Source organism: Martes martes (assembly GCF_963455335.1).
Source record: "Martes martes genome assembly, chromosome: 7".
NCBI classification, from domain to species: Eukaryota; Metazoa; Chordata; class Mammalia; order Carnivora; family Mustelidae; genus Martes; species Martes martes.
This window is the reverse complement of record NC_137894.1, coordinates 70,729,390-70,873,568: the sequence shown is the minus strand read 5'-3', so window position 1 is coordinate 70,873,568 and position 144,179 is coordinate 70,729,390.

Here is a 144,179-nt window from a genome sequence, read left to right as displayed (position 1 = left end):
CTTTTATTCACTATGTACATATCATACAAATTTTCCTTATTTCTAAATATTTTCTTAGTTATTTTAATATCTCCATAATTCTTCACTATGTTAACATACTATCATCACTTTTTATAAAAGTCCCTATTTGTGATCATTTGGTTTAGAAAAGCAGCGTTCTTTTCCTCCCTTCTGCCTCAAGCCCTATAACAATATGTCCATATTAGCCCTATATAGACTAAAATAAGTGAGTTTTAAATGATCATGCTAGTCCTCCACTAGCATTCATTATTCAATGTCATAATACTAAGCAAGGAATCAAGGTAATCCATTCTTTGCCGTGTTAAAAAAACTGCCCCATTTCCCACTTATCAAGATGGCTAAATATATAACGAAGGCTCTTCAAAGAAACTCAGTAACTCATCTAGAAACCTGGAAATGAATAAATTGTATGTCTTCACACATCTGTATTTTCAGTAAGGATATACTTGGAAAACATTATCCTTGTCCATGGCTCTCTCCAGGATGTTAGATAGACAAATTCAGTTTACTTGGACAAAATTCTACTCATTAATTCACCAAAAGGAGGAGATGGACCATTAGCCCTTCCATATGAGCTAAATTACCATTTACCATCAGGTAAACAGCCTATCGCTGCAGCACTGGCCCAAGCTTATTATGAGTGTCATTTGCAAAGGTGGAGCCCTTCAGAGAGAAATCTCTGTTTTATTAGCATAAAGAGGTCTAAAGAGCACTGGCCAGGGCCAGGAGGCCCTCCTGGTCCCCCGAGATCGCTGTTGATTTATGAGCTCCCACACATTCACCTACGACATCACAATTCATTCCTGTGTAAAATACTCTATTATTCCTCCACCCAAGTGTAAGGTCAGAAAATATCAAATGGAATACAATTTCTAAGCAAAGTAGGGAGAAAAGTGGTATTATAAAAAGCTCCAAAGCCAAAATGAATTAAGCTGAAAAACTAATTTGAAGGGGAGAAATAGCCAAATGAACAAAAGTGGGAAAGACTAGGACATGTTTTTAAAGTGTCAGTTCCCACATCCCTGGAGGACAAGCCAGAGGCATGGCCAGAGGCATGGAGCAGCACAGTGAGGAGGAAAGAGCATGAACCCTGGAAGTAGAAACCCACAGTGCAAGATGTTGTTCCTCCATTTTGAAGCCATATGAACTCATGCAAGTTATTCAAGCACACTGAATCTTACCTAAAATTTCTAAATGGCTTCATGGGGTTGTTGTAACAATCACACTGGAATGTCTAACTCCTTGTACGGAGTAGGCATTGACGCTGCCAATTTGACGATCCACCCTACACCCACCCCATCAATACGTTTACCCTTTACACTCATTACTGTCCTCAATTAGGCACCAGGTAAACCCTGCCAGCTTGGTCTTCTCATCGGGGAAACTTTTGTCCCTGATGTGCCTGTGTACATATCTACTTCCATCCATTTTATGGAGCCTTTAAAGTCTAGCTGTCTGAGTTTTTGTGGCGACGTACAATTAGTCCTTTATACTACCTATATAGTTCTCCTTTGGTATAAGCAAAGATGTTGAATCCACCTCAGGATTACTGTGCATATTTGTTTAACTGTTGAACTTTTTTTGTTTGGCAAAATCACCAGACTACAGATTGTGTGTGTGTGTGTGTGTGTGTGTGTGTGTGTGCATGTAACATAAATATATGTGTCTAAACTTTGTTTATTGTTACACTTAGAAATACTGTTTGAGGGGAAGCTGATAATTTTCTCTTTTTGAAAAACAGGGTAAGAGAATTGTTGTTCAAGAAATTGAAAGGTGTTTACAATTAGGATTTCCTTTCGAGTTTCAATTTCAGAATGTGAATGCCTTTGGTTTCTCTGTTGCCGGTAGGCCCACTCTTACGTGTTGCATGGTGTTAGAGGTGAATTGGAACAAGTGAAAGTCTATACATGCCCCATGCTATTCACACTCATTCTGCAAAGGAAGGGAGAGAAAAAAATAATATTTGAGGGGAAAGAGGTAAAATTCTATTTCTAGTTATAAAGCCCTAATACTCCTTCTCTTCACTTCAAAAAAACTTCTGTCTAGTTGGCTCTCACTCACCCTCCATTCTTTTTCACAGAAGCAACTATTTCTTCTCTAGATCACAATGAATGCTTCTCCCTGTTCCCTGACTAAATTCACTCCCTGACCTCATATGACTGTTTTTCTGGAATTTTCTACAGATATTTGTGTACAGATAGGAGATCCTGTCTGTCTATGACAGTCTGTGACTCTATGGTCTTCTGCCTTCAATTATCCCCTCTCCAGCCAGCATCTTACATCTCCTTCACTTCACTAATTCCTTTCTCTCTGGTGCCCCTGAATCTGTGCCTTTAAATTAACAAAACCACTATATAACTAAATTACTATCACCCTGGTCTGAGGCTCCCCAGCAAAATCCACCTTGAATGAGACTTTCTTGTTTTGTTCATCTGACTCCCTCAAAGATGAGCCCAGATGCTTGGTCACTCATAGAACATCAAATTGTTTCCACCTGGCCCAACTCCAAACCCAATTTGGAGCGGTAAGAAACACATTAAATCTTTTACTTCTTAAGACTGGCCAAGACCCACTGCCCAAACACCACCACCCACTACCCCTGCCACCACCTTTTCTCTGTGGTCTTTGGGGGGAAGTGGGGTTGCAATTATACTTACATTTTGCTCATATCTTTCCAGTCTGTCTCTCTCCCTCTAAAGGCCTCTCAGTTACAAACTGGGGAATCTGCTTCTAGTTTCTCCCCAACTACATGCCAAACCCCTGGTACCAATAAATATGGCCTCAGGTACAGGAGTCCTCTTGCTAACAATGCTCCTAACCACAGATGTCACAAAACTTTAATGCCTGCTGTTTCCTTTGTGCAATGCTCACCCATGAGACTCAATGAAAAAAATTCATCCTCTCTCATTTTGATCCTCAGCTTCAGTCTCCTAGTTTTTCGCATTCTTATTCTGGCCCCTGCCACTTGTGGTCATTCCAGATCCAGCATTCTGGGTGCAGCTTCTCACTCACTCGTTATTCAGTCCATTAACAATTACTTATTGATCATCTATCTACTCTGTACCAGGCACTGTTCTAAGGCTGGGAATGCAGAGACGAGTAAAACAATTCAGCTCCCTACCCTTATGTTGCATTTCAATCTCATGAGCAGGAGAGGAGAGGTGGTGGTTACCATCTCACAGGCTTTCCAGAGGCGGGCTGAGAAGGACATCATGCTACCTTGAAAAAGACATCTGTCTCCCTGGCCTGAAAACCATTCTACATGTTCCCTATCTCCCTCCTTACCCTCCAGCTTCTCCTTAATCCTTTCTAGGTTGGCTCTGTCCTCATTGAATTCAAACCTCCTAGGTTACCAAAGACCAATTACCATGTTCAACATTTTTTTCTATATAGTTCACTTACTCAACTGCATGTGACTTTTGTACTTCTATTAGTATGCAGACTCAAAAACACAGTAACTTTCTAATTGTCCTCCATCTTTTCCTCCTATGATTATGGACCCATAAATCGTCATTCTCTATGATTTGTCTTACAGTTGCTCTTTTCTTTGCCACAAAGTTTGCATCTCCTTGTGCTTGGGATTCTCTCTAGCCAACATAGCCTCCTAGCCAATGTCCCTACCTCCAGGACTATTTCTTTCCAAATCATGCTCCACAATCTTGAAACACTGTATTAATCATGTCATACCTCAGTCTAGATCCTTCAATGGCTTCCCACGACTACAGTATGAGTCCCCAGTCTGTAGTTGATGAAACATATAAATAAGAATTTTCAGAAGCAGTAACTAAATTTTTTTCATCATTTCTTAGACTAAGTGCCCTTGATGGGTCAGAAAATCCAAAGAAGAGTGGCAGTTATTAAGTTATTGGGGTCATAGGTTCAAGCCTAGGTTTTACTACTATGTGAATCCAGGTAAGTTAATTGACCTGTATGTTTCCCAGTTTCCTCATCTGTACAAGATAATGATACCTACCACACAACGTAATAGTAAAAATTAAAATTAGGTCACCAATGTAAAGTGTTTTTCATAGTGCTAGGTACAAAAATAATACTCAAAAACTTGCTAATCAAAAATATTTGCAGAAGTTCTGATAATCTTAGGACCAGGAGATTATTGGTGACAGGTGTGAGGTAGAGGTGGCAGTACAGTCCAGGTCTCCAAAGAACATGGTCGAACCTCATGATAATTTTGCAAGGGACCAGGGCCAACTGACCAACCTCACCATGCAAGCTGAGAAACTGCCCTGTCCCTAACCACTCCTCCATACTGCTGGTTACCAGGCCAACTCCAAGGAAGGCAGGAGCTATATTTCAATCACTCCATCCTACTCTTCCCCTCCTCCTTTCCAAGCAGAGGGAGCTTCATCCCTTCCTCCATACATCCTTTAATTTTCCCATTTTCTTTTCTCTTCTTCTGAAAAATCCATATTTACCTCATTCTTCCTCTAACTACTCCTGAAAAACTAAACTGCAAGATAGCATACAATAAACTATGTCAGACTTCTGTTTAAAGTTAAGTCTCATTTATATCAAACATTAGAGTATAACCACTATAGGGGATCAGAAGAGTTCTGTGTAGTTAGAAGCAGCACCTTGGGGCACCTGGGTGGCTCAGTGGGTTAAGGCCTCTGCCTTTGGCTCAGGTCATGGTCCTGGAGTCCTGGGATCGAGCCCTGCATCAGGCTCTCTGCCCAGCAGGGAGCCTGCTTCCCCAACTCCCTGCCTGCTTCTCTGCCTACTTGTGATCTCTGTCAAATAAATAAATTTTTTAAAAAATCTTAAAAAAAAAAAAAAAGCAGCTCCTCCTCGGAAAAGAGGAGAAGCTGTAACATACAACAATGAAAGGGACAAGGCCAATTCAGTCTAATAAACACTGATTTATTTATTTTGTGCCCTTTCTATCTAGCTGTGTCCTAGCATTGTCTCAGGCATTGCAAATGGTTAGTTTATGTCTCTGTCTCCTTTACACTCTCCGTTTCTCAAAGGTCCTGACCAGGTCTTTCTTATCTTACTATCTCCAGCCCAGTGCACCATCCCCAGCATATCACAAGGAAATGAATAAAAAGATGGAAGGGAAAGGGAAGTAGGACAGGAGAGAAAAAAGGAAGGAAGGAGGAAGCTAGAGGAGAAAAAGCCAATTAGCAGAGTAGCAAAATCAGGTAAGTGTTCTAATTCTTAGCTGAATAAACATGGACAAGTGACTTAACCTCTCTAAGATTCAGTTGGCTCATCTGTAAAATGGGGATAAGTTAAAAATACCCACTTCAAGGGCTATTGTGAAGTTTCAAAAAGAGAGATATAATTAAGTAATAGATGCAAAGCCTGGGGCATAGTAGGTGATTGATAAATACTAACACTATTATAAGTGAATAAAACTTTTTTGAAAAGAAGAATGAAGTCACTGCTTGTATCATAAATAGAGGTGAGAAGGTCTTGGCCTGGGCCTCTCAAGTCTATCCTTTGGTTCGGCCAGCCCTTTCCGGACCTTTGTCATTGGAGAGCCACTTTGCCTACATAGCTTTCACTTAAGTGGGGGCTCTAAATCAAGCTGTCCTCTGCCACCATTTTTCCCTGGGCTTCTGATTATAATCATGCTGCCTGCTATTAGTACAGGGATGTTTAAAACTCCTATAAAACAAGAGCTAATTGCTGATCTGCTTAATTAAAGTGAGCCTTTTGTTGTCACACTTACAAAGATAAATGAAATAATCAGCTCTGGACTAATGAGAGATAATTAGATTATGCAGCCTCAATAAATAAAGACTAAAATGCTCCCGATTGTCCCTGTATGTCACAAAGAAGGACCACGGTGAGTCTTAAAGAAGTGTATGTTAGTGATGCTTTATTTGAACAACAGGGAGTGATTATGGAATCCAGCTCCTCAACTCTATTATATATTCAGATGTACAACAATCAATAGGGAACATACTGGTGATTTCCTGACTGGGACCCTACCAATTCTTAACAATTAGCCTTAATTTTTTCTAAATAGACAATATACAACGTAAAAGTAAATACAATTTAACTTTTGATATACATGATCTACTTTATTAATAAAGAGCATCTATTAATGGAGCATTAATTATTAGTGTTTTGTAAAATGTAATAGAGACCCTAAACACTGCTTTCTTGTCTCTTAATGATTTATTCAATTATTTTACTAAAAATATTGTATTAGATATAAAAATAAAATTGATCCAACATCACTATAGCTGACAGGAAGCAAATTCATTTATTCCTGTGTCTCAAAAAACCTAAACTGCCCTAAATCAGTTCCAGTGGCCTAGCCTTAAAAGGCCAAATCTGGTTCCCCAAAACATACACACAAAAAAAGAGAGAGAGAGAGGTGGCAGTCTCTGTAGCCAAAGGAGACCACAGCACTTTCACATACAAATTGATTGATATGAAGATGATGGTAAAATTTTTACTCTGCTCAGACAAAATAAAGACTGATTGCCCAAGACTGATTATATATCAAAGGATACTCCCTCCTCCAAATGACAGAGATTACTATGTCTAGAAAAATATCTGTTAAACAAGTAGCTTCTATACCTTTGATATATGGATCAGTAATTTTTATATTACTAGAATATAGGGTTTCTAACTGCTTATTTTACCAATTAAAAATTTCAAAATAAAAATCTATCCTCACAATTCTACCATCAAAAAGTAGGAAAAAAATATAATCTTGGACTAAAACATAGGCCTTTAAATTGAATGAAAATAGCCTTATTAAGAAAACTCACTATTGTCCTTATTTTTCTTTTTCCCTACACCAACAGAAGATCCTTCTTAAAGAGGCATTTCTCCAAGGATCAAAGTTTAGCAACCACACAGCTAAGCTATTCTGTCCCTGATAACATCATAGCTCCCAAAAGCCTAGGAGCTGATGATTTTGAAAGTCAATATTCTAAGTCATTTCATAGAATTAAAGGTTAATTGGAAGTAAGAATAAAGAAACCAAAGCTTTCCCAGTGCACAAGCCCACAGCAGCCCCTTCTGGTCCAGTCTCACATGCAGCTGACCAGGGTTGTGACATCTAATGAGCTGGACCAGCAACCAAAGGAAGTACAGGATCCCCCACCCCCACACTGAGCAGGGCAGACTGCAGATCCCCCTGGCCGTGAAGCCAAGCTGAGACTTTCTAAGAAACTGGGAAATTTTAGATCCAGTCTGCTTTTCTAAGCATTTCCTAATTTATGCTCTATATAAATGCTGTTTTTTAAAGAAATTGTCCTTTATAAAGGGGGTAGCCTTTATAAAGGTTGTGGTGTAGGGAGAAAAAAGCCAGAACACCTGGCCCCATTTCCAATTCTACCCTCATCATGATCAAACAGTCCCTGAGTCTTGGTCCTTCCTAACATGGAGATGACACCTACCTCATAGGACCACTGAGATGATGACCAGGCAAGCCAAGATTTAGAGGACAGCAAGCACCATGGGATCTTCAACTCATTTCTGATTCCGGTCTTAGGTTGCTGGACCTAGAAGCTGAATAATATGTGCAATGCTATGTTGAATCTTTAATCTTAAATGTAATATCAACCTATACAAAATTCTACCCATAATTTGCTTGCAGAGCCTAGATAAGTTGGCCCTGTCCTCAATCACCAAATAATATATTCCTGCTGTCCCTGGAAACCAAGGCATGGATACAGGGGGGAGGGAGAAAAAGGCAGTCATAGATCAAGTGTCTCAAATGTCAATAAATGGCAAAGGAGAGTTATGGAGCACATAAGAGAAGGAGGAGGCTCAGAATATAGGGCTTGGGATGCCCTTTGACCCCACTCAGAGAGGCCCAGTAATAAATCCAGAGGTGAGGGACATCTTTAGATATTGGAGCTATCCAGGAAAGCCATAGAGAATTTTCCAGCATCATAAACAGTTTGGAAAGAAAAAGATCTAATTTGAGAAGACAGGACAGAATGGTGGAAAAGGAAAAAAGCCTTTTGTAAGTTTTTGGTTGTTTTGTTGTTATTGGTATTATTGTTTTATCTGAGAAATTTTATGCTCTTGGTAGAGCATTTAGGAAATCCTCAGCTGGACCTCTTCCTTAAGTCAGGAATCTGAGATAATAAGACAGATACTTCTCACAGGGCCACGTTAAGCTGATTACTACTTTAAGAATACTGACACCCAGGCACCCTGGCTGTATTTGGGATCTAGGAAGCCTCATTCAAAACCACAGGACAGACTTGCTTTCCTAAATGCCTGGATTCTGCAGCAGTGTACTAATCAGGATAAGTAATTGTAGGTGCTGTAATAATCCCCATATGTCAAATGTTTAACATACTAAAACATGTCTCTTTCATGCCTAGTCCACTGCAGGTTGGAGGTGGCCTTGTGGGGTGGTGGGGGGGCGGCTGTTGCTTCATGCAGTTAGTCAGGGATGCAGGCTCCTTCAGTCTAGACCTCAGGATTCTCTGCTGGATACTCCATATCCAGGAAGAGGGAAAATGGGAGGGATCTGGTGGACTTTCAAAGGCCAGACTTGGAAACGTAGAAATAGTGCACTTCCCATCCACCCATATCTGGTCAGGTAGAATGCAGTCACACACCCTCACTCAAAGCAAGAGAACATGTAGCTTTCCTGTATGAACACGTGGTACAGTCTCTGCCACACTATGAAAGTCCAAAGAGAAAGATGAGGGAAGAGACAAGAAATGTGGAAAAGCAATCCCTGTGCTTTGGAAGAGTAGGTATAGCACTCAGTTAATTGGTTAATTCCCTCTTTCACTCAATCAAGAAAGTATCCATTGAGAACCTACTGGATATAAGGCACTGTGAGAGGCACTGAGGGACCCTGAGGTAAAGACAATCAGCGCCTATAGTCAAAGAGGACCATCTCCTAAATGGGGTAACACAGGGACATGCACATGACCTTTCTGAGCCTTAATTTCTCACCTATAAAAGGTGATAACGTTATGTAACCCCAAGGGTTGTTATGAGGATTAATTGAGATAATGCACTTGAAGTCCTTGGCATGTTGTACGTCTCTCTTCTTTCTTCTTTGCTTTCATCTTCTTCTGTTTCTCCTCTTCTTCTTCTCCTCCTCATCAACACCACCATCATCATCACTACTATTATAAAGTAGGATATGGGCATCAAAGGGAAACTGCACACAACTGGATAATGAGGGAAGCTTTAGAAGACTTTGCTACTTTAGGTGGGGCCTAAAGAATGGATACAATTTTAAAAGCTAGTGATGGAGAAGAACGGCTTTCTAGGTAAGGAAGCAGTGAGAGTAAGGACCTCTGAGAAGCACAAAGGAAAGCTCTTCTTGAGCATTGTGACGATGAAGGTGATGAGTAGGGGAGTGAGGGAGCACAGGTTTTCATAGGGGAGAAAGTGCAGCCAAGACATTAAAAAACTAACCAACTTGATGGAAGATAACCTCTTTCATGGTCAAAGATGTCTAGGAGTTTTTCTAATTCTTTCAAATCCACCAACCCAGGGCTGAGATAGATTTGGGAAGCAAGAATTCTTTTTAGGATAGAATAATGAGAAAGGAGTAAAGTTTATAGTATTCATGGAGAGGAGCAGACATTATGGGGATTGCAAAGGAGGCAAGAGACCCTGGTGGGTACCTGAGTCATAAGAGAGAAAGCTAGGATAAGTTAGAGGTGATAAAAAATGAATTGGGAACCTCCTGGGAGAGTTGGCACTGAAGAAAGTAAAAAAGACGAGTTTGTATTTCAAGCCAAGAACACGTGGATGTACATGTGTGGGAATCTGGACACATTACATCACCACTCTGAGCCCCAGCTTCTTATCTGTGAAGTGGAGATAACAGCAGAAACTCAGAGGGTCATCATGGGGATTAAAGTAGATAATTTGTGTAGAACACTTAGCACGATGCCAGACACTCAACCAATGGTAGCTATTATCTTTATTATTATTACTGTTATTATTGTTAATTTTTATAAGCTCCTACCAACTTACCCATATACACATAACATACATGTGACAAGTAAATGGAAGCTTAAAATCTACTCATAATTTTAAGTATATCAAAATATATGCATGATGATTAAGGTGATGGTTATAGAAATAACCAATCCAATGAAAACATCACTTGTAATCCCTAGGATCATTTCTGATTGAAGCAATCCTGTTTCCCCTTTATCTCCTGGAATTTAAATATGCTGCAGGAAATAACACTGGATTTGGGATTGAAATGACTAAAATGGGGATTAAAATGGATCTGTCTCATTGGGTTATTTTAAGGCATAAACCAGTAATACATATAAAGCTTTCAGCACAGTTTCTGGTACAACATAAGCAGTTGTTAAATGCTAGCTATCAGTGTTTATGAAACCACTTTCACAAGTAAGGAAACTGAGTTTTCCAGAAGTAAAGTGGCTTTCCCAAGCCCATGAAGCTATCGTAGCATAAAAACTTCCACACTACTCATCTTTATTCTATGACTTTGGTCCAACATTTTGTATCAAAAATTTCTCAGTAAATATTGTGACAATAGTGGAACAAAGTCTTCCTATTTGCCCTATAAAAGAGGCTAATATTTGCACCCAAAACCATAAGATTCCTAGGAATAAACCTAACCAAAGAGGCTAAGAATCTATACTCAGAAAACTATAAAGTACTCATGAAAGAAATTGAGGAAGACACAAAGAAATGGAAAAATGTTCCATGCTCATGGATTGCAAGAACAAATATTGTGAAAATGTCTATTCTACCTAAAGCAATCTACACATTTAATGCAATCCATATCAAAATCCCATCCATTTTTTTCAAAGAAATGGGACAAATAATCCTAAAATTTATATGGAACCAGAAAAGACCTTGAATAGCCAAAGGAATGTTGAAAAAGAAAGCCAAAGTTGGTGGCATCACAATTCCAGACTCCAAGCTCTATTACAAAGCTGTTGTCATCAAGACAGTATGGTACTGGCACAAAAACAGACACACAGATCAATGGAACAGAATAGAGAGCCCAGAAATAGACCCTCAACTCCATGGTCAACTAATCTTTGACAAAGCAGGAAAGAATGTCCAATGGAAAAAAGACAGCCTCTTCAATAAATGGTGTTGGGAAAATTGGACAGCCACATGCAGAATGAAACTGGAACATTTCCTTACACCACACACGAAAATAGACTCAAAATATGAAGGACCTCAATGTGAGAAAGGAATCCATCAAAATCCTTGAGGAGAACACAGGCAGCAACCTCTTCGACCTCAGCCGCAGCAACTTCTTCCTAGGAACATCACCAAAGGCAACAGAAGCAAGGGCAAAAATGAACTATTGGGACTTCATCAAGATCAAAAGCTTTTGCACAGCAAAGGAAACAGTGAACAAAACCAAAAGACAACTGACAGAATGGGAGAAGATATTTGCAAACGACATATCAGATAAAGGGCTAGTGTCCAAAATCTATAAAGAACTTAGCAAACCCAACACCCAAAGAACAAGTAATCCAATCAAGAAATGGGCAGAGGACATGAACAGACATTTCTGCAAAGAAGACATCCAGATGGCCAACGGACACATGAAAAAGTGCTCCACATCACTCGGCATCAGGGAAATACAAATCAAAAGCACAATGAGATATCACCTCACATCAGTCAGAATGGCTAAAATTAACAAGTCAGGAAATGACAGATGCTGGCGAGGATGCGGAGATAGGGGAACCCTCCTACACTGTTGGTGGGAATGCAAGCTGGTGCAACCATTCTGGAAAACAGCATGGAGATTCCTCAGAAAGTTGAAAAAAGAACTACCCTATGATCGAGGAATTGCACTACTGGGTATTTACCCTAAAGATACAAACGCAGTGATCCGAAGGGGCATGTGCACCTAAATGTTTATAGCAGCAATGTCCACAAGAGCCAAACTATGGAAAGAACCTAGATGTCCATCAACAGATGAATGGATAACAAAGATGGGGTATGTGTATGTGTATATATATATATATATATATATATATATATATATATATATACACACACACACACACACACACACACATACATACATACAATGGAATACTATGCAGCCATCAAAAGAAATGAAATCTTGCCATTTGCTACAATGTGGATGGAACTAGAGGGTATCATGCTTAGTGAAATAAGTCAATCAGAGAAAGACAACTATCATATGACCTCCCTGATATGAGGAAGTGGAGATGCAACATGGGGGGTTTGGGGGGTAGGAAAAGAATAAATGTAACAAGATGGGATCGGGAGGGAGACAAACCATAAGTGACTCTTGATCTTACAAAACAAACTGAGGGTTGCTGGGGGGAGGGGGGTCGGGAGAGGTTGGTGGGGATATGGACATTGGGGAGGGTGCTATGGTGCTATGGTGAGTGCTGTGAAGTGTGTAAACCTGGTGATTCACAGACCTGTACTCCTGGGGATAAAAATACATTATATGTTTATTTAAAAAATGTTTTTTTAATTTAAAAGAAATTTAAAAAAATAAATTACTTAATTTTTAAAAAGAGGTTAATATTATCTCCTTCCATAAATCCCTTCTTTGTCCATCCTAACTTCAGTGCAACTATGTTGTGACTTCCAGAAGCCGATTTTCTCTATGGAATTACTAATTCCCCAGTCTCCCACATGGACCAAATTAACATTGCTTAGTGCTAGGGAGATCATATTCCCTTATGATATTGAAACCCATAATTTTTGATCAATTAGAGGCTGGTTATAAAAACAATCAATTGATATTTAACTCACTGAGTCAGTAATCATTGCAATTTCATTTTGGAGTCTCCCAGGGCAAATGATTTACCATATTTTGAGATTCACAACAGGCATTCAGAAAAGCAAAACAACTAATAGGCTTTTTTTTTCTTTATCAAAGAATGTAGTACGTGTTCCCATTCTTAGCACTTGAAATTTGAAGTTATTGAATACAAGATACTAGAAAGTGCAGCAATTACTACAGCAAGTCCAGTTACAAAGAAGAATGTTCCAGAGAATTCTACGGGTTTTATTCTGAATGTTTACTGTTGTCTGCAGCTTGGATGCTGTGGTCACCGCTATGGTAATACAATAACACTTGGCTATAAAATAAGAACATCTACCACCAATGAGAAAACTTTTACTATATAGATTCTCACTATGCTCATTTAATCTATACAAAAACTTTATGATGTAAATATTTTATTCTTTTTTTCAAGAGGAGTTCTCGGAGGCCAAATGAGGTTTAATTGCCCAAGGGCAAGTCTTTAGGAAGGGGCAGCTCAGAGACTCGTGCTTAGATCAGTCTAATTTTAAAGGCTCTGCCATTCATACTAGGCCACCAATCTCTGTAGACAGGGCCACCTGCAGGCCATTCCCTGACTTGGAAATCAGTTCCTTTCCTACTGGAAGCAGCCCACTGTCACAGAAAGTCCATCCCAGGCTTGAAGCCAAACTAATAATGGCTCGAAGGTCCACTCAACTTCTTTATCCACTATGTGACCTAGAATGAGACATTCGACCTCTGTTTCCTCACTTCCAAAAAAATAAATAAGATTTATTAAAATATTCAATTAAAGTTACGAGAGTATTTGGTTGTTATTTGGTTAAAACACAGGCAACTTCTTGGGAGGCGGTATGGTACTACGGTAAGACCGCAGATCACCTGAAATCAAATCACCTGAGTTTGAGTTTTGACTCTACTCTTAATAGCTCTGTGACATTAAACAAATCATTTGATCCTTAAATTTCCCTCTGTAAAAATGGAAATATTAATAATACCCATATCACAGTTCTAATAATAGGAGTATGAAAGCATTAAAAAATTAAAAGACTTAGTACTGTGTCTGCTACATAATAAGTGCTCAATATGCCATTATTAGCAACTTAAATTTTTCAGAAATGTTTGGTTTTGTCTAACACCAGAGCTTCCTGGCATGGCTTAAATGCCTGCTTGTACTTCCTCCTTGGAACGTCTCCTTGTGAGAAACTACCTGCCTCCACTGTGAGTCTGCCCTACTTCCCTGTTCTAGTCTGTCTTCTGGCATTTCCCACCACCGCTCAAACCCTCCCCTCCCCCGGCCATGACATGTGGTCTTAACCACACCAAGAAGACAAAATCGAGCCACTAGTGACTTACACAAGATCCCCATCAGGCCACAAATTTTATTAAGGTTGTCCATTCACTGCTTAAATATATTTACTTGGAGGGAAAAGTACACAAGAATGCAGGAAAATATATCTTTAGGCTTCATCATCTTCCCAGATGTACTGCTTTTCATAACCAGGAGAGCTGTGGCTGGGTTCCTCTCTTTCCCAGATTGATAACAGTTCACATCCTTGTAGCTTTCCATTTTCAATATCATGCTTCCTGCTCAGTCTGCATTGTATGGTGCAGCATAAGACACAACTTCTGAACCCCTCCAGAGTGCTCCACAGAGCACTAAGTCCACAGTAGACAGCCAATAAATATTTGTTCATGGTATTGCTAAGCATATTTTCCATGAGAACCACAGCTAGAAGTAACATAGCTGTAGTGCAGATTCATTCCAGGTTAAATAAAATAGTCTTGCCTGACTCTGTTACCATTACGCATATTTTCTTCTTACAAGTTTGTCAAAGTCACAAATAACTTCCATGCTGCTAAGTTCAGTGGTCATCTTGACCTATCGCTGGCATTTGACATAGCCGATTAGTTTCTCCCGATACACTGTACTCACTTGGTTTCCAGAATACCATTCCCGGTTTTCCTCCTACTCACTGGTGGCTCCTTCTCAATTCTCCATAAATTCTTAATTTTGAAGTGGCCTGGTTCTTTTCTATTCTTTAGCTGCCCTCACTTCCCTATTGATATCATCAGATCCCATGTCTTTTTATACTACCTATTTGCCAATACCTGCCAGACTTTTTCTGAATTCCAACTCGATCAACTACCTCCTCAATCTAACAGACACTTTGATATCAAAATGTCTAAAGACAAACTCCTGATGGTCATCTTCTATTTCTTGCAATGCTGACTGCCCTTCCTCCTTGGCACACTTGGCACCCTTCTTGACTCTTCTTCTCTCATACCTTACATTCTCAAGTTTGTCAGGAAATTCTGTTGGCTTTACAGTACATCCAGAATATGGCTACTTCTAATTCTCCACCTTGGGGGCGGAGAATTACTGAATTACTGTAATAACCCTCTAACTGCTTCTATTCTTGCTCCCAACAGTCTATTCTCAACACAGCAACCAGAAAGAGATCATGTCACTTTTCTGCTCAAAATCCTCTAATGACTCCCTGTTTCACTCAGAGTAAAAATTGTCCTTAAAATGGTTTACAAGACCCTGAATGATTTGGGCGCAATTATCCGTCTGACCTCATCTCCTGCCACTGCCCCACTCATTCACTCTGCTATAGCCACACTGGCCTCCCTGCTGTTTCTCAAACACACCCGGCTTGCTTCCACCTCAAGCATTTGCACTGGCTGTTCCCTCTACCTGGCATGCTCCTTACCCAGATACCCACATAACCAACTTATTCTCACCTTCCTTCTAGTCTTCACGCAACTGTCACTTTCTCAATGAGGCCTATGCTGACCACCTCAGTATCCATATCACCTATTATCTTCTAATATACTATATGTTTTTACTTTTTGTGTTTGATATTTACTGTCAGTCTCCCTGCAGTTCAAGCTACATACAGAAAGAGATATTTGTCAGTTTTGTTCACTGCTACATTCCTGATGCCTAGAACATTGCCTAGCACATAGAAAGTTCTCAATAAATATTTGCTGAGCCAATTGAATTAATGTGGGAAATGCATCCTTAATGCCTTAACTTATAAATTGATTCTGGATTTTATAATCTACTATTGTAGACAGTAGCTAGCCAATTTCCTCATTTTTATGCAAAAGCAGAGCATTCCACTTATGATATATATACTCTAAATATGGCCCTTGGGAGCATTTTACAAAATTGGTATTTGATTAACATCATCAAGTATACAGAATAGAGGGTGGGAATCATAGTATATTTTAAAACTTCTGCTCAAACATATACCTAGACAGAGTTGCTTTCTATTGTTTTTATTCAATCCCATTAATACTTTTGGATCCTTCTCTTTGATCACCTGAGAGAGCAGCATGCCATAGAAGTTAAGAGAAAAAACTATGGAGCCATATTGTGTGGGCTTAAATCTCTATTGCTTACAACTTTAGCTGTTACATAACCTCTCTGTAACTTCCATGGAAAGCATTCAAGTATAAAGTATGGTATAAAAAAATTATGACATGTGTTCCTCCAATCCAGTTTGCACACTTCTAATGACAGGTAGTCTGCCTCTTTGTTAACAGCATCTTGTGTTACAAAGTTCAGGATACAATACCGAGTTAACAATTTAGCTTCCTGTGATTTCCAAGCACTGATCCTAGAACTGGCCATATCAGCATTTGGGAATACAATCTTCCCCTTCTACATAACTTCCCAAAAAACTTTACTTTTTTAACTTCTATTAACTGCCTTCGAGTTTTGAGCATAATAATTGTTATGTTCTCCTAGCTTCATAAATGCTTTGGGATTCAGAAGGATGTGGTGTATTAATATATCCTAGGCATTGTATCCATGTCGCACCAGTTGGGACACTTGTAACCTTACCTGTACCCCTCATTGCATGCACTAGAGCAGAACCAACCAAATGCTCATATTAATGAGCTGGCAACACCTCTCTATGCTCAAATGTAAACTATTTAGACAGGCAGCTCATTTGGGGCTGCTTTCCCTCACATAGATACTTTGTGGCATTTACTCCCCTTCCATGTCTTCTATTTCTTAATCACTTGGTTATGTTTCTGCAATAATTAGGAATCTTCCAACTCTAAAATCTCATTAATCTTAATAATATGCAAATAAACTTTATCCTCAGCCTGCTTAATAAGTAAGTCAGTAATTATTTTTTGTCTCCCTATATATATTTGCAAAAATAAGTTATAATTGCCCCATTCCTGAAGCTTTGTCCATTCTCTTTAACTGTTTATATCCAGTGCACTGCAAGAATGTCTTTTGGCAGCATTCATACAAACTTGTCAATGAAACTCAGTCAAAGGAATTTCAGTGTGGGCCACAGCAGACTTCTTGACCAGCTAGCTCACTGGTTCTGGGTAGCCAGGGCAGCTCCACCTAGGAGAGGCACAAGGACTCTAAAAGTAAGATTGCCTGGGTTCAAATTCAGCTTCAGTTTAGAAGAAATGGAGGACCTCTGACAAACCATTTAAGTTCTCTGGCCTCCATTTCTTCATTAAAATAGAGATATTAATAATAATACCTAGCTCAAAGATCTGTTGGGAAGATGAAATGAATTCCTACATATAAAGCCCTTAAAACTGCTTGGCACATAACCAGTGGGTCAATAAATGTTTGCTACCATATGTAGAAGCCACTATCCTGGCTGTTGTTGGGAGAAGGAAAAGAAATTTAAGACATGATCTCCATCTGCATGAAATATGATTGCTTTTGAGGAAAAGACGAAAAGAGGGCAACAACACACAGGTAATATTTAAAGGATGTGCTACATGCACCCGAATGTTTATAGCAGCAATGTCCACAATAGCCAAACTATGGAAAGAACCTAGATGTCCATCAACAGATGAATGGATAAAGAAGATGTGGTATACATATACAATGGAATACTATGCAGCCATCAAAAGAAATGAAATCTTGCCATTTGTGACGACGTGGATGGAACTAGAGGGTATTATGCTGAGCGAAATAAGTCAATCGGAGAAAGACAACTATCATATGATCTCCCTGATATGAGGAAGTGGAGATGCAGCGTGGGGAGTTTGGGGGGTAGGAAAAGAATAAATGAAACAAGATGAGATTGGGAAGGAGACAAACCATAAGAGACTCTTAATGTCACAAAACAAAGTGAGGGTGGCTGGGGAGAGGGGGTAGGGAGAGGGTGGTGAGGTTATGGACATTGGGGAGGGTATGTGCTATGGTGAGTGCTGTGAAGTGTGTAAACCTGGCGATTCACAGACCTGTACCCCTGGGGCTAACAATACATTACATGTTTATAAAAAAATTTTTTTAATTATTTTAAAAGATAAAATAAAAAATAACAAAGGATGTGCTAATAATAGCAAACAACTATCGGAATCATTGTCATTTATAGTCTACCATCTACATCTATCCCCTAGATATCTAGAAGACACCTTCAACTTGGCTGATCTAAAACCATCTCATCCTTGTGAATGACATCAATTTCATTTGCTTGTTCAACAAGTATTTATTGAGACCTTATTACAACTCAAATACCTTCAAGGCATATGAGAAACTTGAAGTTACCTTCAATCTTCCCTCTCCCTTACCTTCTGTATTTAATCACAATCCAAATTCTGCCATTCTTATCCCATTCATTTAAATCTCTCCCCTTCTTGATATCCTCTTGCCATAGGATCATTTCTCACCAGGTCTATGTCATCTGCTCCCTGCCACTATCCTCTCCCTGCTCCAAACTATTCTCCTCATTGTTGGCTGAAGTGTAATCCCAAGAATCATCATCATCATCATCATCATCATCATCATCATCATCATCATCTCCTTTTAAAAACCTTCTAATGACTCTTAAAGATAAATTCCTTAGCTTGGCATACAAATTATACAACTATCTGATTCCAACCTGCATTAGTGCTGCCTCTTGCAATCACCTTACAGCAACCTCTGCACAGTTACACTGAACTTCTCCCTGTGCCCTTAGTAGATCAGACCCTTGACTAACTCCCTGCCATTATGCATGTCATCCTGGTCCCCATCCATGGCAACACTTACTCATCCCTGTAAGCCTCAGTCCAATCAACTTCTTTAAGATAAGGCTTTTCAGATCTGCCATGTGGCTAATAACACTCTCCCATCTTCTCACTAAACTTTAGTCTTATTTGTTTGCATAATTAATGAAATAGCACATATAAATTACCTAATACCAGGTTTGTCATAAAACAGATGCAACATAAAAGGTAGAATTTATTATTATTGATGATTCCTGTTGTACAGAAACCAAATGTGGACCCTGCCCCCAAACCTACCACAGGATCTGGGCTTAGAGATAATAGAAAAAACATTTGTTGAAGGAAGGAAGGAAAGAAGGAAGGAAGGGAGGAAGAAGTAAGCTGAGGCATCTCACTATAAAAAGTAGAAAATAGGAATATTAAATATTTTTAATATCTGCACAGGGGAAGGGAAGAAATATTTATACAAAAAAGTGGCCAATATAGTGACTACAGTTAAACATCAAAGTTAGCTCTCAGTTTCTAGAAAGAAAATAAAGGGAAAAAACCCTTCTCATTATCTGATTTTAAAAAGTAAGTATACACACACACACACACACACATACATACATACATACATATATATTGCACTTAAGAGAAACAAACATTCCTGGAGGTGTTTTCTATACGAGTATCACATAAATAACACTGAATAATGTGGGTATTTTCTTCTGCAGTTTAAAAAAGAAACAAAGAAATGTTCTTCCTTCTAGATTTTCTAAAAATCAGTCTCAACAAAATAATCCAAGAGCAGTGACCAATTCCAGGCAGATGCACTTAGTGAAAGACAGGAGCCTCTATGGGGTTGGAAGGAAGGAATGAGCATGGTTGGCCTGAAGGAAGGATAATCAAAGTCTTGGGTGAGAGTTCCGGTGGTGGAGGCTGAGCTATGGTGTCAGGCATAAGAAGGCCCACCCCTCTCCCAAACTGGAATCATGCCAACAGCTAGGTAATACAGAGCCTGGGGAGGGGAAGCATTTTCAGCAAAGGGCCTTGAAACAATAATGAGAACTTATATGTAATTCTAAACAGATTTGGGACTCTTTTCAGTGACATTATTGGTATTGCAAGAACTAAAGATTAGAATGGCTATAGGCATAGAAATTGGTTAAATATGCGCTTCTGGGTGGCTTCAGTGGTAAAATAATCCAGCACTGTCAAGATAATATCTGGGAAAGTAGACCGGTATTATCAGGCTAGAATCGCTGGATGAGGACTCATTTCTGAATACTCCCAGCCTCAACTGATGCTCCAGCAGTACAGTCACCATTCTCATCTCTGTGTTTTGTATATACATTTCCCTCCTTCTTGCTCCTACTCAACTCTTCACTCTCAGCTCAGGGTGTCACCTTCAGGTGGCCTTTCCTGCCTACTTCACCCAGGAGCCTCCTGTCCCCATAACCATCTGTACATTCCTGCTTGCTTCTGTCTTTCTCAGACTCCTCTAAGGCACCAGCCAAGACTTACTCAAACTGGATTCCCTAACACCTTGCTTGACAAAGAATAGTCAACCATTAAATGCCAAAGGGAAGAAAAAAGGGTATTTGAGAACTACCTCAGGTAATTCATTCTTAAGAGTGTCAGCAGGGCTGCTGAAGATAGTGTGATCATGGAGATAGTATGATCATGGAGAAGTGGTTATGAGGAAGAATAACAACAATACTGGCATTTGACTTGGCATGGTGGGTATCATTAAAACAGCTAGTGAAAGCGAGAGGAAAATGTGGGCATTAACAATACAGATTTGAAAATCATCTGCCATAAAGTAACAGCTGAAGCACTGAAAGAAGATGAATTTTCCTTTCAATTTCACCCTAATAAGCGATTATCCTTTGACTAAGGTCTTTCCCTCTTCTTTTCCCTCATTTGGGGGCCATTACCACAGCATCAGGGTTAAATTCAGCTTCTCAGCTTCATTTGAGTAAGGCTTAAGGCCCTCATTGGAATCGTGTTACTCACCAATTCAGTCCCCTCTGCTCCAGGAAACTCACAGGCCACGCTCTGAGTGCATCTGGCACTGGCAATTGCCCCCTCGGTGGTATTGTTCGAGCTCCAGGGGAATCCTTTAAGGGATCCTTAACTTCAATGTCCATCTGCTTCATCCTGGGCTAACTCCTTCAAATCCCATACTCAAAAGTACAAAAGGTTCCTCTAAACCTAAAAGCCCCATCCTTCACTGCATGGCTGTGTGTCTTTTCTACCCCATCAGAATGCAGAACCCCTGGGAACAGAAGTTACATTCTTTCTCCTTTTTTGTCCCCACTGACTCTAGGCATAATAGTTCTGCACATTCAGACAATTAACGCTTTGGATATTGGTGAGAGGGTTACATCTTGTTATTGAACTCCTGAGGCAGCTTCCAAATCATTGTTTCCCTTGCAAATATCAATAATCTCTCTTCTAAAGCCCAGCACTATACACTTCTCTCTCTCCATTTTAAAAGCTTCGGGATGGCGACTGCACCTTCTCCCTTATGATTCTAGATCTGATCCCGTAATTCTCTGCATCTTTCTTTTTTATTGAAGTATAATTAACATACAGTGTTATATTAGTTTCAGGTATACAACATATTGATTTGACAATTCTATACATTACTCAACGCCCACCATGGTAAGTGTAGTCACCTTCTGTCACCATACATTATTACAGTATTATTAACTATATTCCATATATTGTATTTTCATTGCCATGACTTATTTATTTTATAACTGGAAGTTTGTACCTCTTAATCCCCTTTATGTATATTGTCCATCCCCCATACCCACTCCCCTCTGGCAATCACCACTTTGTTCTCTGTATTTAAGAGTTTCTTTTCTTTTATTTGCTCATTTGTTTGGTTTTTTAGATTCCACATGTAAGTGAAATTATATGGTATTTGCCTGTTTCTGACTATTTCCCTTATAGCATAATTCTCTCCAGGTCCTTCCATGTTGTAGTAAGTGGCAAAATCTCATCCTTTTTTATGCCTGAGTGATATTCTATTTTATATATCCATATCTATATCTATGTATCTATATATCACATATATTATATATTATATTATTATAGAATATATGTATATATATTCTATACCATTTATACCACATCTTTATCCATTCAACTACTGATGGTGATTTGGGCTGCCTCCATATCTTGGCAATTGTAAATAATGCTACAATGAACATAGGGATGCATATATCTTTTCAAAGTAGTGTTTTCATTTTTCTTGGTTAAAAACCCAGTGGTGGAATTATTGCATCATATGATATTTCTATATTTAATTTTTGAGGAAATTCCATATTGTTTTCTACAGTGGCTGCACCAGTTTGCATTCCCATCAATAGTGCACAAGGATGCCCTCTTCACACCCTCACCAACACTTGTTATTTCTTGTCTTTCTCTTTATCTTTCTTGATGGCTTTACCATCAACATAGATGATCCTGGGTCACAGCTCTTTGATCACTCAGCATGAACAACTGTCAACTCTATGTCATCTAAGCTGCCAACAGTTAACCTACTGACTGGCCTGTACATTTTAAAAACCTGAAATACTACATGGTTTCCACCACTTCATCCATCATCCAGTCACCTCCTCTCTCCCAAAGAACCTGCTTATCTCTCTCATCAGTAATCCCTGCTGCAGCTCTTCGAGAATTTTTTCCTTCTGTGAACAATGACAGAGACAGCACGAAGTCTGCAGTGGCATTGAGTAGATGAAATGATCTAGGAAAGTCTCAGCTTATAGTGTGTTCTTCCTAAAGTAATCTCTTTCTCTTCCTATTCCCTCTGAGAATGAGGAGAAAATGGTTCCTGAAGCAGCCATTCTAACTTTGAGTATCTTTGACTATTCTAGAAATTCCATTCCCTGTCTGAGTCAAAATCTATCTCCCAGGGCTCCCACCTGGTGATCCCTGCTCAGCTGTCTGGAGTGTTATGAATAAGAGTGAAATTCTTCCCCAGGGTAGCCTGTCCACAATCTTCAAACAACTCACATGAGCTCTGGAGTTGTTTCTTCTCCAAACCGAACACCCTGACTCCCCTTGCTCTCTCAAACACATGATGTAGTGGCCATGTTATTCTCCTAACGTACTCCAGTGTACTACACAATATGTAGTAAATTCTGTCAGTATGCCAGCCTGTTCAAAATTCCCAAGACCACAATGAGGACACTTTCTGGGGTTGACAATTTTCCCTGTTCCAAAATGGTTGAAAAATAAGTCCTCCTCATGGCTTTACTTACAAATCGAACTCTACAAGGGAAGGGAAGAAAAAAAAACTAGCTCCCAGGACTGCAAGAAATGGTAATGCCAAGTGAATGGGGATTTTTTTTTTTTTAAGAGTCTTGAATCCTGAGGGCTTGTCTTGTTCTTTTAACTAGAAAGTTTGAGTCTTGATCCATTAATCCAGAGCTAATAAATGTCTAGTGGCAATTTGCCAGTTTGAACTCACTAGTGTGAGCTTATTCATTATTAGGAAGTAGCGATCTCTGTGGGGAAATGCTTGCAAACAGGATTAGCAGAGCAAGGGGAGGGCAAAGCCTTTGGTGAAAAATGTGCCCATTGCTAATCAATGGCCAACAGCTTCTTGCTGCAATGAGTTGCAAAAAGCAATCGTAGCTAGTGATCTTTACGTTTATCATTTGCCAGAGCAGGGAGTAGACTTTTTTGCACTTTCTGATTCAGGATTTCCAGAACTTTTCTGCCAAAGTGCCCCTGATAACAGTTGCCAATAAGCTCACATCCCTAAAGATGTTCAGAAACAGAACCAAAAAGCCCAAAACACAGTTGAAGTTTCCTGTTTATTCTTTAACATTCATGTAAATTTAGCGTCTTGTTCTACACTATTCCCACATTGGTTTTAATATAAAAAGAATAGGTTGACCCATGTTTTTTTGTTAATCTCTGAGCGTCTAGCACATACATCATGCCCTCAGGGCTTTCTGTTCTCCTACTTGAGAGAGAAAGCCAGGCCCCACTTCAAGAAAGGAACCATGGCCCTGAGCAAGACCGGCTTGGACATCTGATGGTAACTTCAGTGGGTCATTCCCTTATCCAGACCCATAGATTTATTTATTCCAGATGGAATTAACCAGAGAGGTACCACACAGTAAGATCTCAGTATTGAAACAAGCAGCTCCATATTCACATAACAAGCGACGGGAGGTTACTTAACCTCCCCACGCTCTAGTTTCCTCACGCGTATAACAGTACCTACTGCCGAGGCTGGGCTGAGGACTACATCAGATCACATATAAAGTACTTAGCACAGTAAGTGCAACAAGAATGTTTGTTATCATTACATTGGTTGGTATTACCAGACATCTAGGCGTTCCACAAAACCCTGCCTGTGTGTGCTGAAGAGAATCCTCGAAGCAGAGTCTGAAGACTGAGAATCAAGCCTTGATTCTGCCATGAGATAACAATGTAGTCGTAAATGAATGATTTGAACTGATCCCAGGCTTCCTCATCTATGAATGGGAACATGATACCTGCTTGTAGGTCATCCAATATCATTGTGAAGGTTACATTGTGAAGGTTACCACATGTGCATGAGGTATCTGAGAGTATTTGGTAAAATTAACACAGATAGAAGCTAAAATCCTCCTTCCTCTTCTTCAAAGGTACACAGCTTTACAGTGTTAACTATTTAAGAGTTTTTGGTACTTAGGAGAAACAAGAAAAAGATGTGAATAAAGCTGTAATCTGAGCTATGGAGATGACCTTGTCCAACTGTTAGCTTTTTCTCCCTCCAAAGCAATACATAACAATATAAATGACAATGTTGAGTCCACCACATGCCAGACATCATCCTAAATGTCTTACCTAAAATCCCTTCTCTAATCCACATAAACTGTATAGTTATTATGCTCCATTTACAACTGTAGAACTAAAATGCAAGTAACATGCCCAGTTCATACTGGGCAGGTAACATGCCCAGGCTGGTAAAGCTGGGATTAGAACCAAATCTGGGTAACTCTAAACCGAAGCTGCTAACCATTATGCTCTACTATTCCACCCTTCAAAGGGCCAAAGACCTGCTTATTTACTAATCCAGAATGAAAGGAGCGCATTCTGGGATTGTCTCGGGTGTTCCTTACAAATCACTGGCTGATTCTAGGTGCACTTGGCCAGCACAGGCTGAGGTTGTGATTTCAGAGTTACTAACTAGTGATGTCAAAGAAGTGGTGAGACAGAAGTTCCATGCCTTCCTCTTTCTTCTTAGGGACCAGCAGCTCTGAGAGGGTGTTTGGTAAAACTGGGTTGAAGATAAAATGTCCAGGATCTGAATCCCAGCTCTACTGGTGACCAGCTCCGTGACCCTGGGCAAGTTACTTCACATCTCTGAGAGAGCAGCAAACTTTTACCATATTTAAAATTAAAAATTATAATCTCTACCTTGCAAAGATTACAGGGAGGAATAGCAGAGGTTACATGAAATACCTAATATAGAGAAGGTTGTTCATAAGCAGTAGCTATTATTATTCATTATTATGTTTATAAGGAGGTGAAATCTTTTATAAAGAAAACCAAGTTAAGGTTTTAGATGTCACATTTTATGAAATTTAAGATTTAATACCCTTTTCTGTCTTCCCAAAGCATTAAACAAATGTGAGCAGTTGTCCAATAATTTATGTCAGTTCATGATGGTCTCAGTCTGAAAGATTTGACATTTCTTTCCAATCAAAACCTTCCCTGAAGTGGTTAAATTCTGATAGGGAAAAGAAATCCATGTGGGTTAGCAGAGTAATCTCCTGGGAGCATTAAAACGATTCCTGAATAATTTTCAAACCTAACTGTATTTGCACTTCCCACTGCTCTAAAACCAAATCAAAATTCATTGGCAAACAACAGAATCTTGCCAGGATCTCATGATTTATCATGTGAAATTTCATCGTGCGCAGCAAGTAGCAAGGTAACATGGGTTCAAAATTCCTGATGATGTGTTTGTTCCCTCTAAGACGGACCAAGAAGAGTCGATCATTGGGCCTCCAAGACTTAAATTGATAAGGCTCTAATAGGAAGGCAGGTATTTGATCAGGAAGAATCACCAAAGAATTCCAGAAGACAAAGGAATGTTGTATGCTCTAACGGAAGTACAGGACAAGCTGTCAATTCCTGCTCCTACCCCGGGAGAAGGGGAGCAGTAATCATGAATGAATACCTCTTAAAAATGAAGGGAAAAGACTAATTTGAGCAAGAACTGTGAAACAGATCCATAGGTTTCCAAACCATTCTATTTACCATACAACTTTGTCATTGTTGCCAATAGCCAGAAGGGTGGGTGAGAGGGAGGCTGGGAGGGAAAGGGAGGGGGAGTCAGATGGCTACAACCATCTCAGCAGCAGATACCATGCCCAGTGATCCCACAGGACTGAGACCTGAGGCATCCCCTGACAAAAAAGACCTCTCTTAATTAAAGCAGTCAGCTATTTTACCTAAAAAAAGGACTAGTACGGCACTTTTCAAAGACCCACATCCACCACACCCACTTACCAACTTCCACTACTCCTAGACAGGCAGTATGGGAAAAGAAGCTAAGAGTTCAGACTCCAGAGCCCAACCACTTCTCTGCTGGTTTACCTAAGACAAGTTACTTAACCTCTCTGAGCCTTAGTGTTTCCATCTGAAAAGTGGAACAAATAACAATTGTACCCATCTCACGGGGGTTACAGTGACAATCAAATGAGTGACAAGATATAAAATAGAACCATTCCTGACACAGACTAGGTGCTCAATACCTATTATTATTCTAAACAAGTTACCCCTCTGCCATATAGTTACACAGCTTACTTACAGCTCACTATGTGCTTTTCAGGTTCTCATTCAAATCTCATGACAACCCAAGGAGATCTGGCAGGTACAATTATCCCCATTTTATAGATGGAGAACCCATGGCTCAGAGAACTGATGTGGTTTATACAAGGCCATGAACCTAATAATTATCAGAGAGGCGACTTGAACCCAAGGGTTTTGGTTTCAAGCTTAGAGAACTTCTGTTTACATATCACACAGCTTACTTACAATTTTGGCTAGAAAATTACACTAAAATGAGCACTTTCCTTTTAACCATGTACCACTTCCATATTTGAGCTGGGGATTATACATTCCACAAATGGGCTCCCATATTTGCACTGGAGGCGTAGTACTCAGCTGGTGGGGGCACCCTGTCAGGGAGCAGGCCATTACGAGAGCCAGATCCTGTCCATCCTCCATTTGTTCTCTTGAGTTTGAAGTGCTCCATCATCACATGGGATAGGAGGATCAAAGCCAGCAGGCAAAGAACAGCTATGGGAAAACTGGAGTTACCACTTGAAAACAAATGACCATTCTGGCCAGAATCACTACACATGAACGTTCACACAAAACGTTCCTGAACTTCCATGCGTAAAGACAAAGAGCCCTGTAATAAGCTCTCTCCAGTGAATAAATTCTATCTGCACCACCAATTAGATTGCACATGCCCAAAAGGCAGACTAATCACAACTTTTTAAGGTGGCCAATGATAGTACAATCTTGCAACTGAAGAATCAGTTAGATACTCCCAGCCAGTTGGGGAATTGAACCCAAGCAGGTTCGGATTGCTCAGATTTGCAAATAGAACAGGTGAAAATAGAACCAGTAACAGCTGGTGGGTGATTATTCATAGAAACTCCTGATCTAGACAGGAGTAAGTCATATAAAAGGGAAGAATAGAAAAGGAGATGCCAAAAAAGCATTTGGTCCTTGAGTTCTCTGAAGAGGAGCAGATGGGCATAATCAATTACCTAAATAATTCAGAAGAGAGAAAAGACTGCTTTCACCTGGATTAGCCAGAAAATTTTTAAAGATATAGTTTGGGAAGAGTTTTCTTTTCATATAAATGAACTGCTTATATTTCTCTGGTTTGTCAAATAATTTGTATCTTCGTGAGCAGGCCTGCCTTACACAACTACTCTAACCATAGAGATAACTGCTGCTGGTGATGTCCTTTCTCTTACATTTGCACTTCGGGAAAGAATTGGTTTCAAGCCGAGTCCTTTTTTCTCCTTTGTGTACTGGTAAGCTTTTCCTCTGGAAATAAACTGGGCTGGCTGTCCCTTTGATCCCATTGTGCAATTCTATCTCGTTCATCAAGCTTTGGCACCTGACCTGTTACAAGGGTATAGAAAATAGTACAATTTGAGCATTTCAAAGTGCCGGTTTTCTATTTTTAAAAAGGGATATTTGACAGCCACCTTTAGATCCACTTGCTTATCTGGGTTACGTCTTAACAAATTTTTGTGAAAGCATACCATTTATTCACCAAAATTGGGAAAAAAATGAACAATGGCGGTTCATATCCCAGTGAATATGGCTTGAAACATCCAAATCTATAGCAAAGACTGACAGGAGTGTCATCATATCGGTGTTACATCAGAAAATGGCCCAGGCCTGAGATTCCACAATGTGCCAGGAAGAGGACCACAACAGCTGGGGCGAGACCTTAGTTTTATTTTCGAGATGACTGTAGCTACTCTGCTTCCAGTCTGTTGTGTGGGTAGATTAGAAGCGACACAGACATTTCCCTGGCCAGAAACCTCTTGGCTCCATCTTCATCAGGGAGGATTGATCAGCTTTTACTGATTACAGGAAATGGCTGTTAACTGGGTGAATAAATAACACATCTGGAGGCAGAGGTCCTAGGATGATTCAGAGCACCCTCCAGTCTGACCCTCCGGTATAGCGCAGCAGAGTACAAGTGCCTTCTCCCTGCGCAAGACACTTACTGTTCACCCTTATCTTTTCATCAGACACCGAGAGCCTTGTAATAAATATCAAACATCCAAAAATGGTCATTTTTGCAGTAAATATTTTCATAAGACAAAGCGCAATCAATGAAGCCAAGGTGTTTGCCCCTCCGTGCTTTGGACTGAGACAACTAAAAATTTTTCTGTTGCTTCCAATCAAATGTAATCTTAACCATATTGATTCCACCCATTTAAGAACACTGTAATACCTTTTCTTCATCGTTTTTGTTTAACATTTTTGAACCCTCCCTTGTAGATCCCAACCCTGAGAAGAGTCTCCCTAGGTGACATCACTGTAGTTGTTTAAACGTGCTGGAAGCACTTGATGGAGACCAGTCTGGCCTTTTGTTGTACTCAGAATTCATGCTGCAACTCACTGTTGATAGTCACACTTTTGCTTCCATTTGCTTGTGCTTCTGATTATAACTCAATATGTTTTCATTCGGTTTGTAGAGTGCCCCTTTTTAGCCTCTAGCTGCTGGATGACACCATCTGTGATTGCCAAGGAAATTAAATTAAATTAAGTTAAAATTCAATCAACAGAAGATTGTTGCTTCTATGACTTTACTAGGAACCTTGAGAGCATAAGCGTCTAAATGCCTCTCTCTTAATACAGAAACAGGCCAGCTCTGCTATAGCAACATTGGCCCGTGGTTTAAGGCTCCCCCAGAGCCAGGGGCCAGTGATTGACCCTTTCTGTCCCACGTCCATGGCCTGCAGCAGCTGGGAGACAGATTGCTTTGCTTCTGCAGTCTTTGCTTGGCTTAGGGAAATCTTTGTTTCTTATCAAAAAAGAAAGAAAACAAAACAAAACAAAAAGAAAGGTTTAAGTTCAGGCAAAAAGAAAAGATTGTTAATTTGTACAATATCTTATACTCCAAGCCAAAATAAATTCAAGATGAATTAAGTGGTTTTATTTTACAAATAAAAATAAGCCATAAAAATAATTTTTTAAGAAAAGGAATACATTTGATCTCAGAATTTCTAAGCATTAAAAACACCAAGAAAAGTATTGATCGAGTTAAATATACAAAATTTGAAAAGGTCATGTCAAGTAATACAAACACAATGCAAATACAAATTAAAAAAACTAGGGGAAAATGTAATGTTTATGATAGGCAATATAACCTTAACAGACATACAAACATACATATGCAAGTGTATGTATAAACTCATAAGAAAATAAGTAAAAATACTCAATTTATGAGCAAAGTACATTAATAGAAATTATAAATGAAAGAAATGCAAATAGACAATAATCCTTTCAAATTCACCTATTTTCAAAACTCAACACATGTAGACACATACACACATTACAAAAACAATAAAAAACTTATTAGGTAGCAAACTAACAATGTCTAAAAAAAAATTTATGTTAGGTTGGTGATGGTGGAGTAAAATAAGAACTTCTATGTGTTGCTAGTGAACTGGAACATGCCACCATCTTCCTAGAAGTTAACTAGACAAAATATAAGGAATACTAACCTCTGTGGAGAGAAATTTATCCCAGTGAAATAACCACAAATATACATAGGAATTTGGGGGAAAGGGTAATTATTGCAGCTTCATTGACAACATAAAAAAACAGTGAATACCAATCCAGCTACATAAATTATATTACAAACACAAACTGAAATATGCACTTTAAAAATATGTGCAATTCTATGAAGAAATTTTTACCACACAATTATTGTTGAAAGCAGGATGAAAAATTTATATATGTGCATTTGGACTCAGGTTTTGTTTCAATATTATATAAAAATGTTTAAAATGTTGTATATCTAATATATGCATAAGTAATTATACAATCACAGAGACTGAGAAAAAGGAAAAGAGAAAAATGGTAAAATGAGAACAGTAATTATTACTGAATAGTGGTCACATTTGTCACTTTAATAATCCTTCCATTTCTGTTTTTTTACCAAACACTTCTAAAATAAGATAATACTTTATAATTTTAAAAGTAACAAATATTACTTTAAGGGGGGGTGGGGTGCTTGCTTTTCTAGTCTCTCCCAAATGGCAGAGGTCTTGTCCTCTTGCTGTGTAGTGAGGTGTATTTCATTACCATTTCCCATAACCATGGTATAATTATCTTCTTAACCAGTTCATAACAGGAAGTGCAAAAACTCACAGTAAGGCAAAATACCAGTAAAAATTTCCCAAGGGAAAAAACTAAGTGGTCAAGCCAGGAAATGTGGTTTGCATTATCATATGTGGCTTCCCATTCTGCCTCCCCCACCTCAGTACTCCTCTGGGCTGTTCTTCATACCCCATCAACACTTCATTTGAGCAAATGTGTTCAGATTTGGAAAGAAGACATTGCCATCCCATTCCCTGTTCTTACTTCACCACTTAAAACTTCACACCCCAAAACCTCAGGTTCTCACAGGTAAGCTCCAGGCAAAGCATTCAGACAGACATGTGCTCAGAAAAACCAAGAAGAGTTAATTATTTTGAATTCTGATACTTCTAAAATAGAGAACTATCATAACTATTACAGCAGGTACCACTCACTGAGCATTAACAATGTACTGTCACTCTCCTAAGTACTTGACATGTATTATCTCACTTTTATTCTTAAAACAATCCTGTAAGGTGGTCATAAAGATCCCCATTTTACAGATGAGGCATCTGAAACCCAAAGAGGACAAGTAACCTGACTAGTATCCCACAGTCAGAATCTGAAGTCAAGTCAATGCCCATGCCTACACACCAAACCACCATAAATACCATATTATCTCCAAATAAGATGGAAAGTCATGCATTTAAAGCCAACCTGGATTCCAGCTCTGCCACTGAATTTTGGTATTTAGAGGGGAGGCTTATTTATTTTAATCTATTCTCCCTCTTTTTCAGTAGATTGTTGCTGTCATGATATACAGCCTTATTCTCCCAACTTCCACCATCTGTTAACCAAATCTTAGTTTTAGAAATCCACATATTAAAGCCCCCAAAAACTAAAAACTTTATGTAGCTCAGAAGGACAAGCCTTGTTATTCTTATTTTGTAGATGCATCCACTAAGTCCCCAAGACAAGTAAAAGCATGATACCTAGATAACTTGCAACATTTTCCTGACAGCTAGCAGCATATGCAACATTAAAGGTTTTCACTACAAACTATGCAAGTTCTTGTTCTATAGCTGATGAGCCTTATATTATTTACATGTAATATGGCCTCGTTATGAATAAAACTAACTTTACTTTGGAAAACTAATATTTTTTTCTGCATTCTCACCTTTTCCATGACTTATCTCCTATGATAATAGCTACATGTCAGGTATAACAGTGAGTTCTTTATGTATATAGACTTACTTAATGCTCTGAATAGCCTATGAGATAGGCACTATTATTATAATACCCATTTCACAGACAAGGAAACTGGGGCCAGGATTTGACACTTTTTCCAAACCATTAGACCTGAGATTTTAATCCACTACACTCCTCTCTACAATTAAAAAAAAAAAAGTCATGGAAACTGTACCTTATGATGGCCAGAGCTGTTATTTGTAGTACTATTTACAACACTATTGCTTAAGATGTGGAAAATTTGAAGCAAGTCCAGGAACACATAATGAAAATTACTAATATTTGAAAAATGGAATATATGAGGAAAGGTTAAGAGAACTGGAACTTTTTCTAGCCTTATAAAGGGAAGACTGAAGGGAAAGTTAATAACTCTTCAAAAAGAATGAAGGATTATTATGGAGAGAATGGTAATTACAGTTTATTCCCACTCCATAGAGAAGAATGTAAGAGAAAACCAGCTCAAATCACAGCAGGAGGAAATTAAACTAACTATAAGGAAGAACTTCCATCAGTCAGTATTCTCTCAGTTATGAACGTCAATTTAACCAGACTTCCTTTATGTTGCCAGTTCAAGCATTCCTTCTAATGAGGTCAAGAATTCCTTTTCAAATCTCCAATGATTAAATGGTACTCAGGATAATATTAGTTTCAAATGTTTTATTTCATTTCCCAAATCTTTGACAATCAGACACCCATACCAGGCTATGATGGAATCTACAAATGTGAATATATGATTACTCAGACTACATGACTTCTTAACCTACTTAGAAATTGCTCACATGAATCAACAAGCCAGGGCAGACATAGCATCACTTTCTCGAGATCCCTATGGACAGAGGCAGATACCCATTTGTCTGGGCACTTTTAGTGGAGCCAAGCCCAGAAGCTAGGAGGTGAACTGCTTTGACCTCTTGTGGTTCCTTCCTACACAATGATTCTATAACCCCCTACATTTAGTCATCCATCCCAATAAAGCTTCATTGTAAGAACCCATGGCTTCTTCACAACTGAAAAGAATAAAGTACGGGAATGGTACAGGTAAGAATTGTTGATGGGTAAGATGAATTGGACTTCAAGCTAAATGTGAAGGATCTTACTGTGTCTCTAGTTCCTCAATGTGGTCCTTGAACCACCTCCCATTAGAATATCTCTAGAACTAACTTGCTAAGAATTAATCAGAACCTTTAAAGGAGGCCCTCAAGAATCTGCATTTTAAGGACTCTACTCACACACTTTTAAAATTTTAAGCACTCTACTCACCAAACTCTAAGAACCAGTGAGATTCATGTCTAACACTTTCATCCCACAAGTGAGGAAACAGAAGCCTAAAGAAACTAATGCTTGCACCCCTTGTCACTAGAAGAATCAGAAATGGAAGCAGATGTTCAGACTACCAAGCTAATAAATTTCTTATCTACCTGGAAACATTACAAATAGATTTTTAGAAAATGCCCTGTGGAATAGACACTTAGCATAACAGTAATAATCAAACAAACTTTGTCCCTCTGGATAGTTCCGTTCTTTGTCATGGAGAAAAATACAAGTGGCCCATGTGTCAGTCAAGTTGCCTAGCACTGCAAATAACTGAATCTCATCTCTAAGTTACTTTAACTACGAAGAAGTACATTAGCTCATCCTAGAAGCCATCCAGAGGTAAAGCACACTTTGGGTCAATTGATCGAATGGTTCAGCCCTGCCATCTGACACCCCATTTCATCTTTGAATGAAAGATGAAATCTTTGCCATCCAGATCATTAGGCTAACCTGTCAACTCTCTCTGTTAAGGGCAGAACTTCTTTCCACAAAGTTCCAAGAAAGGTTTTCTCTTTCATTGGCTCAAATAAGTGTAAGTTTATCCATTCCTCAACTAATTACTGGCAATAGACTAAAAATACCATAATTGGCTTTAATAATCAGCGTGAGGTGGGGGAGTAGAGCACAGAATCCATACAGTCTGACAATGAAAATGTCTGGAAAAGCTTTCACTCTGCCCCCCCAAATAAGGGTCAACCCCCAAACAGAACCACCCAGGGGCCTTGTTTTTACCAAACAATTTCCCGATACCTAACATGCATGCAGCTATTTTCCATTTTCAGGGTGTGTTCGCCAATTTCATTTTGGGACAAGTCCTTCCTGTCCCATACCCACAGCCTATATTCACGACCATTGCCTCAGTGCTATAAGGAGAGAAAGGCATGTTTCTCATCTATGTATAACAGGGTCCCAAATGTACTTAAAATATATTCATGTGCAAAGAAAAATGTAATTTCTTTGTCTTCACATTTGAACTAATCTTCCTCCCAAGCCCACAGCACCTAGGGCAGCAGAGTAAAAGTGGTTAAATTTGGCCCAATCTAGTGAACTCAGAAGGACCATTATGGTTTAAACAGGTATTTTAAGCAACCATGTCATCTCATATGGTTTAAAGACTGGATATTTCACATTTCCTCCTACTCTTTTTCAAAATGGTACTTGGGTATATCAAAAGACGTAACTGCAGAGAAGAAACATCAGCCTTCAGTTCATAGGACATGCTCCCACCACCCACCCTGGGTGTCTTTCACTTGAGGGCCTCTCAAGAACCACGACTCCTGGGCACCTGGGTGGCTCGGTCGTTAAGCATCTACCTTCAGCTCAGATCATGATCTCAGGATCCTGGGATCAAGGCCCACATCGGGCTCCCTGCTCAACAGGAAGCCTACTTCTCCCTCTCCCACTCCCCTGCTTGTGTTCCCTCTTTTTCTGTGTCTCTCTATATCAAATAAATTTATAAAATCTTAAAAAAAAAAAAAAAAGGAACATACTGACTCCTCCACTCTACCTCTGACCCACTCATTCTCTCGATGATCCTTCTGAAGCCAGGAGCAGTGAGCTTCCTCCTCTCTCTTCCTGTTGGGACAAAACTCCCCCACTGTCCTGCTCTCCTCCCTCAGAGGTAGTATTTAAAATATACACCCCTACCCTGATCATAATAGTGGTGGAGTGTAGAGAGGAAGAAACCTGATGCAAGAGTATAAAAAGGAGTTGTTTCAAAAGTGTTATACCTATTACACACGATAATATGCAAAATATTTAGGATAGCCTTCCAGGTAAGCCTACTTCACTAACTCATGAAGATACAGAGAGGAGAGAATAGGGCCAAATACAGCCAACTATAAAAACATAAAACAAAACCTATCATGCCTGTGAAATATCAAAGCCGAAAAGATACGTCTGTCCCCTAGAGACTGAGGTTTAAGTGCAAACGGGTAAAGTATCCATGAAATAAAGAAAAGAGACAGGTTTCCAGTAATCCTGACAATGTCTAGACAGGCGACATCTAAAAGCCGTACTGGCCAGAACTGTTTTTGCCATCAATCTGCATGGCGATGGGGCCCAGAAGTATCACTGACACCTGTGCCACTAACACATAAGCAACAGAAAGACACAGCCAGCTCAGAGCACGGCTAGAGAGATCCTTGCAGTCCAATTATACATGGGACTTCAGTGTCATCATAGTCCATTTTCTTCATACTTTTCCCCAAAAAATTATAAACTGAAACCTAATATAAGGTGCTCAACGAAATGTAATTCAGCTGTGTTGAATAATAATTCATATTTGAAACTTAATCGTTGGCCTTTGAAATTACCATATTGTTCTTTTTTTTCCCTAATATATGTTTATATTTCAACTTAAACCCATATCCTATGCTTCTCCTAAAAAGCACAGGCATGTAGCTTGCTATTAGGAAAACCATATCTTTGAAAAATCATTCTTTTTGTTAAGGAAAAAAACCAAAGACCTTCTTATAACTCAGATTGAAAAAAAATTAAGAATTTAGTTTGAGTTTCAAAACACCAAAAATACTTCTGCTAAACCAGCTTCAGTGTTAGAAGTCAACGCTAATTAGCCAGTCAATGCTAATTAAAAATGCGTTAAAATGGAAGGAAAAGATAAAGAAGATAGAAAGGAATGACTAGTAACACTATGTCAACATTGCTTCCATATGCAAATAGAAAAATACATGTAACGAGGTTTTATTGGATAAAGATGCAAGTTTTCATCTGTTTCTTTTTCTTTTTCTGTTTCTGCTTTAAAATAGACTGGACAGTGCCTGGATGGTACAGTCAGTTAAGCATGACTCTTGGTTTCCATGCAGGGTCGTGAGATCAAGCTCCACCTTGGACTCTGTGCTCAACAAGGAGTCCATCTGAGTTTCTCTCTCCCTCTCCCTCTGCTCCTCCTCCCTTCTTGCTCTCTCTCTCTCTCTCTCAAATAAATAAATCTTAAAAAGTAATTAAGCAATAAAATAGGAGATGTTGCAACTTAAAGATTATTTTTGGAAACCCAATTTGGAGAAAGATGTCTTCAGCTAAGTCATACTTAGTAATAAGATTTTCATGCTGAGAAATTAAATCTGCCAAGGCAGCAAAGAGGAGGTGATGTCTAAACTGGAATTTGAAAGATGAATGAGATTTCTCCAGGCAGAGAAGACAGAGGGGAATGGACATAAAGACATCTCAAAAGGAGAGAATGGTATATGCAAGACAAAAATTAGAGCAATCACTGGGTGTATTCATATACCATGCCCCTGTTGTGAAGAAGAAGGGGATGTGAGGGAGCCTTAAAAATAGGAGCGAGCTCCCAAATGTCAAGTATTTCAGAGAAGGTGACATAACACAAGGATAGAAGATTCCCCAGAGCATCTGGTGATGTGGAAGTCACCAGCAACCTTGGTCTGAACAGCATCAGCGGCCAAAGTCAGCTTGCAGTAGGTTTAGTAAACATGACATTTAAGCATGAAATGAATGAGCTATGATGGGGAAAAGAGAGAGAGAGAGAGAGATTGTCTAAAAATCCATAAGCACCAGAGAATAAAAGGAATATTTTGTTCTGGTTTCTCCTAGAATGGGAGAACTTCATCACTGTTTAGTCTAAGGAAAGGAGAAGAGAGAAAGAAGCTGAAGATACAGGAAAAAAGAGAGACTGTTGATAGAGCAGGGTTCCAAATGAGATGGGTGGAACAGAACAGGAAGGATAATGCCTCCTTTGGGTCTAGAGAACAGATACAGAGATAAATAAGTTTGCAGACAGGGAGGAGACAAGAAATTAAAGAGTTCCCAATTAATCTCAAACTTCTCGTAAGTAGAAACCAAGGCTATCTATTTATATTTAAACACCATTATGTTCCATACATGATTTAAGGTAGCTAATGGGGTTGTCCATCTACTAAGAGAGATAGGCCTTAGGAAGGGGACAGAGCTGTTGAGCGAAATGGAAGTACTGACCAGAAAAGAAAGAAAGATAAGTGATAGGGAATCTTAAAGCCCAAAGGATATTAGGAACCATGAATTTGTACTAACACAAATATGCAGTTTCTGACAAACTGAGAAACTTGAGGAGTGGGTGCTGTTGGAGTGACAGAGAGTAGGAAGGACAGGGAGTTGCCATCATAGAGAAGGGTCATGGGGCTTGAGTTTTCAGGTATGACACACTCCACATGATGGTAAGGTGTTGCTGTAGATGAGAATTACTGATGTGAAGTGGTGATGAAGGCCACTGGCATTGAGATCAAGGAACTGGAAAGAAGGTGCTAAATACATTGCCTATGTGATGTAAGGATTCACTCAGGTGTTGATAGAAGTGAGGAGAAAAGTGCATGTCACTCACAAGGGGAGGATCAAAGTGGGAGGAGGTTATAGCAGCAGAGCATGGAAAGGTGTGAGCAAGCTCAGGGTGAGCTTCAGTGAATTAAGAGAATGGTATCAAAGACACTGTGGGGAGAGAGAGATGCTCTGGGCAGGGAGAAGTGCACTCATCTAGAGGGCTACAAGGCAAGAAATGTCTATACATTAGAAGCCAGCTTTGTATGGGACCAGAAAATAGGGATGCTGTGAGAAGAGTCTGAAGTACAGAGACACAGTAGAAAAGATGAATAGGAAGATCTTGAGCGAAGATAGGGGTTAAGGGAGTAGACGCCCTAGGGAAACATGGAAGCAAAAAGATTGAGGGAAAATTAGTAATAGAGAGTCAGCATATCTCTCATGCCCAAGACCTTGGACTTGGATTGAATTAACCAGACTCCAGTCTTCCAGTTTCTGGATAATGTTATTAGGGCCCAGAAAAGGCCAAAGGCCAGAGGGGTATAGTGCCCAGTTCTGCAGCAGTTCCCTGCTCCAAAACCTGTGCAAAAACTGACCAGTGGCCCCTGGTAATACCCAATCCAGCGGCCTGGGTATCTCAACTGCTATGTCCCATTTTATTAAGGTTAGCTGTCACCAGTATGCATCATACAATTTTTTTTCCTTATTTAACTCTGGCATGTTGGTAAATTTTCTGCTGAGTTGTAGTTTCTCTTTCCCAGCTATAGTGTAGACTCTATAAAACTGTGATTGGTTTTACTGACCAATTTAGTTAGCTTACAACCTGGCTAGTAGTTCTTCTATTTTGTAATCTGGAAAGGAATAAATTTTTGATGCCAATTTCCCTTCTTCCGCTATCTACCTATAGTCAAGCAACCTAGATAAATTGGGCCACTAATATACACATCCCATGTGCAGTGGCATCTAGGTATTTGGTTCACAATTAAATAGAGTTATTAGAACTGATACTATAAGTATTTATCATCTTAACTTCCCTGCCTATACCAATGTAAGTTTTAACTATTTTTGCCACTTGAGAACCAAATGTTTTCTATGGGTTTTCTTTCCTTGCTTTATGGTTAACCATCTCAATTACAATAAGACCAGATATTTATAGACTTCCTTGTTCTCTTTATTAATTTGATCTTTAATCCTTTAAGCCTGTCTGTCACAACTGTCTTAGTAACCCAAAGAATATGTAATCTCAGTAAAATGCCTACATAAAAATTTTCACCATAATCATATTTATTTACATCTACTTTCCCTATCATATCTTCTACCACATACACATTTTGAAAAAATAAATCAAGAGAAAGATTTGTCTGTCACGTTTCCCAAATAACACAGTTTTAATGGGTTTTTTCTATCTGCTTGTTTGAAACTATAACCCTGCTGCCAGTAGAGGTGGGTCTATGTACACAAACTTTATATTCATTGTGGCAGATGAAGAGTTAAATTAAAGAGCCAGCCAGCAATTGTGGATAGAAAGAAAGGAGAAGGACCCTACAAAGCCTTCCTCATTCCTTCTAACCTCTGTGTTCTTCATGAATACAGATTCATCTTCATGGAACTAGGGTTTCCCAAAACCTCAACACTATTGGTATTTGGACCTGGACCATTTTTGTTGGCAGGGCGGAGGGAGGTGTCCTGTGCATTGTAGGATGTTTAGCAGTATCCCTGGCCCCTACCAAGTGTCCTCTACTCAGGGTGGAGGGGTGTCTGAAGCACTATGCCCCCTGCCCTGAGTTGTGATAACCAAAAAGGTCTCCAAACTTTGCCAAATGTCCCCTGAGAGGAAAATTGCCTCCATTTTCTCAAATGACTTTCTCACTGATTTAAGAGGCCATCCTCCCTCCACTACGACCTTTACTCCCCAGAAAAAATGCCAGGTCAGAAAATAGAAAGAAGGAAAGAAAAAAAAGAGGGAGAGGGAAAAAAGGCAATAGCAGGTAGGGGAGAAGGTAGGAGAAGAAAGAGACAGAGGAAAATACATAGATTAAAAAAAAAAAACATGAAAAAATAAAAATAAGAAACAAAAAGGGGGATTGTTAGTAGAAATTTAAACCTTAAGTCCAAGTATGAAATGCATTTGTCCACCTTCCTCTAGGCCTCATCCTAATTTCAAAGATGAAAATTTTATGGCAAAATCCTTAACTCCCCCTGCAAAAAAAGACTTAGATTAAAGAATTTACCTATATAGAGGATTTTAAAAGAGAAAATATAAATCAGATTTTGATAGGTTCCTCTACTGCAAATCAACCAATCTCACTAAAAATATTCACTGCAAAGAGTTCGGCTGCAATTGCTGGTTAAAAGGCTGGAAGTACAGAGGCTTTGCTCACCTGAGTTAACTGTTTGTCATTTGTATGTTTGCTTAGCTTTTTCCCCAATCATTACTTTAGTATTCAGTGCTGTGAATAAAGAACATGGAACTTAGTGCCTTGTTCTTTTTTATTTTTTTTTAAGATTTTATTTAGTTATTTGACAGAGATAACAAGCAGGCAGAGAGGCAGACAGAGAGAGAGGGGGAAGCAGGCTCCCCGCAGAGAGCCTGATGTGAGGCTCAATCCCAGGACCCTGAGATCATGACCTGAGCCGAAGGCAGAGGCTTTAATCCATTGGGCCACCCAGGTGCCCCTTGGTGCCTTATTCTTAACTGAGGTTAAGGAGGGAGGACATGATCAGAGAGCTCATGTAAATGGTACTTAGAAGTGTTGGACAATGACTATGGACAGCTATCAGTGAATCCCTTAAGGAGTTTAAGTAAGTACAGGTGATTACTAACAAAGAAATCTGAACTTTCTATCCACGGCTTTAGCAAGTTCATTAATTAGCTGCATGTATATAGTTTTTATGAGAATGTCATTCTTGTGCTTTAATTAAATTGAGCTCCTCCTAAAATATTTAAGAATATACAAACTCAGTCAATTCAGGTATGTTATCTGATGGCAAACAGGTAGAAATTATAAAATAAAGTAACCTCATCTGAACCAAAGAAGTCACTTAAATTGTATAAATAATTATAATCTAATTTAACTAAATTGTCACTGGATATCTCTTCATGTACTGCTAGCCTACAGATACAAATGGGATCACTTTAATGATAATACTCATATGTCACTTGTCCTTGCTCCCAGTGCATCATGAGGACCCCACTTCTTGGCAAGTACCTCCTAAATTTGACTGGAATCCCAGGGATTCTCCTAAGAATAGGTGAAATCAGTTGACCTGTTATCTTCATCGGGCCCCTTCTGCTGTCAATAGATAGCCCTAATGACCAGAGTGACCATGTTCTGAAGGTAAGGGTGGAGAATATCTATCGCCCTTCTATGTATTATATTCTCTTAGAAAGAATTCAAAACATGGGTGTTTGTGTTTCAGACAAGCCTTTCAAATTTCACCTCTGTCTTCTTCTCCAATAAGGCCCTGATCTGACAGTAATCCAGGCTGAAAGACTGAGTAACAGTCACCACAGTTTGCCCCACCAACAGCCACTACTTGATCAATTGCTACAAGCTTGGTTCTCCCTTACCTTGAGATAAGCTCCCTCCCTAATGATCATTCAGGTCCTCATGCCAACAGACCTTTTGTTGCCCTTCCCTACCAGCCTGCCAGCTATATGCAAGGACCAATTCAAGAGCCTTGGAGAGTTTTGCTTTACACTGGACAGGCTTTGATGGACTGGCTTGACTATGATCCTTCTCAGAGAATCTGATGTCACCCACAGCTTTTGTTAAGTGGGCAGCAGATCATGCAGCCTCTTCCCAACCATGACATAGTTGATTGGACTAATGGTGAATCTCTGACCTAAAGAAGAGACTTCCCATAGCTGGTTAGCAAAGAACACAAAGCTTGGAACACAAAGGCCATCTGGACCAATTATATTCTTATCCTGGAAATAATTAGTGGCAGAATAGAAAATTTAAAAATGCAATGAACTGGGCGCCTGGGTGGCTCAGTGGGTTAAAGCCTCTGCCTTCGGCTCAGGTCATGATCCTGGGGTCCTGGGTTCGAGCCCCGCATCGGGCTATCTGCTCAACGGGGAGCCTACTTCCCTCTCTCTCTGTCTCTGCCTGCCTCTTTGCCTGCTTGTGACCTCTGTCTGTCAAATAAATAAATAAATAAATCTTTAGAAAAAAAATGCAATGAACTTATATCATTGATGGTAAATCCATAGACTTCTCCTGCCCCATTGAAGAGACTTCTCTTACCCTCTTGGAGGCCTGGGCATTCAATTAAGCCTCTCAATATCATTATAATCAAATTTCCATTAATTTTGGGCCAGATAGAAAAGATCTGTGCTCCTTTATACCAAATTCTGATTAAAACAACTATATAGAATTTTAATTTCAGAGGGTTTAATTTTGGCCTCTAGTTAGTCCTACCTGGTTCATCCAGAGAAAAGTAATATACACTCCAAACACTGTAGATGCTCCCCTATTACATGTCTTCAGGGAAGAAGTAGAAACAATTATAAGTCATTCAGGGTTATAATGTCTGGCAAAGGGCCTCCGAGTTCAGGAGTACAAGGGACAGTCGGAAGTAAAGCAAATGCGTTTTCCACATAAAGTATCACCATATCTGCAAAGAGTGAGAGTTTGACTTCTTCTTTGCTGATTTAGATGCCTTTTATTTCATTTTGTTGTCTGATTGCTGAGGCTAGGACTTCTAGTACCATGTTGAATAGCAGTGGTCATAGTGGACATCCCTGCTGTGTTCCTGATCTGAGGGGGAAAGCTCTCAGTTTTTCCCCATTGAGAATGATATTCACTGTGGGTTTTTCATAGATGGCTTTGATGTTACTGAGGTATGTACCCTCTATCACTACACTGTGAAGATTTTTAATCAAGAAAGGATGCTATACTTTGTCCAATGCTTTTTCTGCATCTATTGAGAGTATCACATGGTTCTTGTCCTTTCTTTGATTAATGTAGTGTATGATACTGATTGATTTACAAATGTTGAACCAACCTTGTAGCCCAGGAATAAATCCCACTTGGTCATGGTGAATAATCCTTTTAATGTATTGTTGGATCCTACTAGTTAGTATTTTGCTGAGAATTTTTGCATCCATGTTCATCAGGGATATTGGTCTGTAATTCTCCTTTTTGATGGGGTCTTTGTCTGGTTTTGGGATCAAGGTAATGCTGGTCTCATAAAATGAGTTTGGAAGTTTCCCTTCCATTTCTATTTTTTTAAACTGTTTCAGAAAAATAAAGTATTAATTCTTCTTCAAATGTTTGGCAGGATTCCCCTGGGAAGCCATCTGGCCCTGGGCTCTTGTTTGTTAGGAGATTTTTTTTTTTTTGAAGATTTTATTTATTTATTTGACAGACAGAGATCACAAGCAGGCAGAGAGGCAGGCAGAGAAAGAGAAGTGGAAGCAGGCTCCCCGCTGAGCAGAGAGCCTGATGCAGGGCTCGATCCCAGGACCCTGGGATCATGACCTGAGCTGAAGGCAGAGGCTTTAACCCACTGAGCCACCCAAGTGCCCCTGTTAGGGGATTTTTGATGACTGCTTCAATTTTCTTACTGGTTATGGGTCTGTTCAGGTTTTCTATTTCTTCCTGGCTCAGTTTTGGTAGTTTATACATCTCTAGGAATGCATCCATTTCTTCTAGATTGTCTAATTTGTTGGTATATAGTTCTTCGTAATATGTTCTTATAGTGTTTTAATTTCTTTGGTGTTGGTTGTGATCCCTCCTCTATCATTCATGATTTTATGTATTTGGGTCCTTTCTCTTTTCTTTTTGATAGGTCTGGCTAGGGGTTCATCAATCTTATTAATTCTTTCAAAGAACCAGCTCCTAGTTTCTGTTCTACTATTCTTTTGGTTTCTATTTCATTGATTTCTCCTCTGATCTTAATTATTTCTCTTCTCCTGCTGGGTTTAGGTTTTACTGGCTGTTCTTTCTCCAGCTCCTTTAGGTGTAGGGTTAGGTTGTGTACTGGAGACCTTTCTTGTTTCTTGAGAAAGGCTTGTACTGCTACATATTTTCCTCTTGGGACCGCCTTTGCTGTGTCCCACAGATTTTGAACCATTGTGTTTTCATTATCATTTGTTTCCATGAATTTTTTTAATTCTTTTTTAATTTCCTGGTTGACCCATTCATTCTTTAGTGGAATGCTCTTTAGCCTCCATGTCTTTGAGTTCTTTCCGAATTTCCTCTTGTGATTGAGTTTGAGTTTCAAAGCACTATAGTCTGAAAATATGCAGGGAATGATCCCAATCTTTTGGTAACAGTTGAGACCTAATTTGTGACCCTGGATATGATCTATTCTGGAGAATGTTCCATGTGAACTAGAAAAGAATGTGTATTCTGTTGCTTTGGGATGGAATGTTCTGAATATATCTGTGAAGTCCATCTGGTCCAGTGTGTCATTTAAAGCCCTATTTCCTTGTTGATGTTTTGCTTAGATGATCTGTCCATTTCAGCAAGAGGTGTGTTAAAATCCCCTACTATTATTGTATTATTGTCAATGTGTTTGTTTTTGTTATTAATTGCTTTATATAACTGGCTGCTCCCATGTTAGGGGCATAAATATTTACAATTGTTAGATCTTGTTGGACAGACCCTTTAAGTATGATATAGTGTTCTTCCTCATCTCTTATTACAGTCTTTGGTTTAAAATTTGTCTGATACAAGGCTTGCCACCCAGATTTCTTTTGATGTCCATTAGCATGATAAATGTTTTTCCATCCCTTCACTTTAAATCTGGAGGTGTCATTGGGTCTAAAATGGGTCTCTTGAAAGCAGCATATCAATAGGTCTTTTTTTTTTTTATCCCATCTGACACCCTGTGTCTTTTGACTGGGGCATTTAGTCCATTTACATTCAGGGTAACTATTGAAAGATATGAATTTAGTGCCATGTAAGATGACTGTTAGTGTATATTGTCTCTATTCCTTCCTGGTTTATGTTAATTTTTTTTTTTTTTTTTTGGTTTATGTTACTTTTAAGCTCTCTCTTTGTTTAGAGGACCCCTTTTAATATTTCTTGTAGGCCCGGTTTGGTGATCACAAATTTCCTTTAGTTTCTGTTTGTTCTGGAAGCTTTTTATCTCTCTTCTTATTTTCAGTGACAACCTAGCTTGATATAGTATTCTTGGCTGCATATTTTTTGTTTAGTACTCCAAATATATCATGTCAGTCCTTTCTGGCCTGCCAGGTCTTTGCAGAGTGGTCTGCTACCAGTCTAATGTTTCTACCAATGTAGGTTACAGAGCTTTTATCCTGAGCTGCTTTCAGGATTTTCTCTTTGTCTCTGAGATTTGTAAGTTTTACTGTTAGATGTTGGAGTGTTGACTTATTTTTATTGATTTTGAAGGGGGTTCTCTGTGCCTTCTGGATTTTGATGCCTGTTTCCTTCCCCAAATTAGGGATGTTCTCCACTATAATTTGCTCCAATATATAATGGAATGTTACACAGCCATCAAAAAGTGAAATCTTGCCATTTGCAATGACATGGATAGAACTAGAGGGTATTGTGCTAAGCGAAATAAGTCAATCAGAGAAAGACAATTATCATATGATCTCACTGATATGAGGAATTTGAGAAACAAGGCAGAGGATCATGGGAGAAGAGAGGAAAAAATGAAATGGGACAAAACCAGATAGGGGGACAAACCACAAGAGAGACTTAATCTCAGGAAACAGAGGGTTGCTGGAGTAGGGGGAGGGAGTGGCTGGGTGATGGATATTGGGGAGGGTATGTGCTATGGTGAGCACTGTAAATTGTGTAAGATTAATGAATCACAGACCTATACCCCCAAACAAATAATACATTATATGTTAATTTAAAAAGAAGAAAGTGTTCATTAACATTTTATTTTATAATCAGAGACATTAAAATAATATGATTTGCCCAAGTTTACATAGGGAGACAATGGACTTTGAAAGTCTATACATTCAGCTAATTGTTCCTGAGTGATACACACTGCACTTGGCCTCTGGACTCCTAATCCATTGATTTTTCTTCTATTCTAGAAGAACGTTTTGGTTGCAAATAATATAATTTCAACTTAGAGTCGCCTAAAAAGTAAAGGGTACTTATTTGCTCATGTGACTGAAAAAAAAAAAAAGAAGAAGAAGAAGAAGTAGTAAAGCAAATGGGAAGCTCAGCTCCTGACCATCTTTGCTTCTCTTTCACACATTCCAAGAAAGTCCAGGCTGTATTGCTATCCCTGATAAGATGTTGAAATGTTATTCTCTACCAAATCAATCTGTGAATGTAATTAAATTCTAAAACCTTGATCAAACTTTCAAAGGGCAAAGAGTCTGAGGGATGATGCAACAGACCACTCTCATTTGTGATTGCCAATGACTTTGCTAACCTGTCTCACCATTTTGGTAATTTTCCACATTATGTTTTTCCCAAAGAGAATACAAAAACTTCCATTTCAAGTATCTTTTGCATGTGACTACTACCTTCAACCAAGCAGAGTCACCCTGTGAGACTAGGAAAGCAAGGTAAATTCTTGAGGCCCCAAGCCTTTTCTAGAAAGCAGAGTTCTGAAGCTGTTGAGTTCATCTGCAGCAGCCATAGCAGAGTTTTGCTATTCCAGGTAGTGGCTTCATGAATGTTGAGTGGCAGGTGGTTGCAGCAGTGTCTTTTCTGTTGGACTACTGTGGAACAATCCTGTGGAGTGACTGAGCATTCCCCCTGGCTACTCACTTCTGCTGCATGGCAACCAAGCTTGGTTCTCTGCACCCAAAATCTATAAGCTGTCTGTTACCCTGTAACAAATCCTTCTCTGCTTAATCTAACTTGACTGGGCTCTGTGGATGGCAATTGAACCCTGGTTGACCGAAAGCCAGTGAGGAAATTCTCTAACACACCAGCAAAGAAAGCTGCTCTAGCAGGGCTGAGCATGACAAGTGATACAGAGAAAAAGCAAATGTGTCCATGATGACCCACAAAGTCCCAAATGGGTAGTCTAAGAGTGGAAATAGAGAAAAACACTTTCAATGAAATGCAATAAAGTTTGCTGTATGACAGGCACTTGCAGGATCTCATCCCACCCTCCTCCCTCCCAAACATTTATTTTGCTGTTTTCATGTTCACTGACAACTAATGTGTGTCCCTCCACTAGATTCTGAACTCCTTAAGAATAGAAACTCTGTTTATCTTTTTGCCACTCATGTCAAGATCCAAGCACCATGCTTTGGCTTAGTAGGTGCTCTAGCCACCCTTAGTGGGTATGTTATGGTTGTTGGTTGCAAGTAGTTGCCAGTTCCTCCTTTAACAAACAACAGAATAGACAAAAAAGCTTCCCTTGACTCGTTCTCCTTCAGGATATGGCCTCAAAAAGTCTATGTATGAGGTGAGATCTAGTGGATCCTGCCAGGCAGGAGTCAGTTACTGACAGCTAGCTCTAGCTCTGGTGGTTCTCCAATTTGTATTTATATCTACATACGCCTCTTCCATCAAAATATGCCATATGCAACTAAAAGATATTGAATCAAATATTAATGCCCAAGATGCCCACGCATTTTTATAATGTCTTCAACAATCCTTACAAAGGATTTTAATGCACTCTTGTAATTTTACTTCAGCACAGTGCAATCAGCAAATATTAATTTCTCTCTGGGACCACAAAGACTTGTTAACTGCAGTTCTACTATGCATGCCCTAGTAAGGGAGAGAGCTGCTGTGTCAGACTCTCAAATTTTATCTCATCTCTGCAGATGTTGGCATGAGGAAACAATGGAGCATGAGAAATAAGTTCATTTGTCAGGTTCCTGGTGGCTTGTTTTTAAGAGGTGATTTCAAAGCATTCTGTCTTAAGTGCCCATACCTCTTTCTCTGCTTGTTAAATTCCTACCCATTCTGTAAAGCTAAGCTTAAACGTTACTCCACAAGTCTTAATCATCCAAACCAGAACTGCTTCCAGTGTACTTTACTTCCACTTCCTTTGTCTACTGATGTTGAGGTCTTATATCACCTTAAGGTAAGCAGCTTGAGGGTAAAAACGAGATACCTGTCATCTTTGCATCCCAGTATATTAGAAGTCATGAAATATTTGTCAACTGGATAAATGGTAAAAATTTGTCATTTCTCCTAGCACGGTTAAGTTGGAGGGGTCTTGACAGTTTAGAAAAAATATAACTGAAACAGGCTTTTGTAGGCTGGTTTAGAAACAAATCACTTTTTTTTAAAAAAGATGGGAAATACTGCTGGTGTATTAGCATTAATTATTACAATACCTGTTAGTGTAACAAAATTTTTTTTTATTTCTTTTCAGCATAACAGAATTCATTGTTTTTGCACCACACCCAGTGTTCCATGCAATATGTGCCCTCCATAGTACCCACCACCTGGCTCCCCCAACCTCCCACCCCCCGCCCCTTCAAAACCCTCAGGTTTTTCAGAGTCCATAGTCTCTCATGGTTCACCTCCCCTTCCAATTTCTCTCAACTCCCTTCTCCTCTCCATCTCCCTATGTCCTCCATGTTATTTGTTATGCTCCACAAATAAGTGAAACCATATGATAATTGACTCTCTCTGCTTGACTTATTTCACTCAGCATAATCTCTTCCAGTCCCGTCCATGTTGCTACATAAGTTGGGTATTCATCCTTTCTGATGGAGGCGTAATACTCCATAGTGTATATGGACCACATCTTCCTTATCCATTTGTCCGTTGAAGGGCATCTTGGTTCTTTCCACAGTTTGGCGACCGTGGCCATTGCTGCTATAAACATTGGGGTACAGATGGCCCTTCTTTTCACTACATCTGTATCTTTGGGGTAAATACCCAGTAGTGCAATTACAGGGTCATAGGGAAGCTCTCTTTTTAATTTCTTAAGGAATCTCCACACTGTTTTCCAAAGTGGCTGCACCAACTTGCATTCCCACCAACAGTGTAAGAGGGTTCCCCTTTCTCCACATCCTTTCCAACACACGTTGTTTCCTGTCTTGCTAATTTTGGCCATTCTAACTGGTATAAGGTGGTATCTCAATGTGGTTTTAATTTGAATCTCCCTGATGGCTAGTGATGATGGACATTTTTTCATGTGTCTGATAGCCATTGAAACAAATCACTTTTTAAAAACATTGTTTCATGGAGGAGGAAAAAAAAAAAAAGGATCTGATTCCCCTAAAGGAAAAGTAGGGCTTTTGGGGTTGTTTGTTTTTTGTTTTTGTTTTTGTTTTTGTTTTTGTTTTTGTTTTGCCTTTTTCAATGACAAAATAATCAGACTGCTTGTTTTTCAAAAGCACATCTTATGTCCAGGCAGAGGGAAAATACAGAAGACTGTTAGGTGGGGCTGTTTCCCTCTCCCTCCACTCACACTAGCCTATGCTTCACTGCCTTTCACTTGTTCCTGAAGGATAATCCACTCTCAGCAAATGAGTCAACAATAAGTTAGCAAGTGGCTCTATGGCACGGCCAAATTTCAACTCATGCACCTAGAAATGTTCATCAGGTGTCAACATTAAGAAATATGTACTCATCAGGGCGCCTGGGTGGCTCGGTGGGTTAGGGCCTCTGCCTTGGGCTCAGGTCATGATCCCAGGGTCCTGGGATCAAGCCCCGCATTGGGCTCTCTGCTCAGCAGGGAGCCTGCTTCCCCCTCTCTTTCTGCCTGCTACTCTGCCTACTTGTGATCTCTGTCTGTCGAATAAATGAATAGAATCTTAAAAAAAAAAAAAATGTACTCATTAAATGATGCCCTAATAGCACTTATTTCTGCTCAATACAAAAAACTGACACAGCATTCCATCCAGGTTATTAGCAAAGATTTTCATGGTAATTTAAGGTTGGGGTTTTTAGTTCCAGATCTATAAGCGATCAGTATTTCCTCCTGGGTTCTATGCCCACAATGCTAGCACACTTCCCCTAGGAGGAAAGTATTGTCTTAGATCAAATTTTCCTACAGTGTTTCGGTTAATGGATAACATGTAGAATGAAGATCCTATGGTCAAATAAGTTTGGAAAATACTGAGTTTAACAAAATCAAACAAATTAATTTACTTAGGAGCTTTGCAGATAACATGCACTGTGACTCTCAGAAGGATTTCTCTAAAGTCTTGTGTTTTGAACATACATTTTGGAAAATGTTTGCTTTATAATTTGACTGCCCTTTCCTACTTTCCTACTAAACTACTCCACATTGGTGATGGAGAAAGCAAAAGTGAGTGGTGCTGATGTCCTTTTAATGTCTTTTTCCTACAAATAATAGCATAAAATATAATAAATTTCCCAATGCAAACATTTACAGAAGAAACTCTTCAATACCTTAAAAAGAAACAAACTCATAGGTACCTCAACAATTCTGTGACAACCAGCAACTTTTGTTCATCAAGTTTAACCTAACTTTCTCCCCAAATCTTTTCTTATAGTAAAGTAATAGTAATTATTATGACTATCCTATAGGAGTTTTTAATATGTTTCAGGAGCTATGCTAAATGCAGTTTTTCATTTAATCCTCAAACCTGACAAGGTGGGAATTAATGACTGAGGAAACTGAGAGAATTTAAATAACTCAGCCAGGTAAGTGGCAGAGCCAGGCCCCAGGGTCCATGCCATAGCCACTGGGGGGCACCTCCTCATTGCTATGACTCTCTAGATTTAATAAGTGCTGCTCTCAGAGGCTCTTATTTCTTGGCTGCCTCTGTGTTCATGTAAACATTTTTACCAACCAAAGCTTTCCAATAGGCTAGATTCTAATTCCTTCTTTGACTACCTACTTAGACCTAATGAGAGGGGAAGGTGCTAACTGGCTAATTAACTGTTCGCTTCCCTCTGAGTCGCTGTCTTTTGCTATTTTCATAGACTCCTTCAAGCGTCAGAATCAGAGAGAAGCTTTTTTCATGCTCTTCCCAAGAAAAGCAATCTGAAATTTAATCACCAGTTTTCACTTTGTGTCTTCTGCATTCTTTCTTGCAGACAGCAGAGAGGAGAAAGATTGCAGAAACAAAGTACTGGGTGTCTGAGGTCAGATTCTCCACTTGCACTCACTCAGTTTGGGTTTCTTTCCCTCTCCGTCCTGACAGGTAAGCATTAGTACCTAATACAGGTTCATGTTCAATAGTTGCTCAAGTGCTTTGGCTTCAGAATTTTACCACCTGCTTTCTGTCTTTTTTCCTGAACATTCTAAAGAGCATTTGAACACAGCAGACAATATTTCCCTTCAGATACCTGGGCATTTCCTCACTGCTTTGTTTGCAGGTTATTCTTTAGTCAACAAGGTCATGGGACAGCCATGTCATCATCCAATCTTGCATGTGAAGAAGTGAGGCACAAAGGGACCCACCAGGACTGTGTAGTGATGATTCCTCAGGTTTTCAAGCAGAGTAGATAAGGAATCAAATGACCACAGCAATCTCAGATCTGCATCTTGTGTCCTCATTTCAACTCCTAGGTAGATTTTTCCAACAGCCTAAACCCCATTAAAGGATTACAGTCAGGACTTTGATACCAACTCTTAAACATTCTAAGAAACAAAGTGAATTTGTTGAATAAGAGCTTTAAGTACGTACATGAGTTAACAGCAAACACTTTAAAGAGTTAGTTTACAAGTCTTTTTGGGATTAAACCACTTCCTTGAGTTATTCTCACTCCTCTCTCCTGATACCAACATCTTTGTTCCACTAAATCTTTGGAGAATTCCAGACATTGTAGCCCTCTATGAGCCAGAAAGTAATGACATAGGGCTTCAACTCATGGATCCTCAGATCTCTGTCTGTCCAGTACCTTCAGGGTCAAATACCTTCAGTGCTGAGTGAACATGAGGTAGTGGTAAGAAAAACATGTCTGAAGGACAAGATAAAAGACCTAAATGTGGGGTTGCCTGGGTGACTTAGTTGGTTGAGTCTAACTCTTGATTTCAGCTCAGGTCTTGATCTCCAGGTTTTGAGACTGAATCAGCTCCAGGCTCAGTGGGGAGCCTGCTTCTCTCCCCATCTCTCTGCCCCTCTCCCCACTTGCATGTGCTCACACATGCTCACTCTCTCTCCCTCCCTCAAATAAGTAAATAAATCTTAAGAAAAAAAAAAAAAAGACCTCAGGGCACCTGGGTGGCTCAGTTAGTTAAGCATCTGCCTTCGGCTCAGGTCATGACCCCAGGGTCCTGGGATTGAGCCCCACATCAAGCTCCCTGCTCAGGGGAGAGCCTGCTTCTCCCGCTGCCTCTGCCTGCCACTATGCCTGCTTGTGCTTGTTCTCTGTCTCTCTCTCTCACACTCTCTGTGTCAAATAAATAAATAAAATCTTAAAAAAAAAAAAAGACCTCAATGTGAATGGTATTTGCTCTTTCTCACAGGCAAGATAGTCAAGTGAAAACAGCATGCACTTAGGAAAAATGCAGACCTAGTTACTTTCAACCCAACTCCACCACATATGAGTTCTGAGACCTTAAGCAACTTATTTAATGTTCATGAGCTTCAGATTCCTCACCTGTATAATTGTAGTTAATATGCACCTAAAAGTTTTAAGCATAAAATTAAATGATATATAAAAAATTCTAATCACACTGCCTGACACATGAGAGATAGTCAATAAACATTTACTTCCTTACTGCCCTTCAGCTTCTTGATTATAAGGTAACTAGATAATAATAATGTTTTGTCTCAAGGGAACTTTTGAGAAAATATTGTGGGAATATCCAAGACATAGCAATATTCAACAATGATAAAAATAATACTAGCAGCCACTATCACCATCATTACTTATTATTTTTTTAGGAAGATGTCTTCAAGCCCAACAACCTGATGTCCTGATTCAATTTTGTCATGACACATGAGTGTCCCCACATGTATTTTTGCCCAGTGGAGGGAATGGGCAGGCAGGTGAGGGGACCCCATTTATCTCAGTAACACTTAAGTCTCAGGAAACTTTCCTTACTAGAGTCTATTCCATTCCCAGCCTAGTTTCAAATCAGGCAAACTGGAAAGTCAGAATAGGAATTTTTTAATCCTGATAGCTCAACACAAAAGACTAGAATGTTTGCTTTGCTTTGTTTCTAGAGTTCATTAAGGATAAGAACACTTGATCTAGACACGGAGGTTGTGACCCATCGCCCCTCCCCATGTTTCCGTAGCATAGTTTGGTCTTCTGGGGCTTGCGCAACTAAAGGTTTTGGGGTCATGTGGCTTCTCTTAGGTCCCATGTCACTGTGCTTGATTTAATTCATCTGTTACACACAAGTGAATTAATCTAGTCTCTGTCTCACTCCATACATATATGTAGTAAAAGATAAAAATTCATTTACAATGTTGATTTTAAAATTAATGCCATCTTTCTGTGATATTTTACTTGAAGGTAGCACAATAAATCCATTTGAATAGACCAGTCATACAGTATTTCTTTGTAGGTTTTGGCTGAACTGTCATAAAAGAGTAAAATGTCTTAAACATCTGTTCACCTGAAAAATCTACCATGTTACCCCTAGATTCTGTCACTGTTAGATAATTACTATGTGTGCTAATGCCAGTATGCATCTTTCTGTATATTCTCTCTGCAACTGAACTACATGCAGGACTTTCTTCTCGAGCTGAGATGAAAATGTAGCATTATTTTATCCAAGATTTTAAATGCCCAGAGATATTGATCCAGCCTGCTATCCTGCTCAGAAGGATGCCCCACTTGCTGCATTGTGCTTAGAGACAATCTAATAAAAGCTTGCTGAATAATAAACAATGGGAGCCCACCAATTCTAAAAATTTAGATTGACAGGAATAATCCCTTCCCTGGAAAAGACAGACCAGCGGGCGCTTCCCGTAAACCCATTACTGCCCACTCACCCATAAGCCTATAGAAGATGTTGGATTATTGGAACTCTAAGCTTTAAGAGAAATTGCTTTCCTAAATTTGACCTCCCACACTAAATATAAAATATGGACCATCTGTAATGAAGGGATTGCAGCCCAAACAGCCATCATCTCTTTAAGGCAGAGGTTAGAAGGTTGATGCACATTGGTTCCAAAGGGATGGGGATGGGGATGACCTTTTGCCTTGAAAATGGTCACTTGGAGCTGTAATATGAGAGAAAGGGGTCAGGTATTAGCCAGTAAAGATTCTCTGAAGCTTCTGCCTTGTTAGACTCTTACACAGGGTGGGGTGAGGGAAGCCACAAAAGCAATATGAGAAAACAGCATCAATTCTCATAGATGTGAGAATGTAACAGAAAATGTGAAACTGGATATACTTCTCATGGAGAATATGTTTCAAGGCCTTTCAAAATAAACAAGTAACTGTAGAGAAAAGAAGATTTAGAAAGGAAAATATCTTCCATTTACTTGTGACACAGTTTTGACCATGTTTGGCATGCTGGTGTCGCTACTTATCCCCTACTTGCAGGCAAAGCACAGTTTCTTCCAAACTGAATCTTTTAAGGAAAAATACTTTATAAAAATAATTTATGGAGTTCAGTGAAATTCCTACTCTCCTTGTCTTCAGTTTTGTTTAATTCTGACAAAAGATTCTGACAGCAGTGGAAGGATGTCCCAAAAATATTGGATGCTTTGTCAACAGTGGCTTTCGGGGGAGGGAGGGAAGTCTGCAAATCAAAGATTTTATCAAAGAACAGAGTAACCCATTCAAGAGAGAGTAACCTTAAGCAGGAAACTGAATAGCTGGGACTGGGACAAACCAGACTGACGGGAAGATCCAAAGTGGCTCACAATGATCAGGAAAATGGTTCTAATAAATGCATAAGAACACACACAACTCCATCAGCCCCATGGAGGCAATTAGCAGGGTATGTTTTCAAAATACAAGTGAGGGTACATAGAGGCCACCTGATAGGTTTTGCCATGATTGGTATACTGGGAAGGCAAGACTGACCTGATGAATCATGAATAAAAAACTGAATGTTCTACTGCTCTCTTTCATCTCAAAGAAATGTTTTGCGCTCAGCTATCTCTCTCAAGCCATCTCTTGTAGGCCAGTCTTTAGTAGGACCATTCTCAATGTATGTTAAATACATGGAAAATTAAACTTCAAAGAAAGAAGAAACAATTAATAGCTATTCCAGTTAGTAGTATCTTCATCAGCTTGGTGTGAGAAAGAAAAATGACAGAGTAATATTGCCACTAGCAATTCCTAAGTCATGTGATTTTTTTTTTTTTTTGGACAGATCAATGTTGGTTGCCAAGCAACACACACACACAAAAAGAGAGAGTGAAAAGAAAAGAAAAAAGAGAGGAAAGCATCCTTATGTTCTGATAAACCTCTCTTTTTTTTTTTAGAAAATCCGTGGATTTCATACCAACATTACCATTAAAATTCTTTTCAAGTTCTATGTTACTTTAAAAGAGGGCCAGCTTCATTAATCAAAAATAACTTTTCTGAACAATGATAAACATGCAAAATGTACTTGGTAAATAAACAGTGAACTTGAGGAACAAGAGCTGAAAATTCATAGTTGTCATCTTAGAATGTTTTATTAATGACATGTGGGTGTTTACTAATGAGTTTATTGCCTTTGTGTCACACTTATGTCACCATTAAATATTAATGTTTTCTATATTATAATAATATCTATTGATATAACTGAAATTTGCTTCCCAGTAGGTGTCACCATGAATAATACTTTTGAAATACTAAAATCAATAATAAGAATATTAGGTGGGCATTATAGTACGTCAGTGAAATGAATACCACTTAAATGCTGCATGTAAAATAAATTAATATACCAAGGAATAATTTTAAGTATATGAATATACAGGTTATGAATATGGATCTTAGAATAGGCAAGAATATGTTGTCTGAAACAATAGAATAAAGACAATAAATAAAGGAAAAGAGGTCCTGTGGAGTCTCTGATTTGAAGTCAGGATTCTGTTCATTATTGGAATAAGCATCGATTTCTTCCAATGTGACAGAAGATCATGTAGACAAGAGATGGGCTAAGTGGTTCAAATAAACCCTAAATTTATTTACCCTTGGATAAGATGGCTGCTGTTGCTCCCTCAATTCACTCTGTTCACAACTGTAAGGTCTTGTTCGGGAGCCATTTTTTTTCATTCCATGTTGCACAGGATTGGACAGTGTCAGTGCAAGCAAGAGGCCTTCCCAGTGAATACCAAGGCAGCAGCGTTTGCCTGGCTCCTGGACTCTGAGTGGAGACGACTATCAGGGCAGCTGGAAGCCTGGCTGCACTATCTGGAGATCAATAGAGGACTTCAGCCTAATGGTTTCCAGAGTTACTAATCAAGACAGAGGGACACAGGTTTCCTTAACCAAGAAGGAAAAACTGTGAGCATTCAACAGGGACACAAACCCATCTGGATTCTGGTTAAAGGTCAGAATACCTCTGTCATTGCCCTTTGTTTTCTCTCGTTGGCAAGCCTGGTGGGAGGAGGCAAAATAGAAAGCATGCTCCCCTCCTCACCTCCTGCTTTATGCACCCTTGGGCTGCCCACAAAGGACCTCACCTTGTAAGCCCTGCCGAACTTTCCTGACTTGCTCACACTTGTGCTAACTGAGGCCAATTCTCTCTGGGTTTCACTATCTCATCTGATGAAGTCAACGTGTATCACAGTGTAATGGCTTCACTTCACATACTCTCTTCCTGAGTCATAGTCTACAATTGTAGAATTGCTGCTTTTTTTTTTTTTCTTGAATTGCTGCTTTCTTAACCTAGAGTATCAATAGTATTAAGTCCAGGACCCACTGTTACTCAGTAGTACCGAGGCTTGAGGACCCTTCAAGTGCTGTATCACATGCAGTTATCTTTTTTACTAAGAGCAAAGGAAGGTTAACCATAACAGTGTTGTGACAGGTGGCATTCTAAGCACTTCGCATATATTATTCTTCTAATCTTCATAACTCTTCAAGTTTGATCCTATCTTTAGCTGCATTTCACAGGTGGGGAAACTATTCACGATTCTGCCACTCATTAGTTTGGGGCAAGATCATTCATGACCCCAGGGGGTCTGGTTCCAAACCTAGACTCAATCACTACTGTGCAGCCCCTTCTTATAGACTCACAGCTTAAGGGGCCAAAGGTTGATACATAAGGACAGTTTCTAGGGGGAGGCCAACTATGAAGCTGTCCCAATTTCAACACTCCTACAGTGACCCTTTTTTTTCTTAATTTGAGGACTGTGTGGTTCAGAGATTATTGATTTATACTACCTGAAGAATATCTCTCACTCTGTATAAGACACAAAAATAATTAGTTGGGTAAGTCTAAAACAGCACTTAGGGGCAATTCTATAAATATAAAGGTGGGAAGAGGAGAGACTAAACTGCATATAATGTAGACACAAGAGGTCTTGTGCTGAACTCTAAATGCTCCAGCCACGGAGGCTACAGGCATGAGCTCATCTTGGCTGGCTGGCTACGGGATGCTTAAGACCCTCAGGACTTACTTATAGGACATGAAATGTCAGTTCTAATTGTGGAAAAAAGCTGAAATGCCACTGGTATTACTCTTTCCTCTGTTTTCCATGACCATGACCTAGGATCTCTCTCCTCCAGCCTCCTATTTGATGCTGGTCCCTATACTAACTCTCCATGGTAATTCTACATTAAGAAACTATACTGCCTCTTCAAAGACCATCTCCCAGAGCCAGGTCTCAGGCCCACCACCTTCTAAGCAAGCTCTACCCTCTTGATTTTTTTTTTTTTTTTTTTTTTTTTTTTTAGTCAGAATCTTCCAGGAACCCTCCTGAGAAGTCTCAGAGATCCCTGGGTCCCTGGTCACCCTGGCCAATCTGGCTTCATGGTCTATACTAGGCACCCCCAAACCACTATCACCCTTTAGGAGCTGGGAATTATGCCCATGTTTTCTGTAAGAAAGACTAATCTTTGAATATGTTTTTTAAAAGTTTGTGCCCAGGGGAACAGAATGTTCATCCCATATGTTATCTTGTGGAAGTGGTTCTTAAACTTCAGTGAACACTGGAACCACCTGAAGCCCTTGTTAGACTTACAGACCCACCTCACTTCCATCCCCTTCTAGAAAATCCTGCCTCAAAATGATAAGGCCCAGGGATTTGTATTGTTTAAAAGATAATTCATCCACCATACTTCCAGAAAAATTGCTTTGTGGTTTTTCCTGGTTTCCACTTCAATGCTTGCCCCTGACTAATAAGTCTGTTCCTGGTCCCAGAAGAGACTACAAAGACAAAGCAAAACAATAAATTTCTAACTATTACTTGTATTTAACACATTACCTACTTCAAGTGCCTTGAGGAAAGTGAGGCCAGAGAGAGCAAAGGATTTGCTCAGGTTTTAAAAGTTAGTGGTGGATCTCAGACTAGAACACATGTCTCTCATCTTCCAGTTCCAGTTCCAGAGAAGTTCCACTTCTCTACCCCATACCACCTTCCCTCTCTGAGGTAGGAATAATTAAACCTGTATATTTGATATAAAAAGATGACATGTATTGAAAAATTAGATAATTCTATAAAAGGCTGAGAAGAAATCTTTACATGATTCAATCACAGCTTTTTTAGGAAATACAACACGGAAGTAATTAAAAGTGTCTGTTTGGTGGCCTAACACTGGCCATTTTGATATTTAATCTAGTTTTACCTTGTGCAAGAGATCATTAGAAAACAACTCCATCTGTGCCTCAGTTTCCTTATCTGTCATCAACCCAGATAAATGTGATAAAAGTAATTCAAGATTATAATCAGTATGCAAAAGATTCAAAATACAAACATACTCTCACCTTTAATAAATGAAAATGCAATGTATTCAGAGAGGTAAATTGAAGTGATTCTTTCCAGTACAAAAAACTTATTACAATGCCTTCAAAAAAAAACTCCCCTAAAATATCCCAAACATGATTTATCTTATAGAAATATTTCTTTAGAGCAACTATTCCCAAAATCATATTTTGCATTATGGCAAATTGGAAAGTAAAAGTTTTCTTCTGGGTAATTTGATCAATGAGAAAGGCACAGAGACTGTCCTTACGTAACATTAAACAGCCAGATGAAAACTATAAAGATTTAGCCATGTATCCAAATAATTGGTATATATACTATATTATCTAATATTTTAGGAGAATTCACTTATTTCATTTTGACTGAATTAGAAATAATTGTTAAGTGTTTTCTGTGAACAAATCATAGTACTAGAAAATTTGGTGTTTGGCAGACTCAGTAATTGAAGGCCAACCAGGACACAAACCTTTTTGCATGGTTGAGGAAGGAGGAAAATGGGAGTCAAATTATTTTTATATAGAAAATAATGTGATACCAGACCCAGAAAGATATAACAATTGCTTATGAATTATGTGATGAGAACTATATCTAATTACTGGAGAAAAAGAGAGACCCATGCATTACTAAATAAAGACCTTTCTAGTTAACACTGCTCTGCAGACAAGATGCAGAAAGGCCAACCCAGAAGATTAGGATCACCCTAGATCTCAAAACCTTCTTTAGGGGTGCCTGGGTGGCTCGGTGGGTTAAGCCTTTGCCTTTGGCCCAGGTCATGATCCCAAGGTCCTGGGATCGAGCCCGAGATCCCCACATTGGGCTCCCTGCTCAGCGGGGGACCTGCTTCCCCTTCTTTCTCTTCCTGCCTCATCACCTACTTGGGATCTCTCTCCCTGTCAAATAAATAAATAAAATCTTTAAAAAGAAAAAAAAAAGACCTTCTTTAGATATTGTTCAACAATCTCCTCCTCTCCTAATCCTAAACAGCCTCCTGTCCTAATCCTTTCTCCACGATCTTCCTCAATCATCCTCCTCCCCATTCACTCATTTATCATTCACCCCCTGTAGGAACCTTAAAGTTGGGGGAGAAGTATCAGCTTTTTATTGGAAGATTGGAAATCCCTGTGTCAGGCAATGCTCCCAATTAAAAACAAAATAGACTTTGCTATTAAAAAGACAACTGGAATTATAAAGTTGTTTCATCAATGTTATAAATCATGACAATTATATTTGCCTGTTTTTTTTTGTTTTGGTTTGGTTTTTTGCTGCTTCTTGACCCTAAAAACAAACAAACAAACAAAAAAGTTCAAAGGAAATTAAGATTTATTTTGGCAAGACATATGAAATTTGCTTCATTACTTAGTGCACTAAATGCTCTCTAAATAAATCCCATACTGATCTGACTTTCACCATGAAAATCTGTACAGTGAACTCCTAGTTTATTATGCCTACTTGAAAAGGGTAATTTAATAAGGCATCAGTACAAATACTTAATTGTGCAATGGCTATCGACAATGCCTTTAAACAGTTGCATATTTGCCAGATTTAGCTAATGGAAGTAGAATTGCCACTTAATGTCTCAGCTTGCACTGGTGGAAAATAAATTGTATCTGACATTCCTTTGGCTTTTAAAGGACATACTTAGATAATATTTACAGTCAAATTGATCTATTGTTGCATTTATGTTTTCTTGGGTTAAAAAAAAGGATCAAATGGGTTCTAAAGGATAATATTTCTTTACATCTGCTCAGTTTGGAATGCTTTTGCATTCGCATGCCTCATTTAGTGGGTGTCTAACCAAAGTCCAAATATCTGAATGGCGAGTTGACATTTCAATCAGGCAAACAGTTATTTTAACAATAGCTCTAAGACCCAGATGTGTGCAAGATCAGTTGGTCAGTGGGCTGGGCTGTTCATTTTTCATGGAGGTCATGTAGACAGAACTTGATTCATTAAACCAGCTGATACATTAAGTATTGAGGTATCTTATTCAGTTTAACTAGAAGAAAAAGCTAGGATAAAAGATCTAATATTTCAACATCCATTACTTTCCCAGCACTATGAAATTCAAAAACAGGCAAGTCTTATTATTGACAGTGTTAAAAATCAGAACACTGTTTCCCTCGGGAGGTAAGTAACTGGAAATAAGCACAAGGAGCTGCATCAGTTACACTGTGATGTTCCATTTCCTGATCAGGGTGCTGGTTACGTTGATATGTTTACTCATACACCTGTCTAACAACCACTGTCAAGATACAGAACATGACCATCATCTCAGAAAGTTACTCGTGCCCCTTGCCAATCAATACCTGATCCTACCCACTCCCAGAGGCAATCGTGGTTTTGACTGTTTTGCACTATAAGGTTAGTTTTAACTGTTCTAGAACTCCATAAATTAAATCATTCAGTAGATACTCTTTTACATAATAAGACTTTTTTCATTCAGTATGTTTTTGAGATTCATCGATATTGCACATATCAATAGTTTGCTTTTATTGCTGATTAGTATTCCATTGTATGCATATACCATGGTTTGTTTATCCATTTTGTAATTAATGGACATGTGGGTCATTTCCAATTTCAGGCTATTATGAATAAACTTTCTATGAACAAGAATTCTTCTACAGATCTTTTAGTAAACATTTTTTTTTCATTTCCCTTGGATAAATACCTAGGGGTGGAATTGCTGGGCCATCAGATAGGGATGGAGTACTATCGCCTTGATTTTGGTATGATATATGATGGATTTTCATATATCCTTTTATAAAAACAAAGAAGTTAGGGATTCTGACAGTGTAATTAGGGAAGCATATCTGAACAAACATCTTTTCACAAAAAGCTGATCAGAATCAAATCAATAAGGAAAGGAATTTTTAATGATATCAGGCCTATAATGATATGGGGCCTAGGACCATGTCCTTGGCTCTACTGTAATCAATATTTTTGTCAGCAATACAGATGAAGACATTTTAGATATATTCAACAAATATACATATGAGATATACTCAACATATCTGTAATAGGCTGAAAGGAATGATCAATTCTATCCCTGCCCATGCCAAGGACTTTCTTTCATAAGCCTGTGCACAGTTTTCTCTCTGCTTTAAATATATTTTCTGAGAGCTCAGGTAACTATAAGTGCAACATGGGTCATTACCTTGTCATGGAAAAAATTTTAGATGCCTAACACATATATAGAATTGCAGGAGATACATCAAAGTTGCTAATAATCCCTTTGGTTTCTGTCTCAAGTCACATCTAGACTATTGTGTCCCATATGGAAAAAATTAGCAAGCCATAGTGAATCTGGAGGAGAAAGAGGACACTGGAAATAAAGAGGGAACTAGAAAACTAAAATAAGAAGAAATTAAGAGGGACGCCTGGGTAGCTCAGTTGGTTGAGTGGCTGCCTTCGGCTCAGGTCATGATCCCAGCGTCCTGGGATCGAGTCCCATATCGGGCTCCTTGCTCGGCGGGGAGCCTGCTTCTCCCTCTGCCTCTGCCTACCACTCTGTCTGCCTGTGCTCACTCGCTCTCTCTCTAACAAATAAATAAATTTAAAAAAAAAGAAGAAGAAATTAAGAGACCTAGGATATCCATCCCTCCAATTCTAGCCTCACTCCATGGAACCCAAATCTTGCTCTACCTGAGAAAAATCTTTGCAGACACATTATCCCTAGAATCCTTACATCCTGCCCTTTTCCCTCCAGGCTTCCCCCATTAATCTTGGAATATACAACTACGGTACAAGGAACAAATCCTGAACTGAATAGGAGCAGAGGAGAAATGAAGAGAACATTAAATGATTGCATGGAATTTATTATACTCACGAGAAAATTTTGTGATTAATTAAATGTGTGGAAATTTTTTTTTGTTTGATTTGGAGAAAAATAATTATAATCAATGTTCTTTATATTTTAATTCTGTAAGATACAAATGAATTAATATTTATGAAAGCACTTTTAATTGTATGAAGAGGTCCAAATGCAAGGGAAAATTTGGGGCACCTGAGTGGCTTACATGGTTAAGCATCTGTGTTTGGCTCGGGTCATGATCTCTAGGTCCTGGGATGCAGCCCCACATAGGGCTCCTGGCTCAACTGGGAGTCTGCTTCTCCCTCTCCCTCTGCCTCTTGCCCTGCTCATGTGCTCTCTCTGTCTCAAATGAATAAATAAAATCTTTAAAAAAATATTTGAAGAAGACATTTTAAGAACCTTCCCTGGAAATAATATACACCATGCAGAGCAAAATTTGAGGGTTTCCTGTTGTTGGTGGTGGTGGTCAGTTGCCTTTACCAGTCCTAACACATATAATCTAATATGACTCTTTACAAACCATGCACTATTGTGCTCCCAGGTCAAGAGCTGAGTGAGAAGAGAAAAGTTGGTCTTGCTCTGAACCCTCATAATCTCAAATTTTGGTTTTAGACTATTTTTCTTTCAGCCTTATATTTAGGATCGTATTTCTCTACAAGTTCAGCCAGCCTTTGCCAAGGCTTTAATGAAGAAATGGAAACTAGAATATCTTTCTCTGTACCATTGCAGATAGGGACATTTTCTACTCCTCTCACCCTCTCATATAATAGAATAGCAAAGGGGAATATGTAAAATATAAAGGGTCAAAGTCTGTTCCTTTCAGACAACTGTAAGAATATGTAAAATGCATACCTAGAAGTAGGTATGTTACTTATATGGGTTCACATTCTGCATCCTTAATTAAGCAGTAAAATTTCACATAAAAAGAAAACTGATTACACTGGAGTTAAAAAGCCATCTCAACAAAAGACTTTGATAAGACATCTCAAACTTGATAATATTCTAGATAAAGCCTCTAGAATCAGTTAGCCTAACTACTCCACGTAATGCAGTAATGAAACTACTGCCTTAGACAAAGTTAATTACTGTTCCTGACAAATCAACTCATAGCACCCACTTAGCTTGATGGAAAGTATGAAGCATTAGGTTCTCATACACAGTTTTATTGATTGGTATACAAAAATTGGCAGAAAAATTCATGGCTTATATTCATTCATTCACTCATTTATTCTACAAATACTTTTCAATTACTAACCATACCAAATATGCTGTTGGGCCCTGATTATATATTTTCTAGTCAATTAGGGCAAATCTTGGAGAAGCTAATTGGATACACTTTACTGCTTATCCAACTTTATTTTGGAGACAAGTTTTAGATAAATAGACTCTTGTTTGAAAGATAATACACTCAAATACTTCAGAAAACAGGAAATTAACTCTAAGGATAGAGAGGATCTGAAATTGACAAGCCATTGAGAACCAAGGTAGCTCTGAGGACCAGCCATTCTTGTCATCTCTTGTTGAGAACATGATCTTCTGCTTCTTCATTCCACTCTCTCTGCTGGCACAGTTCCTCTCCATATTCATAGTTCTTGTTCCTCCACAAATTTGGTGTGTGACCACTGTGATACATTGCATAATAACAACTTTACTAGAAGATACATTTCTCAGAACCCCCTCCTTTGTGTGAGTACGAGTTAAGACTTGGTCAAAAGAAGAATGTGCATAAGATTTGGAAGGAAGAACTGAAGTAGAAGCCATTATCCTGGAGATCCATCAAAGTCAGACATCGAGCAGAGGTGCCTGGTGGGATCCAGCATGCTTTTGCTCTCTTTTGCAACACATCTAACTCATCTTCCCAGTTGCTGTAGTTTCCCACTACTAGGAACTTGGCTGAGGACCCACAGCTTCCCCAGAGTGCCCTTTCTATAAACATCTCCACAAACTTCCCCTACATAGCCCACCATACAGCCAGATGTGCTTTAATTCTCTTTGACTTCTCTGCAAGCCCTGGCTTGTCAACCCACACCAATGCTTCAAATGGACTACTTAGTGACTGTTTCTCTGACTCTCCAACTTCTGCCTTTCAGACTTCGCATTCCCAGTTCCTCTCACACTTGTGTAAGGTCCAATTCCTATACTAAATCTCTTATTTCAATATTATTTATGGTAGCTTTGCCTCAGTGCCCATGTTTTCTAAATCATATTCCTAAGAGCAAGAATTTTACTAGTCCAACTCATTTGTCACATTGAGGCTGTATCCTTAAGTCTCACCCCAGAGTTTCTGATTCAGTAAATAGAAAGGAAAGTTTTACTACCTGTATTTTTGAAAACCCGCATACATGATTCTGTTATGCAACCCTGTTGCAAACCATGAATTTTAAAGTCACAAGAAAGAAATTTAGAAGTTAAACCCAAGGGGATTTCAAAATTTAACATATGTCTTCATGGCTTAGAATATCCACAAAGTAAAAAACCAAAACCAAAGCCAAAACCAAAACAAAACAAAAGAAAGTGTGCCTGGGTGGCTCAGTCAGCCTTTGGCTCAGGTCATGGTCCCACGGTCTTGAGATCAAGTCTAGCATAGGGTTCCCTGCTCAGCAGAAACCCTACTTCTCCCTCTCCCACTCCCCCTGCTTGTGCTCTCTCTCTCTGTCAAATACATAAATAAAAACCTTTTTTTTCTTTAAAGATAAATTTATACAAAAGAGTTTGCACTTTTGGAACTCTTGTTATGTAGCAACTCTAAGCATATAAGTGTATCTCTTTCCACCTAAAAATATTTTTGTAGAAAAAAATATGGATGAGTCAACCATGTGCCTGGCCTTCCTGCTCCTTGTCTTGACAGAAAAAAAAAGTCAGTATCTTTGATCTCAAAAAAGATGCCACATAATTCACCTTGTGTCAGGTAACCACAGTGAGTATTTAATTTACTTCTATAGAGTGAGATCCCCATTCATTCAAAACAACATATAGCAAATTTTACAAATACCAGGTACTATCACCAAAGTATGCAACAGCAGACTTGATTTTGGCTAAATTCATTATTTTACACAATACATGCAGTTGACAATGGAACATTTAAAAAAAGAGATTGCTTACATATCTCAGAGAAAAATATTTTCTAACACTTCTTACCTCTACATTATAGTATGCTTCTAAATAGGTAGGCAGAATAAATTTTATCCTCAGTATGCTAAAGGGCATTTTTAAAATTCAATAATACTCCAGAAGAATCAGAAGTGTCAAGTGTTTACATAATTGAGTTGAACAATTGTTATTAAATTAGTAGCAAAGGTTACCTTTTTCAATAGGAGAGAATTTGGATAAACAGTAAAACTATTTCAAATTCCCATGGATTCTCCACCAATAGTTAAACTTCCATTCCCACAGCTAAGAAATGCCCGAGGGAATAACAATTCTCTCTTCCTCCTTCTGTTTTGTTAAAAACTAATAATAAAAAAAATCACAACAAGGAGTAATGAAAATCTACAGAATGAGGTCCCATGTATACACTGTAAGAAGGCAGAGTTTATAAGGATCTTCTTATTCCAATCGGGGATTGTTCAATATGGTGGATTCTGTTGTAAATCATATTTGAAAGAGACAAGTTTAGAGTAATAAAATTTCTTGCTAATTCAGAAGATTAGAATGTGAAATGAAGAAATCAGAAAAATTTGATGGTGGTGAAGGAAGGATAAAAAGAACAGAGGGGAAAAAAATACATGTTTCTAGACCAAGTTTATGTTGTCAAAAAAATAAGGGAGACCAATTATTCTGGGGCATCCATTATTGTGGGCAATAAACACAATCAAGATAATTTAAATCAATCATTTTCAAACTGAGTTTCTTTTAATCAGCGAACCAGACTAACTATCTTAATCATAAATTTAGAGTGACTGATTTAGGAAGGCCCTTTGGGATCATTTGCTCCACTCTTTTCATTTTAGAAGATGAAACTACAACCCAGGAAAGAGAAATGGTTTCCCCAAGGTTGCCCAGATACTGACTGGCAGGGCTGGATCTATAACACAGACCTCCAGAATAATGCTCCTTTATACTCCAATTCCTCTTCCATTAAGAAAAACAACTAGTTGTTTCTGAGGACATACTATGTGGCAACAACTACTCCAAGGCTTCCAGAGATCCACGCATTTAATCCCACAATAATAAGAGTTGGGGCCTGTTATTGTCCCTCTTTCTAAAAATGGAGAAACTGAGGCTTTGGTTAAGTAATTTACCCAAAGTTACATAGCTATAGTGGCAGAGGTAAAATAAATATTGCTTGTATACTCTAAAAATAAGTTGTAAACCCTTAATTATGAGTTACATACAGTTGGGCAATGCTAACAAGATTGCTGACCTTGAGGGTTATTGAAAAATCAGCTTAATTTCCAGAAGAGGCTGTCAGTTAAATGTGATGTCTAATGTGTTAACTATAATTGTCAAAGCACAGGAGTAATCAACACAAGAAGTGCACCTACAATTTGTATGAATTAGGACCTCCTGTGTCCTATAAACAAGGTGCAGCTCCTTCTCAAAGAGCTCAAGATCTAACAGTAGAAATTTAGATCTATAAAAACAAAGTGTCGTACGAAGAAACTTGGAAAGGATCTCATAACAAACATACAACCAAATCCCAAGGATTAAATAAAAACGGATCACAATCCTTTCTAATCCCTAAAACTTATTTTTATATTGTTTCATCTTGTGTGTATATTTTTAAGTAATAACTTTCTAAAAAGTGATGACTGCTTATCATTTTTTCAAAAAAAATCCAGCCGTATTGAAAAACATTTTAAATTTTAAAAATCTCCTAAAGTCTTACCACCAAGAAATACCTATTTACCTTGGGTGAAAATTATTACCCCTAATATATAGACAGATAGATAAATATATGGATAAATTATGCTTGATTTTAATCAAAGAAAAATTACCTGAAATGAAATTGCTGGACTTTGGATAATGTTACCATATCACCTTCTAAAAAACCTTCTACAGGTTAAGGGTTTGGAGCCATCGATTTGAGGATTTGGGGATTTTTTAATCACATTTCAATTTTACACAGTATTTAACCAACTTCTTGCTGTGAAAGGTGAGAAAATAACCTAATTTTCCCCATCTGCCCAACTCTCTGATTTGTGCTCATTATAATTTTACACTGTCCGTGGTTTATACTGATATCCTGTTCAGTCATCATAACTTTCATAGCTGTTTAGTCTTGATTCTGAATTTTACATGTATTCAAAACTGACTTGTGAATTTTACCATCATTTTATCACTTCTGAGGTTTCGGATGCCTTTAGTTAATAAGATTTTATCAAGTAGTAAGGTTTTTTTATTTTTTTATTTTTTTTTAAAGATTTTATTTATTTATTTGAGAGAGAGAGAGAATGAGAGAGAGAGAGAGAGCATAAGAGGAGAGCGGTCAGTGGGAGAAGCAGACTCTGTGCCGAGCAGGGAGCCTGATGTGGGACTCGATCCCGGGACTCCAGGATCATGACCTGAGCCGAAGGCAGTCGCCCAACCAACTGAGCCATCCAGGTGCCCCTCAAGTAGTAAGGTTATTTTAAATCAGAGTCTATGGATGTTGGCTCCTAGAACAGAACCATATGATATTCTCAATAGATGCTGAAAATGCATTTGATAAAGTACAGGATCCTTTCTTGATCAAAACTCTTCAAAGTGTAGGGATGGAGGGTACATACCTCAATATCATCAAAGCCATCTATGAAAAACCCACCGCAAATATCATTCTCAATGGAGAAAAACAGATCTTTTCCAGTAAGGTCAGGAGCACAGCAGGGATGTCCATTATCACCACTGCTATTCAACATAGTACTAGAAGTCCTAGCCTCAGCAATCAGACAACAAAAAGAAATTAAAGGCATCCAAATTGGCAAAGAAGAAGTCAAACTATCACTCTTTGCAGATGATATGATACTATATGTGGAAAACCCAAAAGACTCCACTCCAAATCTGCTAGAACTTGTACAGGCATTCAGTAAAGTGTCAGGATATAAAATCAATGCACAGAAATCAGTTGCATTTCTATACACCAACAAGAAAGAAGAAAGAGAAATAAAGGAGTCAATCCCATTTACAACTGCACCCAAAACCATAAGATACCTAGGAATAAACCTAACCAAAGAGGCAAAGAATCTATACTCAGAAAATTATAAAGTACTCATGAAAGAAATTGAGGAAGACACAAAGAAATGGAAAAATGTTCCATGCTCATGGATTGGAAGAACAAATACTGTGAAAATGTCTATGCTACCTAAAGCAATCTACACGTTTAATCAATCCCTGTCAAAATACCATCTTTTTTTTTTTTTAAAGAAATGGGACAAATAATCCTAAAATTTATATGGAACCAGAAAAGACCTTGAATAGTCAGAGGAATGTTGAAAAAGGAAGCCAAAGTTGGTGGTATCACAATTCCAGACTCCAAGCTCTATTACAAAGCTATCATCATCAAGACAGTATGGTACTGGCACAAAAATAGAAACACAGATCAATGGAACAGAATAGAGAGCCCAGAAATAGACCCTCAACTCTATGGTCAACTAATCTTTGACAAAGCAGGAAAGAATGTCCAATGGAAAAAAGACAGTCTCTTCAACAATTATCACAACAAATGGTGTTGGGAAAATTGGACAACCACATTCAGAAAAATGAAACTGGACCATTTCCTTATACCACACACGAAAATAGACTCAAAATGGATGAAAGACCTCAATGTGAGAAAGGAATCCATCAAAATCCTTGAGAAGAACACAGGCAGCAACCTCTTCAACCTCAGTCACAGCAACTTCTTCCGAGAAACATCACCAAAGGCAAGGGAAGCAAGGGCAAAAATGAACTATTGGGACTTCATCAAGATCAAAAGCTTTTGCACAGCAAAAGAAATGGTCAGCAAAACCAAAAGACAACTGACAGAATGGGAGAGGATATTTGCAAACGACATATCAGATAAAGGGCTAGTGTCCAAAATCTATAAAGAACTTAGCAAACTCAATACCCAAAGAACAAATAATCCAATCAAGAAATGGGCAGAGGACATGAACAGACATTTCTGCAAAGAAGACATCCAGATGGCCAACAGACACATGAAACAGTGCTCCATATCAGTCAGCATCGGGGAAATACAAATCAAAACCACAATGAGATACCACCTCATGCCAGTCAGAATGGCTAAAATTAACAAGTCAGGAAACAACAGATGCTGGCAAGGATGCAGAGAAAGGGGAACCCTCCTACACTGTTGGTGGGAATGCAAGCTGGTGCAGCCACTCTGGAAAGCAGCATGGAGGTTCCTCAAAAAGTTGAAAATAGAGCTACCCTATGACCCAGCAATCGCACTATTTATCCTAAAGATATTTAGGGTAATTACCTAAGTTTAGGTAATTACCCTAAAGATACAAATGTAGTGATCCAAAGGGGCACGTGCACCCAAATGTTTATAGCAGCAATGTCCACAAAAGCCAAACTATGGAAAGAACCTAGATGTCCATCAACGGATGAATGGATAAAGAAAATGTGGTATATATATATACCATGGAATACTATGTAGCCATCAAAAGAAATGACATCTTGCCATTTGTGATAACGTGGATGGAACTGGAGGGTATTATGCTGAGTGAAATAAGTCAATCAGAGAAAGACAATTATCATATAATCTCCGTTATGAGGAAGTTGAGAGGCAAAGTGGGGAGTTTGGGGGGTAGAAAAGGAAAAATGCAACAAGATGGGATCAGGAGGGAGACAAACCATAAGAGACTCTTAATCTCACAAAACAAACTGAGGGTTGCCGGGGAACGGGGGTAGAGAGAGGGTGGTTGGGTTATGGACATTGGGGAAAGTGTGCTACGGTGAGTGCTGTGAAGTGTGTAAACCTGGCGATTCACAGACCTGTACCCCTGGAGCTAATAATACATTATGTGTTAACAAAAAATTTTAAAAAGTTTAAAAAAGAACATTTCCATCCCCCCAATAAAAACCCTTCAAGCCTTTTTATAGCTAATGCTCATTCCCACCCCCAAAACCCAAGTAACCAGTAACCTATTTTATGTCTATAAATTTTCATTTTCTGGGCTTTCATTTAACTAGAAACATCTAATTCATGGTCTCCTGTGTCTGGCTTCTTTCACTTACCATAATAGTTTTGATTTTCTCCATGATGTAGTATTTATTGTTAGTTTATTCTTTTTTATTGATAAGTAGTATTCCATTGTATGGATATTCCACATCATTTTATCCATTCACCAGGTGGTGAATGTTTAGGTTGTTTTCAATGTTGGGTTCTTATCTGATAATACTGCTATGAATATTTGTGTGCAAATCTTTGTGTGCACATGTTTTCACTTCTCTTGAGTATATACCTAGGAGTTGAGTTGTTGAACCATATGGTAGTTGCATGTTTAACTTAAGAAAAAGTCAAAGTGTTATCATGGTGTATGCACCATTTTACATCCCCATTAACAGTGTATGAGGATTCCTATTTCTCCATATCTTCATTGACATTTGTTATTCTCTTATTTATTATAGCCATTCTAGTATGTATGAATCATTTCCCTAATGAGTAATGGCAAGCACATATTTTCATATGCGTATTAGGCATTCATATATCTTCTTTTGTAAAATGACTGTTCTTACATTTTGCCCATTTTTTAAAAAGTTTTTTATTTTAATTCCAATAAGGTCACATACAGTATTAGTTTAATTTCGGGTGTGCAATATAGTGATTCAACTATATTCCATACAACACCCAGTGCTCATCATGACAAGTGCACTCCTTAATCCCCATCACCTATTTAACCCATCTGCCCATGCCCCTACTCTCTAATATCCATCAGTTTGTTCTCTATAATTAAAACTCTGTTTCTTGATTTGTCTCTCTTTTCCATTTGTTCATTTATTTTGTTTCTTAATTTCTACATGAGTAAAATCACCTGCTATTTGTCCTTTTCTGACTTACTTTGTTTACATTATAGTCTCTAGATCCAAACATGTCATTGCAAATGCCAAGATTTCATTTTTATGGCTGAATAATATTCCATTGTGTATACATGGCACATCTTCTTTATCCACTCATCAATCAATAATCTTCTGTATCTTGGCAATTCTAAATAATGCTCCTATAAACATCAGGGTGCAGGTACCTTTTTGAATTAGTGTTCTTTGCACTCTTATTAAAAAAGAAGGATTGCATGGAGCACTGGGTGTGGTGAAAAAACAATGAATACTGTTACGCTGAAAAGAAATAAAAAATTTTTTAAAAAATTGAAAAAGTAAATAAATAAAAAATAAAAATTAAAAAAAAAAGAACATTTTATTTATTTATTTTAGAGGAAGATAGAGAGAGTGTGTGAGCAGGGGGAGGGGCAAAGGGAGCAGGAGAGAGATAATCTCAAGCAAACTCCACACTGAGCACAGAGCCCGGAGTTGGGGCTCAATCTTATGACCCTGAGATCATGACCTGAGCCAAAATCAAGAGTCAGTCACTTAACCAACTGAGCCACCCAGTGCCTGATTTTGTATTCTATGGGTAAATACACAATGTATGATCGCTGAATCATAGGGTAGTACTATCTTTAATTTTTTTTTAAGGAACCTCAACACTGTTATCCAGAGTGGCTGCACTAGTTTGCATTCCCACTAAGAGTGCAAGAGGGCTCCCCTTTCTCCACATCCTTGCCAACATCTGCTGTTCCTTGTGCTGTTGATTTTAGCCATTTTCACAGGCGTGAGGTGACATCTCATTATAGTTTTTTTTAAGATATATTTATTTACTTGAGAGAGAGAGAGAGTGAAAGCAAGGAAAGGGGCACAGGTAGAGAGAGAGAATCTTAAGCAGAGTCCCTGATGAGTGCAGAGCCCAACACAGGGCTTGATCTCATGACCCTGAGATCATGACCTGAGCCAAATGAAGAGTGAGATGCTCAACCACCTGAGCACCCAGGCTCCCCTCACTGTAGTTTCGATTTGCATTTCCCTCATGGTAAGTGATGATGAACATCTTTTCATGTGTCTGTTGGCCATCTGTTTGTCTTCTTTGGAGAAATGTCTGTTCATGCCTTCTGCCCATTTTTTAATTGGGTTATTTGTTTATGGATGCTGAGTTTTATAAGTTCTTTATGTATTTTTGGATACTAACCCTTTATTGCATATGTAATTTGCAAATATCTTTTCCCATTTTGCAGGTTGCCTTTTAGTTTACTTGATTATTTCCCTCACTGTGCAGAAGCTTTTTATTTTGATGTAGTCCCAATGTTTATTTTTGCTTTTGTTTTCCTTGCCTTGAGACATATATAAAAAGAAGTTGCTATGGCCAATGTCAAATAAGTTGTTGCTTGCATTCTCTTCTAGAATTTTTCTGGTTTCAGGTCTTTAATTTAGGTCTGTAATACACTTTATTTTTGTGTGTGGTGTAAGAAAATGGTCCAGTTTCATCCTTTGGCATCTAGCTGTCCAATTCTCCCAACCCCTTTTGTTGAAGTAACTCCTTTTCTACCATTGGATATTCTTCCCTGCTTTGTCAAAGATTAATTGAACTAATAGTTGCAGATTTATTTCTGGGTTATCTATTGTGTTCCTTTGATGTGTGTGTCTATTTTTGTGCCAGTACTATAGTGTTTTGATTACTACAGCTTGTAATAGAATTTTAAGTCCAGAATTGTGAAGCCTCTAGCTTTGCCCTTCTTTTTCAAGGTTGCTTTGACTATTCAGGATCTCTTGTGGTTCCATTAAATATTAGGATTGTTCCAGTTCTGTGAAAAAGGCCGTTGGTATTTTTATAGAGATTGCATTAAATATGTAGATTGCTTTGGGTAGTATAGACATTTTGATTATTTCTTCTTCCAAACAACGAGCATGGAATGTCTTCCCATTTCTTTGTGTCATCTTCAAATTCATTCATCAGTGTTTTACAGTTTTCAGAGTATAGATCTTTCACCTCTTTGGTTAAGTTTATTCCTAGGTATCTCATTATTTTTGGTGCAATTGTAAATGGGACTATTTTCCTAATTTCTCTTCCTGCTGCTTCATTATTGGTATATAGAAATGCAACAGATTTCTGTACATTGATTTGCATCCTAAGACTTTATTGAATTTTTTTACCCGTTCTAGCAGTTATTTGATGGAGTCTTTCAGGTTTTCTCCATACAGTATTATGTCATTTGCAAACAATGAAAGTTTTACTTCTTACCAATGTGGATGCCTTTTATTTTGTTATTATTGTTGTCTGACTGCTGTGGTTAGGATTTCCAGTACTATGTTACATAAAAGTGGTGAGAGTGCACCTCCTTCTCTCATTTCTGATCTGGGTTTTTCACCCATGAGGATAATGTTAGCTATGGATTTTTTATAGATGGCCTTTTTTATGTTGAGGTGTGTTCTCTCTAAACATACTGTGTTGAGGGCGTTCATCATGAATGAATTATTTTACTTTGTCAGATACTTTTTCTGCATCTATTGAAATGATCATATTGTACTTCTTCTCCTTTCTCTTATTGATGTGATGTGTCATGTTGATTGATTTGTGAATACTGAACCACCCTTGTAGCCCAGGAATAAATCTCACTTGATTGTGATGAAAAAAAAATTTTTTTTTGACAGAGATCACAAGTAGGCAGAGAGGCAGGCAGAGAGAGAGGAGGAAGCAGGCTCCCTGCTGAGCAGATGCAGGGCTCGTTCCCAGAACCCTGAGATAATGACCTGAGCCACAGGTAGAGGCTTTAACCCACTGAGCCACCCAGGCACCCCAATGATGAATATTTGTTTGTTTTTTTTTATGTACTGTTAGATTCTGTTTGCTAGTATTTTGTTGAGGATCTTTGCATCTATGTTCATCAGGGATATTGGTCTATAGTTCTCTTTTTTCATGGTGTCTTTATCTGGTTTTGGGATCAGGGTAATGATAGCCTTATAGAAAGAATTTAGAAGTCTTCCTTCCTTTTCTAGTTTTTGGAACAGTTTGAGAAGAAAAGACATTAACTCTTCTTTAAATGTACAATTTGCCTGTGAAGCCATCTGGTCCTGGAACTTTGTTTATTGGGAGTTTTTTTATTACTGATTCAATTTCTTTGCAGGTTATTGGTCTGTTCATGTTTTCTATTTCTTCCTGTTTCAGTTTTGGTTGTTTTATGCTTCTGGGAATTTATCCATTTCCTTTAGGCTGTCCAGTTTGCTGGCATATAGTTTTTCATAATATTTTCTCATAATTGTTTGTATTTCTATAATGTTGCTGGTTATTTCTTCTCTCTCATTTGTGATATTATTTATTTGATGCTTTCTTTTTTTCTTAGTAAGTCTGGCTAATGGTTTATCAATTTATTGCTTTTCTCAAAAAACAAACTTCTGTTCATTGGTCTGTTCCATTGTTGTATTCATTTCTATATCATTTATTTCTGCTCTAATCTTTATTATTTCCTTCCCTCTAGTGGTTTTAGGTTTTGTGTGTTCTTTTTCTAGCTCCTTCAGGTGTAAGGTTATGTTTACTTGAGATTTTTACTTCTTCAGGTAGGCCTGCATTGCTATAAACATCCATCTTAGAACCACTTTTGCTGCATCCCAAAGGTTTTAGAATGTTGTTGTGGGTTTGTTGGTTGTTGGTTTTTTGTTGTTGTTTTTTTTTTCATTTTCATTTGTTTCAATGTCCTTTTTTATTTCTTCTTTTATTTCCTGGTTGACCCATTCATTGTTTAATAGCATGTTACTTAACCTCCATGTATTTATAGTCTTCCCAGACTTTTTCTTGTGGCTGATTTCTAGTTTCATAGCATTATGGTCAAAAAAGATGGATGGTATGACTTTGATCCTCTTGAATTTGATGAGGTTTGTTTTGTGGACTAACATGGAATTTATTCTGGAGCATATTCTATGTACACTTAAAAGAACATATATCCTGCTGTTTTAGGATGGACTGTTCTAAATACAAACTTTTAAATCCATCTGTTCCAGTATGTCATTCAAGGTCATTGTTTCCTTGTTGATTTTCTGTTTAGATGATCTGTCCATTGATATAAGTGGGGTGTTAAAATTCCCTACTATTATTGTATTATTATCAATTAATTCCTTTATGTTTGTTATTAATTGTTTTATGTATTTGGAGTCTCTTATGTTGGATGCATAAATGTTTACATGTTTTATCTTCTTGTTGGATTGTCCTCTTCATTATTATATAGTGCCCTTCTATGTCTCTCATTACAATCTTTGCTTTAAAGTCTATTTATCTGGGGATGCCTGGGTGGCTCAGTAAGCTGGGCATCCGACTCGTGGTTTCTGCTCAAGTCATGATCTCAGGGTCATGGAATTGAGCCCCACATCAGGCTCCACACTGAACATGGAGTGTGCCTGGGGTTCTCTCTCTCCCCCTTTTCTGAACTTCCCCCTTCTCTCTCTCTCCCCTTCTGCCTTTTTCTCTCTCTCTAAGCAAGTCTATTTGTCTGATATAAGTATTGCTACTCTTTTTTTTATTCAGTTTGCATGACACATGTTTCATCATCCCCTCACTTTCAATCTGCAGGTGTTTTTAGGTCTAAAATGAGTCTCTTGTAGGCAGCAGATAGATGGGTTTTCTTTTTTAATCCATTCTGTCACCTTATGTTTTTTGATTGGAGGGTTTAGTCCATTTACATTCAAAGTAGTTATTGACAGATATGTATTTATTGCCATTTTATTATTAAGTGTTGTGGTTATTTCTGAAAACTTTCTATGATCCTTTCTTAGTCTTTTTCTCTTTCATGGTTTGGTGATTAACTTTAGTGATATATTTGGATTTCTTTCTCTTTATTTTTTGCATATTTATGTACATTTTATTAGTGGTTTTTTAACACATGGTTACCATTAGGTTATATACCATTAGGTATATAACCTCCTCTACATATAGCAATCTATATTGAGTTGATGGTCATTTAAGTTTAAAAACATTCCTTACTCATCTCCTGCCCACATTTTAGGTATATGGTACAATATTTTACATTCTTTTATTTTGTGAGTTACTTGACTGATTCTTTAAAGAAATATTCATTGTTAGTGCTTTTGTGTTTCTTACCTTCATAATGTCACTTTTGGTCTTTGCTTTCCACTCAAGGAATCCCCCTTAATGTTTCTTGCAGGGCTGGTTAATGGTCATGAACTCCATTATTTTTTGTTTGTCTGGGAAACTCTTTATCTCTCTTTCTATTCTGAAAGATAGCCTTGCTGTATAGAGTATTCCTAGCAGATTTTTTTTCCCATTCAGCAGTTTGAATAGATCATGCCACTCCCTCCTGGCTTGGAAAGTTTCTGCTGAAAAATCCCCTGATAGCCTTATGGGTTTTCCCTTGTATGTTATTGTCTTTTTTTTTTTTTTTTGTCTTGCTTCAAGTTTTTTTTATTATATTTTGCCAATTTAATTATGATATGTATTGGTGTGAATATGCTTTTGTTGATTTTGTTGAGGGTTCTCTGTGCCTCCTCGATCTGGATATCTGTTTCTTTCCCCAGCTTAGGAAAGTTTTCAACAATTATTGCTTCAAATAAATTCTTTTCCAGCTTTTCTCTATCTTCTTCTTTTGGGACTCTTATAACTCCTATACAGATGTTACTACATTTGATGGAGTCACTGAGTTCCCTAAGTCTATTCTTGTTTTGCATAATTCTTTTTTCTTTCTTTTGCCCAGCTTGATTACTTTCCATTACTCTGTCTTCTGGATCATTAATTCATTCCTCTACTTCTTCCAGCCTGCTCTTCATTCCATCAAGCATGTCTCTCATTTCATTTATTGAGCACTTTATCTCTATTATTCCTTATCTCAGTGTTAAGGGCCTCATTCATGTCTTCCACTCTTTTCTCAAGTCCAGTTAGTATCCTTATGATCATTGTTTTAAATACTCCACCAGGCATGTTACTTATATCTATTTAACTTAGATCTCTGGCCGTGGCCTTGACCTGTTTTTTTCATTTGGGATACACTCCTCCTCTGTTTTCTTATTTTGTCTAAGTGTCTGTGCCTGTTTCTCTGTATTAGGAAAGTCAGCTATGTCTCCTGTTCTTAAGGGTAATGGCCTTAGGAAGAAAGGTCCTATAGAGCCTTGCTATGTAGTGTCCCCTGTTCCCTGGGACGTGGTGCTTCCAGGAGTGTCATCAGTTTGTTCTGCATGTGCTTTGTTTTGTTCTGGCTACTTTATCAGTCAGGCCAGTCATTTGCAGAAGCTTTGTCAGAGGCAGTATTTGGTTCCTGGCCTGAGTGTGCTTGTTTTAACTAGATGTGCGCTGGTCTGCCTGAAAAATGAGATATGTTGCCACCACTACCAGAACCAAGGCTCTGCAAAACTCCTGTGTCAGAAGACATGGGTTTGGGTCAGTCTTCTCAGGGAAAGAGTGAACCGCCATGTTGGGACTGAGGCAAGTGAGACTGGGAAGGGTAAGTCCACTAGAGAATGTCAGGGGTGGTAGAAGGGGAAAGGCTTGATATAAAAAGGTTGTGTCGTGAGTGTTAGTGTTACACTGGTTCCCACAGGTAGCCCAGTGTTTATGCTGGGGGCAGGAGAGGGAATTGGCTTCAGCCAGTTCCTTTGTTCCCATAGGAGTCTCTCTGTGAATGTTGCCTCTCTTTGACATGTTCCAAGATAAGCAAATAACCTCCCCACTGTGTGCTCCAGATGCTCTTTGGACTGCCATTTCCATCGTTGTGTGGTCATGGATCATTTGTCTGCCTTCTCTCCAAGAGCAGTGCAATGGCCTTGGGGCTCTATCCCAGCCAAGCCTGCAGACTTTTAAAACTCAGGCTTTAAGTCCCACTAGTGGCCAGAACTCACAAAATTTTACCCCTCTCTGCTTTCAAGCCAAATGCAATGGGGATTTGTTTCTCTGTGCACTCCCTCATGTGCTAGTTTGTCTCTCACCCTTCTACAAAACAGCAACTCCCTCCCCACAATTTATTAATCTCCTGAACCAGATATTCACACTTCCTACCTTCTTCAGTGTGGCCTCTTCTCTGCCTTTCGTTGTGGAGTTTGTTCTGCCAGTCTTCAGTCAATTTCTGGGGTATTCAGGATGATTTAATAGTGATCTGGCTGTATTCATGGGACAGGGCAAGCCTAGGGTCCTCTTCTGCCACCATCTTCTGACCTCTAAGTCCCTTTTGCCCATTTTTGTTTGGGTATTTTGTCCTCTTATTACTGAGGGTTTTTTTAAATTAATTTATTTATTTTAATAAACATATAATGTATTTTTATCCCCAGGAGTACAGGTCTATGAATCGCCAGGTTTACACCTTTCACAGCACTCATCATAGCACATACCCTCCCCAATGTCCATATCCCCACCACCCTCTCCCATCCCCCCTCCCCCCAGCAACCCTCAGTCTGTTTTTTGAGATTGAGTCTTTTATGGTTTGTCTCCCTCCCAATCCCGTCTTTTCATTTTTTCTTTTCCTACCTCCCCCCAGCCCCCCCACATTGCATCTCCACTTCCTCATATCAAAAAGATCATATGATAGTTGTCTTTCTCCGACTGACTTATTTCGCTAAGCATAATACCCTCTAGTTCCATCTACGTCGTCGCAAATGGCAGGATTTCATGTCTTTTGATGGCTGCATAGTATTCCATTGTGTATATATACCACATCTTCCTTATCCATTCATCTGTGGATGGACATCTAGGTTCTTTCCATAGTTTGGCTATTGTGGACATTGCTGCTATAAACATTCGGGTGCACGTGCCCCTTCGGAGAACCACGTTTGTATCTTTAGAATATATACCCAGTAGTGCAATCGCTGGGTCATAGGGTAGCTCTATTTTCAGTTTTTTGAGGAACCTCCACACTGTTTTCCAGAGTGGTTGCACCAGCTTGCATTCCCACCAACAGTGTAGGAGGGTTCCCCTCACTCCGCATCCTCACCAGCATCTGTCATTTCTTGACTTGTTAATTTTAGCCATTCTGACTGGCATGAGGTGGTATCTCATTGTGGTTTTGATTTGTATTTCCCTGATGCCAAGTGATGTGGAGCATTTTTTCATGTGTCTGTTGGCCATCTGGATATCTTCTTTGCCGAAATGTCTGTTCATGTCCTCTGCCGATTTCTTGATTGGATTATTTGTTCTTTGGGTGTTGAGGTTGCTAAGTTCTTTATAGATTTTGGACACTAGCCCTCTATCTGATATGTCATTTGCAAATATCTTCTCCCATTCTGTCAGTTGTCTTTTGGTTTTGTTAACCGTTTCCTTTACTGTGCAAAAGCTTTTGATCTTGATGAAATCCCAATAGTTCATTTTTGCCCTTGCTTCTGTTGCCTTTGGCAATGTTCCTAGGAAGAAGTTGCTGCGGCTGAGGTCAAAGAGGTTGCTGCCTGTGTTCTCCTCAAGGATTTTGATGGATTCCTTTCTCACATTGAGGTCCTTCATCCATTTTGAGTCTATTTTCATGTGTGGTGTAAAGAAATAGTCCAATTTCATTTTTCTGCATGTGGCCGTCCAATTTTCCCAGCACCATTTGTTGAAGAGGCTGTCTTTTTTCCATTGGACATTCGTTCCTGCTTTGTCGAAGATTAGTTGACCATAGAGTTGAGGGTCTATTTCTGGGCTCTCTATTCTGTTCCATTGATCTATGTGTCTGTTTTTGTGCCAGTACCATACTGTCTTGATGATGACAGCTTTGTAATACAGCTTGAAGTCTGGAATTGTGATGCCACCGCCTTTGGCTTTCTTTTTCAATATTTCTTTCACTATTCGAGGTCTTTCCTGGTTCCATATAAATTTTAGGATTATTTGTTCCATTTCTTTGAAAAAAATGGATGGGATTTTGATAGGGATTGCATTAAATGTGTAGATTGCTTTAGGTAGAACAGACATTTTCACAATATTTGTTCTTCCAATCCATGAGCATGGAACATTTTTCCATTTCTTTGTGTCTTCCTCAATTTCTTTCATGAGTACTTTATAGTTTTCTGAGTATAGATTCTTTGCCTCTTTGCTTAGGTTTATTCCTAGGTATCTTATCGTTTTGGGTGCAATTGTAAATGGGACTGACTCTTCAATTTCTCTTTCTTCTGTCTTGTTGTGAGTGTAAAGAAATGCAACTGATTTCTGTGCATTGACTTTATATCCTGACACTTTACTGAATTCCTGTATAAGTTCTAGCAGTTTTGGAGTGGAGCCTTTTGGGTTTTCCACATATAGTATCATATCATCTGCAAAGAGTGATAGTTTGACTTCTTCTTTGCCAATTTGGATGCCTTTAATTTCTTTTTGTTGTCTGATTGCTGAGGCTAGGACTTCTAGTACTATGTTGAACAGCAGTGGTGATAACGGACATCCTTGCCATGTTCCTGACCTTAGCGGAAAAGCTTTCAGTTTTTCTCCATTGAGAATGACATTTGCAGTGGGTTTTTCACAGATGGCTTTGATAATATGAGGTATGTGCTCTCTATCCCCACACTTTGAAGAGTTTTAATCAGGAAGGGATGCTGCACTTTGTCAAATGCTTTTTCAGCATCTATTGAGAGTATCATATGGTTCTTATTCTTTCTTTTATTAATGTATTGTATCACATTGATGGATTTGCGGATGTTGAACCACCCTTGCAGCCCTGGAATAAATCCCACTTGGTCGTGGTGAATAATCCTTTTAATGTACTATTGGATCCTATTGGCCAGTATTTTGGTGAGAATTTTCGCATCTGTGTTCATCAAGGATATTGGTCTGTAATTCTCTTTTTTGATGGGATCCTTGTCTGATTTTGGGATCAAGGTGATGCTGGCCTCATAAAATGAGTTTGAAAGTTTTCCTTCCATTTCTATTTTTTGGAACAGTTTCGGGAGAATAGGAATTAATTCTTCTTTAAATGTTTAGTAGAATTCCCCTGGGAAGCCATCTGGTCCTGGACTTTTGTTTGTTTGGAGATTTTTGATGACTGTTTCAATCTCCTTACTGGTTATAGGTCTGTTCAGGTTTTCTATTTCTTCCTGGTTCAGTTGTGGTAGTTTATATGTCTCTAGAAATGTATCCATTTCTTCCAGATTGTCAAATTTGTTGGCATAGAGTTGCTCGTAGTATGTTCTTATAATTGTTTGTATTTCTTTGGTGTTGGTTGTGATCTCTCCTCTTTCATTCATGATTTTATTTATTTGTGTCCTTTCTCTTTTCTTTTTGATAAGTCTGGCCAGCGGTTTGTCAATCTTATTAATTCTTTCAAAGAACCAGCTCCTAGTTTCGTTGATTTGTTCTATTGATTTTTAGTTTCTATCTCATTGATTTCTGCTCTAATCATTGTGATTTCTCTTCTCCTGCTGGGTTTAGGCTTTCTTTGTTCTTTCTCCAGATCCTTTAGGTGTAGGGTTAGATTGTATATTTGAGACCTTTCTTGTTTCTTGAGAAAGGCTTGCACCACTATATATTTTCCTCTCGGGACTGCCTTTGTTGTGTCCCACAGATTTAGAACTGTTGTGTTTTCATTATCATTTGTTTCCATGAATTTTTTCAATTCTTCTTTAATTTCCTGGTTGACCCATTCATTTTTTAGAAGGATGCTGTTTAGTCTCCATGTATTTGTGTTCTTTCCAAATTTCCTCTTGTGATTGAGTTCTAGCTTCAGAGCATTGTGGTCTGTAAATATGCAGGGAATGATCCCAATCTTTTGGTAACGGTTGAGACCTGATTTATGACCCAGGATGTGGTCTATTCTGGAGAATGTTCCATGTGCACTAGAGAAGAATGTGTATTCTGTTGCTTTGGGATGGAATGTTCTGAATATATCTGTGATGTCCATCTGGTCCAGTGTATCATTTAAGGCCTTTATTTCCTTGTTGATCTTTTGCTTAGATGATCTGTCCATTTCAGTGAGGGGAGTGTTAAAGTCCCCTGCTATTACTGTATTACTGTCAATGTATTTCTTTGATTTTATTATTAATTGGTTTATATAGTTGGCTGCTCCCATGTTAGGGGCATAGATATTTAAGATTGTTAGGTCTTCTTGTTGGACAGACCCTTTGAGTATGATATAGTGTCCTTCCTCATCTCTTATTATAGTCTTTGGCTTAAAATCTAATTGATCTGATATAAGGATTGCCACCCAAGCTTTCTTCTGATGTCCATTAGCATGGTACATTGTTTTCCACCCCCTCACTTTAAATCTGGAGGTGTCTTCGGGTCTAGAATGAGTTTCTTGTAGGCAGCATATTGATGGGTTTTGTTTTTTTATCCATTCTGATACCCTGTGTCTTTTGATTGGGGCATTTAGCTCATTAACATTCAGGGTAACTATTGAGAGATACAAATTTAGTGCCATTGTATTGCCTGTAAGGTGACTGTTACTGTATATTGTCTCTGTTTCTTTCTGATCTACTACTTTTAGGGTCTCTCTTTGCTTAGAGGACCCCTTTCAATATTTCCTGTAGAGCTGGTTTGGTGTTTGCAAATTCTTTCAGCTTTTGTTTGTCCTGGAAGTTTTTTATCTCTCCTTCTATTTTCAATGATAGCCTAGCTGGATATAGTATTCTTGGCTGCATGTTTTTCTCATTTAGTGCTCTGAATATATCATGCCAGTTCTTTCTGGCCTGCCAGGTCCCTGTGGATAGGTCCGCTGCCAATCTAATGTTTTTACCCTTGTATGTTACAGACTTCTTTTCCCGGGCTGCTTTCAGGATTTTCTCTTTGTTGCTAAGACTTGTAAATTTTACTATCAGGTGATGAGGTGTGAACCTGGATTTTGATGTTTGTTCCCTTTGCCATATTAGGGAAATTCTCTACAATAATTGTCTCCAATATACCTTCTGCTCCCCTCTCTCTTTCTTCTTCTTCTGGAATCCCAATTATTCTAATGTTGTGTCGTCTTATGGTGTCGCTTATCTCTCGAATTCTCTCCTCGTGGTCCAGTATTTGTTTGTCTCTCTTTTGCTCAGCTTCTTTATTCTCTGTCATTTGGTCTTCTATGTCACTAATTCTTTCTTCTGCCTCATTTATCCTAGCCGTAAGAGCTTTCATTTTTGATTGCACCTCATGAATAGCTTTTTTGATTTCAACTTGGTTAGATTTTAGTTCTTTAATTTCTCCAGAAAGGGCTTTTATCTCTCCAGAGAGAGTTTCTCTAATATCTTCTATGCCTTTTTCAAGCCCGGCTAGAACCTTGAGAATCGTCATTCTGAACTCTAGATCTGTCATATTACCAATGTCCGTATTGATTAGGTCCCCAGCCTTCGGTACTGCCTCTTGCTCTTTTTTTTGTGGTGAGTTTTCCGCTTTGTCATTTTGTCCAGATAAGATTTGCTTTCTCCTCCTCTATAATTCCACTGTTCTTGGTGAGTGAAGTTGGTCTTGGCTGGGTTTCTTATTGATCTTCTGGGGAAGGGGCCTGTTGTAGTGATTCTCAAGTGTCTTTGCCGCAGACGGAATTGCACCTCCCTTGCCAGGGGCCGGGCAAAGTAATCCGCTCGGGTTTGCTTTCGGGAGCTTTTGTTCCCTGAGCACTTTCCGTAGAGTTTTGGAGGACAGGAATGAAGATGGCGGCCTTCCAATCTCTGGCCCGGAGGAGCCGAGAGCTTGGGGTCCCGCTCCTCAGTGTTCCCTCAGAGAAAACCACCCAACCGCCCCACCTCCCTGGCCTGCGGCTGCGCCTGGAGGAAAGCAGTCAATTGCTGGCACTTGGAGAAAAGCGCCCGGTCGCTTCCGTCTCCGTCGCCTCCGGCTGCGCTCCTAGCCCACCCAGCCTGTGACCGGCACAAGGTAACCCCAGGCTGAGAGCTCACTCCTCGGCTCTGTCTCTGTAGCCGGCTTCCCCACGCTAATACCTGCGAGCTCTGCGACACTCAGACACCCCCCGTCCTTCTGTGACCCCGCAGGACCTGGGGTTATGCTGACCCCGGGTGGGCTTTCCCCCGGTTTAGCCCCCAGAGTGATGTCCCTCTGTGGAGCAGACTTTTAAAAGTCCTGATTTTGTGCTCCATTGCTCCGCCGCTTGCCGGGAGCCAGCCCCTCCCCCCGCAGTCTATCTTCCCGTCGCTTTGGATTCACTTCTCCGCAGGTCCTACCTTTCAGAAAGTGATCGATTTTCTGTTTCTAGAATTGTTGCTCTTCTCTTCGATTTCCCGTTGGATTTGTAGGTGCTCGCAATGATGCCAACTCAGCCTGCTACTTCTCCGCCATCTTGACTCTTCCCCCTTATTATTGAGTTCTAAGAGTTCTTTGTAAATTCTGTATACAAGTCCTATATTAGATATGTGTGTTGTAAATATTTTTTCCAAGTTTATTGCTTGCCTTTTCATTTTGAAAGGTGTCTTTTAGAAAGCAAATGCTTTTAATTCACTAAGGCCTACTTTATCAATATTTACTCTCATCAGCAATGTTTTGAGTCATATTTAAGAAATCTTTGTTTACCTACACCTCTAAAAATTTTATTCTATTTTTTCTTCTAAAAATTTCATTTTCAGCTTTTACTTTTAAGTCTATGATCCATTTTGACTTAATTTTTGTGTATGGTATAAGCTAAGCGTCTAAATTCAACTTTTCATATACAGGTATTCCATTTTCCCAGCACCTGACTACATTTTCCCCAATGAATTACCTTGGTACTTTCATAAAAATAAAAAAATTGACTATAAATATAAAGATTTGTTTCTAGACTCACAGTCTGTTCCATGGATCTTTATCTATGCTTACCCCAGTACCATACTCTCTTGATTACTGTTGTTTTGTAATAATTTTTGAAATGGGGAAGTTAAAGCTCTAAAAATTTATCCTTCTGCTTCACATTTGTTTTGGCTATTGTAGGTATTTTGCATTTCCATATAAATTTTAAAAACCTTCTCTTCTATAGGGATAGAAATAAAACTGATTGCTAGGGTACTTAACCCACCAAAAGTCTGCTATACCCTTCTTCCATGGGACAATAAGGCCTTATCAGCTCTGTAGACTTCTCAAACACTGAAGAAGAAGTTTAAGGCAATTTTTGCTCCTGCCTATTCCAACAATCAGGAAATTTCTCCACAATCAAAAATTAAAATGTACATTCTCACACAAACACAAATACAATCCTTGATAGAGCAGCTGCAGCAGTAGAATATACAGAAAGTGCTTAGCAAAACCTTAATACAGAATAAAGGACTCTATAAATGATAGTTACCATTGCTACTTTCGGTAGGCAGATCTATCTATTCCACTCATATTTGTCATCTTTAATTTTTATACTATAGATCTGCTTTTAGAGCTACTGTCTAGTAGGGTAGCCACTAACCACATGTAGGTATTTGAATTTAAATTAACTAAAATGAAATGTGATTAAAAAGTCAGTTCCCAAGTCACCGTAGCTACATTTTAAGTGCTCAACCATGAGATATGTTAGTAGCTACCCTGTCAAACAGTGCAGAGAACAGTTATCTCAGAAAGTTCTAGTGGATGGTGCTGTTTTAGAGAATTATTTCTGATATTTTCACAAATTTTTATTAACTTGAATAAAAGTTTTGTGAACAGTGCCAAATTTTAGCATTTCACTAATTAAGATACATTTTTGTATATCACATATCCTCGGATCTTGATTTTTTTTTCTCTCATTAATTTCAAGTGGTTCTTTAAGGGATGGTTATCAAAAAAGATTGCAAGGTCCCCATATGTGTGAGAAATTGAAATGTCTGAAATGTCTTTCCATCGCTTTCACATGTGAATGAGTGCATGGCTGGACATAGAATTCTGGGATTATTTTCTTTACTCACAATTTAGTAGACATTGCTCCACTTCTTCAGGAAAACCTGATGCCAGACTTTCCTTATTAGATAGCTTGTTTTTAATTTCTAGGTTCTTAAAAAACATTTTGTTTCTTCTAAATTGAAAAACTTATCCCAGACATATCTTATAGGGATTCTCTTCATGAATTTTGCGTGGTATTTGGGAAGCACACTTAATCCAAACACTCATCTTTTTCAACACAGATACATATTCTTCCATTATTTTTCATCGCATTTCCTCCCTCTGTTCTGTTCCCCTTTTTGAGAATCCTTACTACATATATACAGAAACTTCATGATTCATTCTTCATGTATTTATTCTTTGTTCCTATTTAATTGTATCCTTTCACCAAATTCTTGGAAAATTCCATGAGCTTATCTTCATCTTCACTGATTATGTATTTTGATTTTTACTATAACCAATCTACTGTTCACATCTCCCTTTGTATTTTCATTTGGTCATTTATGCTTTTTTTTATTATTATCTTACAGTAATCCTCCCTCATTGAATACTGCTTTTGAACATTTGAAGATATCATTGTTAAATTTTACCGATAATACAAAATAGAAATTCTCCAAAGTTTTCTCTTATTTTTTCTCTGTAACTCTGTTTATTGAGGGAATAATTGCTCTGTTCCCAATCATTTATTGGTTTTGAAGTTTAAACTGGGCTCAAGTCTCTGTTCTGCTACTTACTCAAGTAAGTTCTTTAACCTCAATAGGAACTCTGCTTACTTAAAAGTGTGATTGTACGTATAATTCCCAGATTTTAGGGCTTTCGTGAAGATTAAAAGAGGCAATTTATGTCAAGGGCTTGGCACATAGTGCTCAGTAGCTATTTATTACCAGGTTTTTTCATGTATTTAATAATTACCTCAATTTATTCATTCTTAAAATGTAAGAATATATGCTTGTCTTGGGGGTTGGAATGGAGTCTAGCAGAGATGCTGCTGGCTTCTGTGTGCATGTTTTAGGCCCAGATAAAGAAATGAGGTAAAACCTTAGATACCTTGCAATTTTACTTTGTTAGTACTGCGGTCCACTTGTTAGTAGAAAGGAGACAAAGAGGCATACTCTGCCACTAAGTTAAAGAGTCTCCTCTCTGTTGTTGAGAAAACTTGAATGTGGTGAATACAGGGTTCCCACTCTCTACTGATATGTCCACCCTCATACAAGCCCTCAAGAAGTGCCACTGCTTGCCTTCCACCAATAGTGGCAGTGCCACGTAGAACTGAATGTACACAGTCCAGCCCAAAGGAACTCCACTCTGTTTGAACCCCAGAACATCATGCTTTCCCCCAAGATGCTCTTAAGATCAAGAGCCCTAACAACTGCTTAAAAGCCTGCATTCACTTGCAGGCCCTGCCACTCTGAAATACATGTTCTAGGGGCACCTACTAAAGAGTTCCTTCCAGGTGTTTCCCAGGCCAATCACAGATTAATTATCTTTCTAATCAATCCAATAATATCAGCATGGCTTAAAAAAATTCCATAAAGTTTCCAGCCTCTCCCTTACTTTTAACGCTAGTATTGCACACACACCATCATTTTGAGATTCCTTCAGCCATTTCCATGGAAATTGGGAGGTTGGAGGAGTTAAATAACACTCATCTCCATCTTAAATAGCTTAATTTTAATTATAATTTTACAAGAGTGGTACGTGGAAAAAGAGACAAATAATGGCACTGATATTGATCTTGTTTATAGAAACTAAAGCCAAAAAAGTTGATTGTGACTATGTTATTATGCAGAATTGCCTTTGTTTCAATCAAAAAGAAAAAAAAAAAAGGTCCAAATTCTGCTTGGGGCAAATCATTTCCCTAAAGCAGGCTATCCACTCCCAGAGGCATGGTTGGCTAAAAGCCAGCACAATGTAGGCTAACTCCCATTCTGATCTTTTTTTCAGGCTATATGCTGGTGTCTAAAAGCAAGTCATTGAGATGAACTGGTCAGGACCAGTGGGAACCAAAGCAGCTTTCTTCGAAGCCGAGCTAGGCTGCAGTATGTTCCAGTAAAGTGTTCAGTTTGAACTGATCTGTTCTGTCATAAGGCAAGAGATTTCCAGCTGATCTGTTTGCTGATCTGGTGAATTATTCTCATGTAAACAAAAGAAACACCATAGAGAGATACTGCTATAGCTATCCGCTTACAAACACAACCTGCTTTCCACTACTGAGTATGCTCAGCTCAGACTGCATAAATCTTTTATTAGAGAATTAAAGAAGCAGGCATGAGAAGGGAAGACAAGAGGGAGACTTTACAAAGTGATTGAGCCTGAAAAATAAAAAGGCACTCAGAGAGCAGGACAGAGATGGAAGACAAGGATAGGGATAAAACACAGGGGCAGCAGCGACAGAGATCAGACATGCCCTTGGAGAACTCCTTTTATTCCTGATCAATCCTTCCAGTGCTTTCTCTGCAGGGCAAACTCACTTCTCTCCATGGAAGCCCAGAGAGTCCTGGAGTTTATTTGAAAGCTAGTAAAAGTAAGCTGATTGCTGCTAGGACATCCCTTTTAAGTGGCTGAAATCTAACCATCCCATTGTTGAGACAGGTGACCCCCATTTGATCAACCATACACCTGCCTTCTCAAAGTATTTCAGTACAGGTCGCAAAGCCAACACAAACAGAGTAGAAGATGACATAGGACAGAAACAGGGCAGGGGAATCCTCTCACCCTATGTGGCCCTTTTTCAGCCTCAGCTCAACTTAGATTTTCTGTTGTGGGATCATGAAAGAAGACAGAAAAACCTATGACAAAGCTCTTTGCTGGAGCCCAAGTCCAGTCACTCAGGCATTAGTTCAGATACCGTAGATGCTTAAGAAAGGAGCAGGATTCAGAGTCAGAGCTTCCTGATCCAAGGCCATTCTCTGCCACTGTTGAGATATGTGTGGCATCCAGGCAGCTACTCAGGCCATAAATAACCCACAAAGCCCACTGGTATTAAAGGTGCTGTGAGAGAGTGATGATTCATATCCCATCACCCTATTTCAAAATTCCACTTGAAAGATGTGTATACAATAATCTCCAGTGAAGTACAGCATAACTGGGTGAAATCCTTGGATTTCAATGTGACTAGTTGTTATAACTGAACTTGGTTAACTGGGTGAAAGTATTCAGGTCATAATACTAAGAAGCACATCACTGTACTTAAAAGAGATATTTTCCAGGGACAGTGCTTACCATTAGTGCATTTAACTCAAATTATATGAGTTAGGAAGAGAGAAAAATCATTATTTAAATGGTGCCATTCTACTTGAAAACATACTGCTATCAGGAATTAGATGGGAAATGTTAAACCACTCTTCCATTAGTTAACTAAAGGACAACACACACACATAGTCCTTCATTGTGAGTGGATGATTTTAGGGATATTCATTTAGGGATATCATTTTGACCACTCACAATTTTCATTTCATATGCAGACTTTATACCTACCTAAACTCATTGTAATAAGGTTTGAACAATAAGAAACTTGGTTCAACATAGCTTATTGCAAGGCATCTCAAACTTTCACGAGCCTGCTAACCACCTGGAGATCTTGTTAAAATTCAGGTTCTGCTTCCATAGGTCTGGCATGGGGCCCTAGATTCTGCATTTCTAAAAAATTTCCAGGCAACATCAGTGCTACTGGACCACAGATCACACTTTGAATGCAAGGGTTTATTATACGGATTTAGCTATACAGTATTCAACATTCGGCAAATACCAAGTACTATGCTATTTGCTAATGATAGAGAGATGAAAGATACTGTCTCTCTCTTAACACATTCACAGTCTAGTTTGATATAAGTAACGGTACTGATGAAACAGAAATCTGCCCCTGAATGTCTCCTTAAAATAGCCCTTTACTCTAACATTAGTATAGTGCTGTACCACGTACAAAGCACCTTTTAAAAGATTTTGCCCATTTAATGCTTCAAACATGGTATCTAACCTTTTCCTCACTTGTAACATGTTACAGATTATTTTGTATGTTGGCTTAGCTGCATACATACTCCTGGTGATAAGGATTTCCTCACCACCTTATTTAATGGATTGTTGAATGTTAATAATGGATTAAGTGAAACCTATTCAATGAAGCATCTATTGCATGCACAAAAGCATGTGGTGTAGGAAATAAAACAAATTTTGATTTTTTTTTCATAGCCTATGTAGAGTAGTGGAAAGCCCAGGAGGATGCGTCTCTTTTCCTACCACAGGATCCTCTGCTGACTAGCTGTGTAACCACATGCAAGTTAGTTAACCTCTAAGGACCTCAATTTCCTCATCTGTAAGGAAAGAGCTGGACCAGGCGACCTCTGAGGTCCTTCCCAGCTCTACAATCCTATGATTCTATGACCCGTCCACCTTGAATTTGCTATAATCCGTGTTTTAGATCCCAAAGACAGATCTTTTCAACAACATCAGCACAACTGCACCTCCCCTCAAGCCTTAGTCACACTGGTTCACACAGTAAAGCTTTGAAATTCCCAAATACTGTAAGCTCTGGCCTGCCAGAGCCCAGCAGAACTGCTACTTCACAATTCAAGCAGTCAGCTATTGACTCAAAGCAATCTATATCTGCATTAAAATGGGGAGTTTTGGATTAATGTGGAGCTGAAAGCCCGACTGAGGCTCTTTGCTGCCAGCCTGTCTCTGTAATTGCAGCATGGATTTCACCAACCACAAAGGGCAAAATGAATGTGATCATCCCCAGTAGTCGATAGTCTATCGATTTTTTCTTTTGACTCTATGATTCGCACAAATATTGAAGCTCATTTTTTAAGCAAGGAGGCTTATTAATCTACATTCTTCAAAACTAGTGGCCCCTTCCATGAGCTGAATTCTGAAAGTTACTTAATATGCAAGACATGAGTAGATTAGTCACATTAATTTTTTAATTCTTTTTTGCATACTCATGCAGACACACACTCACGTCCTCATGCTTAACATAAAGTCGGCATTCCACAAAGACAGTGAAACTTTGTGCTTATTAGCATACTGTTGTGTGTCTGATTGTGTAGGAATGATCAGGAAGGGAATGTTGGCAAAGCTGATCCTGGGTTGCCTTTTTTTTTTTTTTTTTTTTTTTTTTTTGGTTAGGTTTTGTTTCTCATTCACCCCTAAGGTTATAAACAGAATGTGTACAACAACACCTGTGGTTCCTAAAATGGAACAATGATCCAGGGCTATTTCTTCCCCAAATGGAGGCTATTAATCTGCAGTAGCAAATACACGTTAAGGCAGAGAAACAAAGGCAGCTCCTGCAGAGTTCAATTGTGGTTTCTCCAAACCATACTAGTTCTTTTAATTTCTTGTGGTGCATTTCCCATTTTATGCTGTTTCTTGTTATATTCTCTGATATTTCTTTAGTATATTGCCTCCTTCATTTTGCTAGAAATTCAGACTCTGACTGGTTTGAAACTACATGTGTCAGATTTCGTTTTGTGTGGTTTGTTGCAAACTGTAGAGGCCTTCTCTCTTCCAATAGTTCCAGCTTTTGAAAATAATCAATAATGATAAAAACTGGTCATCAAATCTCATCAGCTTTATTCCTTAGGAAAATTTTCCAAATTTGGTTCCTACTCTCAACCCCAATATTAGATTAGCTGTTTTGGTTGCAAGGAACAGAATATAATTTGGTTTGTTTTAGGCAAAGAAGATTTGAGGGATAACATGTAGGAATAAAAGATGGTAAAAATCTTAACCATGGAGATTTGGCCACATACTCGGGCTTGAAGTGATCAGAACTTGCTTAAGGAACTTGAGGTTCCCTACATAGTGACACTACTTTACTCTATGTCCACTCACTTTCACTCTGGCTTCTGACTATTTAATTCTTTCTCTATTTCTCAAGTATAAATAATAGCTTAAATCACAAGATCTGATTGTTCAACCACACCACAGGTCATGGCTTTTTTTGCCAGACTACCCCATTGGCTTTTATTCAAGTCTGTAGTTGGACTGTTCTTAAGTTAAGCACTCACTATTTTTTAAACAATTTTATTGAGATACGATTGACCTATAAAAACCTGTACATAGGTAATGTATGCAACTTGATGAGTTTGGAAATAAGCATCCATCCATGAAATTATCACAATCTATGACATAAACATACCCATAACTTCCAAAAGTGTCCTCTTGCTCTCTTTACTTAGTTGTGTGTGTGATAAGAATAATTAATATATAATCTACTCTCTAAGCAAAATTTTAAGTATAAAATTCAGTATTACTTATTATAGACACCATGCTGTAAGTATCTGTAGGACATTAATCTTGTATAACTGAAACTTTACACCTTTGACTGGTACCTCCCATTGCTCCCTTCCCTAACTCCCCAGCAACCACCACTCCACCCTTTACTTCTCCCAGTTTGACTATTTTAGATTTCTCTTATATGTAGCACCATGTAGTTTGTGTCCTTCTGCGTCTGGCCTATTTCACTTAGCTTCCAGGTTCATCCATGTTGCAAATGTTAAGCATCCATTCTTGATCCAATAAATAAAAGTCTGTATCAACATGATGATTTATGTGGAAGAAGATAGAAGAAGGAAACTTTTAAAAGGGAAATATAAGCAAGGCAGCATATTGAGGTTTATCCTACCCATTATGCCCACAGTTTCGGCTGAATTCAAACCCACACCATCACCTACCTAGACCTTTGCAATAATTCCCTTACTAGAATCCCAGTGCCTAAAGTCTAGCCCACCTAATCCATTCTTTTTTTTTTTTTTTTTTTTTTAAATTTTTTATTTATTTTCAGCGTAACAGTATTCATTGTTTTTTCACCACACCCAGTGCTCCATGCAATCTGTGCCCTCCCTAATACCCACCACCTGGTTCCCCCACCCTCCCACCCCGCCCCTTCAAAACCCTCAGGTTGTTTTTCAGAGTCCATAGTCTCTCATGGTTCACCTCCCCTTCCAATTTCCCTCAACTCCCTTCTCCTCTCCATCTACCCTTGTCCTCTATATTATTTGTTATGCTCCACCAATAAGTGAAACCATATGATACTTGACTTTCTCTGTTTGACTTATTTCACTCAGCATAATCTCTTCCAGTCCTGTCCATGTTGCTACAAAAGTTGGGTATTCGTCCTTTCTGATGGAGGCATAATACTCCATAGTGTATATGGACCACATCTTCCTTATCCATTCATCCGTTGAAGGGCATCTTGGTTCTTTCCACAGTTTGGCGACCATGGCCATTGCTGCTATAAACATTGGGGTACAGATGGCCCTTCTTTTCACTACATCTGTATCTTTGGGATAAATACCCAGCAGTGCAATTACAGGGTCATAGGGAAGATCTATTTTTAATTTCCTGAGGAATCTCCACACTCTTCTCCAAAGTGGCTGCGCCAATTTGCATTCCCACCAACAGTGTAAGAGGGTTCCCCTTTCTCCACATCCTCTCCAACACACGTTGTTTCCTGTCTTGCTAATTTTGGCCATTCTAACTGGTGTAAGGTGGTATCTCAATGTGGTTTTGATTTGAATCTCCCTGATGGCTAGTGATGATGAACATTTTTTCATGTGTCTGGTAGCCATTTGTATGTCTTCATTGGAGAAGTGTCTGTTCATATCTTCTGCCCATTTTTTAATATGATTATCTGTTTTGTGTGTGTTGAGTTTGAGGAGTTCTTTATAGATCCTGGATATCAACCTTTTATCTGTACTGTCATTTGCAAATATCTTCTCCCATTCCGTGGGTTGCCTCTTTGTTTTGATGACTGTTTCTTTTGCTGTGCAGAAGCTTTTTATCTTGATGAAGTCCCAGAAGTTCATTTTCGCTTTTGTTTCCTTTGTCTTTGGAGACATATCTTGAAAGAAGTTGCTGTGGCTGATATCAAAGAGGTTACTCCCTATGTTCTCCTCGAGGATTCTGATGGATTCCTGTCTCATGTTGAGGTCTTTTATCCATTTCGAGTTTATCTTTGTGTACGGTGTAAGAGAATGGTCAAGTTTCATTCTTCTACATATAGCTGTCCAGTTTTCCCAGCACCATTTATTGAAGAGACTGTCTTTTTTCCACTGGATATTTTTTCCTGTTTTGTCAAAGATTATTTGACAATAAGCTAAGCAACCTAGATGAAATGGATGCATTCCTGGAAAATGATAAACTCCCAAAATTGAACCAGGAAGAAATTGACAACCTGAATAGACCGATATCTAGTAACGAGATTGAAGCAGTGATCAAAAACCTCCCAAAAAACAAGAGCCCAGGACATGACGGATTCCCTGGGGAATTCTATCAAACTTTCAAAGAAGAAATAATACCTATTCTCCTGAAGCTGTTTCAAAAAATTGAAGCAGAAGGAAAACTTCCAGACTCTTTTTATGAAGCCAGCATTACCCTGATCCCCAAACCAGGAAAAGACCCTACCAAAAAGGAGAATTTCAGACCGATATCACCGATGAATATGGATGCTAAGATTCTCAACAAGATCCTAGCAAACAGGATCCAACAGCACATTAAAAAGATTATCCACCATGACCAGGTGGGATTCATCCCTGGGTTACAAGGATGGTTCAACATTCGCAAATCAATCAATGTGATAGAACAAATCAATAAGAGAAGAGAGAAGAACCACATGATCCTCTCCATTGATGCAGAAAAAGCTTTTGACAAAATCCAGCATCCGTTCCTGATTAAAACGCTTCAAAGTATAGGGATAGAGGGAACATTCCTGAACTTCATCAAATCTATCTATGAAAAACCCACAGCAAATATCATCCTCAATGGGAAAAAGCTTGCAGCCTTCCCATTGAGATCAGGAACACGACAAGGATGCCCACTCTCACCACTCTTGTTCAACATAGTATTAGAAGTCCTAGCAACAGCAATCAGACAACAAAGAGAAATAAAAGGTATCCAAATTGGCAAGGAAGAAGTCAAACTCTCTCTCTTCGCAGATGACATGATTCTTTATATAGAAAACCCGAAAGACTCCACCTCCAAACTACTAGAACTCATACAGCAATTCAGTAATGTAGCAGGATACAAAGTCAATGTCCAGAAATCAGTGGCTTTCTTATACACTAACAATGAAAATACAGAAAGGCAAATTAGAGAATCGATTCCATTTACTATAGCACCAAAAACCATAAGATACCTCGGAATAAACCTAACCAAAGAGGTTAAAGATCTGTACTCGAGGAACTACAGAACACTCCTAAAAGAAATTGAAGAAGACACAAAAAGATGGAAGACCATTCCATGCTCTTGGATGGGAAGAATAAACATCATTAAAATGTCTATACTGCCCAGAGCAATCTATACTTTTAATGCCATTCCAATCAAAATTCCACCAGTATTTTTCAAAGAGCTGGAGCAAATAATACTAAAATTTGTATGGAATCAGAAGAGACCCCGAGTTGCTAAGGAAATGTTGAAAAACAAAAATAAAACTGGTGGCATCACGTTACCTGATTTCAAGCTTTACTACAAAGCTGTGATCACCAAGACAGCATGGTACTGGCATAAAAACAGACACATGGACCAGTGGAACAGAGTAGAGAGCCCAGATATGGACCACCTAATCCATTCTTAATAGTGGTAATGCCCTTAGAAAAGTCTCTCTGAGCCTTAGTTTCCTTAACTATCTCATCTATTAAATGGATATAATAGTTGAGAGGACTTGAAGAAAGAAAGCATGTAAAGCACTTGGTTATTTTTATCACTGTCCTATGAATGTTCTATCCTGGTTCCACAGATTACATTTGTTTTTAAGAATCTCTCTCCCTCAAGAATGTCAGAGATCAAGTTTTATTCTCTTTAACTCTAGTCCCTGGCACAATTATCCACTCATGATAAATACTGAATGAATGGAAGCACCATTCAGGTTCCAGAGAATTCCACAGCAAGCCTAAGATGAAAAGATGAAACCTATGCTTCCTTTTACAAATAAGCTTTTCTTAATTTTCTTTATAACAAAGTGAATTTTCACGTCTCCATGTAAAAGAATCTGAACCAGATAGTTTCATTACGTATTCCTCCGTGCTGTGCTAGGGAAATGGAACAGAACCCTTTATAAAGAGAGCATTCAGCCAAAGAAGGTGTCTCACGTCCCCTAACAGAACACCAAACCCAGAGGAGACCCCAGAAACGACAACTTCCAGCCGTTTATTTTTAAATGAAGAGACTAAGGCCTAGACACATGACATGATTTATATGGCTTTACAGAACTGGGCTAAAAATACATCTGAAAACAAAAGTCATGTGTGTGAACTCCCAAGGATGTATTTTATCAATGACTGGAGCACTTCCGTGCCTCCAAGATGGCATGCAGAGTGACCACTTCCTCAAGTTTTATATGGGCCTAAGGAACATTCTCTGGATAGACATAATTCCACTCTATTTCTACTCAGTGCAGTAAATATACAACATTTTCCCTATCAGAAAAGATGTCTGGAGTCCAGGCAGATTTCCTCCTTCTAGAAGAAAGAAAATCTAAATTTGAGCTGTGGCTCACTTGCCTTCTTTGGATCTTAGTGTCTGTATCCACAAAATTCAAATGCAAAATGCTTGGTCACTGGTTTTTAAACTAGGTTGTCCCAAGCCCTTGGTTTCCACAGGATAATATCACAAGATCCACCTCAGGAATAAGAGAAAGACGGCCCAGTTAGACCTTTGTCTTTACAATCCAATTTTAGCACTTTATTCATTTTTTCACACTTGAACATTAAAACTTCTAAGTCTTTTTCAAATATGTCTCTATTTATTCAGAAATGTTTTAATTATGTAACTCTTGTCTATGGCTCAAATTTAATTTTTTAGGGGCACCTGGGTGGCTCAGTGAGTTAAGCCACTGCCTTCGGCTCAGGTCATGATCTCAGGGTCCTGGGATCAAGTCCTGCATTGGGCCCTTTGCTCAGTGGGGAGCCTGCTTCTCTCTCTCTCTCTGCCTGCCTCTCTGCCTACTTGTGATCTTTCTCTTTCAAATAAATAAATAAAATCTTTTTAAAAAATCTAATTTTTAACAAAAATAGAGCAAAAGAATACTGAACTTTTACTGCACCCAAGAAAAATTTTAAACCTGAAATACAAAGTTATAAGAATTTCAAAGTTCACAAAACTGATGTATACCCTTGGAAATTCCTGACTATGGAAAACAATATTTAAAAATATATACAATATTGCAATATTATCTACATGATGCACAAAAATTTGTCAATATATGAAACTCCAATAAACTGAAATTTTCAGGATTTTTTGTTCATGTGGTCAATTTTGACCAACTTGTTACTTTGTCCAATGTGTTTTCAACTAATCCATTCCACCAAACTCTCTGCCTCTGGAGAACCAGAGTCATCGTCTTCTAGCCATAGAGAAAAACTCACATGGAATTAATAAGATTTGATCCAGGACTCAAGGTTTCCTTCTCCCTTATAATTCTTACTCCATCACTAAAAAGCCACCAAGACAGTCAGATTTCACTGGTGTGCCCCCTTAATTCATTCATTTATTTATTCCAGGACTTTAAGGGACCAGATTTCTTGGTGCAGAGTTGAAGAAAGCAAGGTCTTTGCTCTATAAGCAGACAGGCACATAAATTATTAAAATGTCCTGGGATAAGTGCTAGTAAAGATATATTCTACCAGGGACTAAGGGTTAAGGAAATAATATGAAATAAGGAGAGGGTCAAAGAAAAAAAAAAAAAACTCAGAGGAGATAGCCATTTAAGTGGTATAGGTTGCATAGGAATTCAGAGATGGGCAATTCCCTAGTAAATCAGGTAAGGGAAGTTACATCTGCAGAAAGAAAGAAAGAAGAAAGGGACCTAAAAGAAATTCCAGGCAGACAGACAACCTGTTTAGAGTCATGCAAGTGTATAGCAGTTCCAGAGAACCTCAAATAATTCAGAATGGCAGTAGCACTGGTTCTCACTAAAAGAGGAGGGAAGAGAAGGATCAAGTAGTAAGGTAGAAATATAGTCAGCAGTCAGGAAAATGCAAAGGGTCATGAAAGAGGCTTTATGAGAAGACTACATGGAGAAAGGGAAGGAGGTGGCCTGCAGAATTACATTCCACAAGAGAAGCAGGAATAGCAGAGAAATTCTTTAAAGACAGATGACTCTATCAATCAAAGTAAAAGATGTCACTGTGAAGTGTGCAGGAATAAAAATACAAACACAAGTAGGTCTCTCTGGAATCAGAGTTATGAATGACAGAAAGAAGGGCCTGGAGTGAAGGAAAGGGCAGGGAAATGTCACCTCAGCCAACAGAGATCGTGAACTCCTTCCAGAAGACAGAACTTAGAGTAGGTAACAAAATAACTCAAACTCTAAAATAAACTGACTATGCTCAGGGTGCTTTGCCAGCTGCTATCTTAGACCTAATCAAGTGCTCTTCGACCTATGCCAGGAAATATCATAATCCCAGAGAGGACATGGCAGCCAAAAGCTGAAGATGGTTGGCTAAGGAAGGGGATTAAATGGGAAACAAAGAGTGGGTCTTTCTTTAATATCCCAGGACAGAAAAAATAATCACAGTTACTAAAAAGACTACACCTCATACTTCCCATTCAATCCCTTACCTAGCCAGCAAAAGGTCAAGAAACATTAACTGCCAAGGATGAGAATGCCATAAAAAAAAGCCAAAACATGACTCAAAAGGGAAATCCCTCTGGGTATTTTGTCAGAGAAACTGGTTACTCACAGGTATCAATTCAGAAACCGCAGAAAGATCCTCCTTCCCTGACTACTCTGTGTAGCTATCTCTCCCACATTACATCCATACACTGCCACCCCTGAAAGCAAACATTGCTGATACCTTCAATTCCCATAATTATCCCTCCATCTCATTTGCCTAAATTTAACAGGGGCTTTTTCACCAGTTAAAATGGGACCATCCTGGAGGATGGGGAATTGGAGAAAGGTGATCAAAAGGTACAAACTTCCAGTGATACAATAAATAAGTACTAGAGATGTAATGGGCAATATGATGACTATAGGTAACATTGCTGTATAATACACCAGAAAAGTGTTAAAAGAGTAAAAGAGTAGTATTGAGTTGTCATCACAATGGAGATAGTTTTTCTTTTCTTTTCTTTTTATTGTATCCAAATGAGATGAGGGATGTTAATTAAACCTACTGTGGTAACCATTTCACAATCTATGTAAATTAAACCATAATCTTGTACACCTTAAAGTTATACAGTGAAGTATATCAATTACTTCTCAATAAAAATGGGGAAAAATTAATATCTTGAAGAAGAATGGGGCACATGAGAAATTTTATCTATCATTGTACCTTGTTAGAAATAATGTATTTCCTTGTTTCTTAGGATAAGCAAAGATGGATAAAGAGGAGATTGCTAGAGCACATTCCTCACTGGACAGAACAGTTCTCCTTATACAGGTGGGATAAACACTTCTGTTCCAGTGAGGAAGAGTTCTTCCAATGGTGGCTGGTTCTGCCTTGAGATGCCTTAGTCCTGTCTCTGTGGCAAGGATGACCAAGTGCTCTTATCTAAGCCAAACTTCTAGGTAGGGAGTCCCAGCATATGCAAGATATTGGGTTAGGCAGTGCTGGTGAGATAAAAAAAAAAAAAAAAAAAAAAGTAGGTCTGTTCTGCTGGAGAGCTTAGAATCTAGTTGTGAAGACATGAATGTCTTGAGGGAAACCCACCAGGCCAGGCAGTCAATGCTAAGTGAGGGATGGTAACCTGAGTTCCAGGATCAGGGAAAGGAGCAGTCGTTTCCATCAAGGATAATGCCCCACTTCTCAAAAGTAGGCCAGCCTCAGCTTTAGGATGTGTTGCTCTTGTTCAGGACTTGGGACTGAGCAGATAAACAGGTAGACAGATGAGGGACACCTGCGCAGCTCATCTGATTGCGCGTCTGATTCTTAGTTTCAGCTCAGTTCATGATCACAGGGTCCTGGAATAAAGCCCAACATCAGGCTCCCACTCCACGGCGAGTCTGCTTGTCTCCCCTTCCTTTGCTCCTCCTCCCACTCACACTCTCTTTCTCTCTCTAAAATTAATTAATTAATTTACGTATGTATTTATTTAATCTTTTTTAAAAATAGGTAGACAGATAGATAGGTGGATATAAAAGAGACAGAGGGAGACACAGAGAGAAGCCATAGAAGGAAATACCAGAAAATATTCCTTATCTTCTCTGACAATGATTTTTTTTAAAAACTTTATTTATTTATTTGAGAGAGTGAATGAGAGAGAGAGAGAGAGTGAGCACATGAAAAGGGGCAGAGAGGGAGGGAGAAGCAGACTCTCCTGAGCAGCAGGGAGCCCAATGCAGGGTTCGATCTCAGGACCCTGCAATCATGACCTGAGCCGAAGGCAGCTGCTTAGCCAACTGAGCCACCCAAGCACCCCAAACAATGATTGTCAAGTGTTCTTCTATCTCCTACTGTGACAACTGTGGAATCACTAGTGTAATTTGGGAGCCTTTCAATGAAGGTCTATTCTGGGATCTTTATAATAGTTCCTTTTTATTCATATTTCCTCTTTCATTTGGAGGACTGGGCTAATTACCTAACTTTTTGCTCAAGTAGATACTCATTTGCTCTACAATCGAGGTCTATATGACAGAGGATGTTTCCCCACATCATTAACAGTAGTATTGAATTTCACCACTGATGAGGTTATGGGATGGTATAGATTAGAGAAAGCTTAAATGGGAGACAGCAGACCTTGTTTACAGTTTCTAATTGCCATTCTGCCTCCATCTCAAATGTTTCTCTGGATTCTATTCTAGGGTAGTATTCAAAGGCCCATTCATGGTAATATAGCTAGCCCCTGTTTACTGAGCATTTACTATAGGCTGAGTAAATGAGTTAAGTAAATGAGTTAAGCATTTAACATATATTATTTCATTTAAGTCTCATATTGACCTCATATGGTTAGATTAGGAAACTGGTACTCTGGTAGTGATATCCAAGATCACAAAGCCAAAAGGGACAAAAAGAGAATTCAGACCCCAAATTATCGACTTTCAGGGCCCTTGTATTTAAGCACTACATGGTACTGCCTGTCTGGATAGCCAACCAGCTGCTGGGGGTTGGGGTGAATCTAAGGGAGAAGCAAAAAAAGGCCTGCAGCTCTACCTAGCCCACGGTTCCAAACTTGACCTGTCCTAATGCTAAGAAACACAGGCAAATTAAGGCCTTTTATAACCTTTTGCATAAGAATAAATTATAAAAAGAAGATAACTGCTATTTTTTCAGAAAGAAAGAAAAATGGGTGGACAGAACAGCAATTCAAGTTATCTCCCTTTCAAGAGTCTTCTTTGATATACATCAAATAGTGCTTCACAGAAGCCTAAGTAAGTGAATAGATGCATGAATTAATTAATAAACAAATAATCCTGGGGCAGTGTGATGGGTAAGAAGGAAAGAAACAGCGCAAGTAGCAATAATAGTACCACAGATTAGATGCTGTGTTAGGCAGCAGAAGCAACTGCTTTTTATTAATGGTTTCAACGCTGTCTCACACTTATGCTCAAAGTGATCTGTCCCAACCCACCCTTCTGGTTTTCTCTATTCCTGAAACAGTGAATAAGCCTCCCTTCTACTCCAGCCAAATAAACTTCTCACTATCTTTATATGGTATCTTCCATACTCATTCCCACAACTATTTTTGCTTAGCCCATACATTTTCCCTAATGAGCTTGTCTTTTCTCACCTCCAGTAAAAAACCCTATCTACCCTCCATAGTCTAGCGGAAATTCTATTCCTCCCTTGTCAGGCTAAGAACAGGGCAGTGGGGCTTCCAGGAGCCTGGCAGTGGTCATAGCAGTCAGTAGACACCATTAACAGGAATTGCTCCCAGATGTACTTGAGTAGCTTCTATTCATTTTTGATGCTGGGGCAAATGAGGGCCACCCATGCAGGTTCAGTTTGTCTCATCAACTCATCTGGAGTGTAAAATGCTTGGGCACGTCCCTAGTGAGATGTTGGTGTCCTGGTCTCAGGCTGAGCATGATCCGAGAGAGATGATGAACACACCACTAATGATAAAAACAGAGCTTTCCTGCTGCCAAAATCAGCTCACTTAACCCTCTATATCTTATAAGTCTTGCTCTGAAAATCCTTTCACTCCATACTGTTTTTGTCTTTTGGCCACTGCTTATGCTGGCTCCCCTGTCTACAATGTCCTTGCTTTATCCCTCCCTCCGCTGCTTCCCCTTCCTTTCTCTGGATAACTCCTCTCTTTGTTCAAGACACGCCACTCAGACATCACTCCCTCCAGAAGACCATCCATGACTATCTTTCAGGATCCCATGTGCTTCCATACCGTACTATGTACATTTCTACCACTGCCTTCATCATGTTAATTTTTATTAAAAATTAACATTATAAAAATTAACATTATTTATTAACATTCTCCAATAACTGCCAGCTCCTGTTCAAAGGCTATGTCTCATTCATTGTTATATCTTTTGCAGCCAGGAGGAGGTCTGGCACATAGTGGGATTTAATAATTTTGCTGAATATAAATGAATAAATGAGTTAACAAATGAGCGAACAAACTGGAGAACTCCCTATCAGGCCAGAAGAGGTGGCCTCTGTTCTAGGATGGAGCTTAAGAGCAATGAGAGTAATTACTAGCCCTTGTCTTATACAGGCAAGAAGTCTACTATAAAGCCTCTTTAACAAGCAGAAGCAGAAGGAGGATAGAGTGCTAAAGAGGAAAACTGTCCAGAAACCTGCATCTGGGAGCTGTCCAGGCTGCTGGCTGGGCTGGGCTGTGTCCATTCCTAACACAGAAGGGCTCTCTGCCCAGGCCATGTCTGGTCTGCCACCTCAGCTTGACCTGAGCTTTAGCCTCTGACGGTAACCCCATCCCTGCACCAAGTCCTTCTGTTCACTCGACCTTCCTGACATTGGCCGTTTTGCAGTTCCTGCCCTGACTTAACTAGCTTGAACTCACCAGCTCCAAGATAGCTCCCTGCCTCAGGTTTTGCCTGACATGACCACCAACCCCTGCTACTCCCTGATGGAAGGGCAAGTTGCCTAGTAAGTTTCCTATCAGGCCACTGACTATCTGTGCTGGGCAGCAGGGCCACAATCTCCAACTGAACAAATGAACGCAGGGGTAAGTGAACAGCAGCCACCTTCCACAGGGTACCCTCATGCTGTGTAAAGCAGAGTATGACATAGGTAGTTTTTGTGATGTTCTATATTCCATACTCCATCCCACAACAGTCACATAGGGGACAGAAAATGGAATGGAGCTCAGCACTCCCGGATCATGAGAGCAAAGTTCAAGGGAATCCAGCTATTGTAGTCCAAGTGGGACCTCTTGCCTTTCATTAGCTGTGAGTGAGTTCAAGGTGTATCTATACACCTATATACAAGATATATAGGATAAGCATAAAATGCATCTGGTATCACAACTAAATATAGGTAACAATGAACTAACAATGAAAAGAAGAAAAAAATAAAAGTTTGGTTGAACAATATTATTTTCTATCTCTTACAGGAATTGCCTACTCCTTAAGCTAAATTACTCTGCACATTAAAGATTTTAAAAATTCCAACTCATGTTAGTTTAAATGCTTCAGCCTTTACCTGGTGACAATCCTAAACACCATTCACGTGTTGCTTGTGAATCATACTTCATTACTGACGTAACATGGTTTTCTATATACAATTTTTAAACAATGGACCATGTCCTATCCCGCTATCTAGAAGTTTTCCAAGTGCTGTCCTTATCCACCATGTGGCTTTTATTGGGGATCTTCTAATGATGCAGACTTCCCAGGCCTGAATCCCCCCATCATTACTTCTTACCAAGTGGCCTGGCCCTGCAGCAGTGAAGACAGCACCCATCCTCTCTTAGATCCAGCCCTTAGATCCAGCCATAACAAAAGTCTTTCACAGAAAATCTTTCTCAGCTCTACAGTCCCCACTCCCACTGTAAGCACCCTTTGAACTAGAGCATTAGGCTTTCTCAGAAAAATACTGCTGCCACCCTTGAAGCTCTTAGCATATAAATACCATCCCTTTTTCTAGCTCATGAATACACACACACACACACACACACACACACACACATGCTGTGTGCGTGTATATATAAGTTGTCTGGGAGCAACTACTGGTTCATAGGTCAGAGAAGATAGGAGAACCCTAAGTCCTTAGCCTAAGGTTTTAATGGCCTGGTAATTGTGTACTCAGTGGCCAGCAAAATTTTCAGGTTTCTCCCCTTCTCAGCTTAGCTTTGGAAGTGTAACAACCACTGAGTTCAAAGGACACCCTGGCCTCAGAGGAATTAAGGGGTGCCGTTAGGAAGCTGATGACCTCGGCAGCTGTCAGAGCTGAAAATTGGCTGCCTTGTGCCTTTTGGCCAGCCCCCTTCACATCTGTGAAAGAAACCGGTCACGCTTGAATCACTCCTCTTTTGTCTTTGTGGATTTTAATCTCTCCTCCAAGCCTAGGGGTGTTTATCAGGATATCAGAGTAAGGGAAGGAAAATATGATTTGTATCCCCTTGCCCGCACATCTCACTCCCATAATCTACTATTAAACAAGTCAGCCAAGGCTGAGCACTGGAATCAGGTGTTTTCTATGTCTGGAGTCTATTACTCTCAAAACATTGACTTACCAGCAAAAAGTTGTTGCTGCTGATAGTTGAGAATATTTCTAATCCAAAGTTGAGAGCAAGTAAACCCATTTTAAAGAGAATGTTTTGCTCCCTGGCTGATTCTGAGCATCTTCTTTACTTACCTTTGCTTTCTGCAACCCCAGGACTCTAGTTCTCACATGAAAACCACCCAATGCTCCTTCACCTAAATGGTCAAGGCCACTGCTGAGCATTTTCTCACTGCATCCACTCTCCTTCTGGATCCTAAAGCCTCACTTCTTCACCTCTTGAGCAGCTTCGGAAAACTCATCTCCACACAAGCTTTCCCAGGGGAATTAGAAAACAGACTGGCCTCCCAGAAGCCTGGTAGAGGAGAAGGAGCCTGGGACTCAAACGTGGATCCGGGAGTTGTCTTTGCCATGAACTATCTGTGCCTCCTCAACAAGAGCCTCTGGGACCACCACCTACAAAATGAGAAGTTTGAACCCCAAAGACCTTTCCGACCCTAAAACCTCATGCTCAACATCCCCACTCTGCATGTATTTCTCACGGGCTATTTTACAAATTTGGAAAATCTCTACTTAGTGTTCACACCTAGTATACATAGTCTTTGCCTCAATTTAGTGTTTGATTTCTGAACTTACAAAATGCTATTGTTGACATTCTTTACCTAAATAAGAATATGACTAAAGCAGTTGCTTGTACTTGCATCTACATAGCACTTAGATGAGTTCTGAACATTTTAGCCAAATAGTCTGTGTCTATGAGGCTAAGCATGTGGAATTCATAAATTTATCTGGATATTTTATCACGGGCAGGCAAAATATCCAGAACATGACTCATCTGGAGGTTCTGCCATCAGGCAGACTCCCTGACTGAACTTTGAACATTTGCCCACCATAGCATTTGTTGCTACTGAAATAACTTTTGATAGCTAATATTCTTGATTATGATGAATTGTTCCTTTGCCCTCTGAGAGGGACCGTTCTGAAAATTCATCAAAACCCTACTGAAATACAAAACTTAATGTTTCTATCATTTTTGAAAAACTGAAAAACTAAAATTTTTCAAGCTTTATTCTGTAATGTTAGCACACCCTTAAAATTATCATTTTTTCCATAAATGCAAAACTTATATTTGCATGATGAAAATCAACAAGATAATGATTAGCTGAGTTAAGGCAAGAAAGCAAACAATACCAAGTACAAAATGTTTAAAGGTGTTATCTCTTTTTAGATATCTAAAATTGTTTTTCTGATTTTTCTTTGTTATCCTTTCTCACAGACAGAGATTTGAAGCAAATAATATTAAACAAAGCTACATACTAAATTAGCTACCATGCTTGCTTTCAGAAATCAGAATCTATAACTCAGTTTTTAAAAATACCCTCAGCTTTTTCTACCATCCTGCCTTATATTCCTGTAGGATAGGAAAAACCTTGGCAAGCATCCTGAAATCGCCAGGGGGTAGGCAGCAGAATGTGCTTCTGACCACTGAAATACTCTCATTGTTCACACACTAGCCACACCACAGAGAGAGTGACCTCTTTCTAACACTGACAAGTGAACATGCACAGCTCTGCGACTTTGATTGGCGGTTCACTGGGTCTCTGACCTTGAATGACATTGCTGGCACATTTTGATTGGCAGTTTGCAGCACAGCAGACCACTTCCAGTACACATGCCCACTCTCCAGAAATTAGCCCTTATCTTTTCAAAAATATTCTTGTGTTCCCAAAACATGGACTAAACATAGACCAAAATGTGACTGCTGGCATCAAACACAGCCTGAAAAAAAGCACAATCTTTAATTTACAAACCTCAGATCCCACTGTAATTGACACATCCAGTGATGCAGTTGGTCAGACTTCGGCTGCATCTCTGCAAGGTCAAACATCAAAATTAGATGAGAGAAATTCAGGCAGTCACGCAGATGTGTTGTCTATAGGGCACCAAACACTCAAATACTTAGGCACCTCTGGATGGTTTCTTGACATGCAGACAAAACATCTGAGTGACTGGTGGAAGGTTTCATGTCTCTCTGGATGCTTAGGCATACCAAAGGGAAGTCTCAGTCTCATCCAGTCTCATGCTGCATGTACTTGGGTAAGACAGAGGTCGATGATGCCCTTGCCACTATTCTGGTGAATGAATATATGCTCATTTTAACCCGGTACTCTACATGGGACCTGAATTTTTCCCTTAGTAAATAAAAACATAGTTTGAAATAAAATGCCACATATGTCTAAAGAAACCATTGCCCTCCCTTTAAAATAAAATCAAGATGCTCCAAAGTTGGCAACAAACACTGAACTCCCATACTCCTGGTTAAAGAGGACATATTTTATGCCTCTGCTAAACCCTGGTTCCTCCAGAAGCTCCACTAAAATGGGAGTTAAAGAATGTAAAAATTACAAACCTCCAAATGTAAAGAAAACAAGGAGACAACAGCGAGTGAAAACAAACAAACAAAAATCCCAAGAGTCAGAAAATAGTTGGAGGAATTAATAGAAGTGAAAAATTTGACAACTAAATACAGGCAGAGAAGAATGAGAAGTAAGCCAGTTCACCTCACAGCATCTTGGGAAGGCTTAGGATGTAGAGAGCCCTGGTGCAATGGAAGAAAGGGGAAGTGAGCCTGAAACTAGGAGGGGTGGACAAATGTCAGCATAAGAAGAATTCAGACTCCCAGGCTTCCTCCCAAGCCACCAGGCAACCAGTGTCTCTTAGGCCACCAAGAAGTTTATTCTATGGAGAAAATGAACCAAAAAAATCCAAACTGTGATGAAGAGGTGGGCAAGAGCACTGTAGTGAAAACAGGAAAACAAGAAAAATCTCACATCCTAAATGGTAAAGCCCCAGCCTCTTTCTGCCACCCAACTGAGGTACTGCTGGCAGCCAGGTGTAGACCTTCCTGTCATAGGTCAGGATCTCTGGGAAAGAAATGTGGAAGGGAAGATTTGTGTGTAGACAGTGTTTTGGAAGTGCCCTCAAGATCAACACCTGTGGAGGAGGGCAGGAAGCATGACTGGACACAGGAAGAAACTGAAGAGCAATACAGTGATAATAAAGGACTTTGTCAATCTCATGGGGAGCTCTAGACCTGGAATAGCCCTTGTGAGTTGCCCCATATTGAAGCAAGGGGGCAGACCTTTGTTATCCCCACATCAACCAATCACTACATATGGGCTTCTCTCTTCTGCTAGAGGCAATTCAAGAAGAGGGACTGGGCTGTGAGCTGTCAACCACAACACCCTCCCCTACCCTCTCTACACTCCCCACTCCCTCCACACTCCCCCACCCTCCCTACCCACCCCTGGTAAAGGAAGGAATAACTGATTGAGTCCTCAAGGGCAGAGGAGATCTGGCAGTGCTATTCAGGGATGAGTGCGATGCCACCCCCATCCGTGTCACACTCACGCTTGTCAATAAGTGAGATTAAAAATTTTCTCCATCAGGAAGACAGACTGGTAACTAAATGATAATACAGTAGGTCACATGTTCACCAAAACTATGGAATGAGGATTTATTTAGTTCCGAATAGAAAAACAAAAGTACAGAGGTTTTTTCAGGTTAAAGACATATGAACTAGACATGGAAGGATGCTCTGAGATGTATCAGCTGGCAGAGAAAGGACAGCTACAGCTACAGCAGATGGAAGGCAGAGTATGAATGCAGCAATAGAAGTGCATCCAGGCAACTGACAAAGTCTAATGGGAGTAGACAGTGAAGCAGAATGGGATAAGGAGAAATGTCTGTAAGGCAGCCATAACTGGAATTAAGTCCCCTGCATATGGGGAGCCACCAAAAGTTTCTGAGTGGGGAAAGAAACTGACAAATGTCATGTTTGAGTTATGGAAAAGATTAGAAATGGGAATGGTTTAGAAATGTGAGTTGGAAGAAATTTTAGAAAATCCAAAGAGGCACTCTAAAAACGGTTTTAAGAATGTATGCTATGGACTCAGTTATGCCTAGTTTTAATTCTCATTCTGCTACTTACCAGCTAGGAAAGCTTGCACAGATCACTTAACCTCATCGTCTCAACTACAAAGTATGGGACAAAAATACTTGCTTCAAAGGATTTGGGGGAACAAATAAATGAGATAATATATGTAAAGTGCTTAGTATGGCATCTAGCGCAGAGGAAATGCTTATTAAGCGAAATCTGGTCAGGGTCAACAGCAATAGCCACATACTGTTGGCTGTATCATCCTGCCGGCAGAAGGAATGGGGAGGAAAGGAGGAAGGAAAGGACATGAGAAAAACTTTGGAAGAAGAATCAAAAAGAGTTGAGTTTTTGCTATGAAAAGAAAAGAAAATGGGTAGATCCAATGGTGCCTTTATGATTTTGCAAGAGTAATGGACATTACAAGAGTAATGGACAGCTAAAGGGTAGGAAATCTGGTACAATTTTGAAATATTTGATTTTAACAGTGTCAGGTTTTACTTGCTCATTGTGAAGTTAGGTATAGGGATGGAGCTGAGGATGTTTGAGGGAAAGAGTGTCAAAGAGCTGTTTAGAGAGGAGGAATGGAGAAGGGCAGCCTCAATTCTGAAGGATATTCACATTTAAGAATGAAAATAAAGTTGCAGGGGAAAAAAACAGAAAAGCAGATAAGACAGAATGTGAAAGGTAATTTAATGTGTCAGTGGAGTAGATTACAAGGTACCCAGATATTTGGTCAATTTTTATTCTGGGTGGGTCTGTGAGGATGTTTCTGAATGAGATTAATATTTGAATCCATAAACTGAGTAAAGCAGATTGCCCTTCCTGATGTCAATGACCCTCAACCAATTAACTGAAGACTTGAAAAGAAAAAAAGACTGACCCTCAGCAAGGAGAAGGAACTCCTCTTGCCTGACTGCCTTAAGCTGGGACATCTGTCTTCTCCTGCCTTTAGATGAGAACTGAAACATAAGCTCCTTTTGGGTCTTGAACCTGCCAGTATTCAGAAGTAAACTATACCACCAGCTCCTGGGTCTTCAGTTTGCTAGCTGTAGATCTTTGGATTTGTCAGCCTCCATGATCATGTGAGTCAATTTCTTATAATAAATACTTCATCATACTCATATAACTAAATTATGTAGATAGCTTGATGATTGATAGCTAGATAGGTAAATAGATGATAGATGATAGATAAAAGATAGGTAGATATCCTATTAATTCTGTTTTTCTGGAGAGCCCTGACTAATACAAAGGATGAAATTCCAAGGAAAAAGAGAATTTCAAGAAGGAATAGCTAAGTGATGTGCTAGGTGTCCATACAGTTAAATAAAAATGATCCTCCCTCCAAATAAAAGAAAAGAGAATGAGGGTCTATAAACAACCTCAGGGTTGGGTAACCTTGACATAAAGTTTTACTATGCAGCCATCAAAAAAAAGGAAATCTTGCCATTTGCAACGACGTGGATGGAACTAGAGGATATTAAGCTAAGCAAAATAAGTCAATCAGAGAAAGACAATTAGCATATGATCTCTCATATATGAGGAATTTGAGAGGTGGGGCGGGGGGTCATGGAGGGTAGAAAGGGAAAAAAATGAAACAAGATGGGAGCGGGGAGGAAGACAAACTATAAGAGTCTCTGGAAACAAAGTGAGGGTTGCTGAGGAGTTTTGGGGGGGTGGTTGGAGGGAAGGATGGGGTGGCTGGGTGATGTACATTGGGGAGGGTATATGCTATGGTGAGTGCTGCGAGTTGTTAAGACTGATGATTCACAGACCTGTACCTCTAAAACAAATAATACATTATATGTTAATAAAAATAAAAATTAAAAAAATTTTTAAAAAGTTTTAATAAACCAAAGAAACTGGATTGCTACATGAGAAGTTTATGAAGTCTCTCATTTTAATCCAGCAAATCTCACCAAATATTTTCAGACAACATTTCAGATAAGGGTTGAAGGTCAAAAACGACATTCAAACTTATCCTTGAAAAACAAACATAGACAAATACATGAAGAATAGCATAGCTGGTGCCAATCATCCGGCAAAGCACATTTCTCAGAAGCAGGGATTTAATCCCAGTAGGGATGGTCTTGTGTTGTGTATAAGCTTCCTGTGCCTGCTTTTGTGAGTTACCTCAAATCTGATACAACAAAATTTATTCTCTCATAGTTCTGGAGCCAGAAGTCCAAAATCATTTTCACCGGGTCCAAACCAAGGTGTTGTCAGGGCTATGCTCCCTCTAGAGGCTCTCAGAAAAAATTTGCCTTTCCCAGCTTCTAGAGCTGCATTCTTTGGTTCAAAGCCACTGGCCTTGCATCTTTTTTCCCTGATTCTTCACTCTGCTTTCTCTACATGACCTCCTTCTTTTATGTGTCTGTGTTAAATCTCCCTTTTATGATGAAACATGTGATTACACTTAAAGACCACCTAGACAATCCAGGATACTCTCCATCTCAAGATCCTTAGGTTAATCATACCTTCAAAGTTCTTCTTTTATCATATAAGATAACACTCACAGGTTCCAGAGAATAAGATGTAGTTATCTTTTGGGGGAGCATTATCCAGCCTACATAGTTGGCAATCCAAGGACTGCATCAAAATGTGAACCCTAGCAACCCAGCTGACTCATCACACAGTGTAGGTCCTAACCTCAAACATCCAAACTCAAGTACTTGAATGAGAAATGCCCTAAAACCCAAACCTAAGCACAAATAGAAAAAATGCAGGCATTTTAATGAGTAGAGGAGGGGGCGCCTGGGTGGCTCAGTGGGTTAAGCCTCTGCCTTCAGCTCAGGTCATGAACTCAGGGTCCTGGAATCGAGCCCCGCATCTGGCTCTCTGCTTGGTGGGGAGCCTGCTTCCCCCCTCTCTCTGCCTGCTGCTCTGCCTACTTGTGATCTGTCACTCTCTCTGTCAAATAAATAAAATCTTTTTTAAAAATTAAAAAAATAAATAGAGAGTAGAAGAGATAAGATCTTTTTAAGAAAGATAACCCACAGTTGTGGAAGTACTGTCATTTAGCAAGAACTGTGAGCCAACCGGATGCTTTGTCAGGAGGCAAAGCAACAGAAAACCTGCCTAATTGGATTGGCTGCCTTAATGGGCCAGAAGTCAACAAGTCAGAATGAAAAATATACTCAATTCAGCCAGCTGGAATTGGTTGTAAAAAGGATGCAATAAAATAGGTCAATTTTCTGGGACTAGTAAGAGGGTCCATACCCAAATGGACTGAATGCTCTGTCTTTATGCACCTGTTTGTCACTTTGTGACTATAGCCTTAAACCACTCAAATGGGTGAATCCATCTTGTTTTTAAAGGGTTAAAAACCAGTAAATGAATTTATTCATTAACATTCACTGGTTTTTAACCAGTTTTATTCATTTTGAGCCACCTTCCTAACTATTGCAGGTCAACTAAATTTGTTGTAAGTTTGACCAATCCTGCAGGTTTTTTCCCTGTTCGGTGATACAGCTCATCCTTTTTTAATATGTTAATACCATTTCAGTGCATGTTTTCACTAAGGACATCTGGATGTTCCCTCTTCTCAGAAAGCCATCATACTGCATGCAATTCTGTTTTTATCTGCCTCCAACACAGAACTCCTTTTTGTAGTAGATTAAATATTTGGGATCCAAATGGTCCACTGGACACAAAAGTGGAATCACACCTTTGATTGTCCAGAGTACATTAAAATAGTCATGGAAGAAGCAGAAATGGATACTTCTGAAGGAGTTTCATCCTCAGGGTTTTTTTGTTATTCCTGACCCGCCATTCCTAGCTTACTCTTCTAGAAAATATTTACTGCGCACCTATCATTTAAGCCTCTTTATACAAGTTCCTGTTCCTAAGGCTCTCACAATAGAATGGAACAGAGGCAGAAAGAGATAGCATCATACTGCCCAGATTCTGGATGTCCATCACATGGAGCTGTATCATGCCTACTGAGTCTGTGTTCTATAATGGGTTGAATGGTGTCTCCCACAAAATTCATATCCACCCAGAACATCAAAATGTGACCTTATTACAAAATAGGCCTTGTGGGGGTGCCTGGGTGGCTCAGTGGGTTAAAGCCTCTGCTTTCAGCTCGGGTCATGATCCCAGGGTCCTGGGATCGAGCCCCGCGTCGGGCTGTCTGCTCAGCAGGGAGCCTGCTTCTCCTTCTCTCTCTGCCTGCCTCTCTGCCTACTTGTGATCTCTGTCTGTCAAATAAATAAATAAAATCTTTTAAAAAAAATAGGCCTTGTGAAGATAGAACTAAAAATCTTGAAATAAAATCATCCTACATTTAGGATTGTCCCTAAATCCAATGACTTATTAAGATTATTATCTCCCTTGTTAATATAAAGTAAGAGCATATCCCTCTATTCATGCCTTATAGTAACCATATTTCCAGGGTATTTCTCTAGTTCTCCATTAGGCTTTTGCAAGTTGACAATTTATTCCTGTTTCAGCAATGTTGATGTTATTCGTACAAGTCTTTGTTTTATATCTTTCATTTTTCTCTCTAGCTGACATCTTAGTGGCAGTTCCAGATGGGTATCTGCCTAAAAGACAAGCATTCCTCTTACTTTTCTTTGGCAAATAGGTATTTAGGTCTATTAAAGCTAAAGACCCTATTTGCAGAAAACTATCATTTGGACTAAATTGACCAAAGAGATGATAGGGCATTTCCCTACACACACAAATAACTGTGTGTTTGAGTGAAGGGACCAACCTGAACAACTTTTTTGACATCGGTTTAATTCAGTGCCTTCTGTTCCACATAAAAGAAAGTCTTGACTCTCTAGCCAGATTTAAATATTAAGCATTAAAAAAAAAAAAAAAGTGCCATTAGCCCTTGACAGGCTGATACATCTGCTAACTCAGGTTGGTTGGTTGATTTGTCCTGTATCAGTCAGATCAAGGAGCACCTGGCTGTGTACTGAGCAGTGGATGAGCAGGCAAGAAATGCCAACAGTGGGAGCTAAACAGACTTTGGAAAGAGATGCCTCAGCTATACCACAGACAGAGGCAAGACATGGCCTTTAGCATTTCTAGTCCTGACAGCCAAGAAAAGGCAAGAGGAACTCTAGTCCACAACACTGCACAGAGACCCAACCCAAGATGTGAGAGTGGCACCACCATGTCATTAAGGGCAGATAAGTAAAAGAGCAAAGGCTTGTAGGAATATGGTCAACCTTATCTAAACAGGAAAGTGTTTACAAGGGGATGGTAAGAGCAGATACAGTTCAGACAGGAAATCAACAACAAGCATGAGTGAGGAAAAAGAAGTTAAGACAAATTAATTCCAACAGAGTATAAAATTATCTGGAGTCCAAGACAGCAAATAGAATCAGGGGATGAGAACTTCAGCATTTAGGGAGCACATTCTAGGTGTCAGGCACTGTGCTCAACACTTTCAATACATTATTAGTACACTGGTCCATTTTATAGTTGAGGCTCAGACAGATAAATAACTGGCCCACATAAACATAACTGATAAGCAAATGCAAATCCAACTCTGTCCTTATCAAGAGCCTAAGTTCTTTCTACAGCATCAGTGTTTCTCCAAGTATAAACTGAGACCACCTTCACCCAAGTCACCTGAGATGATTATTAAAATCAAAGGCCTAGGGCACCTGGATGGCTCAATTCGTTAAGCGTCCAACTCTTGGTTTCAGCTCAGGTCATAATCTCAGGGTCATTAAATCGAGTCCCACCTCCCTCTTCCTCTTCCTCTTCCTCTGCCCCTCCCCACCCTCTGTGCTTGCTCTCTCTCTCTCTCTCAAATAAATAAATAAATTCCCAACACTCTGAATCAGGCGCTAGGTATATAGTATATATAGAATCAGGAGATCCTATATACACTCAAGCTCTAGAACCACTGTACCCACCTCTGTGGGCAGAGGAAGCACTGTGCTTCCTCTCTAAGAGAAGCTTGTCTTCTGGGTATTAAATACATGTGACTCATGTTGAATGATAATTGTAGGTTCTCGTTGGGGCTGAGCCCACAGTGATGGAGAAATGCCCAGTTACATGAAAACAGGGACAGTAAAATCCAGACGGATTCTCCACAGAGCATGGTGAGTCCAGCACCTCCTTCTGTCAGCAACCTCAGGTTTTACTCTAGAAGCTCCACACCAATCCCACAAGGAACCAACCAAAGGGTCAAGACCACATGGTCCTAAGTGTGTCAGGAATAAGAAGGCCATCTGTGGTATTGAACCCAAAATCCTGAACCTGAGAATCAGTTCTTTCCTCCTTCTTCTGTGTGAACTTCTCTTGTGTCTTAACACTCCCAGCTCCTACCACCAGTCTCACCTTCCTCGTCTATAATTACAGCAGTAGCTAACATTTACTAAGAACTTCTGGTGTACCAGGTCCTGTATTAGGACTTTTATATGTATTTATTCACATACCTACAACCACTTAATGAAACAGGTATAATTTCTGTCCCCATTTTACAAATCAAAGAACTAAAACACCAACACATTAGGCAACTTATACAGAGTCACACAGCTGATGAGTGCTATAGCTGGGACTGTAATCTATAAAGAATCCATGATCACAGTCACAACACTGTCTTTCAAACAATAGCTATGGTGCCACCTTCCACATTCCTGGTGTTCATTAGGAAGCTTAAGGTGCTATCTTGGGACTCAAATTAAGAGGCAGACACTACCTCGAGCACATGTGTCTGATCAGCTGTGATAGAGAAACATAGACATCTTAGCTAATTTGATCCAGTCACATCAGATTCTGCTGTGACATCATGGATGACATGATCCGAGACTTTAAGCCAAATGGCCAGAGTGGCCAAAATCCAACTGGTGCCTGCAATACTGTTTTATTTACTGTGAGTCCAGAAAGCATCATGACATCTCCAAAAGGCATAATCTGGACTCCTAAAAAGAAAAAATATATATCCTTCCTTGGAAATAGAGAGATAAAATCAATAGGAAAGTGGATCTTTCAAGAATTCCTGAGTAGGGGCGGGGGAAAGAAAGCAACAGCAGGACATGCTAGGGGGTTGTCTTCAGTGGCTGAAGTGTCTACAACTGCCCAACAAGGTAAATCAAATCTGCTGCCAATACATTCTTCTGCTGTCCAGATAAAACGGCAGACTAAGCTGGTGAACTTTCACCCTTCACCCGCGCTCTTCAAGCCAAAGTACAGATTAAAAAAAATCAATAACCCCAATCGATGGGAAAATATTTTTAGTCTCTAACTGAACGATATGTTTTGACAAGGCCAAAGAGGAGCACAAAAGAATGGCAAAAGATAAAAGACAGAAAATTAGGAATTTGCTTTATTGGGGGAGGTGGAATCACCAATCACTTTCTTTTTCCCTCACTGACATTTGTCTAAATTATCTCACAGCAAGGAAATAAAGTGTAAGGAGATGAATTTATAAAATGGCATGATTCACCGCCAAGCACCTTAAAACCTATTATTGCTACCATTTTCTGTTGCCATTTCCAAGAAAGCAATCTAGAGAAATGCCCATGTTCCGAACAAAGTCAGAGGAAGGAGCATTTCCCCAAAGTGGATACAGTGAACAATAGAACAGAGCCTCCCACCCCCACCCCAACCTGGAAATCACATCCAATACTAAACACATTGGAAAGTGTTTAAAATCCACCCAATTTGGCTCCATTTTCTCTCAAAATAACCATTGTTTTTCATAACCCAATACCCTGGAGGTTCTTTCATAACTGAGCAAATTAAACACATAATATCATCTTGTCTTCTGGCCCCTTAAGCAGTAATTTATTTTTGTACATAGACTCGAGCCTGCTGTATTTCTAAAAATTATTTCACATTTTTTCTATATTGAATAGAGGTGATAAAGAAACATGAGACCTTGAATAAAATAACAGGAATTATCCAGCACTTTTGGTTTTTTTGTCCAAGAAAATCTTGAACATAAATTGTCTTACCAATCGATTAACATTTTCAATTGTTTATAGCAATAACAATCGGTGAATAGATAGATTTATGGGATTCAAAAATCTATATAAATCCAATAAACTGATAGTTGGAATAGCAACAACCTATCTTACTTATTAATGCATTTCCTTTTCTTTTTTCTCCCCAATATCAATGCCATATTATTTGATAAGACTTTGGCATGAATTTAATAACTATCGTTTTGTTACAATTCCTTATTTGTCTCTCTACCAGAAGTTTAAAGGCACAATAAATATATACCCAGGCTGACGGCTATACCCATGCAATGGCAGCCAATTCCACCCACAAAAATCAGTCAATTAAGTAAAAAAGAGGTTGCCAAACCAATGTTTGGCATCATATATTTTGGCAGTCAAAGCATCCATTCAATAGCTATTTGATTAGCCAACTTTTAACACTGTTGGTAAGTTGTTCTGTTGTTTAGATTGACATAGACTCCATAATTGCAGTCATTCTGGCGTGACAAAAATATTTGGATAGTCCAGTTCCCTGGGACTCTTCTAACAAGAGCCCATGGTCAGTCCTGTACACCGAGCTGCTAATTAGGCAACCTTCACAGACAGTTACTACCTCACTTCACAGACTCCCCAGTACTCTTTGATCTACTCACACTTTTGTAATAGGAATGATGTACTTCTCTGTCTCTTGTAACAAAAATTATATAATAGTTGCTTCTTTTTTCCTGAGCATTTACTATATTCCATGCTTTTTGTCCTTAGCACTTTTTATAAACTTCATCTCATTTATCTTTATAACAAACCTATGATGTAAATAGTATCATGGCTATATTACAGAAGAGAAAAAGTGTTAAGGAGATGAGATAATTACACATGGCCACAATAGCTATTTGGCAGAGCCAGGGTATAAACCCAATTCCATCTGATTCTGATATCTATTCCACTAGCTCATTCAGCTGATGGTTCTATCACCTCGATAGAATGGAGCTGCTCAGATTCACTATCGGTAGTAGTTGGAATAACCAGGAAATCATACTACATGAAGTCTTAAGTTCACAAACTGTTCTGTCATATTCAAATGGGCATGAAAGTCACTTTTAATTTATTAAGTCTTTAGTTATAATACATTTAAACATCTTCAGTTCCAGGATATTTATGTAGATACAGTTCATTAATAAATTCCCAACAGGTCCCCATGTTAAGGAAAATCGCACAGTGAAAGATCAATGCATTATAAGCACATTATAAAGACATTATAAGTACATCCTGTGTGTACTTCATAAGCAGGTACTATGTCAAAACCAAGAGTATAATATACGTTATTCATGAAGACTCATTTTGTCAGACTCTTCGAAGATAATTGTATAATACTGAATTGCCATATTTTACACATTTTTGCAAAATGCTAGCAAAACTTCTTTTCCATTTTTCACAAAATGTGCAGAGGAATTAGGATATTGTGCTCCCTCTTTTTAACATTCCCTGGAAATCCTTACGACGGTGGTTGATTGTTGAAGCACTAGTGATTGAAATGAGTAGGTAATTATGATGTTGAAAGCTTTCAACATGCCCAGGGAAATGTGATGACTACTTGAATTAGCTAACGAAAACATGTCAAGTCACTGCCAAAAGATCTGTCACAAAAATCCATTATTTGCAGCTGGGAAGTTACCAAGAGTGTGAAAAGCCAGAATGACCCTTGTAACTCTGGCTAGATCATCCACAGATGATCCATCATTTGCAAGTGAAACTAGGTGTACATGTGAATCCCAAAACATTACAGACATGTAAGACTCAGTGATTCACTGGTCATTACAATGTTCAAAACATTCCACTTTAATGGAGCCTGAACTTTCGTTAGCAAAATTGATTTAGCTACCTTCTTTTCTCTTTCCCATAAACCACAAAGCTTGTTCCATATTAATAAAATAATATTAATAGTAATAAAACTGCTAACATTAAGACTTACTGTGTACAAGTCACTTTGCTAAGTGTTTTACATTTATTAACTCATGTAGTCCTCACCAAAACCTATCAATTGGCTGCTAATATTCTCCCCTCTCAAGAAGAGGGCTGAGATGAAAGAATTTGCCCAAAAGACATGAAGTTAGTTAGCAATGTAGCCAGGATTAATTATGCATCACCACCTAGACCCTGGGGTTAGGACCTGTTAGAGAGTCATAATACACAAGGCAGACACAATTTGTATTCTTGTGAAGCTTAACAGATTAGACTCAATCACAAGTCTGACTTCAAAGTCCATACTATTTTTTTTTTTCCTTAAGATTTATTTGTTTTACAGAAAGAGACAGAGAGAGGGCGGAGAGGGACAGAGAAAGAGGGAGAAAGAGAATCTCAGGCAGTCTCCCTGCTGAGCACAGAATCCAAGACAGGGCTCAATCTGACATCCCTAAGATCATGGTCCAAGCCAAAAATCAGGAGTCAGACCCTCAACCAACAGAGCCACTCACAAGCCCCTCAAAGTCCGTGCTATTAACCACCACTCCAACCTATCCCCAAATGCATACTGATGGCTCACTTTGTTGGGAAAGGCAGTCTTACGCATGCAGTCTTTCCCGGGCCTGGAGCACTCCTTACCAAGAGATAAGGAATCCTTACAGCCTGTGTAGGACTTATCACCTTGTATGGGAACACATTTCCCTGTTCAAGCTCAGTGTGTGCTCTTTGTTCTGCTTAAGCATGTGTGTTACATAGCACCTGGTCATGCCACTACTCTATCTGCCTCCCACCAGAATGGGACAGGGTCCTTCTGCGGCAGCCACAAGAGGAGTTCATGCAGACCATTAGCCCAGAGCTACCTGACTAGGAGGGACCTGCTCTCCATGGGATACCAATACCTACCTCTAAAGCTGATCTTGCTGTCTCTTTCCTTACTGAGTAAAGTGTTGTTCCATCCAGTGCTTGAATATATTGTGTTTTCCTTGACAACTCCAATACCAAGATACAGAGGCCAGAAGTGCTCAGAGTTCTACTTCTGGTTATAGTCAATAGATGCCATTTGCTCAACACTTTATTCAGATACTTTAAATATTTCCCTCAACCCTCAAAACAGCCCAGTGAGTGGCACAACCAGATCTGAATCCACAGGCAAGTCAAACCAACTTCCCTAGTGGCAGCGAGGTCTCCCGTCGGCATGGGAACCCACCCAATGCTCTGTCACTTCTCTGTGCTTTCACTTCCCATTCCCCACTATCTTCTCCCAAGAACTTACTACCTGAAGCCCAAATTGTGAAAAATCCCTCCTGGCTTCTCTCATACATACTGGCTTCTTTATTTTGTTCTTGAGACCCTCAAAGGTCAGCACAAGCTCCCTAAAACACCAGTTTCATCATAGGATAGCCCCAACTCAGAAACCCTGATTGGCTCCCCTATATATCCAATAAACTGTCATTGTACTGCCTGGCATTCATAGCACTCCACCATGTGGGCCCAGCTCCAACCATAACACCCCAGTTTCTGGCACACTCTTCTCCCACTACCTCTCATCTGCCCTGTTCACACACACTATGCTCAGTGGGTACAGGATCCAAGAAGTGCCTCTGCTTACCTGGGCTTCCTTCCTGGAATGCTCTTCTCCCATCTCCAGGGGCAAACCCCAGTCCCTTTGTCCATGAGGTTCTCCTACACCTCACTAGCCCATGCCATCCTGCCTTCCCTTCACAACTCAGGACCATATAGCTGATATTCATTCATTCAACACACACATGCTTGAATGATCATTTTGTTTACCCAGGGCACAGGGGAAGACAAAAGCATAGTCTCTGACCACCACATGTTCACTGTTATAAGAATTTACACCATTAAATAGATGCAAAACGGGGGCACGTGGGTGACTCAGTCAGTTAAGCATCTGTCTTCACCTCATGTCATGATCCCAGGGTCCTGGGATCAAGCCCCACCCACATTGGGCTCCCTGCTCAGTGGAGAGTCTGCTTTTCCCTCAGCCTCCCCCACCCCGGGCTTGTACTCTCTTGGGCACTCTCTCTCTCTCAAATAAATAAATAAAATCATTTCAAAGAAACCAAATAGATGGGAAATGCATGCAGTAACACATGTAAATGCAAGGCAAAGAGGCATCCTAAGGTGGGGTTAGGAACTAACTCAATCTGGGGCAGGGTCCAGACAGGATCAGCTTCCTCATGAATCAACAGGAGTACCCAAGGCAGTCATGTAAGAAGAAGACTAGAATCAAGGACTGACTCATATAAATAATTTATAGTTTCCTTATCTGTCCTGCTCAGTTCACAAGGTTGTTTTCAGATTCAAATATGATAGGAAAGAGAGCTCATCAAAAATTCTAAGGCAAACCTAACTGTATTATTACTGTACATAGGTTTTGCCTCTCCAGTTAAATCCTAAATTCTTGAGAGGCAGAGACTGATACAGCTCTAAGTGTAGCCTTCAGTCCATTTCCCATAAATCTCCCAATGCTTCTCACAGAACAGAAATAAAATCCAGATTTCCTTCTATGGCCTGAGGGCTTTAGTACCTATGTGGCCACTGCCTGGAATATATTACACCCACAGACCTTTGCATGGCCTGGTCTCATGATTATCAGGAAGGTTTCATGATTCAGGTCTCAGCTCAAACATCATCCCTTTAGAGACACTGCTCTGTTCCACAACCCCTCACTTCCTCTTTATTACTTTTTATCCTTTATAGCAGTTATCATTATGAGAGGTTATCCTACTAGACTACAAGTTCCATGCCACCACAATCTTTCCACTGCCTGGATCAGAGCCTGACGAAAGGAAGGTGTTCAGTATTTACTGGACGTTGGATCTCCAATGCAATGATAGATAACTTGGACTGAATTATATTTTGTATTAAGCCAATTTAACTGTGCTTAACCTATATACTCAGGTCCTGTTCCAGAGAATATGTCTGCTCCTTAGCAATCCTTGTCTCAGGAACTTTTGCGAAATGCCAAAATTCAGGAAGACAATGGCTCTTTCCTTCTATGGCAAAATTCCTCAACTCATTAAAGTGATAGTGCACTGAAACCTTGAGGGTATACAAAGAAGAGAGAGGGAGATTTCCCCTGAGAAAAATGCTGGAGAGGAAGAACAGAGGCCCACACTCTATGAGAGAGCATCCAAGAAAGGTAGCAAGATCTCAGTAGTCTTGAAGATACATTTAATGAGGTGAAACCACAAAGATGGATATCCCAAATGTGGCAGCGAAGAAGAGAGCCACCTGATACTAAGGCTTTCCCACTGAGGATCTCAGCGGCAATGAAGATGAAGTGATGTAAAACATCCTCACCCTGTTTTCTGCATCACATAGCCTCCTGGTTTACCAAGAGAGAGGAGAGATCCAGGAATGATTAATGCTGAATTTCCCAGAATTCTACCAAGATGGAAGTTCTGAGTCTGATTTCATTTGAGTTCAGGAAAATTAAGAAGTAGACATTTTCTTTTCACCTAAAAGTATGGACTAAGGCTCTGACCTACTCCAAAGTCCTCCAATGATCAGTGTGGCCTGAACCAGGAATGTCTTTAGCCTTTCTTTCATATTTGCAAAGGAGACCTGGCTGGGATAGGGTTCTTCTGATTGCTTTTTCTTTTTGGAAAGGGAAAGTTTACAGATACACACAGGGTGCCACAAGCCTAGTATTCAGAAAACCTGGGTTTGAATCTTGAAGCTATGTGGCCTTGGGCAACTCACTAAATCTCTCTGAACCCCAAATCAATAAGATGCAAATACCATCACCTCACAGGGCTGTGCAAAAGAAGATAGTCATGTGTATGAAAATGTTATGTGAAATGAGAAGTCCTAACATTAATACTTTCTTCCCAAGAAGAGGCGAAACTAATCAAAAGCAGCTCCAACTTTATTTGCTAGCTCTGATTATAAAATCAGTTTAGAGTGAGCCATCAAGATATTTGTTTATCATTGTACATTCTCAATATTACACAGAGGATACAAATCGTTTCTCATCTCTGTAGTTCTTATGGTAATAAAAACATATGATGCAAAGCACAAGTCTAGCTCCAAACTACCTCCTCCCCATATGCCCACTCCCATTACTTCTCTATATGTCCTGTATTATACAAGGTAGGACAACATCTGGGACATACAAATCCCAAGGTTTTAGTGGATTAATTCTGCAGAAACTTATTTCTTGATTATGTAATCATCCAATACAGGTCCAGGTAGAACAGGATGGAATGTGTGGGTGCTGTGCTCTATGCAGTGATTCAGGGACCCAAGTTGCCAGTGGCTCTGCCACCTTCAACATGTAGTTTCCAAGCTGCATGGCACTGACATTCAGCTAGTAGACAGGGAGAGAAAAAATGGGTAAGACACATTCTCAATTTTTAAACATCTCAACCTGAAATTGATACATACGTTACTTTTACTCACATTCTGTATGTGTGAACTAGTCATATGGCCCCACCTAGACAAGTAGAGGCGTTGCGAGAGTGGGGGAACCAGGATTTGTAGTCTTCGATTTCCCAGCCACTTCATAGGATCAGTTTTATATTATGAAAAGGAAGGTGAGCAACACAATTTAGGTAGATAGCTAGCTATCTCTGCCACACACTCAAAAATGTGATCTACTGACATGACATTTTAGATTCTTCTTCACATTCACAAATATGCCATATCCACACCCCCAAATTTCCCACTCCTGTGCCTTTGATTTAAACTACTCCATTTATGTGGAGTGTGTTTTCCTCCCTGTACCTATCAATACGAATCCCTCAAGCCCAGCATAATTCTGACCTTCTCCATAATGTTACAGTTATGTAATCCATTCTGTAGAATATGATTTTAATTATATAGAATAGAATATAATTATATATAGTTATGTAATAGAATATAATTATATATAGTTATATAATCCATGCTGTAGAAAGTACTTTCTCCCCCTCTGACTTCCATTTCTTTTTTGCACCTTCTGTTAGGGTGCTGGTTATCTACTCAGCATTTATTTTTATTTATCCAGAACAACTCCCTTAATAGGTCACAAGTTCTTGGAGAGTTAGGCCCATGTTTCATTCACCTGTGTGTCCTTTGCAGTATCCAGTATCATGCCTGACATGTAGTGGGCACTCAATACAAGATAGCTAATACAAGCCTTCATGGGCATGAAGCCACATGTACACCTCACTTGCTTGAGGGCAGATCCTTGTTTGTGAAGAAGTGAGGGGAACAGCAGCTATCCCTTCACCACTCCAAAAAATAAAAAGAAAAGAAAACCCTGTAAATTCCATGTAAGCTACTCCCACTTTTTCTACTCAAAACAGTAGTTTCTTCCTGATACGTAATTCAATGTTGCCTTTTATGGGGTAAACTGGGAGCATTTTGAGTGACTGGGCTTCTGTTTTACTCTATCACAGATGTCTAGGTAGCTAAAAGGCAACTTCAAGACCCCAAACAGTCAGAACCAAGCTATCTCCTGGAGCACAGCTCCCAGCATATTCAGCTAAGAAAATAAAATTTGTTTTAGTTGTTGAGAAAAGTCATTTCTGAAGCCCTGTTTGTTCATATTTTTAGCATTAATAAACATTCCACCAGTTAGAATGGCTAAAATTAATAAGACAGGAAACAAGTGTTGGTGAGGATGTGGAGAAAGGGGAACACTCTTACACTGTTGGTGGGAATGCTAGCTGGTACAGCTACTTTGGAAACAATATAGAGGTCCCTCAAGACATTAAAAATAGAGCTACCCTATGACCCAGCAAGTGCACTACTAGGTATTTACCCCAAAGATACGGACATGGTGAAAAGAAGGGGGACAAGCACCCCAATGTTCATAGCAGCAATGTCCACAATAGCCAAACTGTGGGAGGAGCCGAGATGCCCTTCAATAGATGAATGGGTAAAGAAGATTGGTTCATATATATAATGCAATATTACTCAGACATTGGAAAGGATGAATACCCACCATTTTCATTGACATGGATGGAACTGGAGGGGATTATGCTGAGTGAAATAAGTCAAGCAGAGAAAGACAATTACCATATGGTTTCACTCATATGTGGAACATAAGGTTTGGAGGACCACAGGGAAAGGGAGGAAAAATTGAATGCGAAGAAATCACAGAGGGAGATAAACCATGGAAGTCTCTGGACTCCAGGAAACAAACCAAGGGTTATAGAAGGGAGGGGGTCGGGGGATGGAGTAACCGGGTGATGGGCATTAAGGAGGGCATGTGTGGTGATGGGCACTGTATGTTATACACAACTAATGAATTGTTGAACACTACATCAAAAACTAATGATGTGTTATATGTTGACTAACGGAACGTAATAAAAATAAATAAATAAATAAACATTCAAAATCCATGGAAAATTTGATAAATTGTGGTATATCCCATGATACAACATGCTGTTGTCATTTAAAAAGATGACATATTTATATCTCAAGGAGCTAACAAAAGAAAAACAAACTAAGCTCAAAGTTAGCCGATGGAAGGAAATAAAGATTAGAGCAAAAACAACTGAAATAGAAAACAGAAAAACAATAGGGAAAAAATCAACAAACCTAAAAGTTGCTTTTTTTAAAAGCTCAACAAAATTGGGGTGCTTGGGTGGCTCAGTCAGTTAAACATCCAACACTTGATCTCAGCTCAGGTCTTGATTGCAGGGTTGGGAGTTCAAGACCCACACTGAGCTCCACACTGGGCTCTACACTGGGCCTGGAGCCTAGTAAAACAAAAACAACAACAACCAAAAAAACTTAACAAAATTGAGAAACTCTTAGCTAGACTGCCTAAGAAAAAAAGGAAGAGATGTAAATAATAAAAGGCAGAAATGAAAGAGGAGATATTTTAAGTGATGCCACAGAACTAAAAAGAATTATAAGAGACAACCTAGACAATCTAGAACAAATGGGTAAGTTCTTAGAAACATATAACATTTCCACACTGAATTAGAAGAAATAGAAAATCTGAACAGAACAATTAGTAAGGAGATTGACTCAATAATTAAAAAATCTTCCAACAAATAAAACCCCAGGACTTGATGGCTTCACTGGTGAATTCTAGCAAATCTTTAAAGAATTAATACCAATCCTCTCAAACTCTTCCAGAAAAATGAAGAGGAGGGAATACTCCTGAACTCATTTTACAGGACCAGAATTATCCTGATACCAAAGCCTGATAAGGACATCCCCAGAAATGAAAATCACAGGCCCAAATCCCCGATATACATATATACAAAAAAACTCAGCAAAACCAAATTAATGGCATACTAAAAGGAATTTGTCCCTGGGATGCAAGAATAATTTAACATACATAAATCAATAAATGTAAAACACATTAACAGAATGAAGGGAAAAGTCCACACAATCATCTCATTTGATTCAGAAAAAGCATTTGACAAAATCCAATACCATTCATGATTTAAAAAAACATTAGGAATAGAAGAAAATTATCTCAACATAATAAAGGCCATATATGAAAAGCCCGCAGCTAATGTCATACTCAATGGTGAAAAACAGAAAATTTTCCCTCTAAGACAAGAAAGAAGGCAAGGATACCCAATATCTCCATTTCCATTCAACATAGTACTGGAAGTCTTAGAGCAGTAAGCAATTTGGATTGGAAATAATAAGTGAAATTACCTATGTTCACAAATGATATGATCTTATATGTAAAAAAAAACACAAAAATAACTATTAAAATTTTTTAAAAAAGAATCTAGCAAAGTTGCAAGATTCAAAATCAATACACAAAAATCACTTGCATTTAATGAACAATCTGAAACAGAAATTAAGAATCTCATTTACAGCAGCACTAAAAGGAATAAAATACTTAGAAATAATCAAAGAAGTAAAAGATTTATATTCCAAAACAACACCAAAAAAAAAATCCTAAGAATATAAAATAAAAGACATCACATATTCATGGATTGGAATACATAATATTGTTAAAATATCCATACTACACAAAACAACCTATGGATTCAATGCAATCCCTACCAAAATCCCAATGGCATTTTTTGCAGATGGCGGGGTGGGGGGGGTGACTGTGGGGCTCAAAAACCTATATGCTACCTCAGAGGGCCCTGAATAGCCAAAACAATCCTGAGAAAGAAAAATAAAGCTAGAGGCCTGTCACTTCCTGATTTAAAAAATATTCTAAAGCCACAATAATCAAAACAGTACAGTACTGATGTAACTAATGACATATAAATAAGTGGAACACAGGAGACCTCAGAAATAAAACCTCACATAGATTGTGAAATGATCTTTGGCAAGAGTACCAATGCTGTACAATGGGGAAAGGATAATCCCTTCAACAAATGGTGAGAGGAAAACTGGATATCAACATGCAAAAATAAAGCTGGACCCTTACCTTATACCATACAAAAAAATTAACTCAAAATGGATTAAAGACCAAAACATAAGACCTGAAGCTATAGAACACCTAGGGAAAATGCTTCATGACACTGGATCTAGCAATGTTTTTTGGCTATGACACCAAAAGCATAGGTAATAAAAGCAAGAATAGACAAATGAGACTACAACAGATTTATAAATTGTGCAGAGAGGAAATAATCAACAAAATGTAAAGAAAACCTAGAGAATGGAAGAAACAAGTTCTAACCTATGTATCTAATAAAGGGTTAATATCAAGAATATATTAAGAGCTCCTACAACTCAGGGCGCCTGGGTAGCTCAGTCATTAAGCGTCTGCCATTGGTTCAGGTCATGATCCCAGTGTTCTGGGATCAAGCCCCGAGTCGGGCTGCTTGCTTAGTGGGAAGCTTGCTTCTCCCTCTCTCACTCCCCCTGCTTGTGTTCCCTCTCTTGCTGTGTTTCTCGCTGTCAAATAAATAAATAAAATCTTAAAAAAAAAAAGAAAGAACTCCTACAACTCAAAAACAAAAAAACAGATTATACTTGAATAGTATTTCTCTAAGACTATCCCAGGTTTAAAGTGATAGAGACCTGAACCCAAGGGGAAGGAAAGGCATAGACTTAACAAAGATGGATATAAGAGCTCTGAAGAAAAGGAGATATACAAATGGCCAACAAGCATATGAAAAGAGGCTCAACATCACTAATCACCAGGAAAATGCAGATCAAAACCACAGTGAGATATCACCTCCTACCCATTTGGATGGCCACTATCAAACAAAACAAAACCCAGAAAATAACAAGTGTTGCCAAGAAATTAGAGTAACCGGAACCCTTGTGGACTGTTGATAGGAATGTAAAATTGTGTAGCCACCATGGAAAATAGTATGAGGTTCCTCAAAAAATTAAAAATAATATTACCATATGATCAGCAAACCCAATTCTTGTATATATCCAAAAGAACTGAAACCAGGATCTTGAAGAGATAGCTGTACACCCATGTTCATTGTAGCACTAATCACAATACCCAAGAGGTGGAAGTAATCTAAAATTCCATTGACAGGTGAATAGATAAAAGAAAATGTAGGATATACATAAAGTGGAATACTGTCCTCCTGTAAAAAGAAGACTGCGACATGGATGAATCCTGAGGACATTATGCTAAGTGAAATAAACCAGTCACAAGAAGTCAAAGACTGCTTCATTCCTCTTAAATGAGGTATCTAAAATAGTCAATCTCTTACTAACAGAAAGTAGAATGGTAGTTGCCAAGAGCTTGGGGGAGGGAATAGGGCATATGCTTTTCAACAGATACAGAGTTTCAGTTCTGCAAGATGAAAAAGTTTTAGAAATCTATTGCACAACAAAATGCATACAATTATCATTACTGTGCTGCACATTTAAAAATGATTAAGATGGGGGCACCTGGGTGGCTCAGTCAGTTAAGCATCCAACTCCTGATTTCAGCTTAAGTCATGATCTCAGGGTTCTAGGACCGAGCCCCACATAGGGCTTCGCACTCAACCGGGAGTCTGCTTCAGATTTTCTCTCTCCCTCAAAAACTAGTGATATACATATAGTATATAAAAATACGTATATCATTAGTATTTTATGATATACATATTTATATGTATATCATATATGTATATGTATATACATATTTTATATGTATATCATAAAATACTAATGATATACGTATTTTTATATACTATATACACTAGAATGTCAGCATAACCTGGCAGATTTCATGTCTGTCTGATCTGTCATTCTATCCCTAGTGATCCACATATGGATGGTTAGAAATATCTGATAAACCAATAAGAATATGCATCATTCTTATCATTCTGAAAGTTATATACCAAAATATTAACAACAGTCTATACTGCAAGATTTTTTTTATGTTTACCAATCTGCATTTCTAGGACCTCTTCTAATAGACAGTATTTTTTGTACTCAAAAAAATATTAAAGGAATAGATGGAGAGGAAATGCTGAGTCTAGACACACATAGTAAAATAAATGAATTTTTAGCTCAAACATATTTATCTAAAATTTTACCTAAAAACCCTAATGAAGTGAATAAAACTTCCCTTTTTCCTTATAGGAGGAGGATAGCTCTACAGACACAAATCTTAGAATGGCAAGAGACAAAGTTTATGGCTAGAAGGTAAGATCAAAAAAGAGCTTGAAGTACTATTGCCAGAGACAAATCTAGAAGGACATGGGCACTTTTTTTTTTTTTTTCCAAAAAAGAAGACAAGACTAATTGCAGTGACACTGGCATGTAAGAGGTAAGTTTCAGTGATAATTAGTTGGAATAGGTGTGAGTCTTTAAAAGAAAAGAGACTGGAAAAGGGTATGTTGTGGTTCTCCCTGTGGAAGAGCAGGAGTCTGGACTTTGTCCTGTGGGTGGTAGCCAGCTATCATTTTGTTAGCAGAGATACAACATGGCCAAAGTGCTGTTTTACAAAGATTTACCTGCCAATTACTTGCAGCGTGTCCTTGGATTGGAGAAAATGATTAGAAAGCTCAGGTAATATCCCAGGTTTGAGGTGATAGAGACCTGAATGGGAAGGTGGGGCAGGGCGGTGGGAGAGAGAAATAGCAAAGATGGATAAAGACTCTGAAAAAAAAAATCAACAGGAGGCTTCCCCCTCCCCCGCCTCCAGAGGTAAAATCAGGTTAAAATAAAGAACTGGAGCACATTTCGGGGGGGGAGAGGATTTTGAAAGGAAGTCTATATAGGCAGAAGGGTCCTCAAAAGACTTTGGGTGGTTTTTTGGTGAGGATGAGGGTATTTCTGGTTTTCCAATTTTTTGGAAATTGAAATTTTGGGGACATATGAAGATGTGAAGGTAGAAAAGAATCAGACCATGGGGACAGGAAGACTGAAGATGAAGGAGGGGGGATGACTGAGATAGGTCTCCCAGGAGTGAGTGGGGAAGGGATCCAGGGTAAGGCAGTTTTTCTTTTTTAGAGGACACCTATCTCCGAGTCTGAAATAAAAATGAGAGGATGTGATGTTCCAAGATAGAAGCAGCAACTGTGAGCTCACATGCCATCAGATGATCCTTGTGTTTGCTCTAAAGGAGTGAGGAAGTCTCCAGCCTGGCAAGGAGGAACTGAGGGTGGAGCAAAAAGGAAGGCATCTCGAAGACCAGTGTGGGAAGGGTCTCAGAGAAACAGAAGATGAATAAAGGGTCTGACTACTAGATGTGGCAGTGGGTCAGGCTCACAGGACTCAGCAACTCGTTCTGCTGATGCCATGGAACCCAGGTCCCTTAGCACAAAGGGACCAGGGCAGGAAAATGCTTGATAAGTAGGTTCGGGACACAGGGAGGGCTGTTGTTGAGATGGGCAGGCAAAACCTGTTTAAGGTTTAGTTGAGGTGGGAGGGGCTGACCAATAGGAAGGTGGATCTACTTTTAAATTCCAATCATACCTTTGGTGATTTGGGGTGACAGTGTCTTATACAGAAGCCCTGGAGCAGGACCATGGAGGAGAATGGGTTTTTGAGGAAAGGATAAAGAGACCTAGGAAAACTGGCTGGACATACTAAGAATGTGGTGGTCTCACTTGAAATGGGGAACAGCATCACTTGTTGGATCTTATTCTCCTCTGCCTTCCAGAAGCCTCAAGAGAAATCAGTAAGACTATATGACAGTGGGACCGTGGAGGGATGAAGAATGTAGCAACCAGGAATATGTTTAGGCAGAGCTAATATAACATGATGAAGTACAAGAAGGCTCCGGAGGGACTCACTAGCAAAATGCTGAGGAAGGGTCAAACCAGAGATCATTCTGGGCAGACTAACAGAGGCTCAGGATGAGAGAGAATTCTTGTTTTACGCAAGTGTCCAGACTGGTCTTGGGAGGGATGCATATGTGAGGCATGCGTCATTCTCAGATCTCGGATTCAGTAGATCTCAGATCTAATGACAGCTACAGTCAGACTAGATGCTAGGTTAAACTCAAATTGTTGTTTTTGTTACTATGGAAAGAGTTAACATCTCTTGGGTATTTCCTATTTTCCAAAATCTTTAAAGGCATCATCTCATTAACTTCTCATAACAATCCATGTTCTAGGTAAGAAAATTGAGATTTAGAAAGATTAAAATTAACTTTCACAGGAGCTAGTAAGTGGGGAGCTGGGATTTGAGCCCAAGATTCTGTAAAGACAGAGCCCAGACTCTGAAGTAGTAGGTTTTTCTGGGGTGATGGCAAGAAAAGGAAGCACCAGCGAGGCCAAGAGGTGAGGGCTTTCCAGATAATTATGTGATAATTCAGGAGACTTCTTGCCAGGGGCATCTGCAACACTCAGGTTACCCACATAGACCTAAAAAGCAGTTTCTAAATCAGCTACAACTAAAAAGAAAAATCGATCGAAAAGTCTGTGTTTGGTAGAATAATTCTAGCAACATACCCAGCATCAAAGACAGCCCAGATTAAAAGAGGCAATGTTAAAGGGCTTCCCAGATAAACCAGCAGCCCCCACAAAGCCATTCGGGACACGCTTCAAGGTGACTCCATTTATCACCATTCTCAAGAGATCCCGGAGTAGACCTCCTAATATCATCATATCCTGGGGACTGTAGGTTCCCAGGTCACCACCTTTAATATTGGTCGTGACTGGGAGTTATTTGGAGTGTGTGACACCTTGTATCATCTGGGATTGGAAGAAAGCAAGAGAGACAGATATGAGTTCAAATGGTATTTTTCCAGCAATTTCTAACATATGTGTACTCTCTACCTGTGTGCTCTTATCTTCCTGCTTCCCTGACCAATGTGGAGTAGCTGTTCGCATCCCCAAGACCTCTTTTTAAGATCCGGAGACTAGAATTTTAGTTAGGAAAGCAAGCTGACATTTCATACCAATGAACAGATTAAGGATACTGCATGGCAAGATCTGAAGCTGAGACAGTGTGTCTCTATCTATAGAGGAAGAAGGAGAGATGAGCAACCATAATGGAATGACACAAAGCAACAAAGCTCTAACATCTTTATTTAAATCTATATATGGATCAGCTCTATATTTAGTGTACATGGATCAAATATCTACAATTATTTAAAATTTTAAATACAACTTTTTTTTCTCAATTCAGTTAAATTAGCTTCATGAGGAAAGAATCCTAGTCCAAAATCTTTCTTTCCCTCACCTATTAAGCTCAGTATCTGGCACATAGGTATTGAGAAATGAGAAACCTGTTAGTATTTCTAAATGTAGCCTATTGCCTATTTTTTCCATGTTTTTAAACCAGAAATTGAAGGGTGGTCATCAAACCTCATGTCTGACTCATATTCAATCTAATCTACCCCAGTCTTTCTCAATGGCCTCATGAGATGTTTGGATCAGGACTCAGACCATCATTTTTAAGGCCATGATTAGGAGCCATGGTAAAAAGCACCACCTGTTTCCCACATGACTGGTGCCACTGAGGCTGTGTAGCAACGACTCTGTGTTCTTTTGGAAATAATCTGAACTACTCCTGACAATGCCATTTGTTATATATGCAGCCTTCATATAAATGGACTCTCTTTTAAGGAATCACACTAATTCAGAGCCAAAACGTTTTGTGTAAATTAACAAGTCTAAACTGCCCCCCCCATCTGACAGATGGGAAATCACAGGCCCAGAAAGACAATCTGGCCTGCAGTCACACATCTGGTTGGTGGCAGGACAAGGATGTGAGGTCTAGTCTACATCCCACTTTTCTCCACCCTGGCTTCATCTCCTCCTTTAGCTCTCAAAGTCTTTGCTGACCTCCCTCCTGCCCTCCCGCACATCTAAATTAGCTCTTCCTTCTACTCACACTCACCCTCACAGTACTCTGTACCTTTGTACATTAATTTGTAGGACTCTGTGCAGAATGTCTACTCTCCACCAGGACTATCCAACATCAGTAGCTTGCCAGACAGAATAGTCAAGGCACATTTGTAGAATGAATGAGGGAGTGAGTGAATCCTCTCCAGTGCATTTCCCACGATATCATACAGCTTTCATTTAACTATGGATTGAATATACCTTTTTACTTTTTTTACCTATTGCAAAAAGAATCTGCCTTTTCTGCTTATCCAAAAACTTTGATTAAAAAAACCTTAAAGAGTAAAAAAAATATTTAAAAAAAATAAATACGATCTTCTAGACATACCAGAAATAGAAGTTTTATAAATCATTTCCAGGGACCCCTTACTCCTCAAGGGCTAGGACCCTCTTAATCTTATTACCAATTGCCTGGCACACAGTAGGAATAACAAGCAGCAGGAAATCAAAACACCTTTACTGAATAAAGGAATGAAGAAATGAATAAGATTCATATACTGTACCTGTGGCCAACTACTGGCAAATTTTCTAAATGATAAGCTGAAATATCACCCAGAATTTTGGGTTTCTTTTACATTTTTTCTTGGATGAGCTATTTGTGTCAGAGCCAATCCTGAGAAGTAAGCAGGACATGGACGGTGCAGCATTTGAACCCAAAGTGACCACTTGGTCTCTATTAGAAGAGGTTAGGGGCTCTGTATCCTCAAGGGTGAAAATAAGTTGGGGTCACAGAGAGGACAAGGAGTACACCATCCCCTGCCAGCTCCAGTAGCAGGGACTCCCGAGTAAGGCTGTCCCCACTCAGTGTGCAAACGCGATCACGCTGCAGAGCCCGCTGGCAGAGATACAGCTGAAGAGAAGCCACCCACCGCTCCAGGAGAGGCCCCACACAGCTAGGCTGGCCTGACCTAACTGCCCTTCAAATAGAAAGCACTTTTCTGAATTTCAGAAACACCAGCTTCAGCCACCCCTGCGGTAGCCTCAGGTTAAGTCCACGAAAGCAAGGGTTAACATCCAGTGCTATGCAGCGAAAGCGCTCCCTGTATTATGTTAAACCCCCTTTATATAAAAGGGAAAATCCAACTGTTGTGCAGAAAATCCCTACCCTTTCAGATCGATGCTTCCTACCACTAGGGCATCTGGTAATTTCTGATTCAGTCTCCTGTAGCCTTTACTTCAATGACAGGGCACAGCAGGCCAGGGGTAGACAGCAGCCAGGCCCCGTGTGGCAGACCGTCAGCCCCGCCAAGAGGTGTGACTGTTGGGGGGTGATGCACAAAGCGGAGGGCATGTCATCATGGGTCGCACTGGGACTGTTTTAAGCCATGCCCGGGTCTTCAATCATAGACTCTGAGTTCAAAGGGCCCTTAGGCTGCTGGTCACTGATCTCATCTCAAGGTGATAGTCACCTTTGGCTTTTCAGCAGACAGCAAGCCCACTGTCCATCCATCTTGGAGCAGCCTGACACTGGAATCTCTACCCATTTTACAGCCAGTGAACTTTCCCTATTGATTTATTGATCCATGTCTGCCTGTGGAGGGAGCTCGGAACAGATTCTGTGTGCACTCACAGCCTCCTGCATGGATTTTTTCCCCCTCCTTTCTTTTCTCCTTTTTATCGAGGCGTGTTAGCAGTCCGGGGTGCAGCAGGAATTAGAGCATGCAGGGGCCCAATTTACCAGTCATGGATGTGCCCCGCTCCTGTTGGTCAGTTGAGTCTGCCTGTCGTTTCTTTCCTTTTTTTTCATTTGTCCCAAACTATCTGAAATACCCATCCCTCCCTTATTCTTGCTTTGTCCCATGAGTCCTTCCTTTCCCTTACCTTTTATTTGAGATAGTTCTTAAATCCAACACAGAAAAAGAAAAGAGAAGGGAGCCAGGAGAACTAACATACTTTTTCCCTATTGTTTATTTGCTGCCACATCCCATTACAAGCACTTTTTGCTGAAAACAAAGGAGTTCCTCCCCATCCTGGGCACTGAATAAGCAATACTCAATTGCTTGGAATCATTTATAATTAAATTCTGAGTCATTCCGATTGTACCAGCTTCTCTTCTAGAAAAACAAACAAAAAAAATTTTGCACACACTCATCCTTCCTGGAATTTCATAAAGGAGCATTCAGAAACCATGAAATCTATGTGGTGGTCCTTAAGCTTTTTAATCAGCAAGCAAGGTTAGAGAGGGCCTATAAAGCAAATCCCTATCTTCAAGTGAGAGACAGAAAGTACAAAATCCTTATAAACACCACACATCTACCAAATGTAAGTGTAACAATAGCAATCACTGGAACAACTAGTGTCTTACAAGCAGACCACGTGACTATGCTTAGCAGTAATTACTTCCAACTCATCCCAGACGAGATCTACAAATCACACCTCCAGACCCCACAGTTCTTCACCTCTTTGGAGTCTTCAGTAAAAGGAACCCTTTATCTCCTGATAGGAGTTAGACGGGAAAATGACTGCGTTATCTTATGAGTAACATATTGCATTGATCTGGACACTGGATATCCAGTGTCACATTTTATTCACAAATATATTCTCTAAAAAATAATTTATTTTGCTTGTAACAAACAAATCACTCTTACACAAGCAAAATCTCCCAAAGAGACACAATGGAGGGTAAGACTACTTCAAATGCCTGTTATCCAGCCTCTGTATTCTAGAAATTTCTGGAAGTATATGGAATGGACCTTCAGTAAGTCCTATTTTAATCCCACTGCCCTCCAAAGAAATTCACACTTCACTTGGAGACATCAGTTGTCCAAGAGACTTAGCTTTAGCAATACAAGCTAGTTTCCTACGCTTCTATCTGCTTATTTAATCATGTAAGTATTACCAATTTTTGGTGTCTTTTAATTACTGTATTTAATTTTTTTAAAAATTTAGTTGAAGTCAAGATTCCAATGGCAAACCATTAAAGTAAGGGATGATAATTACGAACAAAATAAAAAATGCAAATTAAAACAGGTTACTATTTTTTATGTATCAATTAGCAAAAAAAAATTCATGACAATTCATAAGACTAAATATGGTGAATATGGTGAAATAAACATCCTTTATGCAGTGTCAGTTGGTAAAACCATTTTTAAAACTAATTGGGAAGCATATATCAATAATCTTTAGAACGAATACATCCTTTTGATAAGCAATAATTTTAGGGGTGTCTAGATGGCTCAGTTGGTTAAGCGTCTGCCTCTTGATTTCAGCCCAGGTCATGATCTTAGGGTTGTGAGATGGAGCCCCAGCCCCACGTCAGGCTCCACACTCTGCAGAGAGTTTGCTTGAGACTCTCTCTCCTTATCTCTCTCCCTCTGCCCCTCCCCACTCCTGCTCACTCAGTCTCTCTCTCTCTCTCTCTCTTTCTAAAATAAATAAATAAATCCTTTTTTAAAAAAGAAATAATTTTAAATAATGAAAAAGTACTTATGTTTAAAGAGATCCACAACAGTGATACATGAAAATAACACAGGAAAAGAGAAAATAGTCTAAATATCAAAAATATGGAACAATTAAGCTGAGGTATATTCAACGTAATGCATCGTTTTAAAGCATGGATGACTATGAAGAATATGTAATAAGGGGAAATTCCTCTACTATAAAATTAGGTGGAGGGGACTACCAAATAATATCAACAATATAATTATAATTAGATAGAGAGGAACAGGCACCGAGAGAATATATCGAAAAGAAATTCTCTAAATGCCAGAAATAGGGCCACTTGCTGGCTCAGTGGGTTGAACACCCAACTCCCTTGGTTTTGGCTCAGGTCATGAGATCGTGCCCCAGCTGGCTCCTCACTCAGTGGGAATCTGCATAGATGTTCTCTCCCTCTGCCCCTCCTCACCACTCATGTGAGCACATGCACCCTCTCTTTCTCTCTCTCAAATATATAAATAAATCCTTAAAAAATCAAAATAAATTCCAGTAATAATATCAGATAGGAATTACAAGATTATAATCATTATTTTCTCTTTCAGTTTGCCTATATAATGTTTCTAGAAAACATAAACACAAAACCTTAGAAAAAGTGGAACAATAATTTGTCTTTGAAATTATTTGGGATGGTTTCCAAACATGTAATGCAAGATTCATATTTTTACTTTCTTAACTGATAAGTCACCTATGGAACAGAGATAGGGAACTGGGCTATTTGCTTTAGTAAAATGGTTTTGAAAGTAGCTGAATTTCCCCCCCATAATCAGTAGAAAGTTTTTCAGCAGTGGGCAGCCAGCAAACCAGCCATAAGACAGGAATGACTACATATCCTGAGATTGTGTGGTGCAATAGAAAGACTTTGGGTCAAATGCTCAGGATTCCAGGTGCCATAATTCCATTAGCCAATTGGAAACAAGGATTACTGAATTTCTTCATACTCTAGTAATTTTTTCCACTCAGATAAAATCATGTTCAATCTATAAAACTAAAAAATAATGATGGAGCATTGGATAAACAGGCAAAATACCTGACATCATTCAGTTCCCGTTCTGACTTTCCCCTACAGAATAATAATTATTTGATTTTGTTTCATCCTTCTTCTGGTTAGACTGGCCACTTGATAAAGTAGTCCTCCAGTTTCATCATCTAAAATGGTACTAGAATAGTCATCACTCACCCCATAGCAGGATGATTGTCCCAATTACCACTGCATACATGGACTGATGGTGAGGGAAGTGATGATCAATGGCAAAGGCCTTCACTGGGGTGTGGCAGGAGGCAGGTGGAGCCAGTCCACTGACCTGCACATATCTGGGAGCTGGGCTGCAAGAACAAACAAAAGTGAACACTAAGCTCACATGTCCCTGCTAAAGAACAAAGGTTGAAGCTAGGCATCCCTCCAACAAGATTAAATCAACAGTTGGACAAAATGTTTTACCTGGATTCTCCTACAATGGAGAGTTAAAGCCATCGGATCCAACCATTATGTGAACACGCTGTAGACAAGAATGGCCAGAAGTCTAAGTTATCATCCTCCTTGCAAAGAACAAGCACTAATTCTTTTCCCTGAGCTATTCTAAGAGTCCAGATGGTCAAGTCACTTGTGACAGCTATGGAGGCAGGTCTTGAAATGATTTCCTTATTGAACTAGCATCCATCAAGCTCCACGATGTACTAAGCAAAGAGGATGCAAAGAAGAACAGGCACAGTTCTGGTCTCTAAGGGTGTTTGCAGTCTTTTGGAAATAATAACCAATGTTATATACTTATCATCTTATACAAGATCTGGTGCTTTCAATGTTGTGCTGCACTTAACCTCCAGCAGTTCTGTGAGGTCTTCTAAGCAAAACGCAGCAGCCCATCGTTGGGCATAAGCTGCCAGACTGGGAAAAGGACAGTTATGACCAAAAGAGCTTCTTCTGAACATGTTTGGGATAGGAAAATATCCCAAGAGCAAGGAGAAAATGGGCACAGAATTTAACAGGCTCAACAAAGTTGAAAGTATATAAGAATTAGAGTGAATAAATCATAGCATGCTATTAGGAAGAAAGAAACACACTTGCATGTTCCCCACAACAACATGTCCCAAGGATCCCAGGTAGGAGTGCTAAGGAAAGCAAAATCCCTTGGATCTTCAGCTCAGAAGGGAGACTGCCTGTAATTCTTATGAGTACTTCTTGCCCTACTCCTCTGGTGTCAGGGTTCCAGCACCATCAGTCCCTGTCCTGATGTCCAGAGAACGCAGAGCCCTGAAGTGAACCCACCCAGATGCAAATTTCATGCTTATTTTTCTCATCCAGTAGTCCAGAGTTCACACCCTGGGAAACTTTTTTCATGGGAAGTAGTGAGCCCTCAGCCACCTTCGTTCTGCTCAAACAAAGCCCCTATTCTTTTTTTTTTTTTTTAAGATTTTATTAATTTATTCGAGAGAAAAAGAACATGAGCAAGAGAGAGAACACAAGCCAGGAGGAGAGGCAAGGGGAGAGAGAGAAGCAGACTTGCCTCTGAGCAGGGAGCCCAATGTGGGGTTGACCCCAGGACCCAGGGATCATGACCTGAGCTGAAGACAAATGCTTAAACAACTGTGTGACCCAGGAAGCCCCCAAGACCCTATTCTGCTTCAATCTTGCTGCCCCTGAGTAAAACCTATGAGAAAAAGCATACTATGCCAGAGCTGGGATGAAACTTTAGAAATCATTTCGTTCAGGCTCTTATTTTATAAATAGAAAAATGGGTTGGAGCCCACACCTTAAACCTTAAACCACTCACCCAATCTCCAAACTCTTTGTGACATGGGCCATGGTAGATCTATCTGCTCATATTCATCTATACATCTGTTCATACACACAATCCTACAGCAACCAATAGCACACTTAGAAGTCACTTGCCTAGACTGTGTATTTGTCATTCTGAGGACCAATTGTATTTGGTAAAACTATGTTTTGTGCTGCAAAGAAAGTACAATTGGGAGGGTACTTCTTTCCCATCTCTGTATTGTATAAACTTATGGACAAAAGCAAACACAAATGCAGACACTAATGTTATCTTAAAATGATTTCACTGATGTTGGTATTGGTATCCTTCATTGATTAGAACCTGCTTTTGACTTATTCATGGATTAATGTTGCTTGTTAGAGAAATTAAAGCAGACTTAGAATTGTCTAAGGTGTGATACTTGTAGCTTTCAACACATACTGGTTAGACAAGCTGGCCATGATACAAAATCATTCATTCTTGCCACCTTTCTCCCAGATTATTCCTGCACACACACCCATACCTCTGACCCCCTCCATTCTGCCACTTGCTGATGCTATTTGCCAGGGAGTGAAGGTGTCTGTGAGCTCTGAAAATTGGATCACAGGGACAGCTCCACTCTGGCCCTAGTCATGCTGTCAGCAAGACTGATCAATCAATACTCCATGTGACACTTTAAGAAACCATTGGAAATGATGCCCTTTTCAAATGACACCCACATTTTATCGAGGGCAGCTCCAGTGGGGGGAAAAAAGCACCATATCAATGTGTTTTTCTTAAATATATTTTGTTCTAGTAAACTTTGTTGAGTAGGACCCATGAGTCTGTATCTCCAACCTCCCTGCTCCCATCCCAGAACCTCTGAACAAGGAAATACAATATTTAAGCCACAATGCAAGCTGACATTTTCCTGGGCCCCTGAATCTCTCATTTAACATAGAAAATGCATTCTTCTGGAGCGCCTGGGTGGCTCAGTGGGTCAAGCCTCTGCCTTCAGCTAAGGTCATGGTCTCAAGGTCCTGGGATCAAGCCCCACATGGGGGAGCCTGCTTCCCCCTCTCTCTCTGCCTGTCTCTCTGCCTACTTGTTATCTCTGTCTGTCAAATAAATAAATAAAATCTTAAAAAAAAAAAAAAACAAGATGCATTCTTTCAATACAATAGGTCTTTTAAAATTCTAGATTTGTTGTAGACTTCCAGCCTACCAGACTCACAAAGAAAACCAATAGAAATTTTTATTCCAGAATGAAAGCTTAAAATTGCCAGGGTGCTATTTGAGAGGGTTGACCCTTACCTCACCCCTATAATGCTGACAGGAGCACACAAAGGCAATAGTTTGCCTCCTTTGCAGTAAGTGTGTGGCTACCTAGGCTCGCCAGAAGGTTAGTAGTGTTACTGAACCAAACCAGATGAGAAGCTCTGGTTTCCTTGCTAAGTTCTAATGAGATGTCACATAGTGTTCCCAGCACATCCTAATACCAAATAACCCACCCATGGCCCAGGAGTAGAGGTATCAAAGGGCCTTGAGGGACTGATCAACAAGAGAAGGGATTCTTCTGACTCTGGAGGACCCTAGAGGAAAGGTTAGAGAGGAGAAAAGAAAGTACTGAAATCCCTGCTGCCAACATTTGAATAAAATCCCACATACTAACATTTAAGGGCAGTGGTTATCAGCTTAAGCACACATTAGGGTCACATGGAGAGCTTGCTGAAACACAGGTTGCTGGGCCCCACCCCAGAGACCTTGATTCAGCATTTCTGGAGAGGGACCCAGGACTTTGAGTTTCTAAGCAGTTTCAATGTGATTCTGAAGCTGCCATGCTGGTTACCACATTTTGAGGACTACTAGTTTAGGGCTTTAAATTACCCGCAAATCAAATAAGCCCAGAATAAACCTAATGTAGGTTTATAGCACTAGATTTTTTAAATTTTACTGTGCTTATAATGGTAGATATGATTTTTTAAAAATCTCTTTAGTAGAACCAATTTCCCAAACTATTGTGGGGTTTTTATTTTTGTTTTGTTTGGCACTATGAAAGAACAAAGATGGACCGTGAATTTTGTTCTCTGACAATGAGGATTCTGCAAACAAAACAGGCATGTGACTGGTCCTTGGCAGTTCAAGCTCCCCTTAAGGTTCAGGGAGCAATCATTGAGGCCTTAGATATCCAGGTCAACTGAGTTAACCAGATGCTGGTCAGTCACGGGGCTTTGGGCTGTCACAATGAATGGGCAATCAATGGGCCATCCCGTTCAGTTGCTGAAACACAAAATCTAATGGCTGACTATTTCAGGATCCAGTTATCACAAAATCCGCCTGAGCTATCTTTAAATGGCCAAGTTCTCAAATAAGAAGCAATTTGATTGGCCTCTCAGCGATTTTCTCCCTCAGCCAATCAGATTCAATTATTAAAAACTGACAAACATCCCTAAAATAAAACAATTGAGATAGTCTTGTAACAGTAGTTCAAGAAGATTTTATGAGAAACCAGTTTTCTTTTTTCAGCCAATCAAATGAGGGCAAATCTATGAATACATGAATATGAGAATTGAATACAGAGTATCCATCCTCAGCAACGAGCACCCCTTTATGCAGAATCCCAGCATCTGTGGATTTGCTTCTGTGCTGCTTTGCAGCAACTAGGAGAATTTCACTTTCAGTTACCACATATGAGATTTATAAGTCCCTCAGACTGGGCATAATTAGAGAAAGGGAAAGTGGTGTAGGGAATAGGAAAAAGCAAAAAAAGACAGCAGAACACTGGCAAGTTTTTGCAATGTTTTTTCCTCTCTCTCAGGACACTGAAAGAAGGTAAAGCCTGGCCTCAGAACTACACTCCTGTGCCCTTCGAAGGCAGGTAATAGAAATATGACAGCTGAGCACTCTTAAGCATGAACTTGGCTTACCAGAGAGGTTCTAAGTCTCTGTATATTAGGGAGAAGAGAAGAGAAATATCTACACAGTGAGAATGAGTAAGTTAAATGAAATTTCCCCAAAGCCTTAGGGTTTGCTTGTTAGTTTTTACTCTCTCTCTCTCTTTATTTCTATCTTTAACATCCAAGTCACTATGCAATTGTACACATGAACAGGACCTGAAACAAGAAGCAACAATTCTAAGCCATTACACTGGAAAACGTATTAAATATTTGAATGGTGGGAAAACACAAAGAAAAGTCCTTTCAACATTCATGTTATCTGGAAAATAGAGGAAAGAGATGAATTCAGTCTTTTCAAGTGTTAAAACAAAGGTAGAGGAAATCCTAAAATATTTTTCAGTAACCAAAAATTGGCAAATAGAAATTAACTGATATAACTTTTTATGATGTAATTTTTTTAACTAAGAGTAATATGTCATTGGTGTTCTCTTTATTTAGTGTGTTAATTGTACTACATTATTTTTTCTCTCATAAATAATATTTTTATTGGTTATGTGCCAAAATGATAGTATCTTAAATGTCTGGGGTTTAATAAAATATTAAAATTATCATTACTTTAAAATTTTTTAAACATGGTTACTAGAAAAGGTAAAATTACAAATGTAGCTTAATTTGTGGTTCTAATTACACTTTCTTGGATTTTAGTGCTTTATTTTCATTTCATAAAATAGTTAAAATGATTTTTTGTGTGCCCATACATTTTCTCAGTTCCCCAACACTTTTGCCTATACAATGATCTGATTCTCTCTCTCTCCCTTTTTATTTAAAGTCAAGTTAGTTAAGAACCCTCTTACACTGTTGGTGGGAAGGCAAACTGGTACAGCCACTCTGGAAAACAGTATGGAGGTTCCTCAAAAAGTTAAAAATCATCTGCTTCTCAACCATAAATCCTCCTAGGTGGGGCTTTCAGTAACCCAATCCTTACGGATTTGGAAGCAAACCTATGTTGTATATGCAAGGCAATGAGCTCAAATTGGTTACCAGAGCTGTGCACAGCACTGTATAAGGCAGGAGGTGAAGAAACAGGGAAGAATAGGAAGGACAGCAAGACATGTTCCTTTTGACCTTAAGCAGCTCACAATCTAGTGGTGGGGGTTAAATTAACAAACACCAAACCATAATATAAATGGTAAATAAAGAAAAAGTGTCCAAAGTGTTTCAGGACCACTGTCTGTGTAAAATCAGCAAGGAAGGAAATTCTAGACATTTTCACAATGGAAGACATATTTAAATTGGACCTTGAAAACACACAAGACTTTGCCATGCTAGAAATGGGGGCAGAGGAAGGAAGTATTCTAGTCAAAGTTTGTGTCTTATTTAAGAAATCTCCCTCTATCAGTCAGAGTTCACAGCCACCAAAAGTATTATGGGAATACGGGATTTATTTTAGGAATCAGACTTCACACAAATATGGGAACAACTGAGGAAGTAAGTCGGTGGGGGCAGTCAGAAGGTCAAAGAAAGGTCATTAAGCAGTCCATCTGGAACACTGGCAAGGGAGGACAAACCAAAACGTGCAGCAAAATGCAAGAAACCAATCCAGACAGCCACGAAAATGAAACCACAGGAAGGAATTTGTGGGGAGGTCCAGAGCAATCTAATGCTTTTTTTTTTTAAGATTTTATTTATATATTTGAGAGAGAGTATAAGCAACGGGAGAAGCAGACCCCCCGAAGAACAGAGAGCCCAATGTGGGGTCCAATCCAAGGACCCCAGGATCAGGACCTGAGCCAAAGACAGAGGCCACCCTGGCACCCCAATCTATTGCTTTTTAAAGAGTCAACGCCTCTGTACATCCACCTTGGGCTCCCCACACAGTGTGGAGTCTGCTGCTCTCCCTCTCCCTCCACCCCTCCCCACAGCTTACATTCTCTCTCCCTCCTTCTCTCTCTCTTTCTCACAAATAAATAAATAATAAATAAATAAATATTTTTTTAAAAGTTTGAGACTAAGGAATACACATACACAAGGAAATTCAAAAAGTATATAAAGGCATATTCATTGAAAAGAAATTCTTCTTCTCTCATTGTCTTCTAGCCACATAGTACTCTCTCAAAGGGAAATCACTATTACTTCTTTTAGAAGCACCCTATGCATTTTTCCTACACACAAATGTTGCAAACTCTATATACTATTCTGAACCCTGTTTTTCCATTCACTTGTCTTTGAAGAAATTTTCAGATAAGTGTATATTATGCTGTATCATTTTTTTAAAAATTTTATTTATTTTTCTGACAGAGAAAGCAAGAGAGCACAAGCGCAGGGAGCAGCAGAGGGAGAAGCAGAAGCAGACTCCCTGCTGAGCAGGAAGCCCAATGCGGGGCTCGATTCCAGGACTCTGGGATTATGACCTGAGCCTAAGGCAAACGCTTAACCCACTGAGCCACCCAAGGCACTCCTATATTGTTCTTTTTTAATACCTATTTCGTATTTTACTGTATGGATCTTTCATAAATTTTTTAACTTGTCTCTTAAAGAACATTTTAGTTGATTCTAATCTTTTAATAGTACAATGTTGTGAAGAATATCCTAGTACATGCTTTATTTCACTCACATCACAATTGTATCGATGAGATAAATAACCAAAAGTGGAAATGTTGGGTAAAAGTATACGCGTATTTTTTACTTTTCTTTTTTAATCATTTTCAGGAAAGCACACAAAATTGGAAGAGCATATCTCAATGAATTATGACAGTGATGTTCCATGCAACACTGTCCCAATCCAGAAACAGAATGCTGCCAGAGTCCCGAAAGCCCACTCCACCTAATCCCCAATACTTGAAGCTCCTCAATGCAACCTCTATCTGGTTTCTATGGTAATCCCTGCTTACCAAGTCTCACCACCAAAAAATACTTCATCAAACACCACAGCTCACCCTTGCCTGCTTTTTGAACTCTGCATAAATGGAGTCAAACAATGCATTGCATGTATGCTTTCAAACTCA